This window comes from Myxocyprinus asiaticus, chromosome 46 (assembly GCF_019703515.2).
Source record: "Myxocyprinus asiaticus isolate MX2 ecotype Aquarium Trade chromosome 46, UBuf_Myxa_2, whole genome shotgun sequence".
NCBI lineage: Eukaryota > Metazoa > Chordata > Actinopteri > Cypriniformes > Catostomidae > Myxocyprinus > Myxocyprinus asiaticus.
The window spans coordinates 14274404-14418582 of record NC_059389.1 but is presented as its reverse complement, the minus strand read 5'-3'; the positions used below and the strand labels follow the sequence as shown (position 1 = coordinate 14418582).

The following is a 144179-nucleotide window of genomic DNA, read 5'->3' as shown; positions in this document are numbered from 1 at the left end:
GGAACGGTCCAATTGGGGTGGTGTTAGGGTTCCCCTTCTCAAAAATCCCAATTTAACACCTGGTCACAACACACCAGTTGAGAGCCCCTATGCTAAACTTTGGTGCTTTAACATATATAGTAAAAAGGATTTGCTCTCAAAAAAGCCGTTTGGGATACATCCATGAATGGCGTCACAGGTCACTTTCCTGCCAGTAGTGTCCATGTATGCTTGTTTGAGCAGTGTGTACATTTCTCTTACAACAGCAGGCCATCAATCAGAACAAAGGGGGTTATTATGGGGGCCCTGAGTGGAGCTGTTGCGAATAGATGAAGTTGGGGTCAGAAAACGGCCGGACGCTCCCCCAACTCGCTCCTCCCAGGCTGAATAACAGATTTCACGCTGTCTGAGGAGGGAGGTGAGAGCAGATTAAATGTGTAGAGGAGGATGGGAAGTGGGGGACGCCATTGAAAGGTGTTAAATGATAGTAAAATGGTGGGATTAAGCCAGGACAATACAGGGCAGAAATCCTTTTCCACCATGCCCTCCCTCTCGCCATTCCCTCTGTTCCAGTCCTCTGTTCTCTTTCTATTCTTTCTTTCTCTCTCTCCCCTTTTGCTTCTCTTAGGAGTCTCTTATAATGCGAATTGGGAGAGACTGATGAAAAAAGAGAGTCAGGGAACAAAGACCAAAGGAGACACATGCAGAAAGACATAAGCACCAGGATAAGAGTCAGGATAGCTTGCGCTTAAAGCGATAGTTCATCAAAAAATGAAAATGTCATCCTTTACTCTTTACTTATTCTGTAGAAGTTTAGCAGAATATCTGAGCTGCTCGCTTCTACACAATGAAAGTGGTTGGTGACCAGGGGCTTCAAATTCCACAGGACAAAAAAGCATAAAAAAGTGGTCTTCTGAAGCCATATGATAGATTTGTGTGAGAACTTTAAATGAATGTGTGAAATATAAGTCATTATTCACCAAAATCTTGCCTTGAAAACTTTGCAGTCTAGGTCAACATTCACTTTCACTTGAATTGTATGAAAAATAGCAGCTGCGTCTGCTGTAAATGACTCCTTTTGTGTTCCACAGAAGAAAGTCATACGGGTTTGAAAAAGAGGGCGAGTAAATGAGAAGAGTATTTACATTTTTGTGTGAACTATTTCTTTAACGTTCAAAGTGTGTCACGTTTACAAGTGGGTGTTAGATTTAAGTTTTTTTTAGTTTTCATAAAAGTTTAAACATGGAAGTGCGTATTTTGAGTGGCATGGTGACTTGAAAGTGTGACTCTTGACACTCGCCTCTGACTATTGTGATGAATGCAGGGAGGTCAAGGGTTGGGAATTCCTAAGTGATGAGCGCAGTTGTTTTTCTTGTCAAGTCCCTTTCAAAGAAGTAGTGGAAGGGTTTGGAGGGCAGTTGAGGTTGACAGCCGGGTCAATAGGTCACCTTTGAGTTTCAAGTAAAAAAATTAAAAACGAATGAGAGATTCAAAGAGATAAGGGCAAACCATTCAAGCAGAACATCCGGAGCTGCTGGTCATGGTGATCAACGGTATCTACCGTGGAAACAGGATCCATGCTTGAACTTCGAGTTGCTTACATATTTAACAAATATTCTAATAATGCTTCAAACAAAACCTTTGTGCATGGCAGAAGTTCATTTGAGGCTTTGGATGAAGGAACCTCTGACAATCAGGTTGAATGACTGATTGAATGAGCCTGATCTCCAACCTTAAGTCCCTGTCAATGTATTTTTGTAGGCTTTTTGCATCACATGTATCTCAAACTTTTTGTGCATCGTCATGGTCTATCTGAGTGTTTAACTTTGTGCATTTGCACATATGTGTTATGTACGTGAAGGCATGAGTGTGTAATTGTGTAATGTAAAATATTAAGGGGGTGGAATGCACAAAGTGGTGAAAGATATGTTGTAAATGCATTACTGAAAGGTTTGACAGCTGCTTGGGTGCACATTCCGGGGGTATGGGGAAGAGAAATGTTACAGGGGACACTCACACCCTCATATTCCCTATTCACACCCTCTGAACAGTATATATATATATATATATATATATATATATATATATATATACTCTCAAACTATCTAGCAGAAATCATTTCACATTAACTTCTTGCAATGCTATGTGTGCTATGGTCAATTTAGAGAGGCTCAAAGGTGGCACAGGAAGTGGAAAGACAGTGGGTTTGGGGAGAAGGGTGTTGAGAAGATGGCAAAAACATTGTAGCTGTCATCATGGCATCTGTGTGCAAGTTTAATGTTGTTTGTGCCTACAGTCACGAGCCCATGGTTAAAAGAGGAAATCCAGCTGTCTTGCAGTACTAACACACTGGCTTTAAAAAGTATCAATGCCATTTTTGTTCAACATAAATTTACAGTAACTTTGTATAAAGTTATGAATCTTTCCATGAGATCATGTTAAAATCTTCCTTGTTGTCAGATGTTTCTCCTGGGAAAAAAGCCCCCAATTATCTTGTCTCTTCTAGAGATTTAAAAGAGATCTAAGCATGTCTCAAAGTGTTCTCAGATTTGCCAAGATGCCAAAGTCTGCAATCAAAAGTCAAGAGATTTCAATAGGAACTAATATCAAAATCAAATTCCCTCAAGACCCAATTATTTGGTTATTTACAGCAGTGGTTTTTAACCAGGGGGCCGGGACCCACTAGGGGGCCTCAGCACACTTCCAAGGGGGCCTAAATATTATTTTAAATATTATAATAATTTCATATACTTTATATAATAACATCTTAATTAAAATGCTAAAAAAAATACTTTAAGATGTATGCCTACAAATTATAAACAGACTCTTTCAGAAACTTCTAGAATAAAAAATTATCCAAGATTAATTATTTTAATCAGACACGTCTAGTCTCGGAAAAGGGGGCTTCAAATATAGCTGTGTCTGAAACCGCCCCATCCACTAAATAGTGCACTATTTCGGGTGTCGGTCATTTTGTAGTGGTGTCTGAATTCTGAGTGAGACACTCATTCCCTACTTTTGTTCACTCATTCTTACCCACAATGCACTCTAATTTCGAGTGTACATTCGATGTTTGAATCCACCACGGGGAAGACGTATGAGCTTAGAGTTTGCTGCTTTCTTCACTCCTGCAATGTTTTATTTCATGTTGAATGTATTAAATTACTTTTTGACAAATCATTACTTAATTAAAATAACATAATAACATATAGAGAGGCAAAACATACAGATACATTTGAAAATGTACTCTATATTTATACAGAATTTTGCTATTAAGCTGAAGAATTCTTTATTTACTAAATAATTCACTGAGGTGACATTATTTTAACTCAGGGGACTGTACATTGTGGAAATGATAATTTTGTGGATGATTTAAATATTCAGTTAAAAATGTAGGTTATGATAACTTTGCTGCTGTTTATGGTCCGATCAGGCACGATGCGCCCAGAAAAGCTTGTATTGGAGATACTGATGTATAACAAATAAATACAATAATGTACATTTAATAAAACTCTTTTTACTCTTTATATTAACATATATATTAAAAATGACAAACAGAATGAAGATTTATTGTATTAATATATTATTTAATAAGAATAACAAGTAAGGCCCAAGTATTTTAAAAGTTCATATGTGACGCTGTTTCTGCTACAGCCCCAGAGCTCCGACACTCGGTGTACAAGTCAGTGTCCAAATTCACTCACTCATTTCATTCACTCACTGTTGAGATATAGTGCACTTACTGCCATTCACTACATAGGAAATAGTAAATGAGTGAATGATTTCAGACACAGCTAATGGGGGTGGGGGGGCCTTACAGTCCAAAAGGTTGAGAATCACTGATTTACAGAACGTGTGATGCAGAACAACAATGCGCATGAAGTGGGTCCACAAGGTGGCAACACTTACATTTTGAGACATTGCTGTCACGAAGAAGTGCTAGAAGAATAAGTAATCGCTGCTAAACATCAGGAGATTATGGTAAAACGTTAAATACACATTGCACATCACTTCTGTCTTCTGGAGCACATGCACAATGCTGAGGCCAATTGTGGTCCAAACAACATGTATACATGCTGGACTAAGTTCAGGTACAATCGCATTATCTAGGTCTGTTTGTCCGACTTCGCAAAAATTTGACTGCTCGATTTCTGTCGGACAAAAGTGTTTACAAGACGTTTTGAAAATATGTATTATTGTTTTACACCAGCTGAAATCAATGTTTTAAAGTGCATTTTAATAAACTGACTATGTGAAACATTGATTTGTGTCTATTTTTATTTCTAAGGAATTCCAGGAGAAATATCTAAGCCAAAGTTGATACGTGAATGAATTGCATGTTGTAAGGTTTCCGATAGCTACTGACGCCACATAAACACAAATTAATAGATTATACAACTTTCACCTATATTCACTGAGGCCAGTTTGAACCCTCATGCCCTTTTGTCTGGAGGAAGAACAAATGAAACAGAAAATGAGGCTTTTTACAACCCTCTAGGAGAGGTAATAGCCACGCCACCTCCTCTGGTTATCATAAAACTGAGTAGAGCCAACTAAAAGTTGACTGGTGCGTATGTTTGTGTGTGTTGTGGGGCTAATTTAGCCTAGCCTTGAGGAAAATGTTTATATTATGTGGGCACTAATGAGAGGGAGAGGTGCCGTTGTCTGGCGTGCTAGCTGTGAGGTCAATAAAAAACTAGTGTCCAGTGCTAATCAGCTAAGGCAGGCAGGAAGGAAGGACAGAGGGGAAAGCGTTAGTCTGGCAGGCACCCTCTTAGTTTGAGCAGTTCAGTTATTTAATGAAGTAGAGGTGGGCTGGGAGAAGCTGTTAAGAGGCAGAACCACAGGAGACTCTAGAAAGACTTGTTCATAAATGCTGCCGCTACGCCACTACAGTCTTTATGTTAGTTAATGGACACAAGACTGTTTTTGCCAGAGATGAGGGGAGTGGGGCGTGTGTCCTCTGTAATAAACAACTGTTAGCCAACAATTCTGGTAGCAGTAAAAGACTCACTAAACAAGAACAATGACAGAGTGAATAATTAGAAAGAGTGTGGTTTCTGTGTCTTCACAACTACAGTTTTAACTTTGGGCTATTGATCAAAAGGTGAAGGTAACTAGTTAGTTTTGCTTCATCTTTGAACCAATATAGCTCCTATTAAAGACACCATGAAATAAAAAAATAAAAAAATTGCCACTCATTATTTTCACATGAAAATGAGCTTGTGATTCGCTGCAAATGTTGTCCAGAAGTTTGCAGCTCTTCACCGGTAGTGGTGAACCTGCAGCAAACCTTTGGCAACAATGGACAATTTGCTGCAAGTTTGCAGCAAAGCTCATTTGCATGTGAAAATATCCAGTGGCGAATTTGCAGCAAGTTACTCTAAAAACTCTTGATTTTTGTAAGGGCGAGCATTAGCATTAGTCAAATGTAGTGATCGACCGATATGGGTTTTTTAATGGCCAATGCCAATATCCAGAGAGCAGGGTGGCCGATAGGCCGATACAATGCCAATATATCACACAATTTAATATAGTAAATAACATAAACATAAAATTGCTAAAAAATGAATAAACTCTTATTTAGCACTGTTTACTCAATTTCACACTAAACTTCTAAAAAAATATATTGTATTTTAAATGGTAGATAGCAGTTTCTTCTGACTTCTGTTTAGTCATCAAATTTTAGTAATTAATTTGCCCATGAAGAAATTGTTAATATATTAGGAAGGAAATAACAGTACACACAGTAGTCCAGCAACCATGGATGGCATGTCCACATTAGCAATTGCATTTACTCAAAAAATACAGAATCAAACCAACTGCACATATAGCGCACGTGAAGCGCTTTTACTTCGAGCAACAATCTCCTGACAGTTAAAACGGCCTAGATTGCCTGCTTGGATTGTCACGGACTGACCGTCATAATTTATGAATCAGAGGAACTTTTGATCCTGATCCTGAAGTTTTTGATTCTGGCTGATACAATACGCGCTTCATAGGAAGATATTAGATGAGTGCTCGGTGGGAAGAAAACACTGGATTTTCGTGAGGTTCGTGAATTACATCTTTTTAAACTAGATATCTGCGTATATGCAGATGGCATATAATAGAAGTTTTATTGACATTTGCCTTTTACCATTAGAAAAGTTATAGGGTTGAGGAGAGACTGTTAGAATACATGCTTCAGAGGAAGATTTATGAGCGCTCCACAGGATGCTGGATCTGCTGAAGTTGTGTGAGGTTTGTTTACTACATCTGTTTAAACGAGATATGAGCATATTTGCAGATATTATTTTTATTGTTATTTGCCTTTTTAATATTAGACAAGACAGTTAAAAGTTACAGGGAGCTATTGAGGAGAGAGGGAGAATGAAACAAGTGAGCACTTTAACATTATGAGCTCAAATGCATCTGCCACGGCTCTGATATGCAGACCGTTTAAATGAGACTGTGTTGCACACCGGTCTGTTATTGTAGTATCATGATGGCAGGTAACAACGGCTGTGTCTCGTTTGGAAGGATGCGTCCTCCGGAGGTCGCATTTCTCGGCCGCATACGTCATCGAGGCTGTCTCATTTCAGAAAAGCGAGTAGGACACTTCGAATGCGACCTTCTTTCACGGGAGTTCAGAGGATGCATGAGGTGTATCCTTCGCAGGCACTCACAACCCGCAATTCTTTGCTTCAACGGAAATGTCTAAAAAATTATGCCAATTTGCTGGTTAATATGATGTTCAAATGTAAGGAAAGTTAATTCCCAAGTTGAAGTACCTCAGTAGATGGGTGCAGAGTATATAATATGTATAATTATATTAATATATAATTGAAATAAAGTATTAGACTGGAAGTACACCTGTAAAATCTATTTTCTTTTCTCTTGACATCATTATAACTCTACTAAAATGTACCTCATACATTCCCTTCCAGAGTTCCCTTCTCACTCAAAGCGCTCACACATGTTAAAGAGTGGCGTGCTGTCATAGCAACCATGTTACGTTCCGTTTCCATTTGTCCTACGAAGGCCGTCTCTTTAAACAAGATTTGTTTAAAGGAGGACACTTGGTATACTGCAACCTTCAAAGGACACGTCCTACCTAGCATGCAGCCTTCCAAAGGAGACAGCCAACAAAAGGAACCGTGACTGGTTGTTTTCATGTCTCAGTCGCTTCACATGCAAGCAGGCAATTCTCTGCACCCTTAAGAAACAAATCGGCCAAACGTGAAAATTTATCGACCTCTGTGATATATCGGTCGTAGGGCTGAAATGATTAGTCAACGTTATCGACAACGTCGACAATAAAAAATTGTCGACAAAAATGTTCTTTGTCGAATAGAGGTTTAATCTTATTTAACATAAGATGAGACCACATTAAACTCTAATGATGGTGCGTGAGAGGAGCACCGCAGCTTGCGCCTGACTGAGGAGAGGAAGAACACACAGCTCACAGACGCACTCCAAACTTTCCAAACAGCTTAAGGTGATATTGATCACAAAGTATGAGGAATTATACAAAAATACAAAATAAGTGCATACAGAAGCACTCTCGTTCTGAATTAAAGCAGAGCTGGAGCTGCCATTCCACTTAAGCAAAACTTTTATGTCAGATAAAGGAAAAAAACCTTTAAAGGAAAAACCCTGACTTATATCTTTAATGCATCCTTTATTAAAGTTCAAATAATATAGGAAGCAGGTCGTGTAATTAATTACAAACTCCGAAACTGGCTTATCTCTGTGCGGTCAGCGCCTCTTCTACGAGTCGCGTGAAGTGACCCGATATAAGAGGAGAGATTGAAACTCCACCCGGCTGATACACACTCTGGCGCATGGCTCACAACATACTGAATCAAAATATATGTGTTGCAGTGTGTATTTTATCATGAAGATAATCGGTGAAATGCAGCTCTATTAAGAAGAGAGAGTTTGTTTGTTTTTTGTGAGTTAAAGATGGATCGAAGTGAACAAAAAAAGAGTGTAGTCTTCGCCCATAATATAGTGTTAATTTGTAATATTTAATTTGTTGTTGTTGTTTTCCAATATAAATATCTAAAACTCATTTAAAACAACGTACATTTACTTTAGGAGCTATACTGTAGAAGAAAATTTTGTCATCTGAGAATGTTGAATATAATATTAAATATTTTAAAATATCTACAAATCCTTAAAACAAGATACATTTACCTGAGAAGCAACGTAAGATATTTAGACTTGCTTTTAGGCTTGCTTTCAGAGAATTATATTTTAAGGATTTTTAGATGTTTTTAAATGGGTAAACAAGACAAAACACTTGATAACAAGAGGATTTTTTTGCAGTGATTTATTTCTTAATAAAAAGTATATATTTTTTCCTTTAATTCAGTGAATGTCATTTAGAGGTATTTTTAAAAGATGATTTTATCCTCTTTATTGTTAGTATGCACGTTTAATAAAACCCTTTAAGTCAAGGCACAAGCTGAATAGTCGGTTAAGAGCTAATGATTAATCATTGCAATAATCACCTGAAAAGTCGAATAATCGTTCTAATAATTGTTAGATTAGTCGATTATCAAAATAATCGTTAGTTGCAGCACTAATCAGTCGACCACTAGTCAAATGTTGTTTATTGTTCCAACATTATTGTTAACAAAATTTGTAGGAATAGCCAATATTAATATTAATATTAATTGTTAATCATATTAATTGTTCCAATTTTGTTAACATTGTTCCCATTTCAGAGTTTTATATGTAAACAAAGTCATCACTTACAGCTGGGTTATCTACCAAAGCTTTGTGAATCGGTACCATCAAGTCATCAAAGAATCAGTGTAAAAGATTGATTCGTTTGCAAATCGGACACCACTAGGGGCTTTAATGCTTTACTTTATATTATAAAGTGCCTTTTCCACTTATGCATAACCCACCAGTTTCCTTTTCTAGACCTAACCATAGTTTCTTTACTTTAGTCCTCCAAAAGCATAAAATTTACTTGAAAATTCTGATCAGATGGCAACTTCCCATAAAAACAGTAGCTCCCAACCATATTAACTTAGCCCTACCTCATCTCTTAGATGAAGTCTTTGTTAGTTATAAAGTCCAGCCAGGCTTCTGTAGAGTGATTAATGACAGAAAGCCATTGGTTGCATAACCTGGACACACAACCCTTACCCCATTAACAAAGCAAACAGGGGTCCAATTTCCACATTAACACCAAAGTGCCTTTGAGATGGATCTTCCTTTTATCTAAAGAGTTGTTAAAAGCCAGATCTGCTCGAATTAGATTAGATCAATTAATGATACTGGTTAAAGATTGTGGTGTCAACTAGCACTGACTGTTTTCAAACAGGTTTCTTGAACATTCCCCCTGTCTTCCATTGGTCGATAAAACAGTCAGTCCCACCCCATGCTCTACCCATTGGCCAATGTTGCTGTATTGGGTTAGTCGGGATACTCAAAAACAAAACAATGTTTTATTCGCGCCTCTGTGTTTAAATTGTTCGGGCAAATCAGTCCACAAATCTATAGTTATCTCTGAATATTATAGCAATGATAGGAGAACATTTTGTAACAACTGAAAAATGACATTTCAATTGTATAATCATACTTTCAGATGGAGAATAAGTTGATCACTGCTCTCGTATCATAACATTGATGAACAAATCAAACAAACTATAAAATGATTACAAATGTTTGAAAAAGGTATTTGTTCAACAGGGTGTGGTGACATGTTTGGTCTTGTGGGTATTGGTTCTAAGCCCGCAATAGCAATAAGCTGTTTTCAGAGAAGTGATGACACGCCTTCACAAACAGGTGTTGTCACGTCATGCCCGATGGCGGATTTTCTGCTCTGCCGGACGTGAACCAGGTGACCTAGCTCTCGCTGAACCCTTAGGAGACCATACACCTGGTGCAGAACAAAGACAACTTTGGTCACATGAGGGAAGTCTTTTCAGGCTTGATCATTGTGAAGTTGGATGATGAGCCAGATTCCTTTGCAGTGGAAATGGCACTTTGCAACAGTGTATATGTATTTGACATGTTACACACCAAGTTATACAATCAAATGAAAGAATGTATTTGGGTCATTGACAAATAAGGTTGTCCGAGGTGATAAAAATGAGAATTCCTTTCAAAATCTAGTTTAAAACACATGTATCAAGGTCTTAGAAATGTAATCTTTGTGTCCATGTTGGTTTTTATGAATTTCTTCACAGCATTTTCTACAAAAAAAACCCCTGATTTAATTTCTTAAAAAATGTCAAGTTGAGTTACCATCAAGTAAAAGGTATTAATACTTTCCTTGCTCCTTGAATACACATGAGCATATTCATTTTAATCATTAAAGCTGCACTAAGATTCTTTGGTTAAAAATGAACAAATTGCCAGCATTGATTAAGTACATAAACAATCAGTGTTCAAAACAATGTCCTTGCCTTACTCCGATTCATTTAGGTAAGCCTATAAAAATAATTTGTATTTTGAGCTGTTGGGTTGGATTTGGTGCAAAATCACTGGCTTTTGTCGTTCCTCTTTGCATCATGATGTAAGGTCCATAAACACAGGAAAGTAGTGCCGGCTGTCATGTGTTCCAGCTGAGGACGCTGTTCAGTTCAGTCAGTCACAATCATGCAGTTCAGGATGGCATCGCTGCAGTCTGGAGGGATATTATCTGTTATCCTTTTGGTGAAGTTTTTTACCTGCTTTTTCTACTTGGAATTGGATGCAGTATGTTGTCTAGTAGGGGTAATGCTTTTATGAATCTAACATTACCCATGTGTTTACTGATCATGATCTACATTGTCAGGGGAAGTTACTGTGCCTGTTTACTAATATGGATGACTGAAATTGACTTCTTGTAAGCTACTTATTATTTTCATGTTTAATAAAGTATATTGTATCCCCATTATTGCTCGTTTTATGTTTTTAGTTTACAGTGTTATTAGGCCTACAGTTTCACTTGCTTTATCACCTGCCGTGTTCATTTTTTTGATAAAATATTTTTATCTTGTGTGGTGTGCACTGTAAGCAGTCTTGCACAACAAAGAAGCAGGTTTCTCGTGAACGAACTTGGAAAGAAGCACCACTTCGACTGTCCAACATCTGGGACAGTATCGCTCCCAACCCCCTGTCCAATGTGTCCGTCTGCAAGATAAAAGGAAGAGAGAAGTCAGGAGAGTGCAATAATGGCCCACCGCAAAGTGAAGCTTTCACCCGCGTGAATGCTTGCTGACACGGCTCCGTCCACAAACCTATGAAACTAGCCAGCCAGCCCCAGGAACTGTCTCACCTCCTTTTTGGTCTTAGGTTTGGGCAGGTTGCAATCGCTGTGGTCTTATCAATTTTGGGCCACACCTGCACATGACCCAAGTGGAAGCCCAGATACCGTACTTCCACCCACCCAGTTGCACACTTCTTTGGGTTTGCCGTGAGTCCCGCCCATCTTAGCTACCTCAGGACAGCCCTCAGATGCTGCAGGTGCTGCTGCCAATCATTACTGTAAATAATGATGTCGTCCAGATAGGCAGCAGCATAAGCATCGTGCAGTCTGAGGATTCTGTCCATAAGCCACTGAAACGTAGCCGGGCACCAAACAAACCGAACGGAAGCGACACGAATTGGTGTAATCCAAACGGTGTGGAAAACAATTTTTTTCAAGGGACATGGGAATTAAGGGGACCTGCCAATATCCCTTCCTCAAATCCAGTGTCAAATAAAAGTGAGACATGCCTAAACAATCAAGCAGTTCATCAATCCGAGGCATCAGGTATGCATCAAATTTAGACACCACATTGACTTTTCTATAATCCACACAGAATCGGACTGAGCCATCGCCCTTAGGAACCAAAACCACCGGGTTGGCCCAGTCACTGTGGGATTCTTCTATTACCCCCATATCCAGCATGGCCTTTAATTCTTGCCAAACCACTTTTTTGTGCTCAGGTAATCGGTAGCTACAACTACGCACCACTACACCTGGGGTCATCTCGATATGGTGCTCTATGAGATTCGCATGACCAGGAAGAGGTGATAACATGGAGAATTCTCCTTGCAACCTGGCAACCTCCGTGATTTGGGATGGTGAAAGGTGGTCTCCACAAGTGACCAGGGTGGCTCGATCAGTGGCTTTTAAGTTCACCTGTGGTCTGAGCTCCTCCCTCTTCCAAACCACCATCGCCAAAGTCACAGGGACCGTCTCTCTCCACAGTTTTAGGAGGGTGAGGTGGTAAATCTGACGTGCTCCACCACTATCCGTTCATTTCACCTCATAATTGATGTTCCAAACTCGCCGTGTGACCTCAAAGGGTCCTTACCAATTTAGAGCTCGATGTGGGGAGCAATACAAGGTGTAAATTCCCGTAGCCGAGTACCCCTATTATACAGTTGGCTTTGATGTTCTTGAGCCTGGAGCAAATTCTTCTGTGTTAATTGCCCCAGTGTATGGAGTTTTGCTCCCAGGTCAAGAACATATTGAATTTCATTTTTGCTGTTTGAAGGTCCCTTCTCCCAATCTTTCCATAGGACGTCGAGCATGCCACGCGGTTGACACCCGTACAATAATTCAAATGGGGAGAACCCCGTGGAGGCTTGCGGGACCTCTTGTACTGCAAATAATAGGGGCTTGAGCCACTTGTCCCAATTTCAAGCGTCTTCATGCAGGAACTTACGAATCATATTCTTTAGGGTCTGATTAAATCGTTTGACCAGGCCATCCATCTGGGGGTGGGAAATGCTGGTCCAAATCGATTAAATCCACAATAATTCATACAGTTTGTTTAGTGTTCGTGACATAAATGTAGTGCTCTAATCAGTGAGGATTTCTTTGGATGATTCTAAAGAGTGCATCCGCAACACTTCATGCTGAAATGTTGCACAGAGGCACTGCTTCTGGATATCGCGTTGCGTAGTCCACCAGAACCAACACAAAGTGATGTCCGCGTGCCGCCTGTTCTAATGGCCCACCGAGGTCCATACCAATTCTTTCAAAGGGGACCTCGATCAGTGGAAGGGTGCGCATTGGTGCTCTTGGAGTTGGATTCACCAGCTGACATTCATGGCATGCCGCACACCACCGGAAAACATACCTGCGAATGCCTGGCCAATAGAAACGGGCCACTTGACCAGCCATCGGATTATAATGAGCTGTCTGGAATAACATTTCCCGACAGCTCCATGGTATTAACAATGAGGTTCTATCCTCCTTTGTCTGAGTGTCCTGCGTCACTCGATACAACTGATCTTTGATAATCAAAAAATATGGATATGAGAGTGCAATGTCTGGCTGGAGGCATTGGCCATCAATCACTTTCACTTGGTTGGGTTAGGGTTAGCTTTGGTTGCCTAATGTTTTCGTCTCGTGTCTGCTCCAGAGGGAAATCCCCTTCAGGGAATCCTCTAAGGGAATCCTCTAAATCCTCTCGGCTTACCCCTCCCTTGCGTCCTCCTGATGTGGAGCTGACGTAGACAGCCCTGGCACTGCCTCCCCAACCAGCAAATCGCAAACTACACGCTGAGATGCATTGTTGCAAGATCCATCCACACATATTCCCTTCAATAAAGTTGTAAATTCCGACCAATTTGTATCCAAAATTAGTGGATGGCAGAGGCGGGGACTAGCTGCAACCTTGACACTATGCTTTTGTCCCCAAAATTGAATAATAACCATCACCAAAGGGTAATTTTGAATATCCCCTTGCACACACCTTACCTTCACCTGCCGGCTTGTATCCAAAGCCTCGGATTGAACCAAGCTTTGATTACAACCTGAATCCACCAAGGCTTGGTATGTACCCCCCTTAATACTCACTGGTATCTGGTACGCTCCAGCTTGATCGGGGGTGGCCTGTGGCACGTCGGGCATCTGGACCAATGCCCCCACCTCCACCATGGGGCATCGGTCCTGGAAGTGCCCAGGTTCTCCGCAGCTCCAGCAGACTGGCCCAGACTTCCCACCCACACCCGCGGTAGCGAATTCTTCAACCTGGGGAGGAGAGTGGAGAGAGATGGGGGAACCGGCGGGTTAAATGGTCCCTGGGACTGGGGAACCAGTTTTGGGGAAACAACTTCCCATTTCCAGGGAGTAGGAAAACAAGAAGGGTAAGAGGGAGGAGAGGGAGAGAGAGAAGAGAGCTCGTCGACCCCCTGAAATGCCGCCAAGTGGTCCTCAGCCAGCTGGACGGCCTCATCCAGTGATGCCAGGTGGTGGCACTGGACACATTCCACCATCCCCCTCGGTAGTCGAGTGATGAACTGCACCAGTACCACCAGACCGATCACTGCCACGGCGTCGCGTCCTGCTGTCAGCAGCCACCGCCAGCAGGAGTCACAGAGCTCTTGTGCAAATGCAAACGGGCAGCCGAGCTCGCCAAGCATCAGTGAGCGGAAGCGCTGGCGATGCTGTTCTGGGCTGTGGCTGACCAGCTGCAAGATGGCTCATCGCAAGTTCTCGTACTGCAGAAGGTCTGTCAACGGAAGCTGTTGGGCCGCGGGTTGGGCCTCCACGGTCAACAGCGGCAAAAGGTGGACCACCCACTGGTTGTTGGGCCATCCCCATCTGCTCGAACCACACGATAAAGGCCTCTGGGTCAATCTGCGGGCCCATCTTAATGAGTGTGACATGGGGGATGGCCGAAGCTGTGGCTGGGGTCGTGGCAGAAGTTTCCTCCTGGAGTACTAAGCTCTGCAACACCTGCCAGTCCTCATCCTGGCCTGAAGGAGCACCTGGAACCACTGTTCTTGCTCTGTGCGCAGGTCCAGGAGGGCCTGGTGCTGGGTTTGGTGGATGCCAGTGAGGGTCTTGATCACCTCGGCCAGTGGCAAGGACTCCATAATGGCAATTCCTTCCTCTTCCCGGGTTTTGACACCACTGTGACAGTCTCAGGTCAGTTCCTGGGAAATGAGGAAGCGGGAACCAACTTACATACTTTCAGGTTATATATTTCATGCCACTTTTCAGCGCACACACATCAAAACTCAGCAGCTCAAACACAAACGAAAAGAAGTACTTTCTGTCACTGCAGTCCATGCAGTTTTAGGCCTCGGGTCCCTCTCTCCCCCAACTGTGGCTCTTTATCTCTCTCCAGCTCTCACTGTAAGACAAAACAGCTATTAGAGATAATTTCCCCCAGGTGTCAATCCTTACCGCTCTTCCTCTCCCAGCCTCGCTCTCCACAGACGTTGATCGGCCACGCCCACATCACCACACTTTTTTTTTTTTTACTGTCTCCAGATAGTTACACCACTTAGACATTTTTTACTTTAAACCCCAGAAAAATATCAAATTGACTTTAAACTCAGAAACTGAAAACATAATCATATAGTGGTGTATTACAATAATTGCTTTGTGTGAATTGCTTTTATAATTTTTGAATAACTTAATAGATTTAGACAATACATTTTTTTTTTTTAAATCACGTCATTTACCCATTTACTTACAATGGTTATATTGCATTTTTATTTATAGAATAAAAGCAATTTGCATATATTTGCATTTGCGCTCTAGCAATAAATGTTCTTTCCGTTTTGCTTTACAATGTATTACTGACAAAGAAACTTTCCAAAAAGTATTGTTCCAGTACCTAGATACGGTGATAGTAGTGATGGTAATACCATGGTACCTTAATATATGGGTAGATGACATTAAGTAATTTAGGGAAGTTGATATGTCTACTAGGGCTGGGCGATATGGCTTCAGAATTTATATCTTGATATTTGTCTGCAAATTGATGATATTCTATATATATCTGGATAATTATGTTTTGCTCTGAAATAGCATTTTCTTTTTCTTTTTTTATCAGAGGAACAATAATTTCATCTGAACAGCCACTGTAGCCATGTAGAATTAATATTTCAAAGGCATTAAATAAAAATCTATTTAAAAATGATGAAGGCATGTTTCCCACCGTTTTGTTTTTGTTTTTTATTTTTTTATTAAATTAATACAAGGGAGAGAAAATGAAATCATTTTCATTGATTTGCACGTTTATACTTATATTTAACATACGATCATACATGGAAGCTTAATAAAAATCTGATTTACCTTCAAATATTTTTACTAAAACATTTTTCTGTGTGAATAAACAAGGTATGCCAAAACCACTTCACTTATTTTTTTGGAAACCAGATGAATATTGCATAGTACTAAATTATTACTGCGGAACCCAGTCAAGTTTATTATTATAATATAATACTGAATTCTTATTTTCAGGATAAGATTTTTTAAAGATAAATTAATATATTTCTGTCCTATTTACTTCACTCTAGACTGAGTTTCTTATTTTTACACTGCAAGTTCAGTCGTGTTTATTTCGCCTTCACCAGGAGCTTTTATTATGAAACGAAAAGGGCAATGTTTGTTTGAAAGTTATGAGTTTTGCATCGTCTGAACCGCTGTCAAACTCCACTGTTTCACATTTGTAGATTTGTATAATAACTTTATCGTGGTTACTAATGTTTGGAATTGCGCGAATGCTTGAACCTGCAGTACTTCACAATACGGGTGAACTGCACTAAAACATGAGCCCCAGCGCGTCGCCGGTTCATTCTGAATTGCACACAGACCATGTTTATCTGTCTTTAATCGCAGCCTTTGTCTGTTAAATAATCACATATGATCATATCTAAATTTTGATTAATTATACAGCCCTGAAAGATCGTGAAATTAGTCTACTGATGCACTCTATAAAACTTAATGGCCAAATAAAAGGCTTATTAAAATCATTGCGAATATATCGTGGGTATTCGATGTATCGCCCAGCCCTAGCAGGATCATTTAAAATAGCTATTAAAGGCAGAAAGGTGACTAAAAATGGTAAAAATAAATAAATAAAATAAAATAAACTCGTGACCAGTTACAGCACCTTACATAAACGTTTTCCATTATATTGTACATTGATATAAAAACATGAGTACATGAACATGTTATGCATGAACTAACAATATACTATGGTACGGAATGACCACCATATTCATGTACCATGGTATTTACTGGATAATCCAACGTAGCCTACCTCAAAGAGAACCATTGTACATGCCAAAAATATTGTATAACTATGGTATCATATTCAAAAAACATTATAATACCTATATGTTTGTGGCCTTTTCTTTGCTCAAAATAAAATACTTCTTTCTATAAAATTAAGTATAAAAGTCTTTGTGTTTCTTTACCCCAGTTAGTTGAACACAAAACCACATAGTAATAGCAATGCTGGGTTTTCAATTTCTTTCTGATTAGTTCTTGTGCGAGCGATTGTCTCAAAAAACTGAGCGCATAAACAGTCTGACATGAACTAAAAATAAAAACATCCTACCACAGAGGGTGTTTCTCAAGCGCTCTCGGCTTTCTCACGACAGGGGCGTAGCAGTCATTTTAAAAGTGGGGGGACACAGCTGTCAGTAGATGGCTTGCTCAGACCCAACACTTACAGTGCAGTATTAATATTTTACAGTATATGTTAATATATACATATTATTTACTTTTAATATTTGTAGTATTTTAAAGATTCAAGTATTGCAAAATAATTGCAAAATTAGCTGCAAAAATAAAGGGCATTTTGTGGAGCACTTGCTTCTGTTTCACACGACAATAAAAGACTGAGCCGGTCCTTGAATAAATTATTTAATCAATTACAAAAATGGCAATTGTGCGTGTGCACAATTTTATTTTTTACTCTGTGCTTGTGCATTGTGGGATTTAAATGTATCCAATTGGCTTGAGTGTTTTGACTACGTTCACCAAAATTCATTCAGATACATTTAATTATTCAGTGACCATTTCTGGTGATGTCAGCAGGTGTTGACAAATGAGTGTCTTGTGTGAAATTAGTTAGTCACTGAATCAATGATCAAAAGTTTTAATCCTTTAAAATTTGTATGTCTACAGACCTACAAATAGACTTTAGTAGAGGTTTTAAGCATTATAAGAACAAAGCAAATCTATTTCCCTACAGTTTGTGAGCTGCTGAGCATGACTTTTATCAAAAGACAACAATAGTCTTGTAATAATTGAGTTTCAATAACGCCTGCATGTTTTCATGTATAAAAAAGCATGTCCACATATCTATTGACTTCAGTATAATGCCTAAGTGTTCTAAGAACATAGCAGATCTATCTTTTTCCTACAGTTTCTCGACTGCACAACAACATAGAGGTGAAAAACAGGAGCTGATATTAAAAATAGCGTTACGTATTTAACACATATTTAGTAATCTGCTTAAATGGGCAAAAACAACCGATCAAATTATTACCTCACAAACATCATGTAAAAAAAACTTAATGAAGACTCAGGTGCTGATATAAACTCCACTTACAATGTGTGTTTAAAAGAAGGATTGTCCTTTGTTTTGTTTCTGCAGTGCATTTCATATAATGCTGCCAATCAAAAACAATATGCCAATAAATAACTCTCGTTTGTGTGTTCCTCATCTCTAGATTATTAATTTAGATCAACATCAGTGCCGATAAAAACCATAGAAAAATTAGAATTGTTAAAAGCAACTTTGTAGAAATGAATGGAGCCATGTTGATTAGAATGTCTGACTGACATCCTATTACGTAAGGGTTGTTTTGGCTCATGAAACTCACCTGTGATTGGCTGGATGGTTGCTCAATCAGCCCAAAGTAACAAAATGCAAAGAATACTGTATACAAATCCACAATTTGGACTCATTATGGGTTTAGCTTGGAAAACGGTGTGTGGTGGGCAGACTACTGTGTGCCTCATAGCCAGCACACCAGGTCGACACATAACCTCCCCCAACATAGTTATGAGTGTCGAAAGGCCCTTTTTGGGGACAAGTCGACTACCCAAGAGATAGAGACAGGCTTAACCCAGTCATGGCCTCTTTTCCCCTTCTCTTTTTTCTACTCCCTAAAAAAGAAGGGGGATTATCCGACTGGGCCGCCAGGTCTAGTCGGGAGTGTCCCTCCCAAGGGGAAGACATCGTGGAGACCACACCTCGCCCAAAGAGAGGGGGAGATATTTAAGTGGAATGATACGTCACATGGTCTTTCCAACCATGTGGAGAGTCTTTAAGGTAGATCCTGCCCAATGGGGGAGGAGTTACTACAAACATGGAGACTGGGGCAGAGGGGCTCTGCCCAAGGAAGACGCAGTTTGCCGACAGGGAAACGAATTAGCGGAAGATATATATCGCATGGGGTTAGCCTTACAGGGAACCGCCACATGTGGAGCACCTACCCCAGAACAGGACTCTTAGTTAGCAAGTGTACTGGGCTGGCAGCAAATCTCTCCGAAAACTCGACTGCCACAGGGCTCAGAGGAAGTCAACCAGGGAACAAACTTGTGAACACTACTGGGAATTAATGGTGCACGTCTTCAGCTCAAAAGGAGGTGGAAGGCGCTATGTGCAAGTGATAAACCCGGCCGGCTATCCCGGGCTTATCCGCTTGTTTTGCGTGCCACTACCTGGGACGAAACTGGTTCCACCCGGAGGTTGTAGAACCTTGCAAAGGTGTTGGGTGTTGCCCAGTCCGCTGCTCTGCAAATGTCTGTTAGAGAGGCACCACTGGCCAGGGCCCAGGAAGCCGCTACACCCCTGGTAGAATGGGCTCGTAGCCCTACCGGGGGCAGCATGACCTGGGTGAGATATGCCATAGTTATGGTGTCAATGAGCCAGTGGGCGATCCTCTGCTTGGAGACTGCGCTTCCTTTCCGCTGTGCACCAAAGCAGACAAAGAGCTGCTCAGAGATTCTAAAGCTCTGCGTGCAATCCAAATAGATGCGTAAAGCGCGCACCGGACACATCAACGACAGGGCTGGGTCTGCCTCCTCCTGGGGCAGTGCTTGCAGGTTCACCATCTGGTCCCTAAAAGGGGTGGTGGGAACCTTGGGCATATAGTCCGGTCGGGGTCTCAGGATCACGTGAGAGTAGCCCGGACCGAACTCCAGGCATGTTTCGCTGACAAAGAATGCTTGCAGGTTACCTTCCCTCTTGATGGAAGTGAGCGCAGTCAAGAGGGCAGTCTTCAAGGAGAGTGCCTTAAGCTCGACTGACTGCAAAGGCTCAAAGGGGGCTCTCTGTAGACCCTGAAGAACTACAAAGAGGTCCCATGAGGGAACGAGGCGCGGTCTGGAGGGATTCAGCCTCCTGGCACCTCTTAGTAACCTGATGATCAGGTCATGCTTCCCTAAGGACTTACCGTCGACTGCGTCGTGGTGTGCTGCTATGGTGGCAACGTACACCTTCAAGGTGGAAGGGGACAGCCTCCCTTCCAACCTCTCCTGCAGGAAGGAAAGCACTGATCCAACTGCACATCTCTGGGGGTCTTCGCGTCGGGAAGAACACCACTTAGCGAACAGACGCCACTTGAAGGCATACAGGTGCCACATAGAAGGGGCCCTAGCCTGAGTGATCGTGTCTACCACCGCAGGTCTGCTGTCCCATCCAGGGGCCAGACATGGAGATTCCAGAGGTCCCGAAGGATCGAGACATGGAAGTACGCATCCTTCAGGTCTACCGCGCCGCGAACCAATCTTGATGACGGACGCTTGCCAGAATGCGTTTCTGCGTCAGCATCTTGAACGGGAGTCTGTGTAGGGCCAGGTTCGGTACTCGCAGGTCCAAGATTGGCCGCAATCCACCGCCTTTTTTCAGTACGATGAAGTAGGGGCTGTAAAACCCTTTCTTCATCTCGGCTGGAGGGACAGGTTGTATCGCGCCCTTCCGTAGGAGGGTAGCGATCTCTGCGCGCAAGGTAGCAGCATTTTCGCTCTTGACCAAGGTGAAGTGAATACCGCTGAACCTGGGTGGGCGCCTGGTGAACTGAATCATGTAGCTGAGTCGGACAGTCCGGATCAGCCATCGTGACGGATTGGAAAGCACGAGCCACACGTCCAAGTTCAACGCAAGGGGGACCAAGGGGCCGTGCTGAGTCTAGGGACATCGAAGCACTTACCTGGCTCCTTGTGACCACCCCCAGAACAGCCTGGGATGGGGGAGGAAGAGGCCTGTCCTCGTAACCCGTGGAGACTGCCACATCGGGGCGGCTGTGTGCCACAGCTGGGCGCTCAGGGGTGGAAAGGCCACCGCTGGAGTGCCAATCCTGCAAGAAAAAACCCATGGACGGTAGTCGTGGTGACGACCGTGTGCATCATGTATGTGACCCAGGAAGGAAGGAAGCTGCTCTTTTGCTGAACTGTTGGGTACCGCAGCCACTTGGGCATGCGGTGAAATCAAACAAAAAGGCAACAAAAGATTTTCCGCCTGGCCCTCCACCAGGGGATGGAGTGGTCTTTTTACCAGCTCCAAGTAGGTGGGTTCCTTCGTCCCTGAGTCGCCCATCTCAGGGGCGCTTTGAGGACCTCCGTGGGTTCTTAGGTGCCGGCTGTGGGACGGGTGGCGTATGCTTCCTGCGGTGGGCTCCATGCTGGGATCGGGCCGAAGGGGCGGGCTGCGGCGGAGCCAGTGCAGTCACCGCAGGGGGATGCCCTTGGCGACAAGCAGACGAGGTGCGGGCTCTTGAGCCGCGCCGGGGCAGGATGTGCTGGATTGCCTCCGTCTGCTGCTTCACCGCCGAGAACTGCTGGGCAAAGTCCTCAACAGTGTCGCCGAATAGGCCTGCCTGGGAAATGGGGGCAGCAAGGAACCGTGTCTTGTCGGCCTCGCCCATCTCGACCAGGTTGAGCCAAAGGTGGCGCTCCTGGACCACTAGTGTGGCCATCATCCGCCTGAGAGACCGCGCTATGACCTTCGTCGCTCAGAGAGCAAGGTCGGTTGCCGAGCACAGTTCCTGCATCAAATCTGGGGCGGAACTACCCTCGTGCAGTTCTTTCAATGCCTACAGGGCTTGGACGGGAGCTTAGGGCGTCCACGCCAGGTGGCGGCGCTCTGCGGGCATAGGTGCACCGCGAGCGCCTTATCCACTGGGGGAATTGCCGTATAGCCCCTGGCCGCCCCGCCATCGAGGGTAGTGAGAGCGGGGGAACTGCGGAATTGGGGCCGGGCAGTAAAAGGTGCCTCCCATGACTTCGTCAGCTCCTCGTGCACTTCCGGGAAGAATGGCACTGGAGCTGGGCGTGGCTGCTTTAAGCGGCGCCGCAAGCCCAGGAACCAATCATCAAGAGGGTTCAGGGGAGAGCGGAGGGTTCCACTCTAACCCGACGCTCGTGGCCGCCCGGGAAAGCATGTCCATCATTTCGGCATCGGCCTGTGACAGGGCAATCGTCCCCGAAGGGGGAAGCCCAGCTGAGGCTTCTGCGTCCGACTGGACAAGCCTGCTCTGCGATGCTGCGTTTGAGAGCTCATCATCTTCGTGGGCTCCGAACAAGAAGCCAGACTCGCCGTGAGACGAGCCGGTGAACTCATCCGGAAGCCCGATTGGGGCAGACGAGCATGCTGGGGAATGGGAAGTCCGCGGGGGGATACCCGGCAGAGACAGTCCCATTGGGGTCCCCAAATCGCCCCCAGTGCTAGCCGTGCTGGCCTCATACCCGTAGGTAGAAGGACCGAGGTGGGGAGCCGCTGGGGTGACTGCAACGTTGCCATGGTCATGTTCTCGCAGTGAGAACATGAACCATCCACAAACGCTGCTTCCGTGTGGGTCGCGCCCAGACACGGAAGACAGCGATCATGACCATCCGAAGTTGAGAGATAACGACCGGAACCAGGAATAACACACAATCGGAAAGGCATCTTTAAAAAGATGCGTCTTTAAAAAGACGTTCCGTGTGTGCTGCTCTTTTAGAGAAATATATACTCTTTTAGAGGAGAAAAAGCTCTTTCATAAAATATACTCTCTTGTTTTTCTGCCGAAGCACCCAGGGGCATTCTCTGCAGTGCACCAGTGCAGAGGAGGGAGAAGCCGCTGAAATGCGCCGTCAGATCCAACAGAGGTGAATGAACAGTAGAATTCAGCTCAATGAGCATGACCGTTCGGCTCTGAAGAGAAAATCTGAATGAGTGGTTGCATACCAGCTCCTTTTATACCCGTATGTCCGGGGGAGTGGTATTTGCATGCCACTCGCCAATTTTCATTGGCCTTTTATCAAAGACCAGAGGTGTCTCAGGCTCCCAAGAGTGACCCCTAGTGTCACTACATCGACACAACGTCGAGTGAGTGACAGATAGGGAACTGCGGTGAACAAAAATCACCTTTTTAAAGAGTGCGGCGGACTGCTACATCCTTGTCTCACCCCCTGTACAAACGGTATCATGAGATATAAAGAAAAGGCCAGATATAACTGCCACTGTTTTGTGTTGAGGTTCACATGACCACCCGATAAATGCCACTATTCATAAGCTTTCACAGTGAGGGAATTTTTACTATTTTTACTGCAGACTAGGTTGTACTGCCTCTCAGGGTTTGTTCTTTTTTTTTTTTACCTCTATTCAGTTTCAATTGTGTTGCATAAATGCTTATAAGTAGTGCAGAAAGTGATTCACTGATTTGGAAGATATTAATTACCACGAACACATTACACATTATGTAATTTGTCGACAAGTTACAAATGCAGAATTCAAAACAGAGAGAGAATGGAACATGAATGAACCACTGCTGACTGAAGCAATTTCCCCCAAAATGGTTCTGCAAGTAATGTTTCTTTCTCAGGACTATTTCCATTTTTTAAGAAAATACTGGAATCAGGGGGCCTGGGTAGCTCAGCCAGTAAAGATGCTGACTACCACCCCTGGAGTCGCAAGTTCGAATCCAGGGCATGCTGAGTGACTCCAGCCAGGTCTCCTAAGCAACCAAATTGGCCTGGTTGCTAGGGAGGTGAGAGTCACATGGGGTAACCTCCTCGTGGTCGCTATAATGTGGTTCTTGCTCTTGGTGGGGCACGTGGTGAGTTGTGCATGGATGCCGTGGAGAATAGTGTGAAGCCTCCACACATGCTATGTCTCCACGGTAATGTGCTCAACAAGCCACGTTAAGATGTGTGGAATGATGGTCTGAGACACAGAGGCAACTGAGATTCATCCTCCACTACCCGGATTGAGGTGAGTCACTACACCACCACAAGGACTTAGGGCACATTGGGAATTGGGCATTCCAAATTGAGGAGAAAGGGGGAGAAAAAAAAAGTACTGGAATCAAAGACAATAATCTTTCTTTTGTAATCCTGTTGTACACAACAACAAACATATACTGCAACCAGTGTAGTTACATTTGTGATTTACCTGATTTTATTTTTTATTAATCAGTCAAATATGACTAAAAAATCAGTCTGACTTATCAGACTTAAGTCAGTGTAATTACTGGCTGATTGTTCGTATGACAACTAAAGCCAAAGCTACACGTTCGGAACAGTTTTGGTTGAAATTAATGGCACTTTCATTCAAAAATAAGTACGGATGTCCCAATGCCGATACTGGTATCAGAATCGGGTCCGACCCCATGCTCATGTACTTGTACTCGTAAAAATGCTCTGATACCAAAAACCGATACCATGTGACGTAGGTGTATCATTACGTAAACATTCAGCACACTAATTAAAATCACGTCATGTCCTAGTGAGATTATTTAACCACAAGCTGAGATTTAATGAAATAAATATATTTGCATGTGCTGTGTGCTTCAAATGTGAGCGCTTGTGAATGAGTGGAGCTGGTGTTGTGCTGACATAAAGACACAAAGTGCTCATAACTTTTAGAGCTCGTTGACTCATACACGGAAAACACCATCATGAGCATCGCACACTCTGTGGCAGATGACAGTGAGCAGAGAGCTAATGCACTTTGTAGCATGAGGCATATACAGACTACATATTTATTTAATTAAATGGCAGCCTTTTGCGGTTTGATAATCACTTTGAGTCATGTAGTGACCGGCTTTTCCGGATTGAGAAGCTACCGTCAAAACTCAGAAACACTTCAAAATAAAAGCTCTGCCAAAATAAAAGCTAAATTTAAATGGCAAAAAGTATGACAGAAATAGATCACTACTATAAAGTTATGAAATATTCACTGTGCTATTACTACTACTTCTACTATTAATAATATAATAAATCAATAGTAATTGCATTATGTTTAAGTAATATTTCACATCTGTGATGCTCTGTTATGCTGCACTTTTTTGACAAAATATCTCCAATGCTGTATTTTGGATTATACTGTGAGGTTCTGTATAAAAGCACTTAACTTGATAAATAATACAATATTATGTTGAAAATGAATTGTTAAATTTTCATTTGATTAAAGTTTTAATTATTTCATTTATTTAAACACCATTGTGATGATAAAATTGAAATAAATTGTTGTTCAGAAAAAATAAAACAAAAAACAGGTATCTGACTCTGTATTGGTGAGTACCTAAAAGGAATTATCGGTACATGTACTTATTCTCAGAAAAATGGGATCGGGACATCCCTAAAAATAAGAAAATGTTAAATATTTTACCAAAAAGTATTATATTTGTTTTGTATTTTTATTGAGTTAGAACTAATTCTAACTCAGGGGGAGGGGTGCTTCTGCAAATGTAATTAAAGAATCGTTGATGTAATCAATAAGGAATTAGAATCAGGAATAAATGTAATCAGAATTAGAAACATATTGGCTAAATTCTTAACGATTCCCATCTGGATTCCCTAACTCCAAATGTGAAGAAAAGGTCTTGTCTTGTTGCAAACAAATGGCACACCTAATATTTCTGTCAGGGTGGCATTTGACCCTTTAATCAGGGGTCAAACCTTTGGCTATGAGACCCCATCCCCCTCATACACACACAAACACTCATTACTTCAGTTTCTTTATTCCTCACCATAATTATATCCTGTTATAAAAATTCCACTGTGTTCTGGCTGAGCCTTGATGATTGCAAGTCATCAACTTCGGTTTGAAGAGGCAGTTCAAAAGGTTACTCTCGAGGAGGGGGAAGCCTCACACCTGATAAAGAAGAGATGCAGAGGGTGCGGGGCTTTTTGAAACTTTTGATCTGAGTAGGAGGTAAAGGGGTTTGCACTTGACGACCGCATGGCTCGAAACAGGAAGTGACAGCAGCGCACACTTTCAGCCTATGGCAGACTGACTGATAAAATTCCTTAAACCCTATAAAAGTGTTCATTTTATACTACATTGTGAATAATACAGTGTTAGATGTTGGCATGTGTTGTTACATTTCAATAGCTCTTTTCCTCTTTTGTGCAGTCTCTCCTATAGTTGCTGAGCTAAGAATGCATAAAAGCAAATTATGCAAGAATTATCTTCTCTCAAGCATAAAGCAATGAGAGAGAGAGAGGCAGAAAAAGAGAGACAGAAGTAGAAAGCAAGCCTGCTTAAATATTGATGAGTTTAAAACAGCCATGTCGTGCTCAGTAAACTGTTCAGGTCTTTTCCTTTCAGTGTTTCTCAAAAGGGAGTCAAACTCATCCATCCCGTCCCCTCTAGCACAGAGGTTAAACATTGATAATTGTGTCTTTTAAAGCCACACAGATCATTCATTGCCCAAACCATGCACATTCAATAATATATATATATATAGGTGACATTTAAGTGCATTTCTCGGAAAAATGTCAGTAATTTGATGGCAAAAATGTTTAATTGTCATTACAGTAATGACAATTTAAAAAATTTGCCATCAAAGTACTGACAATTTGCCAAGAAATGCACTTAAATGTCACAACGCAAAGAAATCATACAGTCCTCAAAATAATATATTTCTATACATAAATTTATAACAATATATTTTTTATTAATTCTGTTATAATGTAATAAATTAAATTAAAATTAGTAATTAATTAAATAATTAGGTATATAGAGTTTTAAATGACTATATATATATATATATATACTTCATTATTTAATTATTTATTTATTAATTATTTATACTTTAATTATTCTATACTTTATTATATTTTTAAATTAAACAAATTACTATACTTTTATACAAATGAATATACTTTTTACTGTATATACACTATTTAAAAATATACATATTTTATAAATAAAATCAAGAAAATAATAGTATAAGAAGGCCTATAATTTGCGTTAAGAAAATACAGAAATGTTTATACTTGCAGTTTATATAAAGGCAATTTATACTTTGTTTTGGGGTGAAATATGACATTTCTGTGTGAGATTCACCCATTTACTATATTATTTTTGGAATGTAAAGCAGTTAAATAGTCGACTCTCGTAGCCTGATTTTGAAATGGCGTAGTACACATGGCTATATGTGTGAGTGTGTGTTTATGTGACCTGCTGTGGAATAGCAGTCATATCAGTAGGAAGAGCACTATGCCAGAGTGCAGGATGTGGTTTGTGGCTGTGGGTGACCAAAGGAGGGCTCGGGTTCAACTGTTTAACAATAAGAAAGGAACTCAAATTCAGATGACACCATAGCAAAACTTATGACACCATGTGGCTACTGCCAGTCACTGCTCTGCAGGGAGCTGTTTACTCCCTTTCATGCTAAATTGCCCTCGGCTCTAAACCAGAAATGGTTTCCCATTACCAACCAAGTTACTTGCAACTTCTACACTCCTATTGGCAAAACAAATTAAGTTTACTCCTAAAAGGGTCACAGTTTAATGGTTGAGACATCTTGTGTGCAGAAATAGGACATTTGTCACTGCAGTGTGGAACATCATGTACTTTCACACCGGAATCAGTGGATTAGAGTGTTTATGATTAGGGATTTGGAAAGATGTTCCACTTCAAAAAGCTCTTTGGTTAAAAAGCTGTAGTATAAAAAAGGTTTCAATAGTAATGGGAGACCGGGGATAGTTTTAACATGGGGAAGTTGACACAAGAGCTAGGCTGTCTCTCAGTCTGTTGTCGGTTAACACTTTATAATAATGTTCCATAGTTAATACATAACTATGTAGGAACTAATTCAGGACAAATGAAGAGTACAGCATTAACTCTACAGTCACTACTAACTAACATTGAATAGTAATTAATTAGTTTGTAGCTAATGGCAAATTGATGACTGGGTTAGTTCACTATTATATAATAAATATTCACTGAATATTTTATACACAACTACTGATCACTTAAAATTGGTTACCTATCACAAAATGAACACCTTGAAATGTATTTGTTGGTAGCATACTACAAGCCAACTGGCAATGACAAATTAATGCCTAATGAGACATGCCCTCATGAAAGACTTTTCTTGAAAACAAATAAAATAAAATGGTCATACAAACTAAGTCAGCACTTGGATTTGATGCAGCCGAAGCAGGACCTACTGTAGCCTAATTGCTCAAAGAACTCACAACACAACTGCTATTAACACCTTAGAAGTTGTACAAATGCATGGTATATTTTTGGTAATGATAATTATATGGGGTGCCAACTTCACAGAGGTTAGAAACCTGTAGTAGCTCTGTAATTGGGAAACAATGCTACTTTTGACTTTTCTGAAACCCTTTACTTTTCCATGTGGAACCCAGAAGCTTGACCTCTGGCCTACTCTCTGTAAGATCTGAATTTCTTCATTTTGAATTTTAGAATATTAAATTCTATATTGAAATTTGAATATTGAATTTCTTCTTCAGCTGTAATTTTATAATCTGAATATTTACAGGTAAATTCACCTCTAAAAAATCAGAACACAAAATCTGTAAAATACGCCACAAAAACAATTCAACTCTGTTAAATTCCACATGTCTAGAATTCAAATGTACAAAACAAAACTATAAAATAAACCTTGGAAAATGCAGTTTTGTTAAATGCCACATCTAAAATTCCAAATCTTTTTGTCATTAAACTAGCTATATAGTTTTTTTTTAAAGAAAAAGTTTCTTTCATGAGGGCATGTCTCATTAGGCACTGATTTGTCAGTGCCAGTTGGCTTGTAGTACGCTACCAACACAACAAAATTTCGAGGTGTTCATTTTGTGATAGGCAACAACTTAGTTGGTCGTTCTTCATTATGTATATAATATAAAATATTCAGTGATTATTGGTTTTATAATAGTGAACTACCCCAGTCATCAATTTGCCATTAACTACGAACTAATTAATTACTCTTCAAATGTTAGTTAGAAGTAGTGACTGAAAAGTTAATGCTGTACTCTTCATTTGTCCTGCATTAGTTCCTACATAGTTATGTATTAACTATGGAACATTATTATAAAGTGTTACCAGTTATCGGTTTTGAGTCAAAAGTTCAAGTACACAAATGCTTGTTGGTTTCAAAAATCTGGTTTTAAACTGTTTAAAATTAAGTTCGTGTTCATTAATTCTGTAATCCAAACTAAAATTCCAGTTGTCATATCTGTATAACTTGGGTAAATATATGAACACAATAAAACCACACTACTGTTTTTTTTTTTTTTTTTCATGAATTGTTTCTTAATTATGTTTCAAAATTGTTTAATTTGCTTAAAAGCCTATAATAGGCTGAACATAGAAACACAATTGAAAAAAAGAGGCAAAAACATGTTTGGTGTAAACAAACTCTTACCCTATATGGTGTGACAACATGCAATGTCAATGTATGTTAAAATTAACATATTTTTTTTGTGGGCAACATGGGTGGAAATTGACTAAAAAATAAACAACCCCCCAGAAAATATTCACTTGAGTTAGAAGTGTCTCCCCTATCTGAAAATTAAAATATCAACAACATATGAGAAGAATGCGTGATAGCATGCTAAAGTTTACACGGTAGCTAACTTGCAAAATGCGAGTGTGACTTTTGCACATAGGCCAAGAGTTTCTCAAGGGGTGCATGCACTGAGTGAAATGTAAGTGCACATGCATTATTTACCCCTTCTGAAGGCTTGGCCTAACTGCCACTCACTAAAAAACACTTTTTAATTTTTAATGAGGGTAGCACAGTGGTGACTGTGGTTTGGGAGGCTGACATGTTTCATGCCTTCACTGACACAATCGTTGGCAAAGGAAACACATCTGGTCATCTCCAGGATGCAACTAGGCATGAAACACTATTGGGTGCCCCTGAGCTGGCAGGAGTTGAAGTACTAGTCTCACGTCATGGTTCTGAGATGAGATAAGCAGTGGTAAGACTTGCTAATGATCTCAGTGTTTAGGCAATTATGTAACACTGATTGGTGCAGAAAAGTTTGTAGCCTACGGAATCTTAAATTTCTTCCTGTTGTCAAACAACACAAGAAAAGTAGCTGGATCTTCCATCCCTACAGTATCAGACAAACTCTTTGAAACTGGATGTTTTTTGACATGCAAAGAAATTAGCCTTTCATTGGACAAATCATCTGATCTAAGGTAAAGGGAAGAATCACTCTTATTATTGTTCATACTTAGGGTTAGGGATTTGAACAAATTCCTAGCCCTAAGTATTAGGTGGTATTTACACTTGGTCATGTATTTTACTGATCAGATAGCTATGTAATATAAATTCCTTCCAAGACACATTTGAGACAGTTAGCAATCTGATCACACATTCCACATGCTACGGCTAATTGTAAATGCATCTGGTTGTTCAAGCAACATATGTAAATTTTACTACAGCCAAATGGCACTACATTAGTATACAGAAAATGCATAATAGCTAATACTGAGTTTTTGCACAGGACATGCATTAAATACATATAGCTACAAGCAGCACTTACAATACCAAGCAGGGCAACCACTGCACAACCAACTTGTCGCTGGATGGATTTGAACCCACAACTTTCTATTCAATGTGCTATCCACTACACCCACAACATTGCAGTCAACGAAGGGACTTACCAAGCTTAGATGTATCACAGCTGTTACCATGATCAACAAAGATGCAAAACAACATTTGATTGGGGAAAAGCCCGCCTCCATTCAGTAAGCACAATACAAAAACCTCCTGACCTACACACATTTCTAATACATGACTTGCTGAGGTGGGGATTGAACTAGAAACCTTCTATTTAATATTTCAAGGCTCTAATCACTGCACCACTCGGCTAATAATTATATTATTTTTTTAACATCCAAGCACAATAGTCTATATGATCGACTTTGTATTCCTGTAACTTTTCAACAGAGATCAAATTTAGAATTTGATTGTGGAACAGCCCAGCACCCATTCATTAAGTCAATACAAAAATCACCAGAACTACAGAAGGACTTGAAGAGCTGGGGATTCAAAACCATAACCTTTTGAACTATAAACCAATGCTTTAAGACACTGAACCACTCAGTTGACATGCCTACTTACTGACAAAGAGACTTCCTTAGGTTAAAGTCATCACACAAATGTAGGTTATCTTTTGAACTATAGGTGGCGCTGTCTCCAAACTTCTCAGTTATCCTCAGGACATGATGTCGATGATGCATACCAATTTTTGTAAATATTTATCACTTTTTGATCAAATTCAATATAGCGGAGAGACTATATGGCTGATATGGAAAATGCTAACTGACTAGCATGCAAGCTGATTAGCATGCTAAGCTAATGTTGTCTACAGATAGCATAGTGATCAAATAGCCTTACAAATGCATTGGCTAGCATGCTAACTGATTAGCATGCTAAGCTAATGTCACCCTACTGAGAGGACTGTGATCAAATAGCCTTATAAAACAGAAAACCCGCTAGTTAGCATGCTAACCGATTGGCATGCTAAGCTATCATAGCACGTATCATGATAACCATGCTAAACAGACCATGTTCTTTTGAACTACAGGTGATGTTGTCTCAAAACTTCTCAATCCTTTCAAAAGATATCACTCCCTTATCAGAAGAACAACACTAAGACAAGGAACAAGTATATCTGCAAACAGAAATGATCTATGATAAGCCCTGCAACTATTTAGTAAGCAAATACCTCCAGTACAATATAACATCAACTCTAACACTGACTCCCATTGGGAGGAATAATAATAATAAATATAGCTGCAAGCAGCAATTACAAGGCCAAGCACAGCAACCACTGCACAACCCAAAAATCTCACAGAACAAGCACAGATCACATTTCCCCCAGACGAATTTGAACAAACAACTTTCCATTCCACAGTTCAGTGTGCTATTCACTGCACTACACAGCATTGGACTCCCATTGGGAGGAAGAAGCAGAATAATAATAATAATACTAATGGATACAATAGGTGCCACAGCACCTTTGGTGCTTAGCCCCTAATAATAATAATAATAGTAATAGTAATAATAATACGAATGAAAACAATAGGTGCCACAGCACCTTCGGTGCTTGGCCCCTAAACTGAGATCCGTTGTAGTAGAGATATAACTTTTATTTATTTATTTGATGTAGTAAATCAAAGGATAAATCACATCTTGGTCTGGGTAGCTCAGTGAGCAAAGACGTTGACTACCATTCCTGAAGTCGCAAGTTTGAATCTGGGATGTGCTGAGTGACTTCAGTTGGGCTTCCTAAGCAACCAATTGGCCTATTTGTAGGGTGGGTAGAGTCACTTGTGTTACCTTCCTCGTGTTGCTGTATAGTGGTTCCCACACTTGGGTGGGTGCATGGTGTGTTGTGGGTGGATGCCATGGTGAATAGCGTGAGCCTCCACACGTGCTAAGTCTTTTTAAAAAAAAATGTATCCCCTTTTCTCCCAATTTGGAATGTCAAATTCCTACTACTACAACAAGTAGGTCCTTGTGGTGGCACTGTTACTCACCTCAATCTGTGTGGCGGAGGACAAGTCTCAGTTGCCTCTACTTCTGAGACTGTCAATCCGCACATTTTATAATTTCATCCTCAGCACTGTCTGCACAGACGGTCTGTGCGCGGCCCAGATTTTCTTGACTCATGAAAAGCCCTCGTTTGTGTGCATCATCAGCGCATGCACCTGCTTTCAACTATACTCCAAGAGCATCACAAAGCAGTCAAAAATCACATGCGTCGAACGCATTCATATTCGCTTGAGGTCAAATGAGTATACTTTGAAAGACAATTCGGTCGACCGGACGCAATCCGAATCAGAACATTGAAAAATTAAGTACAGTGTGTGAGGGCCTTAAGACTTCCTCCCACACTTTTTGCGCTATAGACGTGAATGATACCTCAATCGGCATGTTGAGGAAAGCGCTTTTGTGCTATTACTTTTGCTAGCAATCAGATTTTTTATTTTCATCTGGAAGACGGTAAAAAGAGGGAAAAAACAGTTCCATAGAGTTACACTGAAGGAACCTGTACCATGTCTAGGGCCCAGTAAATAGAGACTTGGAGGTGGGATATTTGGACTTAGCAACCACCTAGCAACCACACAGAACACCCTAGCAACCATACAGCAATATGCTTAAAAACACTCAGAACACCTTAACAACCACAAGCAACCGTATAGCAATATTAGCAAACACTCAAGAAACCGTATAGCAATATGCAAAAAACAAGGAGCTCTAAAATACCTGGAGAAAGTTATCTGTTTGCATTCTTATTTATTTTAATGGAATCTGCTCGGCTAGTGCAGGGTTCCCTGGAAGTACGCAATCTAGAGGCTGCCATCTTTGTTTATGGGTGCTCAGTTCTGGGATCAGCTGTCATGTGACTGATAACTCGTCAATGGCAAAAGAAAGGGAAAATTATAAGTCCATTTCACGCTTTTAAGAGCCATTCTACAACTATTTGTCACTGAAAAAAGATGTACTATAATGTTTTGAAATAATGCAGATTAAAATGTTCTTGGAAAAAAATAATTTTTGAAATTTTGAATGGCTGTCAGTGGAGGAATGTGCTTTTTGGAATCACAGGGTGTAGTTCCTGCATCTACCAGCAGGGAATAATGGGGACCTGCTAACCAGCCATTTCCTGACTCCCTGCAAAGAACCTCTGAGAACTCCTTAGCAACGGGTTTCAATCAGGCAAGCACCTCTCACATTTTTTTTTAGAATGTGTAAAAATCTAGAGTCTTACACCATTTTTACACATGTCGTCAACACTTATACAACAGCTAATATGAAACTAGATATCGTCATACTTATAGCTGTGTCTGGCTGTCCAGTTTTATACTCAAGTCTTACAGGGTGTTGCGTCATATGTGTGTTATATCAGGTAAAAAATACCTTGATATGCTTGACAATTGTGTGGATCTGGACAGAATGCCAATGAATAATTGCTTATGTAACTCATTTTATGGAACCATGGATTGAATCCAGATAGGAAATGTCTTCCTAAAACAGCACAGGATCAATTAATGGTTTCCACTGCTTTATCTTAAACTGGAGGTAGCATTGAAACACTGTCATCTATTTAAAGTCAGTAAGGCATCTCCCGAATACTGAGCCAGCAGGAAGTAGATAAGCTAGAGAATACATCAGACTTAGTCATTTAGCCAGATTATGAACAAAATGGCCAAAAATAATTGACTACCTCATTGAGTTTACATCAGCCTGAAGAATGAGTAAACATCACCACTGAAGTCACTGAGAATTAATAATGTAGTTGTAGTCACATCGCACATTAATATTGTAATATTGTAATGAACACTTAAAAGTGACGTGTGTAATTTCTGCACCACAAGCATCACCAATTGGAATTGCAAAAATAATGACAAACAGGTTTCGCTAAACACTACCCCCTCGTCTTCCATGGGTTGATTAAACAGTTGATCTTGCTGTTGCTGTGTCAGCCCTTACAAAAAATCTAAAATATCCGTAAATTTGCCCCTCTTTATTTTCACATGCTAATGAGCTTTTGATTCACCACAAATGTTTGACGGAAGTTTGCAGTTCTTCACCAGTAGTGGTAAACCTCCGGCAAACCTTTGGCAACAATGGACAATTTGCCGCAAGTTTGCAGCAAAGCTGTTACGATTCTCTGTTGTTTGCCCTGTGATTAACCTCTGTCTTCTGTTTCCCCCTGGACTACATTTCCCATGATTCCCTGCCCTGATCGCTACCTGCTGTTCCCTATTGTTTTCACCTGTGTTTTATTTACCTAATTATCCCTTGTGTATATATTCCCCTTTGTCGGTTGTTAATGTTTCTCCCCAGTTCATGCTCCGGTTTCAGTCCTGTTTGTTTTCGTATGTTTTGCTTTCTGGTTTCCTGTCTTGCCCTGTTTCCGTGTTTATCCTGCCTTGGATTTTGTTTTATTATTATTAAAAAATAGCTGCATTTAGATCCTGCCCTTGTGACCTCCCTCATTGCAACAAAAGCTCATTTGCATGTGAAAATTATCACTGGCGAGTTTGCAGCAAATTTGCATTGAACTCTTTATTTTCGTAAGGGAGGCTAGTCAGAAATGCTCAAATGCCACAGTGTTTACACTTTCTGGAAAATCAACCTAAAAATGGCTTACTTTTAGTTGTCTCTGAATATAAGGCTTCGATAGGAGTGAGTATTTTAACACTGAAAAAAAAAAACACACTTCAACTTTCTCTCTAATACCTTTGTAACATTCTGACATCATTAACAAGGGAGCTGCACATGAACCATTACCATGTTTTCCCCCTTATCCACTTCATTTTTTATAAGATTTCATACAGCAACATTTTATAAGTCCCCTAATGAGATCTTCACTACACGTGTCATGACATCATACTGTATAATGCACACTAAGCTCCACCACTTACAAAAACACTTTAATAATAGATAAATGCATTCTAAACTTTAGCTAGCAAATGCTTCCATGCAAGTTTGTTTTACTCAGAGCGAATGTGATGGTTCAAGCGCAAAACAAATTGTTCTGATGTACTAACTGGAAAACTGACTTGAAAACAATACAATAAATGAAGATACCAAGATCTTCCTGATTGTCAGTATCACTTAACAACTAGATGTTTAAATTTTCTGAAGAGAACGTGAGTGCTGCTACAATGCTAGAGTGTTGTGGGTGGTTGCTGGGATGTTGTTAAAAGGTTTGTAAGGTGTTCCAAGTGTTTTTAATGCATTGCAGTGTGGTTGCTGGGTAGTTGCTAGGGTGTTCTGGGTGGTTCCTGGTCCCTAAATATCACTCGGGCCCTTTCTACAATGTAGGTCTGTGGATAATTTGTGCCATATTTTCATCCGCTATGCAAAAATTGTAAGTGAGATCACTTAGAAAAGTCATGTCTTTAGCACAAACAGTGTAATTTTAGTACTTAGGTTAAGGTGTTTGTTCAAACCCCTAAAGGCTCCAAGGCATTAGGGACCCATAAGAAGTCCAAAATAGACTTTATTTGTATTATTATTTGTATTTTAGTAAAGATAATAATGACAAATACTATTTAATTCATGCAGTTAGGATATGGTAAATTTAGTGAATTACTTACAATAAAACAGTGCGAGCGTTTTACTCGCATTTGCAAGTTAAAATTACTGCTTACGAATGCAGAAAATTATTTGGGCACATGGCATGAGTAACAGCTGATCTAACGCCCAAAGTTAGGAACTTATTATTGCAGCCTACCATCAGGTTAAAAACTCCCTAGTGCATCTTCACTCAAATACTTACAAATACTTTTAAAAGAGGGGCGTTAGTTATTTTTTGCATTAAAAGCGCCTTTTTTCACTCTCACATGGCTGCGAGCGCTGTCCTTTCCCTCCCTCTCTTTCTTTCACGTGCACGCAGAGGCTGAGGGAGAGATATACCATGTGCAGATGGTTTAAGTGGAGTTTCTTGCTTGATTTTGTGTCAAAACGGCAGACATCATTCTGAATAATGATGGATTAATCTCGCGCTCACAAGCAAGATTCTGAGAAAAATAGCGAGCCAAATAAAAATGTGCGAATCCATCAAATGCTCGATAACATTAAAAACAGCATGTCAGCGTCCACGTCTAACTCAATGTGATGAGCAAAATCTCAAACATAATTAAAAAAATCATGAAATGTCACTACCAATAACAGACTCTTTGCACAACTGCGTGAGGATGACGCGCACCAAATTTACAGTATTCTGCTTCTAACGCAGGTGTGTGGACAATTGCCTGTGGGCCATGACAGTTCTATAACATCATAATCACGCACTGCAACACTGTAAAAACCTCTTAAAATGGCATAAATTGTTGATGTTTCATAACGAGACCATCAAGCAGCTGCATGGCTCTGCATCAATGTGTAATAGACCAGTAGATATGTCAGCTGCTATAAATGTATCAAGTATCATGCCTATCGACGTTATGCAAAATCCATGGCAATGCACATTCCCAAAAATCATTGTATTCCTAATTTTGCATTTCTTATAGCCTTCAATGATAGTGCTCTCTCGTGCGCGCATAAGAGCTAACATATAGCGCGCCGGGAGAGAGCGCGCATCCATGGCGGTGATATACTATTTTTGTAGACTTACACTACCAGTCAAAAGTTTTGAAACACTTGACTGAAATGTTTCTCATGATCTTAAAAATCTTTTGATTTGAAGGCGTATGCTTAAATGTTTGAAATTAGTTTTGTAGACAAAAATATAATTGTGCCAACATATTAATTTATTTCATTATAAAACTAAAATTTAATAAAAGAAATAAAAAAAAGATTTTTGAAATTGATGACTTGGACCAAATAATAAAGAAAAGCAGCCAATAAGTGTCCAACATAGATAGGAACTCCTTCAATACTGTTTAAAAAGCATCCCAGGGTGATACCTCAAGAAGTTGGCTGAGAAAATATCAAGAGTACATTTCTGAAAAATCTAGGCAAAGGGTGACTACTTTGAAGATGCTAAAATATAACACAGTTTTGATTTATTTTGGATTTTGTTTAGTCACAACATAATTCTCATAGTTCCATTTATGTTATTCCATGGTTTTGATGACTTTACTATTATTCTAAAATGTGAAAGAAAATTATAATAAAGAATGAGTAAGTGTTTCAAAACTTTTGACCAGTAGTGTATATATAAGTAGAGGGAGCTTCAGGGTAAAAAGGTTGGGAACCACTGGTCTGGTGCATATTTTCATAGAAAAACTCTCTCTCTCTCTCTCTCTCTCTCTCTCTCTCTCTCTCTCTCTCTCTCTCTCTCTCTCTCTCTCTCTCTCTATATATATATATATATATATAAAAATGGCATATACAGATGCAGAATTGCTTCTTTGTGGTAGTTTATGTCATATAAAATATATTAACATTTTATAACTTTCATGAATAACCCATTAAGCATTTTTGCATTATACAATGCTTAATAGACAGTTAAAACTGAAAATACATTAATGTAGTTATGAATGTCATGAAAGTTTGATTTAAATGTTGATGAACTAGCTACTAATCTGTTAAGAATTAAGCCTACCTACAGTATATGTTTGTTAATGGCAAATGGAAGTATAAAGTGTCATCAATATATTATTAGTTTATTAGTGGCTAATGAATATCTGTCAGGACTGATGTAGTTTGGTGCTGCCTGTAAGGTTAATTTAAGAAATAATACTGTCAAACAACTCAGAAAGTCAATTTTCCCACTGGTAATTACAACTCTGTGGCGGTGTTCATGTTCACTCATTTGGTAAATATGATCATTCCAACATACCATTAGTACAAGCAATAGTAACGGTGATGCTTGCCTTAGTAAGGTGGTCCATAATGGTCAGTCAATGGAGAATTGATGTCTGTTTTACATCAGCCCCACACACACACACACACACACTAAACTTGGGTGCAGGCTTTATGTTTTCCTCACACTTCCAGATGACACACATTCCCACAATCTGAAACATGTGAGATTAGGGAGAGTGTGAGGTTTTATTCTAGTTTGGGCTAAATGTTCCTTGACAGTGGATGACCTGCAGGATTTTAAGACCTCAGCTGTCTCACACTTTCAAGTGTGACTTCTGGTAATAGACACAAACCATGCCAACCAACCCAGAATAAACAATGTTGAACTATGAGTGCAGGGGTTTGTCAAAAGACTTAGTAGAGGTTTCTCATTTTTGTTATTTTTCATTGTCGTCTTCTTCATCCACTTTGAAGTGAGAATACCTTTAAAATTACATTTTAGTTCAGTTTACTAAATTATTCTTCCTAAATTTACCTTTCCCAGCTTAATGTGGATACATTTAGTTTATATATATATATGTATATATATATATATATATATATATATATATATATATATATATATATATATATATATATATATATATACATATACACACACACACACACACACACACACACATATATATATATATGTGTGTGTGTGTGTGTGTGTGTGTGTGTGTGTGTGTGTGTGTGTGTGTGTGTGTGTGTGCATTCACTAGCCAACTTGCTTCCCAATGTTGATTCCAGATGATTCAATACTTCTGCTGTCAGCACATCACCCTCAAACTCCTGCAAACTTCGCTACCATGACTCAAAATAAGGCGTGACAACCAGAAAGCAGTGAGATGCTAAATAGAGCAATCGGAGTGGGTGCTAGAAGAAATGCCCCACTTGGAAAAAAGAGATGGAAGAGACGCATAGAGACTTCCTACTAATACGTAACGCTGAGTGAAAAACGATGTGGAAGGGGAAGGAGGGGAGGAGGGGGTTGACTGATTCATCTGGTTTCATAAGCAATTTATTTTGGTTTAGTGGAATAACAAACCCTCAAGGGGGAAGCTGGGGAGAGAGGGAGCGAACATAATACAGGCTGAGATGGCTGATGACGTCAAAGCGGAAGCTAGCTGGATTCTCCATCTCTGAACAAAGTAGGACAAAATAGAAGGACATGAATTTGTCAGGTATGACACCTTTGAGGAATCCCCTCTGTGACTTTCCTGGCCTTGTCATTCCTATTTTGCCCTCTAAACAGTCTGTTCAACACTGTTTTGAGCACAGGTATTTTGAGCATTAGGTACTGGCTTGCAACTACGCCAAGGAAGAAGGCAGGCTGTTTCTCGGAATAGTGACTAAATTTGGAGATTTCATTATGTAATATATGGAAAGATCTTTGCTGATGAGAGGTCAAAGTGTATATAGCACTGAATTAAACCAAAGACAATAGATGACATAACATCATCCCATTTTTCTCAGTTATAAAGAATCTGTTGACTTTCAATGGCGCAATGCTATTGTTTCCCTACTGCAGCTTGTAATGATTGGCGGCTGTGAATATTCACAGTTTTTGATCTTTTTGGAGGGAATGTGGGAGGGTTATGAAATCCAGCCAGCCCACCGCCCATTGATAAACACTAGGAGGGATTCTCGGCAGTTATGCAAGACATTAGTCATCCTGGCATGATTCATTTAGACTCTCTCTCTCTTTTCTCACACTCCCACGTTCGAAATCTTCTTCCGTTTTTATTTTTTTTTATTTTTTTTTATGAGACTGAGAGGGTGCTGACCTTTTTTTCAAATGTAGCTCAGATGCTATTATGGGTCAGACAGACCAGTCAAACAGCCATTCAGCAAGACAGGGTAGTGACCCACAAGCATGGAGGTTTACCGTTTCCCATGCACCATTACCAAACTTATGATTTTAACAATGAGGCATTTGTATCATTTAAAAGCCATCACACTTCTTTCATAACATGTTCTGCCTCATTAGTACTGATCCTAATTGATCCTTCCTCTGTTCAGTGGCATCACCTGTGGCTCACCTGTCATTTACTGTTAGGGTTAATTTGCTAATTAAATGACGTAGTTGGACACATTATCCATACTTGTTGCAAAAGAGTCTTTGTAATTATTTATACCTAAATGTAACATAATGTAAAAACACTTGATTCCCAGTGCAATGCCCATTACCACACAAAATCACCCTGCATCATATTTTGAGATCATGATAAAATACTGGTACACTATTTGCCATTTCTTAGAGTTGGTACACTTGATGCTAACATTTTTTTGTTAGCAGTCTTTCCTGATGACTACAGAGCTAAAAAAAAAAAAAAAAAAATCAGACTGCACCATGTCCTCTGTGCTGCTGAGTCAATGACATCATCGCACTTACTTCAAGCCAAGCCACTGCACTAGCATGCACTCTGTCCTGCTTTTCCAAAACGACTGGTCCAAAAACGACTGGTGCAAATGACAAACCTAGTGCATGGATTTTAACAATCATCACAGCACTAATCTAATAAACATTTATTTGATCATTGTGGCTTTTCGTGACATTTAATCCCCCAGTTTTTGAATTCTGACTCTGAATTGTGCTTATGTGCTTTTAAATGTTATTTAAATCTGTTTATCACTGCAAACCAGTATAACCCATGCCAGTTTGTTGGAATACTGGGCGTCTGTATTTCATTGCAGTGGTGGTGGTGTAGCCCGCAGAACTTTGCCTCTATACTGCGGTACCTTTGCAATGACATCATAAGCTCCCTTCTCTTCCTCATCACTGATGAAGATGGGGGGTGGGTGGGGGAGTGGATGCTGCGTTCGTCCTTACCCACTCTATTTCATCTCAGTGATGCTCAGTTTTCACTCTCTAGTGCAGACTGGGAATGTGAATAGGGCAGAAATTATGAATGAATCAGCAGCCATTCTTAATCTCATCTCTCTCACTCACACACTTTTCCCTCTCCAGCCTCTGTCTTTCATACATTCTATTTACCGCCCTCCCACCCCAACATAATTTCAGTGAGAGAAAGAGCGATGTGCTGGCTGTTGCCATGCAGATTATGGACTGTAATCCTCAGGCGCTGTGAGTCCCCCCACCCCTCTACTTTGCAAGGGAGGCCGGATGTTTCAAGCTTGCAAATGCAATGGAGACACAAGCCACTAATACCCCCCAGTATCCCTTTTTCTCCTCCCCCAACATCCCTGTTCCATTGCCAAGTACAGCTGCAGCATGGAGGCAGGTGGTCCTAGGCTTCAGCATCCATTCAAGAAAAACACTAGCCAGAAGTGGGGGACAGGGTTGTTCATACCGCAGCATGTGTGTGAGAGAGAGTTGCATTGTGAATGGAAAGGTGTGCTAGAGAAAGACAATGAGAAAGAGAGTGTGTGTGGGAGAGAGAGTGTAGGGAGAATGTGTCTGGATTTAGACCACATTTTTTGCCTTTTTGAAGCAGAGCTAAAAATATAACCTAATAGCTTCAAAAGATATTACCATTGAATGTGGTGCACAATCAAAGGAAGGAGGGATGAACGAAAATGGAGGGGTTCAAATACTGGAGTAATAAAAGCAAAGCAGACAAAGAGAGGAAAAAACAAAGGGATGAAACAGAGGATGACAGAGAAGACGTATTTGAGTGTCTGAGTCCTAGTCCTGACAGAATCACAATGAGGTCCATGGAACATCATAATGACTGGCTGTATTATAATGAAACATTAAGATACAACTCATGAGCTGTTACAGATTGTGAGAGGAAGGCAATAGAATTTTGTTGTAACACCACCATGAGTGCTGTGTATGGAACATAGTTATTCAGGGTATATTGTAATGCTATCTGTTAGCATTCCCATTTATCTCAATGGCAGTTGGTTGGCTGGCGTGGGAGCCCTGAAAATCTTCCATCTTTACTCATGGGTGCTCAGTTCTGGAAACAATTGTTTTGGTAACTGTAACAATTTCAAGGAATGAGGAAGCGTGAGATGGCGAATCCAACTCAAAGGTAAATTTATTAATAACACAAAACACGTTCACTTGAATGCGCAATGGTGTAGCTTTAGATAAATCACTCAGTAGGTTATTTTATGGAAATGGCAGCGGCAGCGGCCAACACACACCTAGCTTGTCAGCTGGGTTCTCTCTCACTCACTCTGAGGTCTGGCCCCTTTTATTTCCCCCGTCTCTCACTGCAAACATAGAAACAGCAATTATCAGCAATTCATCTCAGGTGAAAACCCTTACCGCTTCCTCCCTCCCCAGACAACCGCTCGACAATGCCCTCGCCTCCACAGTAACATTTTACAATAAGGTTCCATTTGTTAAAGTGGAACCCAGTGCAAATGAATGAGAAACAAGCAAGTAAAAGATCACACTATTTCAACGTTTTGATTCACAGTAAACTAAATATAAAGAATCAAGAACACTTACTTGTGCAGTACATCCCAAGATAACTGCATTAAAAAATATAAATAAACTTAAAACGCATCTAACTCGCATTGTATTCAGTAGTGATCACCTCTGGAAGCCTTCAGGGGGTCATTCTATGTTCCCAGGATCCTATGTTCCCCAGATTTATAGGGTTAGGGGTTAGGGTTAATATTTATGAAATAAATATTATATGGATAATATTTATGAAATGTTTTAACTTGTAATTGTTCAAATTTGACCCGAACACAATAGGAGGGTTAATGTGTGTTAACAGAATATTGAACTGGGGAACTTAGGACCCTGGGAACACAGGACCCTGAGAACATAGGACACTGGGAACATAGATACGCTCCCAGCATTCATGTGTGAAATGTCTCTAACACAGCCACAAATTCACTGTTATTCCTCCTCCTTTTGAAATGTAAATTCAAGCAAGTGGAGCGTAACCAAGGTAGTTCGGGGCGGGGAACAGGGCTTTGGAAAGAAACGCATAAATACATGTCTTCAACTCTGTATTAGCTGCTTAGATGCCAGGTTTGTTTACATGACTGGATCTTTAAGGGGCGGGGTTAAAACTGAATAAAAAATTTCTCAACTGCAGCACAGTCTTGCATGCGTTAGCAGAGAAGAGTCATATCACCGGTAGAGCAAGTTATGACATTTTAATTAAAGATTACGAGGACAATTTTTTATGAAATAGCAAATATACATGAATGAATCGTTCACAATACGACCAGTATCATGCATTTATAAAATAAACAGGGTCAATTTTGATTTCATGCTGACTTTTTAACATTAGTTAACAACATTAGTTAAAGGTGCACTCAGTAACTTTTTTGTTAATGTCATTTGAATATACAGTGACACCTGGTGGCGTGGATGCAGCATCATTCAAAATCAATACTTTTCAGTTACAGATGCCATTGTATAAATTCACTATTCACAGTCAGTTATGATTAATTTAATCCATAAGTGAAAGTGTCCAATAACAGGGTGGTTACTGAGATTAAGCGAGTAGTATTCGGCTGGTCATGTGATCATAACATGGCAGCCCCCATGTGTGGATGCTCTACATGTAGATTTAAACAGCTTTTATACTGATGTGACTACAGTCCTCATCTTGTGTAAGTATTCATGATTTTATACGTTTCAAAATTACAATTCATTTATTTTGTAGAAAAACTTTTTTAATGAGGAAAAAATTACTGAGTGCATCTTTATCATGACCTAACAATAAACAATATTTTTACAGCATTTATTAATCTTGGTTAATGTTAATTTCAACATAGAGTAATACATTTTTAAAAACAAAATGTGTAGATGTTAACATTAATTAATTCATGAACTAACAATAAACAATTGTATTTTTATTAACTAACATTAACAAAGATTAATAAATGTGGTAAAAAAAAAGAAAAAAAAAAAATATATATATATATATATATATATATATATATATATATATATATATATGTGTGTGTGTGTGTGTGTGTGTGTGTGTGTGTGTGTGTTGTTCATTGCCAGTTCATGACACCAAATGCATTAACTAAAGTAAAAAAAAATAAAAAATAAAAAATAAAAAATGGAACTTTATTGTAAAGTGTTACTAGTGTTTTTGAGCCAATCATCTGAGCCGTAAATGCGAGTTGACTAATTACTCTGTAGCCACAGGAAAAGACACTGTATGCATAAAACTTAAGAATAGTACTAAGCTTTGACTTAAGTGCCAAATAATTATTAGCAAAAAGTAGGACTTTCAGCAAAGTTTAATCTTGATTCTTAAGTGCTGATGTTGGTGACAAGATGTGGGCATGGCGAGCGACACTACAAAGTTGAGAAAAGTTTAACTTTATGCAAACTGAGCAACATTCAGGAACAACTACCGATGAGAGTGAAGACAGCGGAGCACACCTCATCCGTCTCCTGTGACGTACTGTAGTCGAGTGCAGGCAAGACAGAGGAGAAGTTATATTGCTGAGAGGGATTTCACTGTTCAGTATCATTTGTCTGTAACCACATGCATGGATATAAAAAAACAATGATGCATGGAAAACCGTGTCAGAAATTGTCAGCATTCAAAGTGAACTTAAAAATTTTACTCTAAGCTGCTTTATACTTAAGGCCCAGTGGTCAAATGAAAACCAGGAAGTAATTCACATAATCAATTTTAAGTGCAATGCCTAGGTTTCCCTGTAAGATTACATTTTTACTCCACTGACAGTTAGGTTTGGGGTTGAGGTTTGGGTTAGGGCATATGGTTAATAAAATTTCAATTCCTGTAGACTGAATTACATCATTTTCAACTAAGAATACTTGCTTTACAACTTGCTTTGGTGCCACTCTGCAGACATTTCCCTCAGAAAACTGGAGCAAACACATGCCCATATGTTAAACAACACTTCCTGATTCGGCCACTGGGGGCAACAGTTTGAATTTTGGTAAGCACAGACCACTGTCAGCTGAAGAACATTTGATGTCCTGTTGCCGATTTCACAGTGAAATCAATATGCCTATTAAGATCCTTCCAAAAAAAAAAAAAAAAAAAAAAAAAATGGGAGTGGTAAAACATCTGCTATAATTATTATGAAATATTTGCAATTTATATGTTGCTTGCAAACAAAATGTATTTTGCCAGAATGCACAGCTACTTTTGAATGACCTTCAATGGAAAGAGATGCTATTTTGGTCCAGAGGGTGTAGTTACAGCATCTACCAACAGGAATTTATATGTATAACTTTCTTTTTTCTGCAGAACACAAACAAAGATTTTTAGATGAATATCTCAACTCTGTAGGTCCATACAATGCAAGTGAATGGTGACCAGAACTTTGAAGGTCTAAAAAGATCATTAAGGCAGCATAAAAGTTATCCATATGACTCCAGTGGTTTAATCCATTTCTTCAGAAGCGATGTAAGTGTTGGTGAGAAACAGATCAACATTTTGCCCCTTTTTTATTATAAATTATCTTCCCTGCCCAGTATATGGTGATATGCAAGAAGAATGTAATTTGCTAAAAACAAATGAAGAAGAATGTGAAAGTGGAGATTTATAGTAAAAAGGGACCTAAACATTGATCCGTTTCTTACCCACACCTATCATTATGACCACTGGAGTCATATGGATTACTTTTATGATGCCTCTACGTGCTTTTTGGACCTTCAGAGTTCTGGTCCCTATTCACTTGCATAGTATGGACCTACAGAGCTGTAATATTATTCTAAAAATGTTTGTGTTCAGCAGAAGAAAGAAAGCATACACATCTGGGATGGCATGAGGGTGAGTAAATGATGAGAGAATATTTATTTTTGGGTGAACTATCCTTTAAGTGTCCAAATGCTTTTTGGGGCCACTGTAAATTCTTGTACTTTATGATTCATAGCCAAATAAATCAGAATAAAGGATATCAGCACACTGTAAACCCCCAAATTCTTTCTCTATGTCTATCTGACATTAAAAAAAGCAACGTTGTTTTGATATGCCACCATAGCGTAACAAAAATGTCACTGAGGGCACAGTTGCTGCTGGTGGCAAGGATGACATCATCCCTATTTAATCCTACTTCCTCTCAGCATATCATTAAGAGCCAGTGGCCAGGATGGTATCAATTGATTGGCCACTGTGACCCCTCCATGTCACTATTGACTGTTCACTCTGCATCCACAGAAGCTAATTGGCCTGATTTGCTTCAGTAGACATGTCATCGCCTGTAGGACTGATAACTGCACTGCAAGAAATAAATACTGGACATTTTGTTGTTTTATACAGTAAGTCTTTGCTGTGAAAAGGGATTGAAATGCTTAGAATCATGAACAACATAAAGGACTGATGCTTTTACCTCTGGGTCATTGAGTTAGTAAAAGAGCTTAATCCTAACAAATCTCTGGCATCTGGTGGCTGAACTGAGGATTTACATACTCCAGTACATTTGTTTATTCTTCTTAAAGTGATAGTTCACCCAAAAATGAAAATTCTGTCATTTACTCTCCCACAAGTTGCTCATTCTTCTGTGGAAAACAAAAAGGAGATGATTGGCAGGACATTATTCTCAGTCACCATTCATTTTCATTGCATACTTTTCCCACACAATTAAAATGAATGGTGACTGAGGCTAACATTCTGTCTAACATCCCCTTTTGTGAACGAAAGAAGTCATACAGGTTACAGATGAGTAAATGATGACAGAATTTCTGGGTGAACTATCCCTTTAAGCTTGAATGAGTCCTGCACAGACTGAGAAATTGTGAGCATTTTTACATGGTTACCAGGTGTGATCGAGTGCAAATCAAATTTTGTTTGATGTAATTTTTCTTTGGCCTTTCCATTTGGTCCATTTCATTCATTACAGTCAGCAGTGTGGATTCACTCATGGGTTACCATGGAAATGCCTGCCCCAAGGTTGATGATGTCAGGAGTTTGCAGAGTTGCTATAGTGTATAGGATGATACATGCTGCCATCTGCTGGACAAACTGCATTTCTGCTGATTAAGAAGGTAGCTTGAGTCAACTATTGAAGGACATTTAAATAAATTATGCAACAAAGAAGGAGAAAAATTAGAGATTTAAAAACATAATAATAATATCAGCTGATTACAAATACCACTATCATTAAACTAAACTGCCTGCCTCTACCAGCTCAGGCCTCAAGATTTGGGGGCCTCTAAGCACCTGCACAGCTTGTCCATATGGTAACTGTAACCATTCCTCAGAAGTTCTATGAGAAAACAAAAGGCTATTTAATTTCAGTGAAGATCATATTTGTTTCAGTAAACTGAATGGCATAAAAATTGAAGCATATGTTTATTCTTTTTTCTATTTGTTAATTTTGCTCTCTCTGTGTTCTCAAGAGAACTGATTAATATGTATAAGATCACTAAATTCTTTATGCAAATGACCTAACAGGGGTGAAGCCTTTCTATATTTGTCATACAAATTGTAAAATGTCCCTGTTATGGTGGATTTTCAACTGCATTACCTTAAATGACACCTTATAGTATTAAAATATTTATAGTCAGTCAAATCTTGTGAGGTTCATGTGATTCAATCTACATCTAATTCACATTTTCTGAGTAAAAACAGACAATTAAGCATGACTGCCTGACTGTATCATCACTGAGATCTTAAACATTCAGCTCTGTGTGGTATGTGTCACTGAGTGTAAATTAATTTAACTCCCTCTTTCTGGGTCTTGGCTCATGAATGTGGGCTTCTCAGTGTTCCATAAATGCTGGTTTGTTTCGGTCATGTCTTTGAAACGATCACGAGACTTAACGCTGTCAATATAGAAGGTGGGCCACTATAGTAGACCATTTTAACTTTATTAATTTAAACTATATATTTTGTCATGGGCTGTAATTAATGATTATTCAATCAATCGAATCGATTATTTAATTATTGTATTATTGATTGATCTATACAACTGACATTTCAAAAAGTTCATTTATTCAGAACTCTGCATGGATGGGGCTCAGCGAGTATTGACCCTGACTACCATCCCTGGAGTCGCAAGTTTGAATCCAGGGTGTGCTGAGTGACTCCAGCCAGGTCTCCTAAGCAACCAAATTGGCCCGGTTGCTAGGGAGGGTAGAGTCACATGGGGTAACCTCCTCACGATTAGTGGTTCTCGCTCTCAATGGGGCGCGTGGTAAGTTGTGCGTGGATCGCGGAGTGTAGCATGAGCCTCCACATGCTTTGAGTCTTCAGTGTCATGCACAATGAGCCACGTGATAAGATGCAACTGAGACTTGCCCTCTGCCACCCAGATTGAGGTGAGTAACCGCACCACCACGAGGACCTACTGTAACACAGACTCTGGAAAACAGAGGTTAAGATCCATATAAGGTTTAATAGTAAACGTGCAACTCATAAACAGACAGGCAGGGTAAATCACCAGTAATGGAACAGCGTAGGCAGACGAGAGACGTAGTCAAAAACAGGCAAAGTTCAGGGCAGGCAACAAACAATCACAGTAAGAGTCCAGGTAAACGATAGGTAAACAAGGCAGGCAGCAGAGTATCAAATGATGGGTAACAGGCAGAAGCCAAACACAGGCAGGCAGTATAAACAGAGATAAATGCTCAGAAATGTTGGCAGGAGCAAAACAAGACTTCGCAAAGACTATTGTTTGAACAGCGCTTAAATAGTTTATGAAATAGGGAACAGGTGTGAGTGTAATCAGTCCAGGTTGGCATGCTGGGAAGTGTAGTTTGTGGTGCCCTCAGAACTCGGGTGAGGGAGACCTCTGGTGGTGAACAGGAGGAGTCCTTGTGTTTGTAACAGAGACCCCCCCCCCCCTCGCAAGTGGCTCCTGATGTGAGGAGGCATTCAACCAGGGTCTTCCACGGGATCGAGGGGCAGGTCTTTCCGGATGCATCCTGTGAAATTCAGTGGTGAGTGTGGGGTCAAGAATATCATCAGCTCTGACCCAGGATCGCTCCTCCGGGCCATACCCCTCCCAGTCAACCAAGTACTGAAGAAAATGACCCCGACGTCTGGAGTCCAGGAGCTCTCGAACTTGATAAGCCTCCTCACCATCCACGATTATGGGTGGGAAGTTTGGATTATCGATCTCCTCGTCCTCCCTTGGGCCACCAATGGGTTTAAGCAGAGAAACATGGAAGGGAGAAATGTGATTAGTTAGAGGGCAGTTGAAGGTGATAAGACACCGTAATTTGTCTAAGAACTTTGAAAGGACCCACATACCTGGGACTGAGTTTCTTGCAAGGCAGATGGAGGTGAAGGTCACGTGTGGAAAGCCAAACCCATTGGCAGGGAGTGTAGATGGGATTGAGGCATCGATGGCGATTGGCCTGTCCCTTCTGCCTCCTAACAGTTCTTTGGAGATGGACATGAGCATGGTCCCACACCTCCTCACGTCACTGAAGCCAGTCATTGATGGCCGGTAGCTCTGTTGGTTCTCCGGATCAGGGGAACAGAGGGGGTTGAAATCCCAGCACACACTGAAAGGGGGTCATGCCCATGGACGGCTTCTGACGGGAGTTCTGGGTGTACTCGGCCCAAAACAGATAATGGCTCCAGTCAGCCTGGTTCTGGTGACAATACATTCTGAGAAAGTGCATGATCTCCTGGTTTAAGCACTCGGTCTGGCCATTTTATTGAGGGACCTGAAGTAAGACTGATGTTGATGTTGAGTTGTTGAAAGAACGCCTTCCAAACCCGGGATGTAAACGGTGGAACCCTGTTGGAGATGATGTCTGATCAATGACAGTACGAATGAGGGTGCTACCTTGAGAGACAGAGAGATCAGTGATGAAGTCTATGGCGATGTGAGACCATGGACAATGGAGAATAGGCAGAGGTTGGAGTCCTGTAGGAAGTTGCTTGGAGGAATTGTTTGCTGCACAGGTGGGACAGTTGTTGACGTAAGCAATGGTTTCCACCTGCATAGTGTTCCACTAGAAACGGTTCCAAAGCAGTTGTAGTGTGGCTGCGATACCTGGGTGTCCGGAACTGTTGGTAGTATGGACCCATTGTAAGGTCTTTTCCCGAAGGAGTCGTGGAACTTAGGTTTTCTCAGGAGGGCAGTCAGGGGGAGTCGGGTCCTGAATATGAGCTTGGGCGGTCTCGGTCATAATATCCGATTGAACCGGAGCCAAGGTTAGTGACGTGGGGATGATGGGATCAGATGTCTGGTTCTGAGTGTCACACTCAAACAGATGAGAGATAGCATCAGCTTTGGAATTTTTGGAACCTGGATGATAGGTAATGGTGAAACTGAATCGAGTAAAGACTAATGCCCACCTAGCCTGCCTTGGATTCAGTCTTTTAGCAGAGTGTAGATATTCAAGGTTTCGATGGTCTGTTAACACGAGAAAAGGATGTCTCTCCCCCCCTCCAGCCAATGTCACCATTCCTCTAGAGACACTTTCATAGCTAGCATTTCTCGGTTGCCCACATCGTTTTGCTCAGCAGGAGATAACTTACGGGAAAAGTATGCGCAAGGGTAGAGTTTCCAGGGCATTCCATGATGTTGTGAGAGAATGGCTCTGATTCCCGTGTTAGAGGTGTCCACTTCAACCGTGAAAGGAGTGTTGGGGTCAGGATGGTGCAGGATGGGAGCGGAGGTGAAGCGAGACTTCAGGTTCTTGAAGGCTTGGACGGTCGTTGCAGATCAACACTGTCTGGAGCCCCCTCCCTTTAACATGGACGTCAGCGGGGCAGCGACTGAACTGAAATTTCGGATAAATCACCTGTAGAAATTGGCAAACCCCAGGAAGCATTGAAACTCCTTCGTGGAAGTAGGTTGAGGCCAGTTTAGTACCGCACATGCCTTATTGTCATCCATGGTGACCCCCTCTGGGCTAATGACTTAGCCAAGGAAAGACACAGAGGTCTCATGGAACTCACACTTCTCGGCTTTGGTGTAGAGTTGGTGGTGGATCAGACACTGAAGGACAGCTCAAACATGGGTGATCTATTCTTCCAGAGAGTTTGAATAAATGAGGATATCATCAATGTAGACAATTACCCACCGGTTAAGCATGTCTCTGAAGACATCATTAATGAATGACTGAAAGACCGAAGGACTGTTGGCCAATCCGAAAGGCATGACCAGATATTTGTAGTGGCCACTGCTGGTTGAGAATGCTGTCTTCCATTCGTCCACCTCCCGGATGCATATGAGGTGGAATGCACTGCGAAGGTTGAGCTTGGTGAAGTATCTTGCAGTGCATAACTGTTCAAGTGCTGCTGGGACCAGAGGTAAAGGATAACGGAACTTTACCGTAATGTCGTTGAGAGCACGGTAATCAATGCAAGGATGGAGCCCACCATCCTTCTTGCCAACAAAGAGGAACCTGGCTGCACTTGGAGGGTGATTTCCGTAGTGGTGAAGTGAACATGGCCGGTTCCCAGGGGGCATCCATCTAATGCTGCCACTGCCAAAGGAGATTCACAGGGGATTAGTGGTATCTCGAACCTCTTGGCTAAGCCCTCATCAATAAAATTGCCTGCGGCACCAGAATCGATCATGGCTTGGGTGGTGATTATATTCTGACAACCAGTTATAGTGACGGATACCTTAATACAGAAAGAAGTGAATAGAGGAGTCAAGACGTCACTCACCACCGGTTTAGATGATTGGACTGGCCGTTACGGACAGGTTGCTCATTGATGTCCGGCCTGACCGCAGTATAAACACAGATGGAGCTTCATGCAGCGTTCTCTCTCCTCCGATGTCAGATGAGCGTGCCCAGTCTGCATGGGTTCAGTTCCACCAGTGCTGGATGTGGTCTGTGAAGTAACAGTAAAGAAGTGGATGAGATTGAGGTGAATGGCTAGGTCGATAAACTGGCCCAGAGTTCTCCCTTCATCGCGGCATGTTAGCTGGGATTGCAGTTGCAGATTGAGTCCCCTTCGGAAAAGCAACTTGAGGGTGTCCTCTACCCATACAGTCTGAGCGGCGAGAGTGCGGAATTTAAGCACATACACGGCAGCGGTGTCCTTCCCCTGTTGGAGTGAGAGTAACAGCTCATTATAATTCCCGGAATCGCTGGAAAAAGACAAAGGTGGTGAACCTCGAACCGACACAGACTCCGGCGAACAGAAGTTAAGATCCATATGTGGTTTAATAGTAAACGTGCAACTCATAAACAGACAGGCATGGTAAATCCATTAATGGAACAACGTAGGCAGATGAGAGACATAGTCATAAACAGGCAAATGTCAGGGCAGGCAGCAAACAATCACAGTAAGAGTTCAGGTAAATGAGAAGGAAGGAAGGAAGGAAGGCAGGCAGGCAGGCAGGCAGGCAGGCAGGCAGGCAGGCAGGCAGAGGTAAACACTCAGATATGTTAGCAGGAGCAAAACAAGACTTAACAAAACTATTGTTTGAACAGCGCTTAAATAGTCTATGCAATAGGGAACAGATGTGAGTGTAATCAGTTCAGGTTGGCATGCTGGGAAGTGTAGTTCGTGGTGCCCTCAGAACTCGGGTGAGGGAGACCTCTGGTGATGAGCAGGAGGAGTCCTTGAGTTCATAACACCTACTAAGTAGTGGGAATTGGGCATTCCAAATTGAGGAGGAAAGAGGATAATTTTTTTTTTTTTTTTTTTTTTATAGAATACTGCATGGAAAGAAATACTGTAACATACTGCTTGGATTACACTATTACGAAACATGAATAACAATTAAATGAACTAATTATAATAATTACACTTATAATTGTGTATAATTTCTCACATTGTAAAAGCTGAAATAAATTATTAGGTTAATGGTAGCTATATAAATATACTGTATATCTATATATATGTATACACAGTATATATACAGTAAAGTGCAAAAGTTTTAGGCACTTAAGGTGTTTCACAAAAACATTTGTCTTAAGATGGTTATTTATCAGTTATCTTCATCTTTAGTGTGAATTTAGGAAATATACTGTATATACTGTACATATAATATGTATCTCAAACCTGGAATGTCATATTTTCTGTCATAAAATATGTTTGTGTTGTGTGTTCCTCTTTTCCCTTTTTGTTTTGCAAAGAATATGAGACTTGGAAAACATGCTCAGTATATTTCGACCTTGGTCCATCTGTTCTGCATAGGGGGTTGCTGGAAAACATGATTAAAAAAGTGAAAGATACAAACAGTAAAATTCCAGGGGAAAAGTTACACAAATCACATCTCAGCAGTTACAATCTGACCCTGAATGTCACTGCGAGATGTAGTGTGCACATGCACTCCAGTCAAACAAATGGCTGATACCATGTTGTGTGATAGAAATGGCAATTTATTTTTTTTTGGCAATCAAGAGATGTTCAATCAATAAGAGCCAGGAATGGAATAGACATAATTTCATTGCTTTGACTAAGCATCAAATGTTGCTGGCCAATGCTATGTAGCTATCATTAATTATCAAAAAACATGTGCCGCACATGTCAGGCTTTTGGTATTGTTTGGTACTTTTTTCCTCCTTGGAACACAAAAGGAGATGTTAGGCAGAATTTTCAGATTGAACTCACAGTGAAATCAGAAATAGTAGGCTGACTTTTCTTTCAAAACACTGCTTCCAGTGGCCAAAGCAGTAACTGTTGTTGGGCGTATGGGCACGCGTGAGCTCCATTTGCTGGGTGAAATGTCCACAGAGGGGTGCCATAAGGGAGTTGTAAAGAGAGTTGTTTTCAGCTGTTCAGGCTGAAATACAGTGAAGAGGAATGCATATTTTATAAACTGTACCCCCCAACACAACCCCCAAACCTAAACCTAACCATCAATGTAAAAATGTAATGTTAGAGGGAAAAATGGAACCTTCAAATCGCGCTTGTCGCTAAATATGCAAATGCAATTACTTCCTGGTTTCAACACGTGATCTGAACATGGATCTCCCACGCTGCTGACACAATGTGCTTCCGGTCACGTCACAAGGGAAGGTAAACTCACAGGAGCCAATACAAAAATGTCTGATAGGAGATGGCGCTTGTTGGTGAGTCGGCATAATGTGGCCAATCTTAGGGTAGCCTACTGGAACTCTAGGAAACAACATGCTGATTTCACATGTGATCATGTTGGAATTTCCGGGACTGACAGACTCAGTCACCATTCACTTTTTTTGCTTCACTTTCACTTCACTTTTGTTGTCAGTCCATAACATTCTACATAACTTATCTTTTTGTGCAATTGATATGTTGAAATATTATGCCGAGTGGATAAATATTATTGACAGCTATCAGTGAGACATTGAGGCAGAACTGGTTTCACATTTAACCTAATATGACGATGAGAAGCTCACAATAGCTGTCCTGTTGTGATGAGCTTATAAAAGCTGTTTGACAGTAATCTATTGATTTGTAGTATTTCATTGGGCTGAGACAAAGCAATGAGAAAGACTCATGTTTGCAATTTATTAAAGGGTAATGGGGTCAGAAAGAGATCCATTGAACCTTTCATATATGAGTCCAACAGATAAATGCAAAGTCGTAATGATAAGACACTTTACAGAAAGCTGCCCAGAGGGACCCTGACACACTGGTAATCAATTATAACCGTGACAGGGAAAGAGCATTTAAAATTAAAATGACAGTTCATGCAATGATGATCTCACAAAATAACAGATATGTAGGAATTGTTTGAATTCAAAAGGGAAAAGCAGTAAAAGCTAATTTGTTTTTTTATCTTTTGTAAAGAAAACAGTTAAAACAGCGGAAATAAACATTTAAAGCTTGGGTTTTAATAATAATAAAAAATAGACCTTAAATAGACATTGCATTAAAAAGAATATGCAAACCAATACTTTTAAAACTGACTGTAAAAAAAAAAAAAAAAAAAAAAAAATAAAAAAACATTTAAGAAGATGTTAAAAAAGAAAAATGAGCTCTTTACTGAGAGCTGACTAAACCATATCACAAAGTGAAAAGTAAAAATGACAACATTTTTGAATGTTACAAAAAATCCCAATAAACAACGACAGAAGCAGAAATGAACTTTGAAGTTAGTGTTTTAAAAATGTAATGTTACGAGATGGTACAGGTCTAAAAAATTGCTTTGAAAAAATAAAATATATGACCAATCCTTTTAATCGGCTAGTTATGTTGGCTCGACAAGGCCAACATTCTGTTATTCTACAAATTTTTTTTTTTTTTTTTTCAAAATCCCTAAACTGAGACCAACATTTGTAACAGTAACTTCTAAAGCTTTCAAACTACATCCAACATTTAGGATACACCTATAGCCTTTATAGCCTCTGACATTATAGATAAAGTCAGAACAGTCTGAAGGTCTGTGCCAAGTTTGGTGAATGTAGCTTGAAAGCCCTAGGCAGAGTTACAGTTGGTCATTTTGGTCTTGGTTTAGGTATTTTGGAAAAACCCTAAGCAAAGTCTGTAGAATAAGAGTATTAAATATTAATTAAATAAGCAGTCCACAAGGATGTAGAATGTAGAATCATCCTTTCTCATTTTAAAGCTCTCAGGGTTAATTATTTAACACGTACTGGTTTATTTGGCACTTTGTCAGTGACTTTTCTAAACTGTACATTGCACATACTTTTCTCAATTGTGTATTGTTCATCCCATGACTTTTGTTGTGGGCTTTGAACACAGATATTTGATTTTCACTGATCTAGTAAGCATGCCACGCTTTCTGTCCCGCTTGACACGGCACACCCCCTGGTCCACCATGTGTTTGGTCAGGGTTGGTTTAAAATGCCTGAAATCAACACAAACACTCGCATGGTCTCTCAACCCTCTGAGTGGACGTAGCAACAGTCCTCAGGCAGGCACATGACTCCAAAACCCTGCAACAGATCGCAGTCAGCCTACCGATTACACAAATGCTAAGTTAAAGGCACAAGCAACCTAGGGCTCTGGTTTCCTTGACAACAAACCTGACCAGCTTGCTGCAAAGTCCATTCTTTCTCTCTCTCTCTCTCTCAACTTCTCCATAGTGTGTCCGTCTCACCTCCCAAATCCACAGGTCAGCTATGCATCTCGCTCCGCAGGACCAAAAGGTAGACATTGTGTTACGAAACCAGGGCGCCACAGACTCCACTTTCAAAGTAAGTGCTTTGCCAAGTAATCCTCTTAACAAAAACAGCTATCATGATTTCTTTTAAATCCTGAGGGGGAAAAAGTGTTCTTGTGAATTGCTTGTTGTATGTATTTTATGGAAAGCTCTTTCATGGTCACTTGGGAATTGTTTTATCAGTTTTAAGTCAGTGAGTTATTGAGATTAAAAAAATCTTACTGAAATATATAAATCTAACACAAAGGCTTTCTCCAGCTACATGATCCTTACTTTAGTGCACAGAGTAAATAAATATATGCTGACACTTATTTAGAAGTCATTAGCTCAATGCATGCATTATTATTGCATTTTTGAATATGAAGCAGTTCTTGACTGTTTTCAAGAACCATGTGGTGAATTATGTGGCAGAGGTTAATATGTTGGTGGTCTTGCTTACTAAACAACAAAATCAAACTTTTAGGTGGCTGAATGTAGCTAAAAATTGTTGTACCTGTCTTAGACACCAACTAGATTCCAAACTTTTGAAGATCATTTTCAAATCATCAACAATCTTGTCATTATGAAATTACACAGCACCAACTTGAGTAATCTGAGAAGTTATTATGATATAACTTGCAGTCCTGAGAGACCTGCATGAATGCTGTGCTTGTTGGGGTAATATTTAGCCGGTGATTATGTCACATTCTTGTTACCACCACATTATGCGTTATTAAAATGCTTTACTGTTTCCAAACACAAAATAAATTGCAAAATGTAATGTGTAATGAAACTGAATATCAAGGATAATTTTAAAAATGACAGAGATGTCTGATTCTAATATGATGTAAGAGTGTTATTTACAAGTACATTTAATACCCAGGAATCCAAAAATATAACAACAGATTTAACATAAACATAGTTAAACCATCTTTAATGATCACATTTAAGGGCATATATGACTATGCAATCAGGTGCCTCATCCACAAAAGGTAAAGTTAGATATCACAAAATATAGCATAACAAATGAATGAACAGTTGTAGGTCTTCCTTGTTATTTTGTGGAGAATGTGGCTTAAAAATAAAAGAGCAATTTAATTATGGACAGAAAAGGTTGAATGGCTGCAGGGCAAACAGTGGGACATCCTCTTCTTCTGTTCACAAATGTATAACTTCATCCTTTTCTATATTTACTTCAAATAATACAAATATCCACCTTAGTCCACCTTGACTAACAGTAAGCAACACACCAGCTTTTAATGTTTTGCAGAGAAACATTAGAGATCAGTTCTGGCTATGTATGTGAAATTCAGTGTTGGGTGTAATCAGATTACAAAGTAATTAATTACTGTAATCTAATTACTTTTAGTCAGAAAGTAGTGTAACATTACATTTTACCTAAATTCTTGTAATCAGTTTACTGACTTTCAATTAAGGTAATTACTTTTAAGTGCATTACTTAGCTTACACATATTCATATGTTCATATGTACGACTGGGACAGCTGAACGGTATGTGACAGTGAACAAGGAGGAAATATAGACATTATTTTAAGTTTGTTGAGCAGAAATACAAAAAGGTTTCTGTGAAAAATGTTTTAGAAAGTAACTGAGAAGTAAAGTAATGTGTAATGTGATTTATTTCCAGTAAAGTAATCAGTAAAGGGATCTGATTACAGTTTTAGAGAAAGAATTAGTAATTTGTAGTGGATTACTTGCACAACACTAACTGAAAACTTAAACATTAATCACACTAAACACATTGATTAAACAAAACAGCTAATTTACCCTCATATCTGCAGACTTGCTATGTAGTTTAAGACAACAATTAACCAAGTAATGGAGAACAGCATTGCAGGTACAGGTCCAAATTTCACGACTACATATAGTTAGGATGACCAGATTCTTGCTTGTGGAAAACGGGACAGCCCCCTTCCAGACAAAAATTAAATTGACATATCCTTACCTAGGCGCAGATCAATGCAAAGTAGAGGGTGCATCTGTAACTGTTGCCACCTTGTACTTTTCGTTGGCAGCAGTTTTTCTCAGTGTGTGCATGTCTTTCAAGGGTTTATTGTAAAATGCAGAGCAGTCCAGCCCAAAATTAAAATGTACGAAAAGCATTGCCTTCATGACTGTTACAATGAGTCGAGATTTAACCGGTGTCTATGCTGCGTTCATTAATGAGAACTGACGATCCACAGATGCAGATGTCCCAGGCAGGCATAAAACAAACTCCACAACCTAAGCTAAGACTCCGAAGTTGATGGCCTTGCTCTCCAGCTCACGAACAACATCTTGTTCATGTTCCACTCAGTGATGCGACGAGTGACAATGTTTTTTTTATGCAAGCTCACTCATCAAAGAGCGTGGTTTCGTCAATCAAACTTAGAGTGGGGATTCTGGAGTATAAGTGTTTGAGGCTGCTCTGAATGTCTTTACACGCTGGGATGTCTCTCAGTAGGGCCCACTCAAGTTTTTTTCTGTGTTCTCCAATGAGCGGCTCCAATTTTGGAGGTAATCCATCGATGCTGAATAAAAGTTTCTCACTGCACAAAAGAAATCATCTGCTCGCATGTCACCAGCTTCAACCAGGGCTTCCAACTGCTTTTTAATGTCAGCCTGGCCTGCACGACTTTTCTCAGGTCATGAATGTGCAAAGCTATGGCCATGCACAACAGAATGATAAGCAAAACGTCCTTCACTTGCATGCACCTTGTCAGATTTGGAACTTTGCTTCAAAAAAAAAATCACTAACACTTGGTGTGGCACACTTACGTTTAGCAGCATCCACATGCTTTTTTGTATGAACATGTTACATGATGTCAGTGCGGCCTCCATGGGCGATGGAAAAGCGAGTTCCACAAATCTCACACCTCACTTTACTAGGCTCTGTCTGTGAATCCTCTTTTAGAAATGTAAACTCTTTTTGAAGATCCTCATTAAATGTACATGCACGCTTCCATTTTTCCAGCTGCAATTTCTTCTGTGTGCTGTTTCAAACTGACTCCTCAATCAGTTCACTATCTGGATGTCTATTGATAGGGGATTGTGATTAATCCAATCATGTACTTCAAAACAGGAAAAACAGGACGTCTGGCCACCCTAACATATAGCCTTTTTCATTGTGAAATAATGTGTTTGAGTGGCTCTTGAAACCACAGTATGAAACCACATAGGCCCAATGTATGACCCAGTGTATGATCTAGTAAATTATGTGAGTTGAGGAGTCATTTGAAACAAATATTGTTTTCTCTCATAATATTACTTGTTGTTCTTCTTGGCTAAGCCAGTGAAACAGGGATGTTTTGGGTCTTGAGTCCATGCAAAGTTTACTCAGGTGGATCAACCCATGAGTCAGCTAGAACTGAGGCTAAATGATGTGAGGACTAATACCAGCAGACGACCATTAGGAGGCGGTAACGAAGCGTGATTCGAAACTCTGTTGAGCCAATTGTTAGATCTTCAAAACATCCAACATGAGTACAACCCAGTTTTACTAGACCATTAAATCGGGTTGTTTCAAGCGGAACCTTCGACAACAACATCAGAAAACAGACATACTTACTTGGCTGATTTGATGTCTTAAAAGTGACTACACGCTGACAAAAACAACATTAACTATGCCAGAAACAGAAGCAGGATTTTATTATTAACGTGCTGCTGTTGTCTTTCTGAGCATAGTGGAGAACAAGAGCTGATTGGATTATAAGGACACACACACACACACACACACACACACACACACACACACACACACACACACACACACAAAAGCAGACTGGACAACATCAAGGGTTATTATGAGGCCACAAAACCAGCAGTATCAGTCTGCGCCATTAGGTGGAAGTATAAACCATTTAAAAAAGCGCTGAACGTCAAGGGCTTGAGGCAAAATTGCTCTTGTAAACATGTTGTTTCTTGAGATGCATTAAAAGAATAGTTCACCCAAAAAATGTGCTAATTATTTACTCACTCTCATGCCATCCCAGATATGTATGACTATCTTTCTTCTGCAGAACACAAACGAAGATTTTTAGAAGAATATTTCAGCTCTGTAGGTCCATACAATGCAAGTGAATGGTGATGAAAACTTTGAAGCTCCAAAAAGCACATAAAGGCAGCATAAAAGTAATCCATAATACTCCAGTGGTTTAATCCATGTCTTCTTAAGCAATCTAGTCGATTTTGGGTGAGAACAGACCAAAAAATAACTCCTTTTTTACTGTACATCTTGCCATTGCAGTCTGTAGGCACGATCATGATTTCAAGCTAGATTAAACGTCCTAGCGCTTGACGTATAGAAAGAGCTAGGAAGTGAAGTCGAGCTTGCCAAGAAGACTGCAGATATCAAGATAAATCTTGAAAAATTAAAATCTTGATAAAACTATAGTGAAAAAGAAGTGTAAAAGTAATGTGCCATGCATTTCCACCCAGTTGAAATGATCAGAGGTGGGTAGTAACATGCTACATTTACTCCATTACATTTACTTTTTGGGGGAAAAAAATACTTTTAGAGTAGGTTTAAAAGTTGGTAAAGTAAATTTCTAAAGAATAAAAATTTACTTTTACTTCTTTACAAAGGGTAGCGTTCCTGTTGTTTAATTCCTGTGAGTTTAATTTTGTTAATGTGTAATTTATTGAGATATTATTGAATGGGACTTTTACAACAGCGGAAGTTTACAGCTACGCACACTGTCATAAACTGTCACTCAAGCCGAGTCCATCACTGCTGCAGCATCAATCTCTTCAAAGTGAAGCACTTTCTTCACTCCACACAGTGGAAAGAAGTTTGTCATGCAATGCCTTCATTTAACACCAAGACAAGCGGATATTTCAAGATTAAAATCTCAGCTTCAATTTAAGGCAGCACATTGAGGTAAATTGTGGCTCTAATAATAATGCAGGCTTTTCTGTGTAATGTGATGGTCAATTTCAGGGAGATTCTGTAACTGGGCTCTTGAGACATCAGTTTTTAAGTGTACATTTTTAAATCTGTGCAGCAATATATCAGTGCTCTTTGTCCCGCGTCCAGCATGTCATGAGCAGTATTTATCCCACACCCTCTCAGGGATACTGGAAACTATCACAGCTACTTCGGGCTGATTAACTGTATAAATCCATGTAAACATCCAAGTTAAGTGTAAACAAATGCCTTTTGCTGTGCCGTTCGCATGATTGACAACTGGAGCGCGAACAGACAGCATTTTCTGCGTGTGCACTGCGAAGCGCGCACGTGAGAGATGTGCGGGCGCGAGGAAATCGTATGGCGAACAGAGTGGCTGTGTCTGAAATCGTTCACTCATTCATTATTTCCTATATAGTGAATGGCAGTGAGTGCACTATATCTCAACAGTGAGTGAACAAAATGAGTGAGTGAATTTTGACGCTGACGTATACACCGAGCATCGGAGCTCTGGGGCTGTTGCAGAAACAGCGTCACATATGAACTTTTAAAATACTTGGGCTTTACTTGTTATTCTTATTAAATAATATATTAATACAATAAATCTTCATTCTGTTTTTCATATTTAATATATATGTTAACATAAAGAGTAAAAAGAGTTTTATTAAATGTACATTATTGTATTTATTTGTTATACTTTAGTATCTTTAAACTCCGATACAAGCATTTCTGAGCACATTGCGCCCTCATCCGACCATAAACAGCACCAAAGTTATCATAACCTAAATTTTTAACTGAATATTTAAATCATCCACAGAATTATCATTTCCACAGTGTGCAGTCTCCTGAGTTAAAATAATGTCACCTCAGTGAATTATTTAGTAAATAAAGAATTCTTCAGCTTAATAGCAAAATTCTGTATAAATATAAATAAAGAGTACAAAGAGTATCTGTATGTTTTTCCTCCCTATATGTTATTATGTTATTTTAATCAAGTAATGATTTGTCAAAAAATAATTTTATACATTCAGCATGAAATAAAACATTGCAGGAGTGAGCAGTAAACTCTCAGCTTGTACGTCTTCCCCGCGGTGGATTATGGGCAATAACCATCGTTGAGTGTACATCAAATCAAAGAGTGCATTGTGGGTAAGAATGAGTGAACAAAAGTAGGGAATGAGTTACTTAGAATTCAAACACACCTACAAAATGGTGGACACACGAACTAGTGCACTATATAGTGGATGGGGGCAGTTTCAGACAGCGAGTGTTCCGTGACCGGGGTTGGTGCCCTACCCAGGCTGCATACTCTGCGTTTAGGGAGCAGCGGTACTGCTGTACAGAACTAATGATCTAAATTTTTTCGACACTGAAAACTGTAACTACACTGAAATAAGAATCCACGCAAGACATTAAAAGCTATGAAATAGCGAAAGTAGGCATTAATAAAGCATGATCTTGCTTTGGTTTTTATTTCAGCATTATATATAATGTCCCTGTTGGACATTTTCACGTTTTCACCATAATATTTACTAGAAAGGTTTCCAAACCTCTCTTCTTACTGACAAATTCATCCAGATCTGACAAGAGCCCTCAAAGGGATAGTTCACTCAAAAATGAAAATTCTCTCATCATTTACTCACCCTCATGCCCGATGTGTATGACTTTCTTTTATCTGCTGAACACAAATTAAGCTCTTTTGGTCCATAAAATGCAAGTGAATGGGTGTCAACATTTTAAAGCTAAAAAAAAAATAAAATCAAATAAGTCAGCATAAACGTAATTCATAAGACTGCAGTGGTTAAATCCAAATCTTCAGAAGCGATGTGATATGAGAATGTGTGGATGAGAAACAGATCACTTTTACATTCTTCTTCTTATGTTTTTGGTGATTCACATTCTTCATGCATAGACCCTCTACTAGGCAGGGAGAAGTATGTCTAGCAAAAAATGACAAATATTGATCTGTTTTTCACCCACGCCTACCATATCACTTCTGAAAATATGGATTTAACTACTGGAGTCTTATGGATTACTTTTATGCAACCTTTATGTGCTTTTTGGAGCATAAAATGTTTGGCACCCATTCACTTGCATTGTACTGACCTACAGAGCTGAAATATTCTTCTAAAAATCTTAATTTGTGTTCTGCAGAAGAAAGAAAGTCATACACATCTGCAATAATTTTCCAACTGATCTTTTTCCCAAGTCTGTCTGTCTATCTATCATCAGCCATCTTAGCCTATCTATCTATCTATCTATCTATCTGTCTGTCTATCTATCTATCTATCTATCTATCTCTTTGTCCGTCCGTCCATCCGTCCATCCATCTATCTATCAGCAAAAATGCCATCCATTTATGAGTCTGTCAGTGTCAGTCTATACATCTATGGTATGTATGAGCCTGTCTGTCTGTCTTAAGACACCATCAATTTCACATCCTTACAATGGCTTCTTCATGCATGGATGAATCTTTATTCCTTCATCTTTAAGAGACAATATGTATTCTATTTTACCTGAGGACACTAAACTTATGAAGAGAAAAGAGCAATTCTTTTAAATTCATGCATACTAACAAATGCGACTGATCGTGACACATTTAAAACAAGTCACCAGTTTTGTGTATCATATGGCCCCTGTGAGGCATTCTGCCCTGGTTTTTCTTCACAGCAGATCACACACAGAACTTTTTAAAAGGTCCATTATGGGCTGGTGCCTTTTCATTTGAATGAACTTTTCAATAAGCATGGAGTACAAGGGAAAAAAGTGTGACTGGGAAACTCAGACTGAGTCACGCAAGAAAATAAGTGTTTGCAAAGAGAACTGTAAGGATCACAAGGATGATGAGTCAGGGGCAGGCCAGTGTCTGGTATTTGCCTCTGAATATGCACAATCAAGGTTGTAACCAAATACACTACATTACATGTAGAATATACACCAAATGTATATGGACACCCCTTTCTAATGAACTGATTTGTCTATTCCTGTAATATCAGTGAAGACAAATCTCTATGGCATACAATGACATTCTAAAGCATTGTTTGCTTCACACTTTGTGGCAATAGTTTGGTGAGGGCACCTTCTGTGTTCCAGCATGACAATGACCCTGTGCACATAACAAGGTCCATAAAGAAATTATTTACTGAGTCTGATGTGGAAAAACTAGACTAGCTTGCACAATCTCAGACCTGATCCCCATTGAACACCTTTGGGATGAATTGAAACATAGAATGCAAGGCACGCCTATCGCTCAACATCAGTGCCTGACCTCTTGTTAAAATAGTCACACGTATAGATACTTAGAAGTGAACAGGGCCCATTCACAAACCGTCAAAATACATACTGTTTCAAAAGAGTAGCCACATGATAAACATAATATGTATTAACATGAATCTGGTAAAGTTATATCCAATATGCCAACTCCGTTGTCATAAGAGGTGCCATAGAGAGGTGACGTGACAACTTCCTTGTTCACATGAAGCTGATTGGGTAGTTTGCCAGACCGTTGTCTTAAAGGGATAGTTCAACCAAAAATGAAAATTCTCTCATCACTTACTCACCCTCATGCCATCCCAGATGTGTATGACTTTATTTCATCTGCTGAACACAAACAATGATTTTTAGAAGAATATTTCAGCTCTGTAGATCCATACAATGCAAGTGAATGGTGGCCAGAACTTTGAAGGTCCAAAAAGCACATAAAGGAAGCATAAAATTAATCCATACGACTCCAGTGGTCAAATCTATATCTTCAGAAACTATATGATAGGTGTGGGTGAGAAAAATCAAAATCAATATTTAAGTCCTTTTTTACTATAAATTCTCCTTCCTGCCTGGTTGGTGGAGATATGCTTGAAGAATGTGAATCACCAAAAACAAAAGAAAAAGAATGTGAAAGTGGAGGTTAATGGTAAAAAGGACTTAAATTAAGTAAGTTTATCCACCTAGAACAGTAGTATCACAAAAATGACAATTTAGACAACTTTCTAATAATACATGCTTTTATTGAAGAATTTTTGTAAGTGCTTAAACAAAAATATGAGCAAAAATATTTCAAACTTTGAGCCCTCTAGATGTTGAAAAATTTAAATGATTTAATATATATATATATATATATATATATATATATATATATATATATATATATATATATATATATAATATTATTTTGTAATCAACATTATTCAAGAAATGCTGTCTATTGAGCTAAACTTGCATTACATAAACATTCCTTTGATGCAATGGTTTTTAAATTAAAAGTTATATATGGGTATGGTGTTCAAGTGTCGACATACTTTTGGCCATGTAGTATTTTAAAGATTGAAGGACAACCATATTTAATTTATAAAGGTCACTGAAAAACCATATTGATCTGCCACTATGCTGAATATTGGAAGTGATGTGTCTCCATTAATGTCTATAGTGGTTACGGCACTGAGCACAATGTAGAAAAACTGAAAAAGTTCAGTTAAACTTGTTTGCATACGTATTGGCGGCATAGGCTTTGTATGTCTTAATTTCCTAGTGGACACTGTCCTTTGCACTCTTAATTAACCTTTATACTGAGTCTCCAAGAATATGTTTGAATAATCTTTGTTACCCCCAGATTTCGGATGGCAGCCACAGCCCTGAAAAGACTGTCATTGTTGAGCCTCGTACTGACAGTTTAGAAGAGGTACTGGAACGAAGGCCCGAAGGCAGTCTTATCTACTCTATCAATGATCGGCCACCCTGGTACCTCTGCATTCTTCTGGGTTTCCAGGTGAGAGACAAAAGTCTTAAATGCGACTGATCTCCAGTTAGTCTTGTTCAGAGGCACATGACTTAAACCCCACCACAGGTGAAATGACTTACAGGATATGCACATATTTCTTTCTAAGTGGACCAGTCTATCCTGAATTGAACTTTTGACATGGTGGACCTTTAATAGCCTTTAGTGTTGAACTGACTGCATGAGGGTAGAGTTCTCATTGTGGCAGGAAAAGAAAAAGTGGGCGTGTAATAAGTTAGGTGGGCTTTGCTGTTCAAAGTATGATCAGAGTGACATTAAAAAACATTAACACCTTAATACCCAGGGATGCCGCCCTGGGATGTCTGAGGTTTTGTAAATCTGCTTATTTTATAGCACATCTCATCTTTAATGGGTGTACAGTGTCAGCATTGCGCTACATGACCCATACATTGTTGAAATACTCAGCCAGCCTAATGTCACTTACCCCTTGACCTCAGATCTCAGTTCTTTTCTGATGCGTTTTTCAAGTTTAGAGTGTAAAACTAAAAGTGAACATCATCTACACTGTAAGTGAGCAGTATTGATTATAATGGGAGAACTCTGCACACAGACAGGAGTTTGCACTGAACTGTGGGCTCAAACATGCGTGTAAAACTGTGCATACCATTTGCATACCAGTCGTAACACTCGCTTGCAGAATAGACAGATTTATTGATTATAGTGGCAGCATTCTTATTGGTTGGCTGTTGATCTTGCTTGTTGTGTAAAACAGTTGTTCTAAACAAGAATAAATGTGGTTTGAGCACAATATATTAAGTGTGGAAAATGATTGGCTGCTGAGAAAATGAAAGTTGAAACCATTGAAATTGACATTTACAAACCAAAATTGCCCATTTTCATATTCAGTCGCAGTCATGTGAATAATTTGCATATAGAATATGCAAAATTTCCAATATTGTAAATAATTTACTTTTGCATATTGCGCCTAAATGTGGGTACTGAAACAGAACAGTTGAGAATGTCTGGTGCACACAGCGTAATTGAACTTTTTGATCATAATGGGAGCGTTCTGATCGGTTGAGTGGTCATGCTTGCTTGCAGTGTAGATAGTTTGTTGATTATAATTGGAGCATTATGACTGGTCACTATGCTTGCTTGCAGTGTACGTAGATACAATGTAAAATAGCATTCACACGGACCATGATTTGCAGCGTCAAAGTGACTGGAATTCAGCATTTTAGCAACCAACAGTTCAGTGACTGTTCACACTGCTGGTCGCCCTTACGTTATTGGTGGGTTGCACAACTAGCCATAGCTTTTGAAAATCTAATCGCAAATTAAATGTATACATTAGATATTACATTTGTTTATAAACTGCAGAAGTGCATAATGCATCATATAAACAAGATGAACATTATGAAGTAGAAGAAGAAGCAGCCTTTATTCTGTCACACATTATACATTTGCATATATACAGTGAAATTCTTTTTTTCACTCAGAGTGCAGGGGCAGCCATGATACGGTGCCCCTGGAGCAGATAGGGTCAAGGGCCTTGCTCAAGGGCCCAACAGTGGCATCTTGGCGGTGCTGGGGCTTGAATCCCCGACCTTCTGGTGTTAAAGGGATAGTTCACCCAAAAATGAATTCTCATCATTTACTCACTCTCATGCCATCCCAGATGTGAATGACTTTCTTTCTTCTACTGAACACAAACAAAGATTTTTAGAAAAAGATCTCAGCTCTGTATGTCCATACTCTATACAATGCAAGTGAATGGTGGCCAGAACTTTGAAGGTCCAAAAAGTATATTAACTCAGCACACAATTAATTAATTCACTCCAGTAGCTAAATACATATCTTCAGAAGTGATAGGATAGGTGTGGGTGAGAAACAGATCAATATTTAAGTGATTTTTTTACTATCAATCTCCCCTTTCATTTTCACATTCTTCATGCATATCAGAGAGGAGAACTTATAGTAAAAAAAAAGGACTTAAATATTGATCTGTTTCTCATCCACACCTATCCTATCGCTTCTGAAGATATGGATTTAACCACGAGTCATATGGGTTATTTTATGCTGCCTTTAGGTGCTTTTTGGACCTTCAAAGTTCTGACCACCTTCAACTTGCATTGTTTGGACCTACAGAGTTGAGATATTCTTCTAAAAATCTTTGTGTTCAGCATAAGAAAGAAAGTCACATCTGGGATGACATAAGTGTGAGTGAGCAAATGATGAGACAATTTAAATTTTTGGGTGTACTATCCTTTAAATTAAAATCACTTGCCCAACAGTTTTAACACTTTTTTTCACACATCATTTTTTTAAAAGCGATTCATTGTGTCTGCTCATTTGCATAAATGTAATATTTTCTCAACTTTGTTTGCACTGCTGGATGCATCCACATCTCACTGCCAACATCTCTATCACTTATGACACTTGCCATCTCTCATTAAAAATGAATGACTTCCAGTTGCTATGTCTTTGCAAATCACTCTGTGTGAATGGACCTCATCTTCTCCAGCGATTTAATCGACTGTTAGTGTAAACACATCTCAAGGCTTTGCTGCTGCTCCGGGGTGTGTTATTCCCTATTAAGCTGGCTGTAGCTGATTTTTCCAATGATTTTCAGGTGTTAGCTTCATTAAAATAATCACCGGCCAGCAGGGACGGACTGGCCACAGGGAGAACCGGGACTTTTCCCGGTGGGCCGGCCACGAAACGGGGTCGAATGGTCAGCGATAAGCAGAAACTGGCCGCCGCGTTATGCCAAACGGGCCGCGACTGGCTAAAGAGGGCCGCAAAACTGCACCGCGATATGCCGAAGGGGGCTACGATATGCAGAAAAGACATCGACCCAAACTCAAGTTAATGGCTTCAAGCACTGAAAAGACACGTTTTGTTTTATCAAAATCATTCTGTCACTGAGAAGATCTGATAAGATGACAAGCTGATCGGAACTTTTTTTTATCACATCCAGCTGCATATCATCACAAACACTGATTAAAATCCATAGTGATTCTGTCATTATGCATAAATAATACAGAAGCAACTAATGATGGATAAAAATAAGCTTGACGGACATTTTACAGTTTTGGTGCATTTTAAAATATAACCTTGTGAAAGCCAATCGAACCATGAAGAAAATGCAACATTGTTACTATTTCAGCCCCAGTTTCGGAACAATCAAGCAAGCTACAGGTCTGAAAACGCCCCAAATCTCTCTATTGCAATTGCATTTTTACTCATGTTGTTATTTTGTCAGTGAGAGACAGTTGCGGTGAGTCGCTATGTGTGTCACCCCTCCACCATTTTTAATCAGCAAGTGTGTCATGCCTCTGACTGAAAAGAGCGAGATCGCGGCAAAACAGTCTGCATATGTGACACCCTTAGCCAAAACGAGTTTTTTGAGTCTACTAGTATAGAGCCAGCTTTATGCACATCTGATGTTGGAGGTGCGTGGAACGTGATCCAAAGGGCTCCACATTTACACATCCACATGACAGATGGAGATCAAAGCGCACTGGGAAGGGGGAGAGGGAGGAGAGAAAGGGCAGGAGGGTAAACGAGGGACTCGCATCGACATGTGAGGTAAGAAGATGTGCTAAATGTGAAGAGGAGTACAAAGAAGAAACTTCACTCCTCCGGTATGCTCACTTTTATATCTCCGGCAACACGGAGGGGAGGAAAAGGCAGGGAGAGACCTGGTATTTCATGTCAGTGAGAACTCCCTCCAAGCCCCCGTCTCTTTTTTGCTTTCACTACCACTGTTTTTACACTAATGCATGTCCATTTAGTGTTATGAAATGAAGTTCAATTCAAAACTGTTTTGCCCAGTCTACTTTGCTTTAGGGAAAAGACAGCTGGGAGAGAGTAAAACCGAACAGCCGAAAAACTATAAAACAACAGGAATTTAACAATGCGTGAATTTACTAATTTATTCCCCCTCGCTCATGCTGTGTAAATTTTCTCTGGTGCACCATCCCTGTATCCACACCGTAATCTCCTGTCAAACCAGCTGTGCTCTCTGCCAATTTGTACTTTTTTAGCCCGACAAATTTATGAAGCTTATTGCTGAGAGTAAAAAGGGGCTATCAATTCACAACAGATAGGCCAACATCTGTCTTTCATTTCTCACACATCTTCCTGGCTCAGTCAGGCCACATTTAAGATTTGCTACATTTTTTTGTGATCATCTGTCTTCTCTAATGTCTCGCCCTCATATCCGGAGGGCGTTTGCAATGAACCTAAGCCTGGTGTCATCCATGTTAGCACTTCATTCCAATCTCTGTTGCCTCATACAGCATTACATACTGGCATTTGGGGGCATCCTGGCAATTCCTCTCATCCTAGCCGAGCCATTGTGCATCAAGGAAAACAATGCTGCCAAGAGCCAGCTCATCTCCACCATCTTCTTTGTCTCAGGCCTGTGCACTGTGCTGCAGACCACAATCGGGACCAGGTACTGGGACTAATGTTCTACAATGTTCCAATACCTCTAACCACATAGATTAAATCATGTTTTTAAGGCCCCATATAATCTCTTGACAAGCATAGTTTTCTGTCCTGTGTTGATGTATTTCCTATTGAAGTAGGTACTGTAGATTGGTCGAGACATATCAAAGGAATGGCTACTTGGTAGTTGGTTAGAAGGGATCTAATTAAAGAGCATTTGATAAGGCAAAACATCTGTGTAGTGCAATTCTCTGAGCATGAATTGCAAATAAATTATAATGCTTTAGTGCAACAAATCAAACACGGCAACAAAATCTGTACAGAACTCAATTTGCACAGCGCAGTTCTCTATTTACTGGTTGCTTCTGAGAGCTAGGTTGTTGAGGATGCAGCAGATCACCTTGATCTGGCATACTCTTTTGGGACTGTGCAGCATAACTCCAGTACTGTGATCCAGACACCTAAATCAGCTCTTTAAAGAGCTCTTTAAAGTGCACTTGTGACTACACTGCTCTTCTTTGTCATTTGATCGTCATTTGATGAGTTACTGCTGCCATGATCAAGAGAAAATGTGCACAAACATTTCTCTCAAACTCTTTTAAATGAAATTCTACTGTCTGCATTCTGTGGGCGGTAATAGTGTGTTGTCAAAAGGATAGTTCACCTATCATTCATCATTTACTCACCCTCATGTTATCCAAACCTGTATGACTATTTTTGTTCTGTGGAACAAAAAAAGATGATGTTAGGCAGAATGCTAGCCTCATGTAAAATAAAAATAAAATAAATGCTATGAAAGTGAATGGTGACTGAGGCTCTCATACACCTAACATCTCCTTTTGTGTTCCATGGAAGAAAGGCAAAAGTTTGACTCCAATGACACAGAGTCATTGTGGAACTCTTATTTTGACAAGACACAGCAAGTGTTCTCTCCTCCACCATGTGGACATCTCCTTACCATATCATATCATATCATAGTGAGAGACAATTCCAGATGACTTAAAAAAAATTTCACGCTCTGACTGATGACACAGTTTGTCAGCGTCAGCTCAACTCGCTCATAGCAGGCACAAGACTTCTCTTCTGTCACCACTTGTTGGCTTAAATATTAAATACCACACGGATGAATGAAAACGCACACTTTTAGCTGCTCTTACACATCTGCACTGCTCTTACACGTTTGGAACACCACAAACACAAGCGGAGTGATATAAATAGTAAAGCGTCCCAGTGCTGATGGTGTGAGCTATTAGCACTCATGGAACGCTTCTCGTCCAGTTAGATTCGAGGACTGGAACTAATTGTTTTACAATAATTTATAATATTAAAATATATTATCTATAATAGAACAACAGTTTAGTGACTTCGCCCTTGTAAATTAAAAAAATTATGTATCCGCAAAAAGTTAATTTTGTTAACTTTTAGGAGTACACTTACTAAAAAGGCATGACCTTCAATTTTAATTTTATGGGGTCTTTTAGGAAATGGGCCACACCCCGGTTGAAAAGACCAGCTCCATCCAAAAGATCACCACCATATGTTGTACATTTGTATTTTCTCCTGGCGTCTACAATAGCTTAACCAGCAAAATTTCCTGGGTTAACTTGCTATGCCAGAAAGCACATGCTGGTCTGTCAGTTTTCCTGGTGAACAGCAAAGGGATGCTAAGCCATTCAGAACCGGCACTGGCATAAACCAGGATCACCATGGAAATTAATGCTGGTTTAAACTGGTCTTTTCAGTAGGGACATACAGTATAAGGCTTTGAATTATTTTTTTAGCTGCTCATTACAATTAAAGGCTTATTACAATGTTTTCTATTACTACTGCCATTGTTTTTTATGACTTAGCCAGTGTAATAGATAAAATGAAAGGCAAAGAAGAAATTAAACATTCTTTTATGTCCTCTCAGATTGCCAATTCTGCAAGGGGGAACTTTTACTTTCATCACCCCCACCTTGGCTATCCTTGCCTTGCCCAAATGGAGATGCCCAGAAATGAGTGCCACCACTTACCCTAATGCCACAGATTCTCCTGCCCTCCTCATAGACAGCGATGAGGTGTGGAAAGTCCGCATCCGTGAGGTACTACTGAACATGTTGTTTAAAACCTGATCAAACTGACTGTAAACTCCTGTAGAGCTAGTAGAGCATGGTGCTAGCAATACCAAGGCCATGGGTTTGATTTCCAGGGAATGCATGTACTGATAAAATGTATAGCTTGAATGCACTTAAGTCGCTATGAATTAAAACATCTGCCAAGTGTATAAATGAGAAGTGCCAAGACAAGAAATGCTTTCCTTACGATGGTGTTTGAACAAGGTGAGTTGTGTAAAAAGGACATGTCTCAAATGTAAGCTTTACATGAGGGAATGACTATAATAACCAACTATGTATTCAAATTATAAGTTGTCAGCTGATTTAAAATACTAAAGTGATTAGAAATGTTTCTTTTTATTAGTGCAATAATTTTCCCTTGTAAAGTTTCAAGTTTAGACAGCAGGATGTCCCGATACCATTTTTTTGGAGAATTTGGAGCTGATGCAGATATAGATACCTGTTTTTTTGTTTTATTTTTATTTTTTGTAATGTTGTCAATCTAATACACTACTGTGAAACAGATGATTTGAGGACAGCATTTTTATTATGTTTCTGCTACTGTTACTCAAATGACATAATTAAAAAAGTTATTTTTAACTCACAAAATCATCAAAAATCACAAACAAATTTTATAGAAGAAATAATGTATATAAAAATATTTACTTTAAACAAAACCAAGAGAGCTGACATGCAAACTTTATTAGTTTCAACAACTGTAATGCAAAAGACATTATCAAAATGATTATTATTATTATTATTATTATTATTATTATTTCTTTTCACAAATTCTGTTTACTTGTTATTTTATTTTTATTCTGTATTCAACAGATTCATTAAATTTTATTGGATGTCTAAAAAAAATTATGAATTAAAAACTTTTATCAAATGAAAATAGAACAACTATTTTTAGTTGTTTATTTTTCAACATAACATTGCATTATTTTTATCCTATGACGTACTTGTATACAGAACCTCATGTGAGGTCATTATAACGATATACTTATATTTTTAGCATTTTTACACTATTATAATTATATAACTGTTTTTTTCATAATAACTTTATATAATAATGTTTTATAGCATAATATTTTAAAGGTTAATTCATTAATTCGTTAATTCAGAAATAATGTTGTACAGATTTGCACTAACACAGAAAAAACAATTTAAAAAACTATTACAACTGCAAAAAAAAAACAACAACTAATAAATGATATAAAGAAAACAAGTTAAACCATACATTTTTCAGTAATTTGCATGGAGATTTTATTACAAAGTCACATTTGTACAATATACAAAAAAACACAGTAAATTAAACATGCAACCCACAGACCATCATATCAGAAAAGGAAATGACTATTTAGGCAAGAAAAGATCACATAAAATATCAGACAAAAGCAGTTTTTACCTTATTTTGGCAGGGGGTGGAAAAAAGACACTGTTTCTTCCCTTTTCATAGATCCAGGGGGCCATCCTAGTGGCCTCAATCCTTCAACTTGTTCTGGGCCTGTCGGGTCTCGTGGGGCTGGTGCTGAGGTTCATCGGGCCGCTGGCCATTGCTCCCACTATCAACCTCATTGGACTTTCGCTCTTCATCCAGTCCGGGCAAAAGTCAGGAGCTCACTGGGGAATTGCTGCTCTGTGAGTTACTGTGGAATTATGCATAACTATGGGAACTGAGGATATACAGTAAAATCTGAGACAAGCAAAGAAATCAAGTGATATCCTGGTAAAGAGACACACAGCTATGTTATAAAACCTTGTGAGCTGCCACCGGCGATAGCATTTAAAGTTGCACTCAATAATCTTTTCCTCAATAAAAAACTTTTATTCCTAAATAAATTAAAAGTAAATCATGAACATATGTATAAAATCATGGCTACTCACATGAGATGAAGACTCCAGTCATATCAGTTACCTTATAAAAGCCATTTTATTTTGCGTGGTGAAAGTTCCCTTATGGGGGCTAAGATGTTAGGATCACATGACCAGCCGAATACTACTCAAGAGGCCATTACTAATTTCAGTAACACCCCCTTATTGGACATTTTCACTCATGGCTGACTGTGAATAGTGAATTTCTACAATGGCATCGGTAACTGAAAACTATTGCTTTTGAATGATGCAGCATTCAGGCTTATTAGGTGTCAGTGTAAGTCCAATACTACAAATATAACAAATGACTGGGTAAAGGGATAGTTCACCCAAAATGCAAAATTCTCTCATCATTTACTCACCCTTATGCCATTCCAGATGTGTAGGACTTTCTTTCTTCTGCTATACACAAATGAAGATTTTTAGATGAATATTTCAGCTCTGTATGTCCATACAATGCAAGTGAATGGGTACCAAAATTTTGAAGCTCCAAAATGTACATTAAGGAAGCATAAAACGAATCCATAAGACTCCAGTGTTTAAATCCACATCATCAGAAGCGATATGATAGGTGTGGGTGAGAAATAGATCAATATTTAACTCCTATTTAACTATAAAATGTGCAAAGAATGCAAATCGGCAAAAAAAAAAAAAAAAAAAAAAAAAAGAAATGTGAAAGTGAAAGTGGAGATTTACAGTAAAAAAAGACTTAAATATTGATCTGTTTCTCACACACACCCATCATATTGCTTGCTTCTGAATATATAGATTTAACCACTGGAGTTGTATGGAATACTTTTATGCTGCCTTTATGTCCTTTTGGAGCTTCAAAATTGTAATACCCATTCACTTGCATTGTTCGGACCAACAGAGCTGAGAAATTCTTCTAAAAATCTTTGTTTGCATTCAGCAGAAGAAAGAAAGTTATACACATCTAGGATGGCATGAGGATGAGTAAATGATGAGAGAATTTATTTTTGGGTGAACTATCCCTTCAGGCATCATAAGCGTGCTCCAAATATGAAGGCTGTTCCAAAAAGTAGAAAACTTAATTTTGCTGCCACAAAAGACATAAGAGCTCATCACAGTGCAATAATGAAAAACATATTTGATGTTCAGGGGCGGGTTTACAATTTCTGAGGCCCCAAGCACTGGCACTGTATCTCTCGGTAACTCAGTGCCACCGGTTCTGTATGGCATAGTACCTCAACAAAAGCCCTCACCACATATCACCCAGGTTCCCTATTCCTCAGTTTCCTACTTTTGAACCCCCCACTTTTTGTCCTTCCTTCTTAACTATAGCCAGAAACTCCCTTTCTCAGCTTCCTCTGCCAGTTCCTTCAAAGACTTTTTTAAAGCTACTCCTATGATGACAATGTCTGTAAATAGGGGCTGCAATGATGTTCCATTAAATCCTCAACTCCCAACCTCCACAGGATAGGTGGCAGTCCTCCATCAATTTTCCATGCACTCTGCAGCCAGATCAGCATGTTTTTTATTTTATTTATTTATTTATATATTTTGGATTTTCTCCCCAATTTGTCATGCCCAATTCCCAATGAGCTCTAAGTCCTCATGGTGGCGTAGTGACTCACCTCAATCCAGGTGTCGGAGGACGTATCTCAGTTGCCTCCGCGTAGACCGTCAATCCGTGCATTTTATCACGTGGCTTGTTGAGTGCATTACCGCAGAGACCTAGCGAGTGTTGAGGCTCACACTATTCACGAGGAGGTTAACCCAACGTGACTCTACCCACCCAAGCAACTGGGCCAGTTGGTTGCTTAGGAAACCTGACTGGAGTCACTCAGCACGCCCTGGATTCAAACTTGCGACTCCAGGTGTGGTAGTCAGCTTCTTTGCTTGCTGAGCTACCCAGGCCCCCCAGATCCGCATATTTTTTATATATTTCCATCTTATATACTTTCACTTGGAGGCTGCAGTGTATTTTTCGACATGTTGCAAAAGGCAGTATTTTATGTAAGCATTGTAGGCAATATTTGTAACAGCATTGTAACAATAAACATACAAGGCATGGCAGCCACTCTGCACACTAGAGCAGAAGAAGAAGAAAAAATCATCAAGCAATCTATCAAGTGCTGAAACTTTGCTTGGTGCAGAAAAACCTGTAATATATTAAACATTGTAACAGTCACCTCTTTGCAACCTCAACTTTTTCAGAAGGCTAAATCTTTGTGACACCTGCACTAAAAACAGCGCAACAAATAAAGGGAACGCAGGTGTCTCATCATACGTTTTTGAGACCTGACGTTCTTTTAACTTGATACGGTGTCTTAAAATGTGCCGGTCCTGCGTGAGACACTGAAGAAATAGTGTGACGCGGTGCAGCAGTTAAAGACATTCGACCTGCACTTGCACTTGTTTACAAAGGAAAACAATGGGAAAACAGATCAGACGCACAAAAAAACAGTTCGGTGTTAACGGCCTCTAACTCATCCATTCGCACATATCTGTGAGTGAAAGCGCGTGGGCGAAACAAGTTCGGAAGTCCTGCATATTTTTCATAAATTTCAAATCCGAACTCAAAGTCCTAGTTTAAAAACTAACACTTCTTCTAAAGTGAACCGCTCTGAAAGCACTGACAACAGTGTATTCACGTGTGTTCCCAGAACAACATGTCACCCCTAAAGCGGTGTTTGCTTTCCTACTGGGGCGAGGGCCCCCCCGACATCCAGGGCCCCACGCAATTGCGTGGTTTGCACGGTGGTTAAAACCACTACTGTTGATGTTTAATGTAGTTAGTGTATAGAAACTAAGCGATTGTTAAAATGTCCTGTTTATCATCAATGTCGCGGCTGCTTCCAAACAGTCATGGAATCTCATAACTAAGTGACCTATTTGGAATGCTCTACTTAGGCAGCAAGTCTGCACGCAACACAAATAGCGTTCCGCTCAGGAGATTTGACTTGCAATTGATTTCAACACAGTTTTGCCAAAAAAGGTACAATGTAAAAAGTGGTAACCTGCAATTATTACATTAATGAGCGATTACTATTTCATGTAACCCTTAAAATACATTTTGTTTGTATAAACTAATGTAGTCAGGTTCAATACAAGTTAAGGTAAATCGACAGCGGTGGGGGGGGGGGGTTGTTGGAGATGAGATGGCTGGTGGACTTCAAGGCACCCCATGACACCGCCCCCTACCTGCAAGATGCCGCCCCGTAAACGTAAAAATACTCACTGTTTCTAAATACAGACACAAGACATAAACAATATCTGTGTTAACATGATTTCAGTGTGATACAATCACTAAAACCCTTTATGTAAGATTTAAAATCTTACCCTTGACCAATTGAAAAGTTATTTATGCTCAATGACTCCAACCAAACATCACACTTTCATATCCTTATTTTGCTATCATAAAAGAGCGGTTGTATCGAGTGACGCAGGACGCTCAGACAAAAGAAGATACAACCCAGCTGTTGATACCGCAGAGCCGTCAGGAAATGTTATTCCTGATGGCTCATTATAATCCGATGGCACGTCACTTAGGGCAGGAAAAGACACTGACCTGACTAATGGCCCATTTCTGTTGGCCGGGCATTCGCGGGGATGTTCGCAGGTGGTATGCGGCATGATGTCAGCTGGTGAATACACCGGCTACCCCAAGAGCGCCATTGCTCCCTCTTCCATTAATCGAGGTCCTGTTCAAAAGAATTGGCATGGACCATTAGAGCGGACAGCACAAGGGTATCACTTTGTGTTGGTTCTGGTGGACTATGCAACGCGATATCCGGAAGCAGTGCCTCTGTGCAACATCTCAGCACATAGTGTTATGGAGGCAATCTTCAGAATAATCTCCCGAGTGCGGATTCTGAAAGAAATCCTCACTGATCAAGGCACTACATTTATGTCACGAACACTATGCGAACTATACAAATTATTGGGGATTAAATCGATTAGCACCAGTGTTTACCATCCACAAACAGACGGGTTGGTGGAACGATTTAATAAAACCCTGAAAAATATGATTCGTACGTTTGTGCACGAGGACGCAGGTGAAAGCTGCACTTAATCCTTTCATTTTACAGACAGACACTTCAGAAAGGGGGCTGGGGCGGTGCTCTCACAGGTGGTGGAGGGGGAGGAACACCCGGTACTTACATTATTCGCAAGCTCTCACTGAGGGAGACTAAGTACAGCACCATTGAAAAAGAATGTCTTGCCATCAAGTGTGCCGTCCACACTCTCTGGTACTACCTGTTGGAACGGACCTTCACCCTCTGTTCAGATCACGCCCCACTCCAATGGCTCCACTGCATGAAAGATACCAATGCGCGGATCAGCCGTTTAGGTTCGAGGTGGTCCACAGACCAGGGGCACAGATGGCTGTCGCGGACTTCCTTTCCAGAAATGGGGGGGAGTGATGGGCAGACTGGGTGACTCCCCGGCCTGAGTCAGGTGGTGGGGATATGTGGTGGTGGGGGCGTGGACGAGCATTCGTCCAGAGAGAGAGAAAGTAGTAAGGGTTCACACACCTGAGCGTTATAATGTCTAACACCTATTTCTGATTGCAGTAAGCACTGGGGAGAGTGATAAAAAGGTACCACACCAGAGATGAGGGAGAGAGAGCTACCTGTCTGAAAGAGACTGTGTTTGTCTACATAAAGAGTGTTATGCTGAAAAGCCCTTTTGAGTTTATTAAAAGTTATACCTTTGAGTTGAAGCCCAAGTTTCCTGCGTCCTCCTTTCCCTCCCTTCCTTGAACGTCTACAAGTTATATTCAATTTTACAACTAAAAATATTCAAACTCTGCATGTGGCTCTTGCAATGGAAGGCCTTCTCAAAACAAACATCCTTTAGGGTTCACTGTATTTCTGTTCAGATCAACCCTCTTAATTGTTTTCACAGTGCTCAAATCCTTTGCTGAAAAACACAGTTCATCACTCATCTTCAAGTGTTCCTAAGGGAATACATTAATCATGCCATCAGTCTTGGCTTCTCACCCCTCAGACAGACCCTCCCTATCCAGGTGTCTCAGAATAAACAAAGAGGTTTTAGTTGTATATGTGTGTGTGTAACTCATTAGCACACATAGTAACCAGCCCATCCTAAACCTTGTCAGTAAGATTCAGGATGTGGCTTTTAGCAGCATTAACCAAATGTGTGCTGGTTTTGTGTGTTTTTGCAGATATGCTCTTAGTTTATGTTTACTTAAATTCAGTTACTTAAATTACCTTTCATAAAAAAAAAAAATCAAGCAGATGTCATTTATAAGGCTTTCAAATTAAATTTCACATTAAACCAATCCTTAATCATAATCATAATCCTCTTCCTGATTCTAGTCTAATCCTTAATCTGATCCTCACTAGTCTTAATCCTAAAGATCACTTGCAGCATATACATGTACAGTATGTAAACCTTTTTTTGTATAAGAATCAGAATTGAAATGAATTAGTAGAAGTGATGTCAGTTCACCAATTCACAAATTAAAAATTTAGTAAATTTATGTTTAAACAGTTTGGAGAGTATTTTGCTTTGTTTAAAGTTACTGTGGGATTCAAAGTTGTTTACATACAGTGCACATAGAAAATGTGGGATTCAAACTAATTTAAACCTGGGAATAAACTGAAAATATAAGGATTAAAAAAAAAATTATGAAGGAATGTTATGACATAAAACAATAAAAATGATTTACACTATTTCTATGTCACTAATCAATAAACAAATTTGTAACACTGACCATGATCAAATAATTTTGGATAATCATCCATTCCAGTTTAAGTGCATGCTGTAATTAAATCAAAAGGGGGACTTAACAAATATTAAACAATTCTGAAAATGTTGTTAATTTTTCAGTTCAACTTTTCCATCAAATTGTTATGCTGAATCTGATAATATATAATTTGTAATCTTGTTTATTATTATTTAATTAGAAAAATGCAAAAAGAAGCATTTTCTTGGACTTTTGAACCATGTTAAAGATATGTGAGAATTCCCATGGCTATACTTTTAAATAATAAAAGATGAATTGTCATTTGAATGATATAGATGTCTATAATGATAAAGAAGTCTATAATGATCTCTTAAAATATTCTTTCTACAGAACTGTTTGCCTCATTCTTCTATTCTCCCAGTATCTGAGCAAAGTCAACGTTCCTCTCATTGCTTATAAGGACAAGAAGTGGAAAGTATTTCAGTACCCTCTCTTCAAACTCTTTTCTGTGAGTGTATTTTTATATAATTATCTATAGCTATATGATATAGAAATATATATAATATAAAATTACATAGATAAATTGATATCTTATATAAATATGTAGTAAATCACAACATATTCTATATTTTAATTATAGTCAAAAAAGAAATCTGTAAATAACAAATAATCAAAGAATAAATATTTATGAATCTATCATGCAGTAACACTTTACAACAAGGTTATATACGTATGTTATATGTATGTTAACATTAGTTAATACAATACAGTAACATGAACTAATCATGAACAATACTTTTACAACATTTATTAGTCTTGGTTAATGTTAATTTCTACATGCTGTATACTTAAACATTTTAAACATTAAAAGTTAGCATCAGTTAATGTATTATGAACTAACATGAACTAACAATGAACAATAATGTATTAATAAATGAACATTAACCAAGATTAATTAATCTTGTAAAATATTATAATTCATTGTTAGTTCGTGGTACCTAATGCATTGACTGGTGTTAAAAAATAGACAGGGGCATCAATTTGTTTTAAAAAGTGGTTTGGACAGGTGGGGGGGTGGGCATTCTGACATCATGAAGTGGTGAAACTCGTGAATATTGATTAGGTTACATGCAGATAATGTCAAATAATCTTTTACTGTTTTCATACAATAAATATAAATTTTTGATGACTAATTCAAGTGCTGTAATATATATGGCACATAATTAATTTGATAACTTGATCCATTAACCCAACACTGTAAGTTTTGTAAGTACAAAACTACTTTTGTACATTAATTTGACCTAATCCATTCAATGAAACTGATTTAATCTGAATGAAAGACATTAGCCTAAAAAACTTTATACAATTCAATTAAGTAAGGGGGCTTAAGATTTATGGGGGTTTAGAAATAACTACCTCTAAAATACAACCCAATCTGTAGAGATCCTGTTGAGAGAGTCGTAAGACAGGTTAAACTAAAAATTACGGTAATTGGGAAATAGTTTTGAGCTTTAGCGCTCCACCAAAATTCCCCAGGGCTCATGCTTCCAAATGACACTGGCATGTAAAAGTATGTTGCTTTTATATCCAGCTTTTGAAGGTACAATGCAAAAATTACATTCTTAAACATATACATGTACAGTATGTAAACCTTTTTTGTATAAGAATCAGAACTGAAATGAATTAATAGAAGTGATGTCAGTTCACCAATTCACAAATGATATATTGAGTAAATTCATGTTTAAACAGTTTGGAGAGTATTTTGCTTTGTTTAAAGTTACTGTGGGATTCAAAGTTGTTTACATACAGTGCACATAGAAAATGTGGGATTCAAACTAATTTAAACCTGGGAATAAACTGGAAATGTAAGGATAAATAAAAAATAATTACATTATTGTTATGACATAAATGCTATGACATAAAACAATAAAAATGATTTTACACTATTTCTATGTCACTAATCAGTAAGCAAATTTATAACACTGACCATGATCAAATAATTCTTGGATAATCATCCATTCCAGTTTGAGTGCATGCTGTAATTAAATCAAAAGGAGGACTTAACAAATATTAAAGAATATGGCACATAATTAATGTGATTAAAAAAAACTTTCTACAATTCAATTAAGTAAGGGTAATGATTTATGGGGGTTTAGAAATAATTACCTCTAAAATACAACCCAATCTGTAGAGATCCTGTTGAGAGAGTCGTAAGACAGGTTAAATTTAAATTATGGCAATTGGGAAATAGTTTTGAGCTTTAGCGCTCCCTCAGGATGCCCCAGGGCTCATGCTTCTGAATGACACTGGCATCTAAAAGTATGTTGCTTTTAAATTCCAGCTTTTGAAGGTACAATGCAAAAATTAAATTCTTAAACAGTATTGTTGTCTTGTTTTCCAGTACAAATCTTAAACATCCTTGATACAAGATCAACTTACTTGAGAAGCAAAATTGCTAAATATATTTAGACATGTTTTCAGAGAATGTCTTGAAAATAGTTTCTTTTTCTGACCTTGTTGGCAGTTTTTCTTGTTTTAAGCATATAACTTTCACTTAAAGGCATAGTTCACCCAAAAATGAAAATTCAGTCATTGTTTACTCACCCCTGTGTTGTTATTACCCTATATGACTTACTTTCCTTTTCTTAACTCAAAGAGAGAAATTGTGAAAAAAATTGTGCTCAGTGGTGTCATAAAATGGCAGTTTATGGTGACCACCTCTTCAAGCTTCAAAAGAATGCAAAAGTAATTCAGGAGTCTAATAAATTATTCCATGAAACTCATGATTGTTATTAAAGCATACGATAAGGTTTGATGAGAAACAAACCAAAATCTAATGTATTATTTGGTGGAAATATTCACAGACTATTGATCTTTTGTGTTCATTCACGGTAGGGCATGAGAGCAACAGTTCACACTGCCCCTTCGTCTCATTGGAGCGTTCAGGCGAAAACTAATTTATCTAAAAACTGGTCGTCACAGCAATAGCAACAACAGAACACAACACAGCTACACGCAATACAGAACAGAACTTACTAAACATGTCTGAAGAGTTAGGTTTGTAGTCGAAGAATTTATGCATTTCTATGCCCAGCCTTGTTTATTTATTTTTTACGTTTTTGGACCATTGCCAGTTTACAGCAGACGGAGTTACCCACGTGATGCCGAAAAGAGAAAACAAGCAATCGATAGAATGTACCATCGCTCGTCACTGCTGGTTAGGACAAAAACTCGAATTAACATAGAAAAGATGACTTTTAACACGTGGCTTTTGCCGTCAGATTAGGACATGGTGTGACTGTGGCTGCTGTAGCCTCCTCTATGTTTCTGTTTGATTTCCAAGTACTCCATTCAAAAAAATAAGGCTGGGCATAGAAATGCATCAAATCTTCGACTACATACTCTTCACACATGTTTAGTAAGTTCTGCTCTCTGTATTGAAAAGGAAAAAGTCATATAGGGTTATAAAAACACAGGGTTGAGTAACCAATGACTGAATTTTCATTTTTGGGTGAACTAATCCTTTAAAACAAAATATTAAGAATTATTTTACGCATTTTTTTCTCAAGTAAATTTATTTTGTTTAAAAAAAATGTTTAGATATTTTTACTGGAAAACAAAACAAAATACTGATTATGATAGGGGGCATGAAACAGAAAGACATACATTTACAATATGTGTTGTGTTCACCAATGTACAGGCTTTATTTGGAATCTGTGGAGCCTGGCTTGTTTGCTTCTTACTGACATATTTCGATGCCCTGCCCTCCTCCCCAAATGAGTACGGCTACATGGCCAGGACGGACATCAATCTCGATGCAGTAACAAGCGCTGCATGGTTCTATGTGCCTTATCCAGGTGAGCAGCCATCAAACAACATTACACAACATTTAGTTACATTCCTCTTATCTGATTGAACAAGCAACATTTAAAAAGAAATGATGTTTAGTATAACTGCACATGTACGCCTCACTCTTTGTATCGCTTCACTAAGTTACTCAATATTAACTTCTTGTTTATATAACTGCTATATGAAATCAGTATCATACTCATGATATCTTTGCAACATTTTTTCCATGAAAACTGAATTTAAATCTGTTATCAGCTATGAAAATTCCAGGAGAAAAAAATCTAATCAATTATTAGATTAATCCATGGATTTAAATACCAATCTGTGATAACAAAAAGCCAATAAACACACTAATGCAAAGACATATGCTTTACCTAGAACATTTTGTCAACAGTCTGTAAAATGACATTTATGAATAATACATTTATGTCTATCAATGCTAATTTTCCTAGCCAATGAACATGAACGTTAGTTATTTCAACACTTCTCTCACAGCTGGTTTTCATGTGTATATTTACCAGCTGTCTGTTTAAAGAGAGATAGGCAGTCTTGAATGATAACATTTGTTTCAGAATCCAGAGATGAGAGATACATTTGGTCTGAGGGCGTTGTTGATAAAGTGACTTGAATAAGGTTTCTCTGGCTCATCCTGAAGAAGATTTAGGAACTGTCAGTCACAGTGAACAAGAGTTTACTTTGCTAGGCTCAATCCTCACTGACAAAGGTGTGCTGTATTAATGTGTAATACACACGCAAAGCTACAGTACTTGGGGCTTATGTGCCTTTACCCTTGTTTCAGTGCACTGCCCACATACAGCTCTATTCAGTGGATCTATTGTATTAAGAAATACTTTCAACGCCCAGTGGCCCTGTGTCATGAATGAACTAGTAAATATATGTATTTGAAACATCTTTACGTTTTTTTCAGCGATTATTTTCCACAGCGTCTCATTTGATTTTTAGGTAAAGCCCATAAATCTCACCTCCTAGGGACGAATGTGTGGGAATTTGCCATTTTAATATTCAAATTAGCAGATAATACAGGTTTGGCTGCAATAGTCTATGAATGTTGGAGAGGACGATCAGTCGTTTCGCTTGACCCACTTAAATCCCCCGAGATATCTTTGTAATATATGAGAATAAAGGAATATGGGCCTCACGTTACTGTGCATGTGTGGTAAAACATATTTATACATAATATACTCTCCTACCAATGTACTCCAAATGATAATGGTATTACTCACATGTTGTGAATCCATCCTTTTTTTAGTAAGTTAATGCTATGGTTATAACCAGTGTTGAGGAGTAACAAAAAAAAGTAGCGTCACTACCAACTTAACTAAGGCTCTGTACAAACAAGCAGCAAAAATCTAATGTTTTGCCATTTCCAACATAATTTTATTTATTTTTTTATTTATTTATTTGTAGGGTGAAAGGCTCAAAAAAAAAAAAAAAAAGAAAAAGTTTAAAAACAAATCTGGTGTTTTCAAACCTGATCCAAACCGATTAAAATAATTTTGTTTTGGAACAGTCTGATTTATTCGTCATTCAGTTATGATGCCTATGTAACGTCATGGAAAGTGCAAAGTGAAAAATGCTTCTGTCGTTTATGTTCCATAATGTGTCTTTTGAGTTCAGATGATGTGTCTGTCAGGAAGTATATTAGGTAAAATTTACAGTTTTCTTTCATCACTAAAGATTAGATTTGAAAACCAATTTGGATTTGTGTGCACTTAAGACAGAGTACCCAAATATTTTCTGTAACAAGCTAGTTTTTTTGTGTGAAAAAAAATGCTACATAGTTATTGTATTTAAGACTAAATAGTTTGCATAGGTTTAGAGCCGAGCAAACAGAGGAGATAATTAAATATGCTTGCCTAAAATGTCATCTGTCTCATGTGGTGCACTGGAAAGTCCGATTTCATTTTAGTGAATACGTTCATTTGGACAGTTTATATAAATGAACCGGTTCAAAACACAGTTCACTGAGCTCCCATACAGACACGTGACATACAAAATAATAATATTTTTTACAGTAATTTCACAAAACAATAGGACATAATTTTAGGGCGGTTATTATGTTTTAGGTCAGTAGTTGAATTACTTCAAATTATGAGTAGTTTCAAAGTGGCTTTCCTTACACTGGTTATAACATTGATCTGTCAATGTACCATGTGGCTATTTTGTTTTCGGATTACTTTTAATGGCAAGTAGCTGTTAGCTTGTTGGATTTGCATTTATCATATTAACCTCCTGAGACCTAAGCGTGACAGCTGTGTGCATTTTCCATTTCCCTTTTTGAGTTGTAACTAGTACCACCTAATAAATAGATGGAAAAAAAAAAAGGAAAATAATTCTAGAGAAAACCGCTTTCCTAAAAATGGATGTTCACATATGTGGACAGCAGGACTAAGTTGTGAAATTTTTAATAATACCAAGCTATAGAAAGTCAGATTTTTTCATTAAATTGTTTATTATGTTTCCAGGTGTATTGGTTGTTGATGTTTTTGAGACGTTACAGACATTACATCAGAAATTAGCATAATTCATTCTGATTCAAAGTAATGGCCAGCATCATCCAATCACTGCCAACCATGTTAAACCACATTATACATTAAATTTGGTATTTGAAGTATTTATGTGGTAACGATGGAAACCTGGCATAATTTTGGATGGGAGTCAAAATAAACATGCCTCTTTCACCGTAACCAAACTTTGTATTCCTTATATTAATAAGACAAAAAAAAAACTACAAAAAAACCTAGGTGTTTTTTTTAGGTTAAGTGCATTAAAAAATATGATTTCACTCTTAAGAGATAGATGAAATTCAGCTTTTCTAAATAAAAATCTTAAGTCTTTATGCTTCCAACTACAGTTACACTTAATGTGTTGGTCTTAGCAAGTCAGCATTAAAACTACCCTCTCTATTCTGTCACGTAATTATGATTTTTATTTCCATCATAAACTGTAGAAGGTCCATCTTACTGACCCAAAGGAATATATTCCTCATCTCTTAAAGGGATAGTTCACCCAAAAATAAAAATGAAAACTCAAGTCATATTTACTCACCCTCATGTTGTTCCAACCCCATATGACATTCTTTCTTCTGTGGAACTGGGGGCAGTGGTGGCTTAGTGGTTAAGGCTCTGGGTTACTGATCAGAAGGTTGGGGGTTCAAGCCCCAGCACTGCCAAGATGCCACTGTTGGGCCCTTGAGCAAGGCCCTTGATCCTATCTGCTCCAGGGGCGCCATATCATGGCCTGTGCTTTGACCCCAGTTTAGCTGGGATATGTGAAAAAAAGAATTTCACTGTGTATGTTCAAATGTATAATGTGTGATAAATAAATTAAATTATTATAAGATGAGATGTCAGGCAGAATGTTACCATCAGTCACCATTCACTTTCATTGTATGGAAAAAGTGAATGGACACAGAGGCTAACCCTTTAACCCTTGCTCTTTCAGGACAGTGGGGTTTACCTACAGTGAGTTTATCATCTGTGCTGGGCATGATGGCTGGGGTGCTGGCCTCCACCATGGAGTCCATAGGAGACTATTATGCCTGTGCCCGTCTCTCTGGTGCACCTCCACCACCCACGCATGCTATAAACCGTGGCATTGCAGTGGAAGGCATTGGCTGCATCTTAGCCGCCCTGTGGGGCAGTGGCAATGGCACTACTTCCTACAGTCAGAATATCGCCGCTCTGGGAATTACAAGGGTAGGTCATATTCGTAGCAATATGTAGAAATGAATTAATACATTTAAAAAAAGTATAGTTTATTATAAGTGAAATGTCTATTGTAAATGAGAGGCATTTATTTTACTATTGCATTTATAAAAACATTACTTGTCTACAATTTTGTTGCCACCAGCATCACCATATTATGTGATGCCATGCATTTTTCATATATTACAATTGTACATTCACAAACAGGTTATTCATTATTTCTGCACTTTTATGTGAAACTGATAATTTAGCAGCTTATTTATCAATCGCCAGTGGTCATGTTTTAATTCCATATCAACAACTATTCATCTAAAACATTCTTGTTAATCTATCTCCATGCCATGGGAATGAAAATGATTACATTCTCTGCATATTCACACATTTTTCGTTTTGTTTGGTTTGGATGGCAAGACAGTATTTTGGATGACTGATGTTCTATGGTTTGATTTTGATGAGTGGTCCCTATGTTGTGTGCCAGGTTGGAAGCAGATTGGTACTTCAGACTGCCGGACTTCTTATGATTATCTTCGGGCTCTTTGGTAAATTCAGTGCGGTCTTTATAACTATTCCAGACCCGGTCATTGGCGGAATGTTCCTAGTCATGTTTGGGATGATAGCAGCAGTGGGAATCGCCAATCTGCAGGTACAACGAATGGTTGGATTTGGAGATTTTTCCTCTTTCATGTTAGCCTTGCTACCACCTCATACATTAATCTGACATTATATAAATAAATTGCACAATACTTGCACAAACACAAACATTTGTGCACAAGGTATGTTTCAAAATAGTTTATTGCACACTACATACTGTAACTTATTCATATTTTTACATGTCTCCCTGAATATTTTTTCTCTCATTATACAGTGTTTTATTGTATTGTGGTAGATTTACAGTTCATTTTTATTTCCTATTCCATTGTAATGCCTCAGTTTCCCCCTTTAAGTCCTATCCTATCCTAAATATGTATAAATAATAATTAGTGATCTGACCTGATCAGTGTTTTTCATTCATATTGTTTTGCAGTATGTGGACCTGAACTCTTCCAGGAATCTCCTGATTTTTGGCTTCTCAACCTTCAGTGGCCTTGTGCTTCCAACATGGTTTCATTCAAACCCAGACATGATCAATACAGGTGAATATAACAAAACATCAGGACATATACAATATCAGCACACCACACAAATGTGGCATTCAATACATCAGCAAAATATTCAAAAAAGAGCTATTAGCACAGATTATTCAGTAGGATAGTATTACTGAAGATTAACTACAGTACAAAAGAAAACTTTGCAAGTTATGTTACTAATAAATCTCATATAAAAATCCCAGGATAAGAGTATTTAGAATCAGACATCTTAAATGTGCTGAAGATTTTTCTCTGAGTACATAACATAATATGTTTCAATTACCTGTAGCAATATAATAGACAATTCTTGAATGCGTCTGCTCTGTTATATGTAATTACAGTGTTATAACATTCCAATAACATGTTTTTCCATTTCTTCCTTTTGAAGCTAAGCATTTGGTTACATTTTCTCAAATGTCATATTACTCTTTGTGTGCTTTGAATAAAAGTTTCAGAAAGACTGCTGGTATTATAATCCCTGAGCGCACAGGAACCTTGTTTTCTGTAGTATGGCCATGGCCAAGTAGATCAGTATCCTTCTAAAAGAAAAGAAACTTGGAAAACAGACAAGAGTTTGTGCAAAGTGTTAACTTGATCTCATGCAAACACTGAATCTGATATCATCTGTCCATTAAATATATTTAATGTAGTATTCTAGAATATTAAAATATGGTTATAATTTTATATACAGTTGTGCTCAAAAGTTTGTATACCCTTGGAGAACTGGTAATATATGTACCATTTTTAAAGAAAACATGAGTGAGCAAGAATAACACATTTCTATTATTTCTTATGGGATCCATATTCAACTGTAGGTTATAACAGAATTGCACAATCATAAAACAAAACATGGCAACAAAGAAAAAAATGAAATGACCCCTGTTCAAAAGTCTGCATACCCTTAGTTCTTAATACTGTGTATTGCCCCCTTTAGCATCTATGATAAATAATGTCTATGAGGCCCCAAATTCTTGCAGGTGGTATAGCTGCCCATTTGTCTTGGCAAAATGCCTCCAGGTCATGCAAAGTCTTTGGTTGTCTTGCATGAACCACACGTTTGAGATCTCCCCAGAGTGGCTCGATGATATTAAGGTCAGGAGACTGTGATGGCCACTCCAGAACCTTCACCTTTTTCTGCTGTAACCACTGGAGGGTCAACTTGGCCTTGTGCTTAGGGTCATTGTCGTGCTGGAAAGTCCAAGAGCGTCCCAAGCGCAGCTTTCATGCAGAAGAATGCACATTGTCTGCCAGTATTTTCTGATAACATGCTGCATTCATCTTGCCATCAGTTTTTACAAGATTCCCCATGCCTTTAGAGCTCACACACCCCCAAAACATCAGTGAGCCACCACCATGCTTCACAGTGGGGATGGTATTCTTTCCACTATAGGCCTTGCTGACCCCTCTCCAAACATAGCACTTATGGTTGGGACCATAAAGCTCTATTTTGGTCTCGTCACTCCAAATTACAGTGTGCCAGAAGGTGTGGGACATGTCAAGGTGTTGTCGGGCATATTGTAACCGGGCTTTTTTGTGGCATTGGCACAGTAAAGGCTTATTTCTGTCAGTTCTTTTCTGCTCCCCATGGCTCAGTATCTAGCCTGCTCAGTGCATCCACATGAGAGCTAACAAACTCATTGACTATTTATACACAGACACTAATTGCAATTTTAAAAGGCACAGGTGTGGGAAATTAACCTTTAATTGCCATTTAAACCTGTGTGTGTCACCTTGTGTGTCTGTGACAAGGTCAAACATTCAAGGGTATGTAAACTTTTGATCAGGGCCATTTGGGTGATTTATGTTATCATTATGATTTAAAAAGGAGCCAAACAACTATGTGATAATAAATGGCTTCATATGATCACTATCCTTAAATAAAAGACTATCCTTAAATTTTTTGCATGATCAGTCATATTTTCAAAATCAATGCTAAAATTTCACAATTTCTGCCAGGGTATGCAAACTTTTGAGCACAACTTTACTGTTACTATATACAATAATGGGATTGCACTTATGCCCCTAAATAGTCTGTGTAAACATGCCTTTACCAGTAATTGCATTAAATGTATTTCTGATTTGTTATATCTGCTCTGTTGAAATCTAAAATGATATTATCATTTGTCAGCAGGATGCTGAGAGCAGTAAATGTGACAAAAATTGCATCGTAATTGTTAAATTCCTTTCAATTCCCATCACTAGTATTTATGTAATTTTATGTATTAAAAATGTGTACTGGTATTATGTTATAATATAATGTAATATTATATTATATAATTAATGACATTATCAGAGAAACATAGGCATGTGCATATGTACAGGGCAGGCGATCTGAAAATGGATTCCTGCTTAGTCCTTTTCATTTTTATTTTATCTAGTAGCCCATAACTATATGAATTTAAGTTTCTAAAACAAGACTACAACAAATCCATTCCATTTTTAATTTCTGCAAAAGCTTAATGTGTTAGCGTGGAAATGTTGTCCTCAATTTAATTAAGAACATTTAAATTTTCTGAGTGTTATGTTTTTGCGAAGCAAGTTTGTTTATGCCTAACATGCTTAATATTTTTTGGCATAACAAATGCTGTCGCAATTGAATCCCCAAACAAATATATTACGAAACAATAGCAGTCTGAACCCATTTGTTATGCAGTATATGCAAATGTTACAATATAACATTTATTACCCAGCTGAACAGATCAAGTAACAGTAGTTCTCTGAGGTATTATAAAGTCGTAAACACGGCTATGTGGCAGGTCACTCGGTGCAAGTGGCACATCTTATGCTTATCCGTAGTGGTGAGAAGCATTGTCTGGGCTCCTAAGGTTAGGGCTGTTTATCTGCCAATCCGCTTTGCAAGTCTCCAGTTGACTCAGCTATAATCTCCTCACTTCACTTGGGTGTGCACCTTCCCTGGAAAACCCACTGGACCTCTTTAACACCCTTTCTTTGAACTTTGTGCTAATCTTTGCCCCAATTTTTCAGTTAACTGTTTAAAAAGAGGGGGCTTCTTCAACAACTAAAGTCTAAAGGAGTACGTTATCAGGGACTCTTTAAAGCAGTTTATTGACAAGCTTTCAAGAATTAGTGATCTAAGCTGATACCTTAAACTCCAGACCAACAAGTGTTGTGTCAGTCTGGTCAGATGGGCATTAACTGGCCCTAGAACATCCACCCTATTAAGACATAATAATCAGGGATGGGGCAGGATGGTTGACTAATCGACTAGTCATCCTACAACCAACAAGTCAATTAGCGAGGTGGACTAGTGATGTTTAAAAGGAAGACGCAATTCTCAAATAATTGAGTGATAACTTCTCAGAAAGCAATGTAGCGTGCTGATAGTGTGCTCTGTTTTACCAAGCTAACAGTCACCGCTCTAAAACCCTCTTCGAGACGTTTCGTCTTTTCATTCATTTCCACTGCTACAGCCATCAAATTCACTTGTACAAATTTTTCGCCTTCAGCAACAAACTTCGAGACAATTAGTTGGACTTTAAATTGCCTGCTATGAGCAATAGTCCCATTATTATGCATAATTATCTGTCAAATAATAATGTATTTTTTTATATCTGTTAGTTAACCTAGAAGGGCTGTGCTTATCATCCATATATCCCTCAGGCAGCTTAATTATACAAGACTTGACAAAATTTGTAGGTTTGCACATCCTGAATTATAATAATAAAATAACTTAATCCAAGAGTTTTTGACATAGTGTGTTTATATTTGTTGAGCATCTATCATTGTCTGCCTGGCTCTTTGTGATCTGAATGCAAGTGTATTTATCAACAGGCATAAAAGAGCTGGATCAGCTTATTATGATCCTCTTCACCACTCACATGTTCATTGGTGGATTCTTTGGGTTTGTTTTGGACAATACAATACCAGGTAAGCCGTAAAAAACTGACTGTTGGGCATGTTAATCTGCACACTATATGGTCAATGAGCAAAGTGTTCAGCTTCTACACCTGCTCTGCCCTCTGGGTTCAACCTTCAGCATGTTAAAAGCCTTCTTTTAACAATATTTTGAGCAATTTTGTGTAATTATGATATGTCACAGCACTTACGGTGTATTATAACTGATTAACTGTTAACTGATTATTAATTAATTAATGTCAGAAGATATTACGTTTTCATTTAGACCAGTGTTTTTTTATTGTCTTTTTGATGCAAAGGACCCCAAATTTAAGGATCCCTTGTGAATGACATTTATATTGTCACTGTAAAATAAAAATTTCAATTTCATAAAAAATTTCCATCAAATTGAATTGAGTAATTTTTAACAAAATTAAATAATAATAATAATAATAATAACTTTAATTTAGTTCAAAATTACACAATTCAGTTTGATGGAAATTTGTTAAGAAATTAAAATGTGTACATTTTAAAAATACGGCTAAATATTTTTTTGAGTGTACTTAAGCCAAATTACATTATTAAAGTATTATTTGTAAGATGAATTTAAAGGAATAGTTCACCCTAAAAATGTAAATTCTCTCATGATATACTCACCCTCATGCTGTGTTAAGCTTTCTCTCTTCTGCGGAACACAAACAGCGATTTTGGAAGGATATTATGATGTGTGTTTGTCCATACAGTGCAAGTCAATAAGGGTCCAAATGTTCCAAGCTCCAAAAAAGAAAAAGAAAAAAGGCAGCATAAAAGTAATCCATACGACTCGAGGGGTTTAATCCATGTCTTCTAAAGCGATACAATCGCTGTACATATGCTCTACACATCAAGTGTGAGTGTTATCGAGCTTTAAATCATGACTGTGCCAAGGAGACTGCAGATGTCAAGATTTATAGTGAAAAAGGAGTTACATTTTTATCTGTTTATCACCCAATAAATGATTGTATCGCTTCAGAAGACATGGATTAAACCACTCGAGTTGTATGGATTACCTTTATGCTGCCTTTATGTCCTTTTTGTAGCATGAAAGTGTTGGACCCCATCGACTTGCATTGGACAAACAGACATCATATTTCCATATCTCAGAGTTTGAGACACCATAAGGGTGAGTAAATGATGAGAAAGTTTTTTTCTCATTTTTGGGTGAACTATTCCTTTAACGGGACATTCTCTTTTTTTTCCTACCCACTATTAGAGTACAGATAGTATAAAAACCTGAGGAGAAACATTTTCAATTCTATTTTATTTGTGTAGCTCCTTTCACAATAAATATAATTCCAAAGCAGTTTGTTAAAAAAAAAAATCATTGCATTAAATATTTGATTAATAATTAACATATTAATTATTACAGTCTTAAACAATACATTTAGTAAAAAGAAAAGAAAAATCCCTCTTTAGTCTTTAGACTATCCAAAGCCATAAATTACAGCTAAACATAATTTACGATGCTGAGTATAACAGGAAACACTAATGAAAATGGGTCTATTTTGGAATGTTATGTAGCCAATATATTATTTGAATGGGCATATGTTAATGCATTTCCTGTACATTTCCTGTTTTTTGTGCTCAATCAAATGTTATGTATAACATTTGTCAATTTAATGTTGATAATGATAAGTGATCTTGTAGAGGCAATAGTTAATTTTTTATGCTCTGTGACACTTTAAGCAAACTAGTAGATTAGTAGATTATTTGTTTATATCAGGCAAAGGCATTATAAGTTTTATACATTATTGTGTAAACTTTTCAGTGATAATGTAATAGATATGACTATAATGGGATAGGAATTGAATAGGATACATTCACAGTGCATTAAATGACTTCATAAGACATGGCAGAGTAAAATTTTAATAATTTAGCATTGTTTCCAATGTTATTTCTTCTTTAGGAACAGAGGAAGAAAGAGGACTGAAGAGATGGAGGAAGGTTCATGAAGGGGCCCAATCATACTTCACTGATCCTTCCAGCTACAATCTGCCTTTCTGCACAAATGTTGTTCAGAGGTTCAAACTGCTCCAGTACCTCCCATTTCTCCCATCACTTAAGTCACAGGAACAGACAACACACCTGTAGGACTGTATTCCTTCCTGTGGTGAGACTTGGTTTTTCATTGGCACATTTCAGGCAGGAGGTGACCATCATTCAGGCCTTGCACCTTGGTGAGGCAGGGTGGGCAGAGCTCTTGATTAGAATATCAAAAAAATTGCTATTGTATTTTATGTCAGTTTGCTCCAGTTACCACTGACATTTTTAAACAGCTCCTTTTTGCTAAGTAATGTACATAAAGGTTCCTTAAAGAATGTTTCAATACAAAAGGGACTGTTTACATGTCAGAAACTCCACTTGTCGCTATTGCATAAGCAGAACTCTACCCATAAAAAAAAGTGTTTCCATGACTTAGCCAACTTTATTGCTCATATTTAAAAATGGGGATTTACTGAATAATTCAGTTTTAAGTAATTACGGAACTCTCTGTGCAACTCTCTTATTTGGGTGATGAGTGGCCAAGTATGTGGCATCACAAATATTTTCTTGCATACACTCAGGGCTGCACCTGTTTCGGTAGGGTATATACACTCACTGAGCACTTTATTAGGAACACTATGGTCCTAATAAAGTGCCCGGCGTGGTCTTCTGCTGTTGTAGCCCATCCGCCTCAAGATTTGATGTGTTGTGCATTCTGAGATGCTATTCTGCTCACTACAATTGTACAGAGCGGTTATCTGAGTTACTGTAGACTTTGTCAGCTTGAACCAGTCTGGCCATTCTCAGTTGACCTCTCTCATCAACAAGGTGTTTCTGTCCGCAGAACTGCTGCTCACTGGATTTTGTTTTTGGCACCATTCTGAGTAAACTCTAGAGCAGGGGTCGGCAACCTATGGCACGTGTGCCAGCACTGGCACGTGGAGGGGTAATCACTGGCACGCCAGCATTTTTAAAGACTATGTGTGCCAAAAATAAACACAATCATTTCCTTTCAAGTAGAATTTTTAGATCAAAGACAAGAAAAATAAAAGAAACATTTTTGTTGTTGAATAGAGGTAGCAACTCATGTTTACATGTGTAACTAAAATAAAACTCTTATTCACACACTAATTTTATTATCAAATATCTGAGTTCATTTGAGAACTGTGGTTCTTAGGAAAAGCCTTCAGGTATACAGTATTGGCATTTACAAAATATGCAGAACCCCCTTATTGTTACTACATTACTGTAAATGGTTATAATTCTACATGATCAAATGCTTTTCATGCATTTGTGTAGCCTCATTTCAATCACATAAACTAAAATTAGGCTGATTATGTAATCTCAGATAACAGTAATCATAATCAACCTACATTTCAAATGAGAAAAGTCTAGAAATCTGAACTAGTAAATTAAAATAAACACACAATAGAGTTTAAAGCTAAGATCCAAAATTATCTCTAATCTTAACATGTATTAGATAATTAAAAAGAGACACTGGTCACTAAATCTGTGGCACCAACATTTCAGTTACTTCAGACCCCTCTGTTTCCCAAAGCATTTGCATCAATGTATCAGTAAACAGAAAGGAAGGGATCTGCATGACCTTTGAGTCGTGCCAAATTAAATTATGGCACTGCCAATTCTCATTCCCTTTAAAAGGAATTTATGCAATAATATTTGTTTTAAATACCTATGAGAATTCCACTGATAACTGCTGTACTGTCCAAGGAAGCACTTGACTAAAAAGTCAAACTCAAGGCACCAATTTTCAGAGTCACCCTCAATTAATCACAAATATCTACCGTGCCATTTGCCTTCTGTAGAATTCCTTTTAAGCCTAATGGAATTTATTGGAAGAAGTTCAAGTTTATGTGGCACTTTGTTGAGCTAAAGGAGCTTTAAAAGGAAGTAACTTACCCAAAACTTATAATCAGGAAATCCATACTATGTGCTGTCAACCTTTAATTGCATTTTGTGTGTCTGCATTCATGAAATTTGACCATCTAGTTAAGTACATTATGCCATTCAACTTCCCCTTTCATGCATGTAAACACATATTCCTCTGAAATTCTTTTGAAAAGCCTCCAGACATAAAAAGCATACACAAATTTATACAAACAGAAAAAATGTGACCTGGTTAAACATCTGGTTCCTGCTCTTTCAACCCACTCAGTTACTCACTCAGTCACTCACTCACTCACTCATGTGGCCTCTCAGCTGATATCAGTTGGACTGACTGGGGACGTCAGCATTATTCAATAGTTTACTTGATAAAGATATGGGGCTTCTTGGAAAAGATGCAGAAAAAATGCTCAAATGAAAATATTATATTAGCAATGGAATGCCATCTATTAATCAGTCCTGCCCGGGGATTTGCAGCCTGTCATTAATGAAGGATGAATGAGGTTCTATTAGATCTCAGTGTAAAAAAATACAGTCAATATATTCAGAAATTCAATGTGTTAAAACTGTGTCAATTTAAAGATATCAGACAAAAAGAGGTATTATATATATATATATATATATATATATATATATATATATATATATATATATATATATATATATATATATAGGTGTTTATTCAACTTTGGGCACTCTCCACACTGAACTACTAGAAGTCTTGTTAAAACATTTTTCACAATCTCACTTTTTTTATTATTTGTCTACAAACAATGTCAAACACTGAACTTTTTAGTTTTTGTTGGTTTTAACTTTATTCAATTGTAGACATGGGTTCCACACAATGAAAATTAGTTTCTTTTATATTAAATTAAAATGTAGGCTCTACTCAAATACATTGTGTAGCAAAAACCTAAATGAATTGAGTTAATCTAACTTCAATTTTAACTGTTCAAACAACTCTATTGAACCTGGCAGCTTCTTGCTAGTTAGTAAAAAACACATTAGCATATTAAATTTATTTTACTGAATAACAAATATGGCACTGCTGAGAGTTTACAGATCTCCTATCAGTCATTATACTGATGAACCCTCATTATTCGATTCATGAGAAAAGCACAACCTTGACCTAACAGCTCCACTCTTTTCCACAATGGTACTCTCCAAATGTTGTTTCATTTTGAAGCACTTAACACTTTCCTAATCCAGTTTTATGCAAAGCATGAGGGGAACAGGAAATCCCCTTCCTGGTTTCAGCAATATGACTGATGCAAAACATATTTTTTCACATAGTCCCAACACAACTGGATTAAGTGAAAATAGATGAATTGTACACAATGAAATTCGGCTTAGACCAAATGCTAAAGAAATGTGTTGCATTAGCTCATTTTAAATAAGTTAATTGAACAAGCAGTAAATATCACGTTGTGTGAACATCATCCGTTAGAAGTCTGAATCCATGTGAACATTTTTATAGCAATGTGATCAAATCTCTTTTTGATGACTGTGTTGAATATCAATTAGACTTTACACAGTATAATTATGTTCTCATCTCAAACATAAATGTATTAACCTCCTGAGACCCCTGTGTGACTGCTGTGTGCTTTTTCCATTCCCCCTTTTGATCTGTAACTAGTGATAAACATGCAAAAATATATATATATTTTTAGACCAAATAGTGTTCATAAAAATTGATGTCCACATATGTGGACAGCGGGACTAAGTTGTGAAATATTAAATAATATCAAGCTATAGAACGTCAGATTTTTTATTTAATTTTTATCAAATTGTTTATTATGTTTCCAGGAGTGTTGGTTATTCATGTTTTTGAGACGTTACAGACATTACATCAGAAATAAGCATAATTCATTCTGATTCAAAGTAATGGCCAGCATCTTCCAGTCACTGCCTACCATTTAAAAAAAAAAAAAAATTAAATGTTATAAATTCTGAATCTATGTACTGATTAACATTGTCCCATATCTGCCAAACATGTTGAGTTGTCCAAAGATCATCTGCAGCCTGAAACTGAACTTTAAATAGGAAGTTTGAATTGAATGCACTTAGCTGCATAGAGAGCAATAGGATACTTCCTTGCTCCCTATTTAGTGAGTGAATTAACCTACAGTATGCTGTCTTGAGATGCACCTTATTTTCATCCTAACTTCATATAAATCCTCTGAAAGCAATGTTTTCCAGTTTTTGGATAAATCCATTGATTCTCAATGTGATAATGCACAGTAAATATTGGATATTTTAAACACTGAGTTTAACAGCGTGCCATTTCGCGATAAATCGCTCAAATTTTTAAAATGGCATATTGTATGATACTACAGACTCTAATCTTTTGACTCAAACAGGTTTAAATGTAAAAACTTAATTAGGGTTCTTACCAGATGTAGTTTTGTTGGTGTTTGTACCAAGCACAAACTCCTCTGTGATCTACGCCATATTGTGACTCCATGCATCAAAATTGTAACCTTTTACTGACATCCCAGAGTCTCCTGAACTGAGATCAGTCAGTTTAAAGAAATTAAATTATGTGTTTGTATAGTGAAGCCAAAACGTAATGTCCATGCATGTGGAAGTTGATTTCATGTGTACTGGTTTAGTATTTTCAATATAGCTGCTTTCCTTTTTTCAGTGCAGTGTATGGACATGCATAACAGGAGATGTACAGTATGTCATTTTTGGTCATTTACAGCACATCTCAAATTCTGTATTGTGTTCTATAGATTTCCATGGTGGAAATGACATTTTTAACATTTTGGAAATAAAATGGCTGACCCATTTGTCTTGCTTAGGCTAATTTCATAACTAACATTTTATGTATTCTAAATGCACACCATTCAATAAAATAAAATAAAATAAAAAAAGAGCAGAATCTGGCAAAATAACAGCTTGGTTGGAAATAATGCCCAATAAATATATTCTGCTCACAGGTGATATATACCTTTATCTCATATTTAATTTCAAGCATGCTCTTCACTGAAAATTGTATTGACTTGATAGGGCACAATTGTTTGGTGTGGTGGAAATGTTGTCTCCACTATGGGACAGTCTTAGTCTTCAGAATTAGAATTAGCTTTATTGCCAAGAATGCTTACACATACAAGGAAATTGCCTTGGTGACAGAAGCATCCAGTGCACAAACAATACACAACAAGACAGAGATAATAATAAAAATACTAAAAATAAAAAGTGAATAGAAAATATAATTATATATAGAAATACACAGTGATATATACATACATATATATATATATATATATATATATATAGGCCTTGTTGACCCCTCTCCAAACATAGCACTTATGGTTGTGACCATAAAGCTCTATTTTGGTCTCGTCACTCCAAATAACAGTGTGCCAGAAGCTTTGAGGCATGTCAAGGTGTTGTCAGGCATATTGCAACCGGGCTTTTTTTGTGGCATTGGCAACTCGATCATGCAGCTCATTTTTGTTCAAGTATCGTCATATTGTGCTCCTTGAAACAACCACACCGTCTTTTTCCAGAGCAGCCTGTATTTCTCCTGAGGTTACCTGTGGGTTTTTCTTTGTATCCCGAACAATTCTTCTGGCAGTTGTGGGTGAAATCTTTCTTGGTCTACCTGACCTTGGCTTGGTATCAAGAGATCCCCGAATTTTCCACTTCTTAATAAGTGATTGAACAGTACTGACTGGCATTTTCAAGGCTTTGGATATCTTTTTATATCCTTTTCCATCTTTATAAAGTTCCATTACCTTGTTACGCAGTTCTTTTGACAGTTCTTTTCTGCTCCCCATGGCTCAGTATCTAGTCTGCTCAGTGCATCCATGTGAGAGCTAACAAACACATTGACTATTTATACACAGACACTAATTGCAATTTTAAAAGCCACAGGTGTGGGAAATTAACCTTTAATTGCCATTTAAACCTGTGCGTGTCACCTTGTGTGTGTCTGTAACAAGGCCAAACATTCAAGGGTATGTAAACTTTTGATCAGGGCCATTTGGGTGATTTCTGTTATCATTATGATTTAAAAAGGAGCCAAACAACTATGTGATAATAAATGGCTTCATATGATCACTACCCTTAAATAAAAGACAGTTTTTTTGCATGATCAGTCATATTTTCAAAATCAATGCCAAAATGTCAGAATTTCTGCCAGGGTATGCAAACTTTTGAGCAAAACTGTATATATATATATATATATATATATATATATATATATATATATATATGTACAATATACAGATTTGTTTTATACCGATGCAAGGGAATGTATGGCAGAAGAGGTAGGGTATGTTGTATAAATATAAATAGACTAAGCTGTGTACTGCACATAATTATTGCTCAATGGGGCAGTTTTAACTATTCATGAGATGGATAGCCTGAGGGAAAAAAAATTTCCTGTGCCTGACGGTTCTGGGTAGGGTTGCACCAGCTGTGCGTAAGGTTTCACTTAAGTTGAGACATAAAGTTCACACTAAGGGCTTAGTAACTACTAGTTACTAGTGCTTAATTTGCACTGACTTAGTTACAAACTAACCTGTTCTTAAGGCAAGATTTAATTAGTAGGTTGTAAGCTCTCCGTAAAGTGATGCGTAGTCGCATAATATGACGTTTACCTTAATTGATAAGCAGCCTTCAAATTTGTACACAAAGGTGTTAAAAAGCCATGAATTTCAGTCTGATCTTGTTCAAACCTTGTTTGCTTGTAACTGTCATAACTGTCAGCTATAATAAATGATATCCCCACTGAAATATGATATGTAATAAAACAAGATTTCATTAATGATATATTTAGCTTATGTAAATAATAATATTCAATAACTATCTAAATTGAATAAGGGGCAATAAATAAATAAATACTAATACAACAGGTTGGAAAATAGAAATTTATTCATTTTAATATCTATTTCGTATATGTTGAAACTTGACACCGGGCGGCATACACAGGAAAGTGCACCGTTAGATCGGTTTCATGCTGAAGAGGTAAGTTTTTTACATAATGTTTTCTCTCTAAATGTAAACGAGTGTAAATGCCAACGCCACCATATACAGTTGTGCTCAAAAGTTTGCATACCCCGGCAGAAATTGTGAAGGATAGTGATCATATGAAGCCATTTATTATCACATAGTTGTTTGGCTCCTTTTTAAATCATAATGATAACAGAAATCACCCAAATGGCCCTGATCAAAAGTTTACATACCCTTGAATGTTTGGCCTTGTTACAGACACACAGGGTGACACACACAGGTTTAAATGGCAATTAAAGGTTAATTTCCCACACCTGTGACTTTTTAAATTGCAATTAGTGTCTGTGTATAAATAGTCAATAAGTTTGTTAGCTCTCACGTGGATGCACTGAGCAGGCTAGATACTGCGCCATGGGGAGCAGAAAAGAACTGTCAAAAGACCTGCATAACAAGGTAATGGAACTTTATAAAGATGGAAAAGGATATAAAAAGATATCCAAAGCCTTTAAAATGCCAGTCAGTACTGTCCAATCACTTATTAAGAAGTGGAAAATTTGTGGATCTCTTGATACCAAGCCAAGGTCAGGTCAACACCTTGACACGCCTCAAAGCTTCTGGCACACTGTTATTTGGAGTGATGAGACCACAATAGAGCTTTATGGTCACAACCACAAGCGCTATGTTTGGAGAGGGGTCAACAAGGCCTATAGTGGAAAGAATACCATCCCCACTGTGAAGCATGGTGGTGGCTCACTGATGTTTTGGGGGTGCGTGAGCTCTAAAATCATGGGGAATCTTGTGAAAATTGATGGCAAGATGAATGCAGCATGTTATCAGAAAATACTGGCAGACAATTTGCATTCTTCTGCACGAAAGCTGCGCATGGGATGCTCTTGGACTTTCCAGCATGACAATGACCCTAAGCACAAGGCCAAGATGACCCTCCAGTGGTTACAGCAGAAAAAGGTGAAGGTTCTGGAGTGGCCATCACAGTCTCCTGACCTTAATATCATCGAGCCACTCTGGGGAGATCTCAAACGTGCGGTTCATGCAAGACGACTAATGACTTTGCATGACCTGGAGGCATTTTGCCAAGACGAATGGGCAGCTATACCATCTGCAAGAATCTGGGGCCTCATAGACAACTATTACAAAAGAATGCACGCTGTCATTGATGCTAAAGGGGGCAATACACAGTATTAAGAACTAAGGGTATGCAGACTTTTGAACAGGGGTCATTTCATTTTTTCTTTGTTGCCATGTTTTGTTTTATGATTGTGTCATTTTGTTATAACCTACAGTTGAATATGAATCCCATAAGAATTAAAAGAAATGTGTTTTGCCTGCTCACTCATGTTTTCTTTAAAAATGGTACATATATTACCAATTATCCAAGGGTATGCAAACTTTTGTGCACAACTGTATGTTGAAAAGAATGAAGCCTGTCAACCAAAACATGAGCTCATTGGTGTAATTAAATGAGTCTGCTTTTTTATTCCAACCGTTACTCCTGGTCGGAGGCTTCCATAAATATTTTGTTTATATGTAGGGTTACATCCTACCTAAATTTAATGGTGCAATGCTCAAATATTTAGTAGTGCATAAATTGTGACTTACTGCCTATTTACGCCAAAACTAGGCTAAGTTGTATCATATGTATAGCTGGTGCAACCGGCCCCTGGTGTTCAGTGCTCTGTAGCGCCGTCCAGAAGGCAACAGTTCAAAAAGGTAGTGGGCTGGGTTTAGTGGAGTCCAGAGTGATCTTCCAGCCCTTTTCCTCAATCTGGAAGTGTATAATTCTTGAAGGGAGGGCAGGGGGCAACCAATAATCCTCTCAACAGTCCGAAGTGTTTTTTGTAGTCTTCTGATGTCTGATTTCATAGCTGCACCAAACCAGACAGTTACTGAAGTGCAGAGGACAGACTCAGTGACTGCTGAGTAGAACTGTATCAGCAGTGCCTGTGGTAGATTGAACTTCCTCAGCTGGCGAATTAAGTACAACCTCTGCTGGGCCTTTTTCACAATGGAGTCAATGTGGGTCTCCCACTTCAGGTCCTGTGAGATGGTAGTGCTCAGGAACCTGACTGACTCTGCTGCCACAGTGCTGTTTAGAATGGTGAGCAGGAAATTATATTTCTCAATCAACATACAATAAAAATTATCTGATTGGCATATACTTTTGGACCTGATATAATGAAAATGTCCTTAATGTTGGCCTTTAGCATCCTTTCACCCTAATGCAATAAGGCTTTGTTGTGGAAAGAATTTTCACTTTACTACACAACTATTAGGTTACAACTGGGTTCAACTTCCAAGGAAGATAGAGTGGTAATCTGACCCTCAGCAGTGCTGGCATAAATCTAACAGCATTACAACTCAGCCTCCTAATCTAAACTGGATTGCAAGGATTGGATTTCATTAACAGATGTATAGGATGACTAAGCAATAAACTGGATGGTAGACTTTGAACACTCTGTATTAGTGAAAGTCTGTCTGTTCACCACCTGCCATGAGGTTTATAGGTCTAATAAACTTTACAGTCCTGGTCCGTTCTTTTCTTCACCCGGGCAAACATGGCAGTGTTGTTGACGTTTCTTTTTATGCTATGCAGTTACCATATATTGACAAACTATGAATAGCAATGTGGATTCTGTACCCTCACAAAGCTTAACAACATAAACAACAGGTGACATCAATGCATGCTCTTATAACATGATATTGTAATGTTTTTGTTCATCACCTGAATTATTTTCCCATTGTGCTACACACTCCACCAGCATGTATATAGTGTAAAACAGTGCCAAAGTCGTAAAGCTGTCTAATGTCATCGACCTGACAAACAGCCATACTCAACCACTTGTATTACGCTAATGGGTGTGGTTGAGAAATGTCTTGTTCCAAGTTCACTGGCACATGTGCAGAAAGTTTATTATGACCCTCTCTGCACAAGGGCTCACACTTGTAACTCTGTAGTGTCAAGGGGGTGGTTTTTGAAGTCATCGCTCCAGCACTGAGCTACAATTTGTTGCGACTGATGCCATGTACTATTCCAATAAGTCCCTTGATCCAGCTTTACCAAAGGTACATTATATTGACTTATCGCCAGCTAACCATACGGCCACCTGCTGGTACTTGCGTCCTTAAATGGGACTGCGCATTTGGCATGGTTACAGAGCCAGTAAGTGATCCAATTAAGGTAGAGCACCACAGTTGTCCCACTTAAGTGAGCGTTACGAGATGTTAACACCTAGAGCATATCAACAGGCTTCAGCAAACGTCAAGTCTCAAGTAACCATGTAATTATGTCATTCTCTCAATGCGGTCTCACGACAAGTTTTGATATGAGTATGAGGTGGCGAAATCGTAAGATATTGAGTTGGAATGTACAATTTTACTCCCATAGAGAAAAATAAACAAACCAACGAACGATAATGGAAACCCAAACCTAAACCTAACCATAAAGTCTAAACTCTTATCCAAACCCTTAAAATAAAATGGAAAATAACTTTTCAGTATAAAGAAAACATCAGGGTTTGGAGCAAGATGACCAAAGGGTATTGCAGGTGGTTGACATTCACCAGTTAGTTGCATTGCAAAAAAATTAATATGAAATGAGTTACCAAATTTGTTCAAAGACGTTTCCTTTCTTAAAATTAAGCGTTGGATAGGAGGCTAACTAAAAGTAATGCCGGTATTGTATCAATTTTAAAGTCTGTTTATTTATTGGTTGGTTACTGTTAGTATAAAGGTCGTACCTTTCCCCAAGAGCCAAGTCATTCGATACCTTGCGATTTTGCCTTCTCGTAAAATGTATCACGAGTTGTCATGGGACTATGTAGCATTTGCTTTAAGTTCCAGTGGAAACATGTTGGGGCAAATTCATTTAAAGATGCACAACAGTTAAATCAGATGCTAAATGTGCTAAAATAAAACTTCAACCCTAAACCTAACCATCAGTGTAGTAAAAATTTTATTTTAGAGTGGAAAATGCAAACTCTTCCTAGATTCCATGGGACTAGAATCCCTGTCTCTGAGGTTGCTCGTGCAACACGCGATCAGAAGTGCTAGAGGGAAATATTAACAACCTTAAATTAATAAAAAATAATCTCTGAAGGGGGATGCCACTTGTCAGTAATTTGGCAGAATGGGGTTGAATTCAGGGTACCAGAACATTCAGAAGTAATTCTTCGATTTACTGTGTGATCATGTTGTAGTGAATTCCCCACTTTGTGTTATTGTATGGAATATTTCTGTCAGTATACAATCGAGACTGCGAGATGTTTCACAAGATATTTTCTAGCCTTTATGCTGTAGTTTGGCTTATCAGTTTAAAGTCTTTAAGAGTCATGTTTTGCTGTTCACTATGCCCACCTGTACAGCAGTATCTTTGATTTACCCTTCTCTGATTGGATCAACATTTAACATAATAAACATCTGACACCTTTATTTGGAGAGAAAAGCTTGTGTGTTCTGGATCACAATGTCATTTTGATAAGCTAATCCATCATTTTTGTGGCTTTTCATTCTGGCAGGGTTGCATACCATAATTCATTTGGAAGACAAATGCTTCACATTTTATGAGATGTGATGTTTGTACATGGCTGTAACTCTTGAGCTGCATGATTTGAATTAAAACTAGATTTTTAAATTTTCTGAAGAAAATGTGAGTGCACTTGCCTGTGCAAAACTCAGTACTAGGGTAAGTGGGTTGCCAGGGTGTTGCTACTTTATCAGTGTTGGGTAAGTAACTCAAAAAAGTTATCCATTACCAATTACCAATTGAAATTGTAATCAAATCAAATCAAATCAAATCACTTTATTGTCACACAGCCATATACACAAGTGCAATGGTGTGTGAAATTCTTGGGTGCAGTTCCGATCAACATAGCAGTCATGACAGTGATGAGACATATACCAATTTACAATAACATCAAATTAACACAACACAATTTAAGCATCTGTTATACACATAATTACACTCAACTTAAAACATCAAATTAACACAACACAATTTAAACATCTGTTATACATAATTACACAACTTAAAACTTCAAATTAACACAACACAATTTAAACATCTGTTATACACATAATTACACTCAACAATATACAAATAATAACATACACTGTACAGTATACAATATGCTGTTTTTGTTTTTTGTTTTTTTACTATATAGATACTATATAGATACACATTATTCAATAAAAATTAAAAATTAAAATATATATAAAAAAAGTATATATATATATATATATATATATATATATATATATATATATATATATATATATATAGAATGTACAGTATTGTACTGTATTGACATTCAGGCTGTCGGTTGATAGTCAGTTGTTAAGAGAGACATAATATAATAACAGTAATATAATTTATGACAGTCCGGTGTGAGATAAAAGAGTAATAAAGTGCAGGGCTGATGTATTTTGATCGTGGGAGAGTTCAAGAGTTCAAGAGTTCAGAAGTCTGATTGCTTGGGGGAAGAAGCTATCATGGAGTCGGCTGGTGCGGGTCCTGATGCTGCGATACCGCCTACCTGATGGTAACAGTGAGAACAGCCCATGGCTCGGGTGGCTGGAGTCTCTGATGATCCTCCGAGCTTTTTTCACACACCGCCTTGTATATATATCCTGGAGGGAGGGAAGCTCACCTCCGATGATGTGTTTGGCAGTTCGCACCACCCTTTGCAGTGCTTTGCGGTTGTGGGCGGTGCTATTGCCGTACCAGGCGGAGATACAGCCAGTCAGGATGCTCTCCACAGTGCAGGTGTAGAACCGTGTGAGGATGTGGCGGCTCATTCCAAACTTCCTCAGCCGTCTCAGGAAGAAGAGGCGCTGATGAGCCTTCTTCACAATGACTTCAGTGTGGACGGACCATGTGAGTTCCTCAGTGATGTGGACACCCAGGAACTTGAAGCTGCTGACTCTCTCCACTGGTGCTCCATTGATGGTGATTGGACTGTGTTCTCTGTCTTTTCTTCTGAAGTCCACCACAAGCTCCTTTGTCTTACTGACGTTGAGGGAGAGGTTGTGCTCCTGACACCAGTGTGTCAGAGTGTGCACCTCCTCTCTGTAGGCTGTTTCATCATTGTCAGTGATCAGACCTACCACCGTCGTGTCATCAGCAAACTTAATGATGGCATTGGAGTTATGTGTTGCCACACAGTCATGTGTGTACAGGGAATACAGTAGTGGGCTGAGAACACAGCCCTGCGGGGCTCCAGTGTTGAGGGTCAGTGATGAGGAGATGTTGCTGCCTATTCTAACCACCTGGCGTCTGCTTGACAGGAAGTCCAGGATCCAGCTGCACAGCGAGCTGTTTAAGCCCAGAGCCCGGAGTTTCTCATCTAGCTTGGAGGGCACTATGGTGTTGAATGCTGAGCTGTAGTCTACAAACAGCATTCTCACATAAGTGTTCTTTTTTTCCAGGTGGGAGAGAGCAGTGTGTATTGTAGATGCAATGGCATCATCAGTGGAGCGGTTGTTGCGGTATGCAAACTGCAGCGGGTCAAGATTGAGTGGTAATACAGAGCAGATGTAATCTCTGATTAGTCTCTCAAAACATTTGCTGATGATGGGGGTCAGAGCAACAGGACGCCAGTCATTTAAACAAGTTATTTTTGATTGTTTTGGAACAGGCACAATGGTGGATGTTTTAAAGCATGTGGGGACTACAGACAAAGAGAGGGAAAGGTTGAAAATGTCCGTAAAAACACCAGCCAGCTGGTTCGCGCACACTCTGATGACGCGGCCCGGAATGCCGTCTGGACCCGCGGCTTTGCGGATATTCACCCGTCGGAAGGATCGGGTTACATCCGCTACAGAGACGGAGAGTGAACTAACCTCTGTAGCTTCGGCCGTGAGAGCTCTCTCCGCGAGGGTGGTGTTAGTTCCCTCGAAACGAGCATAAAAAGTATTTAGCTCATCCGGTAGAGAGGCAGCGGTGTTCATGGCGGAGTTTTTATTCCCTTTAAAGTCCGTGATGATGTTAATTCCCTGCCACATGCTTCTAGAGTTGGTGGTGTTAAACTGTCCTACAATCTTGCTCCTGTACTGGCGTTTTGCTGTTTTGATAGTTTTTCGGAGGGCATGACTGGCTTGTTTATGCTCCTCCGCGTTCCCGGAATTAAAAGCGGAGGTCCGCACATTAAGTGCCGCGCGAACATCGCTATTGATCCACGGCTTCTGATTCAGATAGATTCGTACAGTTCTGGTCGGAATCACTTCCTCTATGCACGTTCTGATGAAACACATTACGCTATCAGCGTAAAGCTCGATGTCGTCATCAGAGGCGGACCGGAACATCTCCCAGTCCGTGCGATCAAAACAGTCTTGTAGCATAGAGTCTGATTGGTCCGACCAGCACTGGATTGTTCTGAGGGTGGGTGCTTCCTGTTTCAATTTCTGCCTGTAAGCGGGCAGAAGCAGAATGGAAGAGTGGTCCGATTTGCCAAATGGTGGGCGGGGGAGGGATTTGTAGCCATCCCGGAACGGAGAGTAGCAATGGTCCAAAACCCGGTCCCTTCGTGTGTTGAAACTAATGTGCTGGTGATATTTTGGTGCGACTGATTTTAAACTGGCTTTATTAAAAGTCCCCGGTCACAATGAACGCGGCCTCAGGGTGCGCGGTTTCCTGCTCACTTATACTCCCATACAGTTCCTTGAGTGCCCGGTCTGTGTCGGCTTGTGGGGGAATGTACACAGCAGTGATAATGACCGCTGTGAATTCCCTCGGTAGCCAGAATGGTCGACACAGAAGCATAAGAAATTCCAGATCAGGAGAACAGAAAGACTTGATGGAATGTACGTTCCTCTGATCACACCAGGATTTGTTGATCATAAAACATACACCACCTCCTCTAGTTTTACCTGAGAGGTCTTTCGCTCTGTCCGCTCGGAGCATGGAGAACCCCGCGGGTTCAATGGCTGAGTCTGGAATCTCCGCAGACATCCAAGTTTCCGTAAGGCAGATAATGCAGCAGTCCCTCGTCTCTCGTTGGAAAGAGATCCGCGCTTTCAGCTCGCAGAGCTTGTTATCCAGAGACTGAACATTTGCCAGTAGAATAGTGGGTAGCGGGGGTCGATTTGCGCGGCGTCTTACTCTGATGAGAACGCCGGCTCTGTTTCCCCTTTTCCTCCTGCGTTTCCGTGGCCGTGCTGCCCAGACAAAGGGCTCCGCTTGCGTGTTTGTAAACAGCGGGTCGGCATTGAGGAATGTGAAGTCCGGTTTTCGGTGTGAGATCGCTGAACCAATGCCCAAAAGTGTTTGTCTGTCGTAGACAATAAGGCAGACAACATCCAAGACAAAAAACATAAGAATTGTAAACAAAACAAACAAACCATTGCTATGTTGTGTCGGAGCTCGCAACGCAGCAGCCATACTCGGCGCCATCTTGAGTCCAATCAGATTACTCTAGTGCTTTCTTCATGGAAAAGCAGTCACATTTCTAATTACTTTACTTTTAATTTACTCTTGGAAACACTTTTCATAGAAAGTTTCATGCTCAACAACTAAAAAAAGTATTGTTCATACTGTATTTCCTCGTTTATTGTCGTATGCAAGTTAATATACACTCACTGAGAACTTTATTAGGAACACCTGTACACCTACTTATTCATGTGATTATCTAATCAGTCAATCGTGTGGCATCAGTACAATGGATAAAATCATGCAAATACGGGTCAGGAGCTTCAGTTAATATTCAAATCATCCATCAGGATGGGGGAAAAAATGTGATCACAGTGATTTCAACTGGGGGGTGATTGTTGGTGCCAGACGGGCTGGTTTGAGTATTTCTGTAACTGCTGATCTCCTGGGATTTTCACACACAACAGTCTCTGGAGTTTACTCAGAATGGTGCCAAAAACCAAAAACATCCAGTGAGCGGCAGTTCTGCAGACAGAAATGCCTTGTTGATGTGATAGATCAACGGAGAATGGCCAGACTGGTTTGAATTGACAGAAAGGCTACAGTAACTCAGATAACCACTTTGTACAATTGTAGTGAGCAGAATAACATCTCAGAATGCACAACACGTCAAACCTTGAGGCAGATGGGCTACAACAGCAGAAGACCACATCAAGCACTTTATTAGGACAAAAGTGTTCCTAATAAAGTACTTAGTAAGTGCATACAGATGTATATATTAACAAAATTCATGTTTTAAATGTATTATTCTACAAAAATAATATTGTTTAGTAATTTGTGTAACCCAGTTAATGTATTTAAAAGTAATTATCTTTATTGAAAGTCAGTAACTGTCAGTAATCTGTGTCCATATACTTTTGGCCATATATTGTGACATGAGTAAATTCTGATGCTGTGTGGCTGATTTAATTATGCACTGACCAAACAAGTTTTTCAAGACTGAAACAATATGCTGGGTAATAACTGTACCAGCATGTTTCATGCATTGCAGTAACCACTTCTCGAACATGCTGGTACTACCCCAGCCCTCACACCACAAATCTCTAATCTGCCAGCTATAACCCTTATTCTCTGAAGACAGAGCCATTAAAGTAGTTTATGTTCAGTGGTTTACACTGGTGCCACACATTATCGAGATGGGGAGGTCTTCACACAAATCAAGACTGCTTTTCAGATTAACCAAATCATATCTGCCATGCCGCTGTCCAAAGTGTTATAAAATAAGAGCAATGCAATAAACACTTCGACAAAATATTTTGAAAAGTGAAGGTGAGGAAATGTGCCGTCACTCAAAGTGAGTAAAAACTGTTTAGATATTCTTTCAGAGAATGTTTTATTGCTCGAGACTTAATTGAGTTTACAATTATGTGCCTTTTAAGTTTCAACTGTCTAAATGTTTCTCCAAATATTCCTTAGGAGAAATAAAAATCGACAAACAAAAGTGCTGACATCCAGTGAGAGTACTGTATAGAGTTATCAAATTACTGTGGAAACGTTTGTGCTCATTTTGAAATCTCTGTCATTTGATTGTAGACAGATCTGTGCACAGTTTGAGACATTTTTTAGATTTCTTATGAAACTCTTTAAATTATTGGGGTCTCAGGAGGAACAACTGAGAAACAGGAGACTTCAGCAAATAAGTTTACATTTGCCTTTAATCTCATTGCTTTCTACAAGAAAAAATTAAGATATATACGTATGTGATTTTTTTTTCTCCCCTATGAGCTCTGCTTGTTTTTTAAATGAGAGAAAATGTCATTATGGTTCCCAGCGGGACCTCATTTTCGAGGAAATCCAAGTAGACATATTCTAGAAGGTGACAATGCTGCTGTTATCATTCGTTCTCGTCTTTCATTACATGTTGTGAATGAAGAATGTTGTTCTAGCAGTTTTATTCATGCCTCATATAAGCGTTTGCGGGCAACAGTTTGATTCGGAGGAAAGACCCTAAAAGCAGTTAACTGGATATGGATGATATTTATTTTTGGTGGACTCCAGCAGGGCCATACCACAATAGACATTAGGGGGACATACAATAATGTACAATAAATATGAGTTTTTCTAACTATTTTCTTTATGATTTTGATTAATTCTGACATCTGGACAACAGTCTCCTAAATATCTTCTTTTAAAAGAGACAAGGGTTCAAGAATTGCAACCGTTTCATTTTGGGTATGTCCTTCTCATGTCTGTGCTCAAAATTAAAGGAGTAGTTCACCTTAAAATTGAAAACTATGTAGTTTGCCCACGCATATGTTATTCCGAACTATGGGCTGTTATTTTTCTATATTATTTATTGCATCTGTACACAATAAGACAATAGGACCTCAGGTAGAGAGCGTGAGTAAATCTGAAAAGGGTTACAGAGTTACTAAAAGTTTTGAAAACACTGATCTAGGCTGTAAACATATAAATATCGTTGCAATAAGTAGCTATCAATTCATTTCTCTAGTTTAATACATACATTTCTCAGTCCTTGCCATACTATATATTTCAGGTTATTATGTGACTTCCTTTTTGGGCACTGCACAAATCTAGTTTGTGGCAAAGAATTTGATAAGTGTAGACATTGCCTGTTATTTATATCATTAAATGTTTGCTGAATGTACTGTGTGAACATCAAAAATTATTACACACAAATAATTATTTGGTCTTCATCACATTTAGAGCCTTTATTCCTAAATGTATTGCATTCAGCACCTTTACTATTTTCAGGGCCAAAAAGGACCATTACATTACCCAAATGGTTTGGTCCACCCAATGTCCCAAGACATGTTAACAGCCTTGGGCTCCAGCAAAGAACATATTAAAACATCTCATGAAGTGTCTCAGATGTCGACAGATGCTGACAAAGTGCTGATTAGATCTTTCCTTAAATTACACTTGTGTTTTGTATTTGTTGGGTTAGATAGTTCTGTCTGCAATACTGTGCATACCTGCTCTTTTCTTTCTGCACACTCCTCCTTTCTGGGAACACCCTGCCCTAGCCCTCCCAACATGTGGTATTACTTAAAGCTGTAAATTCTGCTGTGTTACTGGGAATATGCCCCAGTAGCCTAAGAGGATTTGGTCTCATAAAATAGCATATATCACCAACAATACCTAGTTAAATACTTGCAATACATAAGTATACGTGAAATATGAACTTTTTATATATATATTTTATAAATTCCTCCACAATTTTATGATGCCAAAAGCTGCATACCTAAAATATTTGAAGCAGAACTACATGTGATGGGTGCTTTACTTATAGATGAGGATTATTGTAGTTTTTAATTTTTTATGTAATTTTCATTTCTATTTTAGTTTCAATTTTAGTTTAGTTTTCATTCATTTTCACTCTGTGAGTTTTTTCAGTGTTTTCTATATTCAGTTTTGTTTTTGTACATTTTTGTTAGTTTTTTAATCCTAAAACATTTTTAGTTATTGCATTGAATCAAACAGAATGTGCATTAAATTTATTTTTGTTATCTAATGGCATTTTTCATGTTTATGGTTATAAGGTTTAAAATGTTATAATATACTGTGTATCAAAAACTAAAATTAATTTGTAGTCTTTTTTTTTTTTTTGGAGTCATGAAAATGTGTTTTAGTTTAGTTTTAGCTTTTCCACTTATAAGGCATTAGCAAGGGCGTAGATTCATGAGCCTCGTCTGAAGGGTCGAGGAGGATGTGTTGCTACAATTTACAGTGATGTTTTTGGTATTACTCAGAGGACAGAATATAAATTTAAGTCTTTTGAACTAATAATGCTTAATATGGCACTGTCAGATATAAATAAAAACTCTCTGTTGTCTTTTGCCCTTTCTACAGTATATAGATCACCCGGGCCTTACTTGGGTTTCCTTGGTGAACTTGCAAATCAGATCTAGTAGTTAATGTAGATAGAGCTTTAATTGATGGTGACTTCAACATTTACATAGATAATGAAAATGACACATTGGGATTTGCATTTATCGATATTCTCAACTCTCTTGGAGTCAGACAAATTGTGACAGGACCAACTCATCGCCATAATCATACGCTAAATTTAATTCTGTCATATGGAGTTGATGTTGATACTATATAAATTCTACCACAGAGCGATTACATCTCAGATCATTACCTCGTCTCTTGTTTGTTGCGATCAGCTAATGTCACTCAATTTACACCACGCTATCATTCAGGCAGAACTATTCTTTCGACCGCTAAAGACAGCTTCACTAATAATCTTCCAGAATTGTCTCACATACTCAGTAAGCCAAAAAGTCTAGAAGAACTTGATGTAATAACAGAAAGTATAAATACAGTCTTCTCTAGCACTCTTGATAGTGTCTCCCCCCCTTCTATTAAAGAAAATCAAAGAAAAATGCCTCGCACCATGGTACAGTGATCACACTCATGCTCTCAAGAGAGCAGCTTGGAAAATGGAGCACAAGTGGAAGAATAAAAAATTAGAGAATATTTCGTGGTGCATGGCAGGATAGTGTCTGTAGCTACAGACAGGCACTAAAAGTGGCACTAAAAGCAGCATATTTTAGCAAACTCATAGAAAATAACCACAACAATCCTAGGTGTTTATTCAATACTGTGGCTAAATTGGTTAGAAATAAAGCACCGACTGAACCAGATATTCCATCGCAGCACAACAGTAATGACTTATAATGACTAATAAAATTGGAACTATGCAATCAACTGTCACAGCACCTCAGAAAACAGTGTCTCATAATTTTGCTCACGAGCAACTTCAATCCTTCGCTGTTATAGGTCATGAAGTCCTAACAAAACTTATGAAAAAATCAAAAGTCACAACATGTATGTTATATCCAATACCAACTAAGCTCTTAAAAGATGTATTCCCAGTAATCTCAGAACCTCTTCTTAATATTATTAACTCCTCACACTGTTCGGCATGCAGACACACTCACTCATTTTAAGTCTAGACTAAAGACTCATCTATTTAGCCAGGCATACACCTAATTTATCCATCAACTCACAATTAGGCTGCTTTAGTTAGGTCTGCCAGAACCAGAAACATCCATCATGATCTATAACTTGGCATAAAATTGAATGGCATCTACGCTAATGTTAAGTTTTTTGTTTCCATGTCTCAAACTTGGGATTCATATCCCGAGGTTACCAGAGCCTGCCAGATCCAGCTCCGTTCCTGCTTGGTGTCGGACTCCACTACTATGTGTCACTGAAAGATGACGACAAACTACAGCCAGTGCAAGCCAGACATCACTTCAGTCTTTTGACTTCAGAGGATGAACTGATGTCAACTCCAACTGTAAGACATGAGATACTTCATATGCCACTGCCTGAACCTTGGACTTAGGATGGACCCCACTGAACCTCACCAAAATTACCTGCAGGTTGAACTGCGATGCACCTCATTAATCTCTGCCTGCATCACATTTGTCTATTGATGGACTACACTCTTGAAACAGAATACATAAATTATCATTTAATTGCCAACAAAAGCCTTCATCAGCCAATTAACCAAGGACAATGCATCGATGTGAACTTATGCAGTTAATCCTGGATGGATTTCAAAGACATTAGCCATTATTCTTAAAGATAATATATATATATATATTTTTTTTTTTTTTTTTTTTTGACCTTAACGCTTTCTTAATTTACAAATTTAAAACCATGACTTGCTCTGCACATAAATAACTAATAGCGGCATTATATTCATGCTGTTTAGCCAGAAGGAAACTGGCCCCCACAGTGAGCCTGGTTTCTCCCAAGATTATTTTTCTCCATTAACCAACATCTTATGGAGTTTTGTGTTCCTTGACACGGTCGCCTTCAGCTTGCTCAAAGGGGTTCTAAATACAATTATTATTTAATTATTAAATTTGTATACACAATTTACAATCATATTTATTCAAACTGCACAATGATCACTGTAAGACATAATAGATATTACAGTTTCATTTTTTGTTAATGTATGTTTTCCTGTAAAGCTGCTTTGAAACGATGTGTGTTGTAAAAAGTGCTATACAAATAAAAATGACGACTTGATCTAATGCCCAAAGTTATTAACTTATTATTGCAGCTTACCATCAGAATTAAATCTCCCTAACATATCTTCCCCCATATACCAAATACTTTTAAAAGAGGGGCGTTAGTTGTTTTTGCATTAAAAGCACCTTTTTTTCACTCTCACATGGCTGCGAGCACTCCTTTCCCTCCCTCCAGCGGTGGACTGGCCACTGGGAGAACCGGGACTTTTCCCGGTGGGCCGCCCGCGAAATGGGGCCGCATGGGCCGCCATGTTATGCAGAACGCGCCACAAAACGGTGCCGCGATATGCAGAAAAGGACAGACTCCCTGCACAACTGCGTGAGGTTGATGCACACCAAATTTACAGTATTCTGCTTCTAAAGCAGGTGCGCTGGCTGTCATGTGGACAGTTACTTGTGGGTAGCTTTTTCTTGGATCTTCAATGGTCATGAAAATTCTATAACATCATAATCACACACTGTAAGACTGTAAAAACCTCTTAAAACGGCATACTTTGTTGATGCTTTACGAGACCAACAAGCAGCTGCATGGCTCTGCATCAATGTGTAATAGACCAGTGGATATGTCAACTGCTATAAATGTATCAAGTATCATGCCTATCGCGGTTATGCAAAATCTGTGGCAATGCACGTTCTCAAAAATCACTGAATTATATTCATAATTTTGCATTTCTCATGGCCATCAATGATAGTGCTCTCTCGTGCACGCACACGAGCAAACACATGGCGGTGATATCCATGGCGGTGATATACTGTATTTGTAGACTTACATATAAGTAGAGGGGCTTCAAAGTAAAAAGGTTTGGAACCACTGGTCTGATGCATATTTTCATAGAAAAACTATTTAAAAAACAGCATATACAGACACAGAATAGCTTCTTTGTGGTAGTTTATGTCATAACTTGACTAACCCAATCAGCATTTATGCAATATACAACACTTAATAGACAGTTAAAACTGAAAATACATGTAGTTACAGGTAGAATGTAGTTACGAATGTCATGAAAAATTTAAATGTTTATGAATTAGCTACTAATCTGTTAAGAATTAAGCCTACCTACAGTATATGTTTGTTAATGGTAAATTGAAGTATAAAGTGTCATCAATATATTATTAGTTTATTAGTGGCTTATGGAGATCCGTCAGGACTGATGTAGTTTTGTGCTGCCTGTAAGGTTAATTTAAGAAATAATAACTTGAAAAAGGTTTATCATAGAAGATGTCCTAAGTATTAAGAATCTTTTGTTAATGTAGTTATGTTTTTAATGCATGCATGCTCTGTTGTGATACATTACCAGTTGTATCAACCTGAACACCGACTGTGCCCCTAATTTCCGCTAAGTGGTATTTAGGGGCACTACTAATAAATGCCTAATTATTATATAACCATCTAGAGGCCTATAGATTGCATACAGGGCCTATAAAAGATTGGTAATTAGGGAATTTTACAACAATATTGAAAGAGAGAAAATAATTCACTGCTCCTCATTGGAAAAATGTACTTTAATAAGCCCTTCAACCTCGTGCGACCCCACTTACACGTGTGTACGTTGTATTTTGGCTTCGCTATACGCAATGCATAATTTAATTTAATTTAAACTGACTGATCTCAGTTCAGGAGACTCTGTGCTGTCAGTAAAAGGTAAAATTTTTGACAGATGTTTTTGTCATGTGACAAAACAACATGGCACCTACCACAGCGGACTTTGTCTTTGGGAGAAACGGCAACAAAACTACATCTGGTAAAATACCTAACAATGTTTTTACATTGAAACCTGTTTGAGTCAAAAGATTAGAGTCTCTAGTTTTATCCGATATGCCTTTTTTTTTTTGTTTTTTGTTTTTTTTAACCGATTTATTGCGAAATGTCACGCTGTTAAACACAATGTACAGTAATGTATACAATACTACAAGGTTTTCAATTGGAAATCCTATATTTACTGTGCATTTTCACATTGAGAAAACAAATTTTGCTTTCAGAAGCTTTATATGGAGTTAGGATGAAAATAAGGTGCATTTCAAACTGTTTTGAGACCAGTGCAGACAGACAGCACACTGGACATTTAGTCATTCACTAAATAGGGACCAAGGGAGCATCCTATAGCTCTCCATGAAGCCAAGTGCATTCAATCCAAACCTCCTATCAAAAGTTAAGTTTCAGGTTGCAGATAATATTTGGAACAATGGTCATCAGTACTTAGGTTCAGAATTTACAATGTATAATTTTATTTAAACATGTTTGGCAGTGATTGGACAATGCTGACCGTTACTTGTATCAGAATTCATTATGTTAATTTCGAATTGGTAAAATTGTTTGTTTGACACTGCAAAGAGAGAACATTGAGATTTTGTTGCCAAAGTAGAAAAAAAAACATCGTAACATAAAAGTCAAATCAAGTCAAATAATTTACTTCCGCATTACACAAACGGGCATTTGCATGTCATGAAATCATATGAATTCATACGAACAAAATCATACAAAATCATATGAAATAGCCAACTCGGTATGTATGAATTTTCATGAGATCGGGTTGTTTGTTTGTATAGATTTTATATGTGCTTTTCCCAATACACATTGTTCCAAAGCAGCTTTACAAAAAAAAAACAAAAAAAACATCTGCTGTAATGTCTGTAACGAATAATTGACACTCCTAGAAACATAATAAGCAATTTGATGAAAAAAAAAATCTGATTTTCTATAGTCTGGTATTATTTCAATTTCACAACACATATGTGGACAGTTATTGAATTAAATATGAGTGAATTTACATATGTATTGTACATGACATATTTATACATTATCGCACTATGGGAGTCCTGAAGGCAGTTTAATTGTTCATGAGGAAAATGGCCTGAGGGTAAAAACTGTTGTCCTGGCGCTGAGTGCTCTGTAGCGCCGGCCAGAGGGCAACAGTTCAAAAAGGGAGTGGGCAGGATGTGTGAGGTCCAGAGTGATTCTACCTGCATGTTTCCTTACTCTGTAGACGTACGGGTCTTGGAGGGTGGGCAGGGGGGCACCGATAATCCTCTCAGCAGTCCTGACTGTCCGTTGTAGTTTCCTTCTGCCTGATTTGGTGGCTGAACCAAACCAGACAATTATAGATGTACACAGGACAGACTCAATGACTCAATTTATTTTCTTAATGCATGTACTGGTGTTATTGTGACTGATTCATCCATATTTTTGTTTTTAAACCAATTTTTGTACTTGTAATCTTTAATCAAAAAGTAATAAATTTTGCAGCGCATAATGTTCTTCAGCTTAAAGAGACATGTTTATATTTGATGGCTTGTTTAAGGGGAATAAAGGTAGTTATAACTGAAGAAAAAAATATTATGGCATTATTTAAACATTTTAAATGCAAAGAGAGAAATATGTCACTGTTTTTAAATAATAATAAAGGTCTGGATATCAGATTAACAAACATAGCCATTTTACACCAGTACAAAACAAACAGTAAAAATGTATATATGCTAAATCACCACAAAACAATCTCCAATATTTTTTTCAGATGTGTAAGTCTTTTCATAAATGAATAAATGTAAATGTTTTTTTGTTTTGTTTTGTTTTTTCACCCAGAGGGGCACCCCAGCCCTTATGGGCAAAGAGCCAGTGGCTATGGTCACTGTAGCCACACCCCTGTGCATGTCCCTGCTGACATGTTTATATTCTTTTTTTATATGGACAGATTTTCTTTGGCAAAACGAGTCAGTTATATGAATGGTGGTGAATAGAAGGTGGTACACACATGTACTGTAACTCACAAAGAAACATCTTGTGAGCAGAATCTCTGTGCCTCTCTAAACAGTTCCTAATAACAACACTGAACTGTGTACACCAGTATACAAAGCACAGCCAGCGTTTTCTGCTAATTTCAGACGGGTATACTTACAGACAGCTGCTCACCACATGTCCTCTTTGACATTCAACTATTTAATGAGCTTTCTTTAAGAGTTTAGAAACTTAAACTGAACAAAAACCATTTGCAAGAATTAAGCATCACATCTATTTGAGTCTCAGAGACAGAGCAGCATACTGCTACTGCTGTAGATGTCACTGTTTACCTCAGTGTTTAGTCTTACCAGATCTGTCAAACTCTCCAAACACATCTGACACAAAAGCGAAACACATGTGTTATGAACATTAATTTGATTATAGTCAAATATGTGCAGTCTGAAAGAAACAAAAGGGCTTGGTGTAAAGACGAGGCAGGGCCATCTATATATAAACTGTTGCACTCAAAATGTTGTTAAATGAATGATCAACTGTATGGTTGCATTAATTACAGTTGCATACGGTTAGGGTTAGGGTATAGCATAGGCTACAGCATATGGTCAAAATCCAAAATCGAGGGTTTTATTTGAAGTTAGGCTGTTTAGATTATGTGGTTTGTACGTTAATAAGATCCCCCACAGCACACCCACAAACGGAGCGTTTTTCCGCAATGATGCCAGGTTGCCAACCAGCAAAGTCCATATGCCACCAGGCGAGAACAGTCCCGTGCCAGTGACTTTCCAGAAGAAAAATGATCTTACAAACTATTTACAGACGCGCCTTAAACAAGCGACACCATCCTGCAAAGATTAGCAGTATCAACATCAAATAAATCCTGCTTGGAAGTTTGGATGGTGATTGTGAAATCTACAAAGTGAGACCCGGGGCAGTAGACGATCGAGAGAACCGGGGTGGGCGGGAGTGCGCTGAAGTCACACGATAAAAAGGCTTTGCTGTTGAAAAAACTCTGGATTCTTCCTCCAGCCTTCCTTTCCTCCGCCGAGCGTTATGAAGCGTCTACCTGGATACTTACCATCTTTACACAAATTTAGGTGACTTTCTTTCCCTCCCGACTTGGATTCTACTTTATGATGATTTTGGATATGTACCATCGGGATGAAGAGAACCCTTTCCCTGCACGCCGAAGTAAGATAAAATAGGGTTTCGCGCACATTGGAGTTACTCCTCTCGTTCCATATGAAGAAGTCAAACGTAAGTAAACGGCTTTTGCATTGACGCGATTCATTTAGTGTGTATGCGATTTGCGTTTGTTTTTCGTTGTTGCAACGATGTGCTCTCTGCAGACAATGCTAACATAACTGTACAATATTCGCGTATTTTTATATTAAAAATTTAGTTTCGGCATACTTTCAGAATTTTTCGCGTTGAGCTTTTAAGAATTTTAAGATGCCAAATACGCGCGCAATTGAGCACTCACTTTTTAGTAGATAACGATTTTAGACATTGAAAAGGGGCGTTGATCGACCACATAATTGCTTATTTACGACAATCGATGAAGTGCCACCAAAAACCGCTTTGATCTTTTTTCTATTTTCCACCAACCTTGATTACGTCCGACTCATGTTGGTCTTGCTGAAGCAATTTCACAGAGGACACAGCTAGCCGTGAGACATAATGATTCGATTTGATCAAACATTCACTAACATATTCTGCGTAATCAAATGTCTTTTATTGATGCATAACATATCAACATTGTATGTTTCCTGCACAAGGACATATGTGGATCATATGACCAATAAAACAATCATGATCAATGGAAGAAAAGCCCAGATAAAAGTACAATTTCACTGATAACACTGCGCAACCTTTGGACGTGTATACGTGCTATTAAGGTATAGATGCGGGTTGCTGGCAGATGCATTGCAATTTAGATGGCACTGGCTCTATTTTCTTAGATACGGTGTATTTACTGTCTTAGACATGCTGTACAACTGAATATAAGCCAGTGGAAAATGGTTTTCATTTCACTGACTGCTGGGAAACATTTACTCGCCCAAATGAAATGCAAAGGACGCACAGCCTTTATAACATCATCAGTGAACATTTCCCCTCCCTGCCTTTAACTAAAGTATTGTAAGTATACCATTGCGTTTGTGTTTCACATACGGTACACTTGACAGGGTTAAATGAAGATTATAATCATTACTAGGTCCAGCTGAAGAACATTTGTTAGCAAGAACGCTTTAAATGCATGTATGAGATCATAAGTTATTCACCTTGCACTCTCTTTGCTATGCTGGGAATTTGTCTTACCTCTTGCTGCGAGTACGACGGTTTTAGGGTGATATGTGGCCATGAGCTTTTTGATCAACACCAAGATTTTGGGTTCAAATTATATGAATGTGAAAGAGAATGTGTGTATTTTAGGTGCTGTGATTGGTCAGCATTTTCAATCGTCTTTTTGCCTTCACTAGATCATTTAAAATGAACTTGCGATGTGAATTTATAAAGGTACAAATATTCCAAGTAGTTTCTCGTTAATATGAGGCCATGAATTCTGCATGCTTAATAATTATATTAAAAAATAATAGAAAAATGCTGTTTAAAATGGATTTTAGCATGTCACAACGCACAACAATAACTTTCAGCAAGGGCTGGGCGATATGTCTTTAAAAATTGTATCTCGATATTTTTCAGCTTATTGACGATATTCGATATATATCTCGATAATTATGTTTTTTTTTTTTTTATGTTTGTTTTTTATCAGAGTTACCATCATTTCATCCAAACAGCCATTGTAGCCAAGTAGATTAAATATTTTAAAGACATTAAATAAAAATATAATAATTCGTTTTTCATTAAATAAACTCAGAGGAGAATGAAATTCAATAATTTTCACTGATATGCACTTTATATTTATATTTCATACGCAATGATGTTTTTCAAATGTTTTTACTGTGCAAAGCTACTTCACTGACTTATTTTTGAAACTCCAGTTGAACATTGCATAATACTAAATTATTACTGTGGGACACATCAGGATGATTATTATAATTATAATTATTATTCTGATTATTAAATTTGCATTATACAAAAGTAATATATTTCTGTCCTGTTTACTTCATCTTCACCTATGGGCTTTTATTTTGACACTGACAGTACTGTCGTATTTATTTCAACATCACGAGGAGCTTTTATTTCGACACAGCAAAGACAAATGTGTATTTGACATTTTACAAAGTTCTGCATTTCCTGAAACGCTGTAATCTCCTCCTTTTCTGTTATTCTGTGCCACTTTTGTAGATTTTTTTATAATAGCTTGTTACTGTTACTAATGTTTGGAAGTGCGTGAATGCTTGAACCTGCATTACTTTTGATTTCACAATGCAGTGAACTGATCTGAGAGCGCCGCCATGCGCGTGCACGTGGTTTGTTCTGAATCACACACAGACCATGTTTATCTGTCTTTAAATCACAGCTTTTTTTGGATTAATAAACACATATGACCAACTCGCCATGTTGATGTTATTTTGATTAATTGTGTAGCCCTGAAGGATCGTTAAATTAGTCTACTGATGCGCTCTGAATGGAATTTAATGGACAAATGAAAGCACGTTAAAATCATCGCGATATTCACGATATTGGTCAATTTTACATCATCAGCAAAATTATCTCGATCAAATCGTTAATATTCGATATATCGCCCAGCCCTACTTAAACATCAACCTTTAAAAAGAATTTGATGACAACTAATGCTTTTGGAGGTTTACTCCACAAGATCAGATTTAAGAGTTCATTCATAACCAGAGTCCATTAAGTGGTTTTGAATCTCATTTTTTAGATTGTTTTGAGGCTTAAATTGTATCTTTTTGGTCTAACCTGCAGCATCTTGAGGTCTAAGAAATTCCACAGAGTACAATTTAGTATTTCCAGGGTTTGAATTGGACTGAAAATATAGGCAGGAGCATCACACATTTTTAAAATCAATGTTCTGGCAAATGCATTTTTCAAACCATTGACTAGGACACACCTTCCACTATATTAGAAATCTCATTGCTTTCTTGATGCATTATCACTTGTAACCTTACACAAAGTACAGTTAATCATTGGCAAACAAGTAGAGGGAAGCTATGTTTACTCTCAGCTTTGATTTCTGATTAAGAATGAGTCATTTGATTTGGTGGTTAACATGTTGAAAGGAATTTGATACATGAGCTTTATATTGACAGGACTCATTTCATAGTATTGTGTGGCTGCTGTTAGCAAACCAAACCTAGTATGTGAAAAAATCTTTATTGCAATCATCTGTAACATTTACTGGCCTCTTTGTCAAAACTGAGGCTGAATTATGTGAGACGCCAAGCCTAAATGCAAAAATATGTTACTGACAGATTGCATGACTATGAGGAAGTACACTAAGCATAAAAACACTTATCTATCAGTTGGTAGGGCTTCACGTGGGAATGAGAGAATTTAAGAAACATGGACAGGGTTTTTCCGGCATTGAAAATATTTCTGCGGTCGCCCAAGCAAATTTTATGTTTATCGCACGTTTGGCACTTTAAAACTGCTAAATATGCTTCTCATCTGACATGAATTCTTCACACGACTGTCTCTAGAGTTCCGAAGTGCACGCAAATCCAGCAGGCTTTCTGATATTTGTGCTCCAGAGACAGGAGAGCTCAGAGCGGGATCACTCATGCTACTCAATTATATTTGACCCAGGAAAACCCCAAATGGAGAACAAAATCTCCATAGAACGGGACTGATATATATATATATATATATATCATTATCGTGATATAAAATTACTCATATCGTGATATTACATTTTGGTCATTTCGCCCACCCCTAATTTGTTGGTAGGTTCTTGCATTACAAATGCATGTCCACATGAAGGATGAGCTGAACAAAGTGTCCCCCATGGAAAATTCCTTTATAGTAAAGTGTTGCACAAATTTGGGTAAACTGCCTCTATCACCTTACAGATGTAATTTATGTGCATGGTGTGTATCATCCAAACAAATGTGATTGGCACATTTAACCACTATTAGTATGTAATATGTACATAGTATTAGCACCTCAACTGTGAAGTCACCACAAATAGTTAACTATTGCAGATGTAGGTGGGTATTGAATAGACAGACTGATCTCACAGTGAATTTCGAAGTAGTATCTTGAGGAAAACGCTGTCTGCACCCAGTGGCCAAAGCAGGAAGTGTTTTTGAACTTAAGGGCACATGAGCTCGTTTCCGGATGAAACAACTGCAGAGGGGCTCCAAAAGCAAATTGTAGAGTGAGGTTTTTTTTTTTTTTTTTTTTTTTTTTTAAGCTGTAAAGGATGTATTATTGTAAAGAGGAATGCATATTTTATAAACTCTACCCCCAAACCCCAACCTTACCATAAGTGGAGTAAAAATGTATTCTTAGAGGGAAAACTGCACCTCGCGCTCATCACTGATTTTGTGAACGCAATTATTACTGGTTTCAATGTGGGAAGAGAATCCTGATCTCCCACACAGCTGATGCAACACGCTTCCATTCACACAACAGAGGAAGGTAAACATGCTAGAAACTATGCAAAAATGTCTGATGGGAGATGGCGAGTGTCAGGAACTTGGCATAAAGGGGCCGATGTCAGGGTACTGGAATATTTGGAAGCAACATTCCGACTTCCTGTGTGATTATATTGCTATAGACCTCAATACAGTATCGTTTTGGATGTAAAAAAAGCATAAAGGGGCAGACATTTAGTGACAACACTGTTCTAGACTGACCTTTTAGGAGTTCTGGGGTTGTTAAAGGGTTAGTTTACCCAAAAAATTAAATTATGTCATGATTTCCTCACCGTTATGTTGCTGCAAACCCATATGACTTTCTTTTGTTGTAAGTGTGTTAGTGGATAGTGTCTGAGACTTGAATACTACTAATATCATCTCCTTTTGTGTTCCATGGATAAAAGAAACTCATAAAGGTTTGAAACAAATTGAGGGTGAGAAAATGATGACACATTTTTCTTTTGTGGGTGAACTATCCCTTAAAGGGGTGGTATATGCTTCTATAGAAGCTATAAGTAAATGTGATTTTTTTCTGTGCTTAAGTACAACACTATCCACAATCCTCAAGCCAGATTCCAATCAGAGGAGTAAATAAAAAAAAGGTTGTAATAGAAATAGGCAAAAAAGTTTCTGCAGGTTAGCTTCCTTCTTAACATGCATTAATATGGGATCTTGCAGTATTACTGCATTAATGACAGTAGTGGTGTTATTGATTACAAGACTCAAAAACCCAAATTCATTACATTATATTATTCAAAATGCTAATGAAATGCCTAATTTATTTCATTCTTCCCTCATAGTACATGTTTTTACCTTTGTCCTTTACTCAAATGTTTTAAATGTTCAATCATATGTAATGTAATGTTGTGATTTTTGGATCTTGGAGCTGGTTGGTTTGGTTCAAGTCTTAGAATACTTTACTGAAGAATGTTTTAAAAGAATAGTGAGAAAAAAATACTTTTAGAAACAAGGTACCCTGGTGGGTGGTTAATGTTGCAGTGTGTGCTTGGTTTGGACTGGGCCATTCTGGAGCGTTACAGGTGGGACATCTTTGAATGGTGGAAGGTATTTAATAGTGTTTGGTCTGAGCCCACCTTAGTCGAGTCAAGTCATAGTCTTTAACCAGTCGAGTCGAGTCTGAGCCCGAGGAGCCCGAGTCCATAACAGACCAAGTCTGAGTGAATCTGTTCATGAATCTGAATTAAAATTGTAACTGTAAACTCAATACTGAGCCATTAAATCAATAGTTTAAGCTTATTTTAACCTTCACAACTGAGGAAATTAATGTGTTAATATAAAAGTAACAAAACATACCTCTTTTGCATTTCATATCAGTAACTCATAATTAGTATCCTGCTGAACAAGTTTCACAGAGGTTTCAGAACAAAAGCATATGCTATAAGTGTATGAAGACAACACTCAATGAACAAATCACATCTTTCAAACACATTTCTTACTGGGTTCTGTTGATATTTCAGTACTTTGTTGGTTTTCCCCACCACTCAAACATAAGCTTTTCCAGAAAATGTACTTCAATTTTTAGGTTACAGGACATGTGTGAACACGACCCTTTTGAAAATACTGGTACATTTTGCTCTGGCAATTTCCCTTAATGAGAAGTCATATCATATAAATTTCCATATTGATGGTATGTGAGAACAGAGCCATAAGAATACCAGTTTCAGTTCGTACGAGGTCATGATGGATATGACGATTACTCCGCACCATAATACCAGTGAATTGGAAGTAAGAAAAAGGTCAACAAATTGGTCAGATAGTAAAACTGGAGTGCTTCTCTACATCTGAGCAGATGAAGACATTTCCTTACAGCTTGAACAGTTAGTGATTGAACAGTTATGTACGATAAAATCACCAGCCTCCATATGGGAACATGCAGACCTCTTTGTAGCAATATACATTCACATTACTGTGCTTTTCAGCCGCAGATGGCGTCTCCACCTTCGGATGCTGGCGACAGCATTTTGTTCTCTGTAGTTCAGCTGTCTTATTTGAAGTTGTCGCATAGGATGTCGTTGAGTCTCGAGCAACAGCATAAATGTAAACATTTGTCCAAATTTTTTAAACATCAACAACATTACTGACGTTCAGAATTTAAATACAAAATAATACCTCACCATGTTTATAAAAAAGAAGCCTACATTTCCGGCGCAACCATGTAGATGTCATTTCCGGCAAATTATGTCACAGAGTTTAATGGCAATTGGTGCTGATGTGTGAATGGTACTAGCAGAACCGATCATTGCATGTGTGAACAGCACATGTGGTACATTTACCAGTAAAGGCAACCCAACGATTTTCCTGTAGTTTACCTGGTTGCATGTGTGAAAGGTGCTATAGGCTGAAGACTAAGGTGAAAGTAGCCTATATAAAAAAAAGAGACCAGCTATGTTAGAGTCATTACAACCTAATCTAAATTTATCCCTATCTAAAAAATAGTCTATATTGAGATTTGTTTTATGTCTCTATCTGGCAGGTTTGGGGGAAATACATACAAATGATTTAACATAGTAATTAGCACACACTTAGAAGTAACATTTCACGATTTGACTGCAAACGGCACCCCGGTCAAGGTGTGTGCCGATTGTTTTTTTTGCTAAAACTGTTTATGATCTTACCCCCATTAAAAGAAACACAGTTTAAAGGCATTTACATGACCTAACACGTTATAAATGGTATATTTCTAAAGGAATATTCCAGGTTTAATACAAGTTAAGCTCAATCGACAGCATTTGTGGCATTCGCGGAAAGCGGCACATCGCGGCGGTTTTGCTCACGGGTGCTCGTGCAACCCCCTTAGAAGGATATACCTGCAGGCAGAGCTCTTAAAAGGGGCAGGAGGTCCAAACTGGCAGCAAAGATATAGAGAGCCTCTAACCTAATCCTTTCCCTAACCCTAACCGTGTGTGGAAGTGACATCCCCTTTTGGAGTTGGCGCAACCCCCTGTGGAGTAACCTCACCCCCTTCTGGAAAACCCCATCCTCATTTGGAGATTAATCCCCCATTTGGAGATCTCCAGCCTGTAGCTACTTGCTGCATCTCGCTTCAGGTGCCGCCGAAGATAAAAATATTTTATATTTTCTTGAGTGGCAGTGGTGGTCATGTCAGTCTACAATCATTATGGAATCTTCAAAAACCAACCAAAGAACATTTCACTGAGCTCTTGTTGAAATGCAGAAAACATGGAGGATAATAATATTGAGTCATAGACTAAATTTAACAGAATTGTCCTGTTAAATTTAAATGTATATAAAAAAAGCATGAAAGTGAACAAGTTACCTGTTACCCGGTGCATAACAAAAATAAAAATGTCATAGCCAACTAAATTCAACTCGTTACATGAAGTTTAGCTTCATACACAAACTATGCCATTGAATAATACATTTTATAGTCTATAGTATAATTAAATTGTAAACAAAACATTTCATTTCCCTAATATCCTAATATTTTATTGTGCATGGTTAAATGTTTGATATATGCTGGAAAATTACGCGTTTTTTGCAGATTGTCAATGCTTTGAGGATGCAGTAGATCAATAATAAAAAGGTGTTGTTTTATTGAATCAGTTTACAGCTGTTGTCTGCTTTAGTGATAACAACTTACAGACTAGGCTATTTAAAAAGTCAAACTGTTAATTCATTGAGCTATTATGGACCTACAAGATGGGGCTTCAAGTTCAACCTGACAACACTGCGTGGACCACAAGAGACTAAATAAATAAAAGCCTACATGTGTATATACATTACGCCTAAAAAGACTAAATCGCCTAATATTAACACTAATTTTACTTGTGATATGTTGAGTGACATGTGAGTGCCTTGGTTCAATGAAGTCCTTAATTAGCCATGACACCCTCCGCTCCTGAAACTGTGACACAAAAAATGCCTTGACTGCACAAACGCTTCCACTAAGAGGAAGGCTGTAGCTGAATGCGATTTTTCTGGTTGTCAGATCCCCTGAAACTGCCTTTTAGTTTGTAGTGCGTTGGCTACATAGCTTATATGTTTTCTTTTCACATTGGCAGTCATTTCAGCCATCTCATTAATCGATGTTCTACATTGTTCTCCCTAGTACCATTCAAGCGTGTTGGTTGACTGATGAGTGTGCCTGTCTGTGTATGAGTATGTGTATAAGTATGTGCTCAACATGGTGAAAGAAACTCTGGCTATGACATCAATCAATCAATCAATCAATCAATTTATTGGCCAACTAAGATGCACTTACAAGGAATTTGTCTTGGTACATTGCCTGCATGCATGCTACAGCAGAGATGCACTTATTTATTTCTCGTTTTCGTAATTGTATTTTTGTTTCAATTCTTTTTTCTTTCTTTTTTAACGCGTCACAAATGCCATGGACTCGGAAAGATTTCTCGAGTTAAGTGCGAGTAAAAATGCATCTGTGTCTGTGACAAGTTGGAGTACCCCAACTCTAGTGTTTGATAAAACCAAATTATCTTGAACTTTTTCTGGAAATTGTTCCCATGTTTTTGTGAAGACTTTAAGCATTGAATCTTATGCATATCATTTTAAAACATTTTCATGTTTTATGCTGAAGATGTATGGCATTTTTAATGTAAGAGAAATTGTATGATTTTTCAGTCTGATTTTTATGTACCAGAAGATTTGACGTGCTAAACATGTAAAAAAAAATAAAGGTTGATTTTTATACTGATAAATGCAATTAACATATTCAGTCCAATATGCACTACCTAATCAGCCATGATTTAGCAAAATTTTAATGTGAATAAAATGGTATTAAAATGGTTCCATAAATGACTTGGTGTGAAATTAAGGATTAACATTTGTCATGTTGTTTGATCCAGCCCAACATTCAGTGCTATGAAATAATATAAATGAATGCTATTACCAGTATGCCAAATAAAATGATTTTTAAAAGTGAATGATCATTAAAAATAAAAGGTAACTCCATCTGTGTAATGGATTCTTTCTTAAGTGAATTGAACCCAATGAAATCACTGTACCAGCAAATAATTCAATTGCTTTTATTGGAGCACTCTGTACAATGAACATGTCAAAAACATTTAAATCTGTTTAGTTTAAACTACTAATAGATAATATGATCCTCGCTAATTTCCAAATATTTCAAAATTACGTGTTCAAATTTTTTGTGGTTCCACAGCAGAAATTGTTTTACCTCAAGAAGCTTTTTAAAGCTGTTAGTCTGCCTGGCTCATTTTGTGCTTGGATACGCGGCGCCTGTGATATCATGATCGTATCATTGCATCTGTTTTGTCTCATAACCGATTTTCTCATCTTTCTTCACTCTACCTCAGAGTTTTTGGGTGGGTTCCATTTGCATAACTACAATCTAAAAATGGGCCTCCCTCCAGAAAAGGCTATTGCAAAAGCTATTGTTGTTTTTGCTCCCACCCAGTCATAGATTCCCTCTAAATTAGCTATTGAGTGGCCAGATTGCATTTCATTGGACTCCTGTGGCCTGTTGCCCTCTATTTAAGCACTCACCAAGTGACATCATAGTATAATCCATGTTGCCTTCTGGATATCACCACCAGTAAGAATCTGTTAGACTTGGCATGCCTTGTCTCTTCTGATTTTTTTTATTTGGTGTAGATACATCTTGAGATGTTTAGCTGCATACAGCAGAACAATTGTGCAGCCAATGTTTTGGCCTGCTTCAAGTTTTTAACTAGGGATAGGTCATGATTGGATGCTTAGTGAGGTTGACTAGTTTATCAAGATTTCTAAAAATATTTTTGGTATTTTTAGCAGTGATGCTTTAATTAGCATGCTGGCAATGTGCAGTGGTTTAGCTGTTAGATGGTTTGCACTGTAAAATTCTCTTGGAAAAGTTGTGTCTTTAAATTCATATCCTTTACAACACCGCCGTTACAGCCATATACTTTCAAATGGACATCTCACACTGCTTTTTTTTTTTAGTGTTCCCGCTGCAAGCGTTGTGTTTTTAAGACACTGTGTTAAGTTAAAAATTTGTGTTGCGAGAACACTTTGTTCTGTTCCATTTTGTTGCTCTCCATCCAGCCATTTTTGAATGCAAGAAGGCTACTTAAGCAAATCACCCCCTAAGCGCGTTTGATTGGGGTCAGGTGAACCTGAAACCAAACTAATTCGTTTACAAGTCGATTTTGAAAATATGTAGTTTTACACATCCGTATTTATAACCGAATAAGGCCAATACCACCGAGGAAATCACGTTGTCTCTCATCACTACTTACCACAGAAGCTAGTGTATAGTCATGGTTGGTGGTTGGTTGGTGTGGCAACATGAGAAAGCGTAAATATTCTTCAAGACATCTGATACCGTCTTTTGTAGTATTTATTTGGTTAGCCAGAGGTTTTTAAAGTGCACCTGAATAGAGACAAAGGCAGACTGAGTGCAATTTGCAGAGACAAATTTGATTTGAGTAGTTTTTGAGTGAATACTGGTCGCTGGCTATATAACAGAGGCTGAAACGATTATGCTAGTTTCTGGTCACTGATGTTTGTTCTTTTGCTACTTTGGACTGCATATGTAGGTCACATTGCTTTGTGGATCTGCCTTTCAGTCACAGATACTTGTTTTAATGAAAGCTAAGAAAGTAGAGTCCTGTTTATCACGCATGTCTGAAGCTTTGAGCTTTGTTAGCAATAAACAATAAATGCTAGCATTTGTGTCATAGCTAATATATGCGTAGCATAGCTAATGTTTGTCAATGCGATTCTGATTATCGTTGAAGTGTTAGACTGATGCACACTATGACGTTTATTAAAGTAATGACTGTAAAAACATGAAAAGAAGCCATTCTTACGGAAAACAGATGGTAAATAGATGATTTTTTTTTTTTTTTTTTAGGGCTCTGGCGTTACACTGGCCTCTTTTCTAGTTAATGAGATTATATAGTGAATGGTACATTGTTCAGAATGAGCTCGTAGCTCTGTCTGCTGAGCGTGCAAAGTTAATAAACCCAAACGATCAAAGTGTTTACTGTGCATGACTCTGCTGATTGTCTAATTCTGAAGCCGAGAGAGTTACTGTTTAACATCATGTTGATGCGAACTTGCTTTCGCTCTCTGCCTGTGATTAATTTAGCCCATGGTCAGCTCTAATGAGATAATGGTCTGCCTCCTTTGCGCCACTAAAGTGAAAGTGACCATTCTCATTTGACGTGTTGTTTCAAGCTAACTGTCAGGATTTCTTTTTGTTTTTAACTACAGCCATCTGTACTATATCTTTACGTTGCGGTAAGATCCTATATCTTCACACTTGACTAAGATATATGAAGTTTTGCTTGTTCACATTTTTGTTTCTGCTGCTAAAACCCAGAGTAAAGGTTGAGATCTTTAATTCACATTAGTGTGACACTAACAGTGATTATATGGCAAATCATTGGACGTTGTTAACAACGGCAGTATAGCCTACACTGGCAGGTAATGCTGCCGATGAAACATATATATATTATACTTTGACGCTGTCTTCGGAGATCATTTAGGGTGTGCATTACAAACTGACATCCTTTCACCTTTATGATACAAGTAAAAGTACTTGATAACCTTCTTTTGGAATTCTTCCATGTACATTCCATGAAAAGGGGGTGGGCAAATAGTGGTTAGCGGTTTGGGAAAGCGACATGTTGTTCAGTTGATCCTGTTAGTGGTTGGGTTTAAAAGCTTATCCTTAGTTGATTTACGGCAGTCAGTGCAGAATTTCAGCAGAACTGAGTTTGAATTGTTCACATGATCAAATAGGAGACAGACTGGCGTTTCTTGTTAGGTCCAACTGCGCTCCTTCCCTGTTTACAACACTTACCGAAGGCTTTTGTTATTGATTAAGAAAGCCCTTTAAAGTCTTTGGGGAATTCAAATGGAAAACTCACTGGGCTTCCATTTGTAGTTTCGAAGATAGATTTGAACAAATCCTCATTTGGGTCATTGATGGTCTCAGATTTATGAACACATGAGAATTCACTGCAGTCCCCAGTCATGTTGCCTGAAAGACTAGCTAACCATAAACTGCTTTTTTAGGTGGATAGTGAATTCCAGGTATTTTCATGTATAATACATAGGTTCTTTGTTTGCTGTAGATGCATTCCATACTTTTAAATAAAAAACAAAGGATTTACATATGACCAATCTATTTGTGTTATTATGCAATAAACATGCACTATTGAACCATAAAAATATGTTTTGGAAGAACTGATTGGAAACAAGGACATTTTTGTCTTTAAATGGAAACATGGGGCACTTGAAAATGACTTTGATCAGTTGTTGCCAATGGGATTCCATTGTTTCCATTTCTACACTTTACTCATGACAGTGGAAATCAAGACTTCAGTTATCCTCTACAACCTTGTAGCTTTTGCTTTAGGACTACGCTACATCAAAGAATACTACCAATCCACCGATTTCAATGAGGATGGTATGTTGCAAGGATGTAGCGGGACAGGGCAATGGTCTGCAAAAGTGACGCTCCAATCATGCGACCAAAGGTTGAGAAAATTGTAACTTCGCAACGCACACTGACGTAAGCATTCATTGGCCAATGAGAATTTCAGAGAGGCAGGTCCAGTTGTGTTTTCGGAACGATTTGACATGGATCTTTCTCGAATTGTATGCACTTTTAATCGGTCTACGCTCTGTCAGTGCTTTCTGTAGTGTGTACCTTCAAACTGACTAGTCATTTGTTTATTCCAATGGTTAAGCTAAGTTTAACATCGTGTCCTATATAGGCGCAATACGATAAAGTAGCAAGCCATGTAGGATTTTGTCCTAAATAGCCACGACCGCAACTAGCAACACAAAATTTTGTTGATAACTTGGTTCCTATTTCTGTGGTGTCACGCTGTGTAGCCCTTTCCACCATGAAATTTGATTGGTTCAAAATCTTGCTCCACATAACAGTACTTTAAACATTGAATATCTCATTATTGTCTGTGATTTTGTCACATTGTGGAACAGTTTCGCACTCAGTTTGGACAGACAAATTGCTTGTCGGTAGAAACATGCCGCATTTTCTTGCACAATCGTGTGTTTGACTCAGTAAAACTTGATGCCAAGACACAATTCATTGCTGTTGATAAGATACATTTTTTTTCTCATATCAAGAGCTGTAACCTTCCAGCACATGGTCTTGAAGAGAAAGTTGGTGGCATGCAATTTGGAGAGCATCATTTTTGTAATTATACAATTACATCTCAGAGCACCTTGCAGTTGAACAGCCTGATGTACCTGCCATTCACCTCTGCCCAGGTCTCTCAGAGCAACACTTCATTGTTGGCATAATTTTCTCGACAAGACTAATGCATTGTTTTTGTGGGATCGCCCTTGTAATCAGGGTTAAGAGCAAATCTGCCTCATGTTATGCAACAAGCTCAAATTGGAGGTCTGGGAAGAGTGGAGCAAAACCTTTTGCTCTAAGCTACCATGGGGCAACCACAGCTTTGTTGCAGTAGAAGGAATGGAAAGTTTGCTAGATATAAATGCTCATTTATTGTATTGAAATAGACCCACTTGTTCTCAAAATAGCACTTAAACCTAAAAAATGTTTTGTTTCGCCTAATACGTCTCCCAAACAATGGGATAATAAATTACCAGCCAGGAAACAAAAGTGTATTCAGTTATACACATGGGTTGATCCAAATCTGTATTTTTCAAGATTTTAGATATCTGATCTTTTACCTTTTTGTTTTTGCAGATTTGGATATGCACCTGTGTCCATTTATTGCTGTACATAACAGTTGCTGCCTATTCCAGTGAAATAGGAAATCCAATAACAGATGACATCAAAAAAATTTCATTATTGGTAAGATACTGGTCATTTTTATCCTGTAAATCAGCAAGGGTTTCCTTGCCAAGTTCGTTTTTGAGAGACCTCAACATACTGTAGGCTGATTTAGTGATTCTCTAGGGAACAGAGCTGAAATATATTTAATGTTGGAATTGTTGGAAAGACAGACTACAGATTTTTGGCTCAAAGAACAATAATAAAGTTAAGTACTGTATATATATATGTATGTATGTATGTGTATACTTTTCTGCTGACAAGTTGTTTAGATAAGGCAAAAATCATTACTTTGCTTGTATTGTGATAAATGCCTTCTTTGGTCTAACATGAATATTTACTGTAATGCTTTGTTTGTAGCAAAATATTTATGAATTATAATGCCAATAACAGTGCGTGCCATTTGTTGAAAGGTTGACAACCAGTGATTAAGATATAAATCTTTTGGAGAAAATATGTAATATTTGTTTGTGGTTGCGTAACTATACAACAATACCTACAAGGAGGTTATATATCAAATTAGATTCATTCCTCATTTATATTGTGGTTACTTTTCATTCTTGAGTCTTCATTCGTGTTCAGAAATTCAAGACTACATCCAGTGTAGCTTTTTAGTATGATTAGACATTGACCCATAAAATTGCCTTTTATTTATGTTTTTTCTTTCTCTCATTAGAAACAGAATATCCCAAAAGACTACAAGATTACAGTACGTTATACACCTAAAGAAGTGGTGAGTTATTATTGTATTTTCATAAAATAACTCGGCAATAAAAGTAAACAAGGTGATAATGTAGTTAATTTTGTTTGTTTTTCATTTTTCTTCAAGAGTGGCATGTGCTGGGTGAAGCTAAATGTATTTCACTTGGAGGTGAGCTTAAAAGGCCTGGGGCAGAAGTTTGGAAATATATCCTCCAATAAAGATAATATAGGCACTTTTGTCCAAATACTGCAAGAGATGCGGTACCACATTGGACATGGCTTGGTAAGTTACCTTAAAACCCAGTTGACTGATAATAAGCAATTATTTGTAATTAAAAATGTAAACCAAAGCTATATATATATATATATATAAATTTTTTTTTGTAAAGGTGACAAAAAAATAGGCCAGCAATTTGGGCCTGTTTTGCCATTATTTACTAGTTTCTTATCTTAATGCAAGTTTTTTTTCTTAAAGGGATAGTTCACCCAAAAATTAAAATTCTCTCAAAATCACCCTCATGCCATCCCAGATGTGTTTGACTTTCTTTCTTCTGCAGAACACAAACAAAGATTTTTAGAAGAGTTTCTCAGCTCTGTAGGTCCATACAATGCAAGTGAATGGTGGCCAGAACTTTGAAGGTCCAAAAAGCACATAAAGGCAGCATAAAATAAATCCATATGACTAATGGTTAAATCCATGTCTTAAGAAGCGATATAATAGGTGTGGGTGAGAAACAGATAAATATTTAAGTCCTATTTTTACTATAAATCTCTACCTTTGACCAGCCCCAACCAGTAGGTGATGATATGCATGAAGAATGTGAATCGCCAAAAACAAAAGAAGAAGAATGTGAAAGTGAAAGTACGGACTGATAGGAACAAATTACTTAAATGTTGATCTGTTTCTCACCCACACCTATCGTATTGCTTCTGAAGACATGTATTTAGCCACTGGATTACTTTAATGCTGCCTTTTATGTGCTTTTTGGACCTTCAAAGGTCTGGTCACCATTCACTTGCATTAAATGGACTAACAGAGATGAAATATTCTTCTAAAAATATTTGTTTGTGTTCAGCAGAAGAAAGAAAGTCACAAACATCTGGGATGGCATGAGAGTGACTAAATGAGAGAAATTTCATTTTTGGGTGAAGTATCCCTTTAAAGGTGAAATGTAATTTCTGCACCACTAGAGTCACCAGACGGAATGTCAAAAAGAATTATTTTCAAACCGGTTTCCCGAAAACTCCCCCTGTCTGCCATTGGTTGATCAAACATATAGCCCCACCCCAAACTCATGTCATTAGTTGAGCCAATGTTGCCCAACAAACAAAACAGTGTTTACACTTTTTGGCAAATATCAACCTACAGAGAACTTGTTTATAGTTGTCTCTGCATAAGCTAAGAAGGAAGTATTTTAGCAGAAAAAAATTACACATATCACCTTTAATTTCTAAATAATTGATTAAATATTTTTGAATGAAATAATCCTGCATGCTTTGTATACACTATTGGATAACAATGTGTTTTTGTTGTTGTTATTTTAAAGTAAAAAAAAAAAAACCTAACTTTATAAATAAACTTAACTAACTAAAAAACCTTTTGCAAAAACATTAGGAAAAGCTTAAAATCGCATCAATTAACAATTTTATTTATTTTTTATTTTTTTGTTCTTTTAGGAGGATTCAATGCTAGAATTCGAGTGTCACTACATAGAGGAGATGTGGCTTACGGCAAGGTATTTTGAATTTGTGGAGGACTTTTTCAACACTGCCAATTCGTCGAGAGAAGCGGAGGACTGTGAGCCTCCGCCATGTCCTACAACCACAAAAATAACAGTTACAACAACCACAACAGCATCGACAACATCAACGCAGCATAGTGCAAATGGTAAGGTATATGTCAATACCGAACTTAAAGGTCAATGCCAAACCTTTGCAGAAATGTTGAAACAAAATGCAGAGTTGTGTCTTTTTTTTTTTTTTTTAAATGAGGCTATTGTGAAACCGCAGAATGCCATTTGTGGAAGGCCACCCATTTGCAACTGAGGTTTTAAATGTTAACACCCTCTTTTAAATCATATCTCTTGTGGGAGCTTTGGTTGCAATTCTTGTGCATGAGTGTGTGTTTGTGGTTTCTATGCCTTTTCAAACGGGGCCGCTGGACAAAACAAGAGCGGCAACATGTTTTTGTCAGCCCTATTATGACAGAGCCTCAACCATGTTTCAAAACCAAGAGATGCTCCCTAGTGAACAGCATGAAAGGGAGAGGAGAATCGAAGTCCAATTGTTGCCATGTTGATTACAGAACAATCTTCAGACCTTCCCAAGCACAAGCTCTTTTTTTCTAAAAGCGGATAGATCAGATCTTTCAGGGGGCAGAAAGAAAAGCAGATTGTGTCCGACTTTTAAGTGTTGAACAATGAACGGAGACTTTTAATGCTTCTTTGTTTCTCGTTTTCTCTAGAGAGACGCAATGGTTCTCCTGATGATACAGAAAAAGGTGAGATATCATATAAATGTCTTCAATCGTAATTATTGTATACTTTAACATTGATTTGAGGAATACAAGGCTGGGGGTTTACACGGCAAAAATCAAGTTTTTAATCATTATTTTGTTTTGTTGTCCAGTAAAAACATCTAAATATCAATAAAACAAGAGAAATTTACTTAAAAAGCAAAACTGCATATGATATTAACTTGTAGAGCATGCTGTTATCAAAACAGTTGTGGGTTCTATTCCTAGGGAAAACTTTTTTTTTAAACTACTTGTTTTAAGAGAATATATTCAATTAACTATAATTTTCCCATTTACATTATTGGCATACAAAAACAATTTACTGATGGGGTTAGAAAAATTAGAAAACATTGACATTTGCAAGTTGTTTTAAGCATAAATCGAACAAAAGTTTGTGAAATTTACATTAAATATATGAAAACACAATTAGCCAATGGGATAAGAAAAACAATCTTCATTCAAGATATATTCTCTGAAAAGAATTAATTGATTAGAATGAAAAGTTGTAATATCTTACACAGTTTTGCTTCTCGGGTAATTTTATCCTGTTTTAAGAGTGTTACAAAAATACTGGTTAAACAAATGATTTTTTGAAGTGTATTGCTCAACAGATACTAGTACTCTGGCAGACTACAGTATCTGTAAGGTTAAGCCCCCAGGGCTTCAAAGGGAAGATATCTTATCCCGTTCATCCCTGTACCTTGTCTGGACAATAAAAGTGTCTCATCAGACTAATTAAATGTGGCCGATCAATGTCTGTGTCCATTTCTCTTTAGGGGTCCTCCTTCCCAAAGTGGTGGAGAGCAGCCTATTGTTGCTCCTCGCCATACCATTAATTGCAGTGGTGTTTCTGTTGGTCTGGAAGGTATGTCGATTTTTGAAGGCCCTTACTTAGCCTTCAAGAGCATGACATTGACTGAAGTAAACTTTTTTTGCTTCCGTACATTTCCTGACTCGTCTTTTGTTTTTCCTGTTGTCATGCAGATTAAATCCAGAAGAAATGCCCCCCAAACTGAACGGAGGGTAGAAGAAGGCCCCGCCCTTTTCTCAGGAGAGGAAGCCAATATACCCCCAATAGATGTGGAGATATCTGAAAAGTAATGTTGGCTTTCAGCACAATCTAATCTGCAGTCTGTTTAGTATGCTGTGTTTTTGTAGTAATCAATGGCCGTTTCCAAACCAGGATAGGCGCTCAATGTGGTAATCTCAATGTGGTAATCTCAATGTGGTAATCTCAATGTGGTAATCAATGGGCGGTTTAATCAATGGGCGGTTTAATCAATGGGCGTTTCTAAACTATCCAATTAAAGTAAGGAATCCCAATGTAGTAATTAATTGGTGTTTCCAAACCAGGATGGGCGTTTCTAAACTATCCAGTGAAAGTAAGGAATCTCAGTGTAGTAATCAGTGGGCATTTCCAAACCAGGATGGGCATTTCTAAACTATCCAATGAAAGTTGGGAATATCAATGGTTTGAAAATGCCCACTGTTTGGGAAAAGCCCATTTTTGTCAAGCAGAAACATAAGTCTTGGTCAGTCTGTAAACCAGCTGAGTTCCAGCTTGGCCAGGATGGGAGACCAGCTTAAACCAGATGGCCTCAATGCTAAATGACAGCCACAAAAAAAGTTTTATTTAATGGAGTCTCTAAGTACAATTTTGTCTTTTTAAAACTAATCTATTTTTGTACTCAAATCTGTGCTGATCAGGTCAATTTAATGCCGATTAACAGCCATTTCCTGTTTTCTTTGCAGAAACAGATTAAATATTATCAGGACAGTGTAAATCCAGCTCCTAGCTTAATCAACACAGGTAATATTGACCTTGATGAGTTCTTAAAGTACTAACTTTATCTGTTTTTATGCAAGTTCTATTACATTTTCATGAAAGTTCCAACACTAACCTTGTTTCTCATTAACAACGTAATTATAGTCGCTCCTTCAGATGGCACAATGGACAGAAACAAGCAAGCACCATCTCTGAAAGATTCTCACGTCTTTTACAGAACGCCTACCTGTGAAGGACACATACTGGCCTGAAATGCAAGAACTGCTCTTTGAGTACCAATGCCCTCTCTTACCACTGCCGAACTCTTTGGGGCTAGATATGGATGCTCCTTCTTCTGAGAACTTTTGAGAATTGCTCTTCATGCTCTTTAACGCTTCCCTCTCCTCTTGGAGACTGCAAGGAGACTGTGCAGGAGGAATTTGATGGAAAAACAGAAAGCAAACGACATGGCATTGGATTCATCTGGAGATGTAAAGTAGCCAAGAAATTGAGTTTGCATTTTCGAGCGCAGGAGCCGCAGTTCAGAAGGAGTTAAAAGGAGTTAAAGCAGAACTGACTACCTCCATCAGCACTGGCCCATCTCCTTCTGTCATTCTTTGTTCCTTTGTCTTCTCTCTTTTTCTTTGGTCTGGGTGTCCAGATAGACGCCTTTCCATTTTTTTGAGTGCTTGAATCAGTAAAGTCATTCTCAGATTGTATCATCTAATTTGTGAATAGTTTTTATTGTCACTATAAACTGGTGGTGTGGACTTAAATTTATTTATTTTCTGAATATGAAATGACACCTGCATGGCATCAAATAATGATTGAGATAATACATAATTATCTCAAGCTTAAGACATATCCCGCAATCCTTAACTGCTTGTGTACTTATACAATAAACCCTACCTTATAATTATAGCTCCTCATTTGATAGACGCCTTTATGTGAATTTGTTTTTTTATGCTATATATCAAATATTAAATCAGCAAGATTTTTTTCTCAACTGCTCAAAGTAGTCTTTCAAAACAGCCTAAGATAAATACAATTAGTTTTGCATTACTTGATGGCTTTTTTTTAATTATTATAAAGTCTGTTTCAGTGTTTTTGAAGTGATTTAGTATAAACCTCTGGTGGCTGCTAATTTTATTGATTATTCAGCTTTTATCAATGTTATGAGAAAGTTTTATAGCTCATAGATTTTAATATAAAAGAAAATTATTTTATGGCATACTATAATTTGGCTTGCAAGAGCAAACTGATAATCGTTAATACACATCAACCTAACTATGCACAAACATTGATGGTTTTATAGCTAACTACTAATTAATTTATGGGTAAAAAAAGTGTAAAAGTGTAGTTTAACATCACATAAGTAGACACCTGATATGTAAGATCTCGCTCATTTCGGATCAAATAAAAATAGTACAAACTGAAATATAAAACGTATATGAATGCTTCTACTCTTGTATTTTTGTGCCTTTCATAGCATGGCTCTCCCTGTAAAGATTTCCTTGGATAACCAGCCATATATTTATTATGGAAAGATAATATCATAATGATATTGCACTAGCTATATTCAAAAAATCCACTAGGACATTTCAGATGATTTTCCAAGAAAAGCAAGACCGCCCTTTGGCATAATATGATCCAGTTCCATTCTCCTGCTGTGTACGAATCAATTTATGCATGTTCACATTTGACATCTTACATTGCTTGCTCTTAATATGTATACATAATGATTTATTATAGCTACAGTTATAGACAAGTGGTTATGATTTTGAGACGAAACTCAGAGGAGATCATATATTATTTTATACCCTGCTTTTTACCAACTGGTTGTAATGATCTATATAATGTATTTTGGGGAATAACCTGTTGTCTGCCTCAGTAATTTTAATTTCTTTACCCAGATAATTTTCTTAGTTAGGGCAGTCTTTACGATTTGTAATGTGAAGCTGACATTTGGTGAATAATCTCTTATCCTGGTTAAGGTGGATGTTTACAGAAACCTGTATTTACATTGGCAGTCATTGAAACATCTCTCAACGTAGTGTTCTAATGTTTTTTTTTTGTGTGCAGTTAATCCAACAATCAGAGTAAAAAAAAGCTCTCAGTGAAGCATGTCATTATACAAAGTATTAGCTTTTCAATCACAGATTTCCTGTGAAATGCTTTAGACCCTCTTTATTTAGTTCAGTGCAGTGTTGGCAATGTTACAGTGTGCGATTTGGTGAGCTTAGATGTTGTGCTGTTTTACGTATATTCATGTTGGCTTGCTTTCTTGATGCTAGCAGAAAAAATCTGTGGCTAATTTGGTTGAGGAGTTCCACTCAGACTACATAGAGATATACATGGGTGAAGCTTCCTTTGGCTCTAGACAACAAAAGCTTTTGTTGGTGCCCAGATAAGGTTCTGTGTAAAGACAAATAATACCAGTGAAAAGACACTGTAAGCTGTCCCAAGAAAGTGTAAACCAGTGGTTCTCAACTGGTTTTGCTTCAGAATTTTACACTGAACATCAACTGGCGAGCCAACACTACCAAATTTGCTTCTCAAACATAACTGCATAGACCCAATAATATGCAAAATTATTACCTAATTGTGGTCAGCACAAGCTATGTTTATCCTTGTTGCAAATTAAGCCGTATTTAATTTATTTGACCTTGCATGTTTTATTTAAGTTTTTTGTTGAGGGCATGTCACACAACCTGTCTATGTTGGCTTCTACAAGTGACAGTTGAATTTGCATCAAAATACCGTAGTTTAATTTGACGTCGTCAACTGAAGACATGGAAAGCGTTTTCTCTTCCCTTTTAAAAGTTGATAAGCATGTTTATTTTCAACTATGTATGATAATATGGTTAGTTGCAGCTTATTATTTGCATTCAACATTGTTTTTTCCCCTGCAGTCCATGGTTGCGACCCAGCAGTTTGAGAACCACTGGTGTAAACTTGAAAAGTATGTAACATTCCTACATGAGTTTTATGACTTTTGTGTGTGAAAACAGGCTAAAGCTGTGAAAAAAGTGTACATGTGGCATCCTCCTTTTTTTTTCATCAGTCTAAGAACCCCTAAATGCAAACCATAAACAATATGAACCAGCCTGTGAAATTCCTACCACTGCCCTGAATCTACTGGGAGTGTTGACACAGTGTCGGAAAGCACTGATCAGAGGGACGTACAAGGGAACTGAACCAGGATATATTAAAAAATGTGGCATGTTCCAACTGCCGTAATTGGATCCTGCATCATATTTGCAAGAATGCAGAACACAGCCAGTCAGGGTGCCAAAAGTAAACAAGAAACTGTGGCCCAGTCATTGTCTGGGTGACAGTCTACTGTATTCTGTATTTTATATGAATATATGAAAATATATGTATGAGATGTGAATAAAGTAAATGTATCCACCATTGCAGAGGCTTGGGTGGGTTTACTTCACATTAAAGCTGAGGTGTGTGATTTTTTTTTTTTCTCCCTATCCCATTTAATATGCAGAAACAACTATGAGTAAACCAATTTAGTAGGTTGATTCCCCGAAGTATAAACACTGTGAATCAGTGGTGTTTTCAAAACATTGCTCTGTTTCTTTGAGTGTCCAGGCTGGCATAGCAACAGCTGAACCATTGGAGTGAGTTTGGGGCGGGGCTATCCGTTTGTCTGTCCATTGGTAGATGGGGGGAGTGTCTGGGAAACCTATTTGGAAACAATCATCATTTTTGCAATTCTGTTTGGTTAATCTAGTGCCATAGGAATTACACACTTCATCTTTAAAGCTAATAAAACCATGATGACAGTTGGCAGTTGAACTGTCTGGTTTTGTTTTAGCTTTTTTTTTTTATGTACTTTTTCTTGCTAGTTTCCTGTTTTAACCTTACATAATGGATTTAATTGTTTGTGAAGCTGTTGAGTGTGCTTTGATGTGTCTGGACTGCTTTCCATGCAGTTTACTAGGAATTTTTAAAATTTTTTGTGCAAACGCACGCCATACTGAAAAATCCGGTTCTGGGTTCAGATTTCATTTAAATGACAGATCCTCATAAAACTTCAACCATCTTTTTTTGTTAAACGAAACATTTCATTTGCAGTGTAATAATTGTGTCATAGGCACTGTACAATCTCTTGGTCAAAAATTCATGTCATGTAACTCAAAGAAGATCCATAAGGCCAAATCTGGCAATAGAAATATTTCTGGCACAGCATTGACTAGTAATTTGATATCCCAAATTGTAGTATCAACCAAACCTAAGTACTCGAATATCATGTTTTACTTTCAATGGTTTAATTTTTTTTTATTTTTTTACCTTCAACAACATTTTATGTTTGGGGACCAATCTAAATGTTTTGACTTTCTTGCCTAGTTCTGTTAGAACAAGCTGCATG

At 38.2% G+C, this 144179-nt stretch overlaps 2 protein-coding genes across 3 annotated transcripts; both read left to right on the top strand.

Moving 5' to 3' along the window:
- Nucleotides 1-55986: 55986 nt before the first annotated feature.
- On the top strand, nucleotides 55987-95468 carry si:dkey-106n21.1 (solute carrier family 23 member 2). Its single transcript, XM_051690308.1, has 12 exons — nucleotides 55987-56158; nucleotides 65614-65769; nucleotides 70044-70201; nucleotides 72107-72278; nucleotides 73750-73931; nucleotides 80233-80350; nucleotides 83543-83699; nucleotides 87157-87410; nucleotides 87898-88062; nucleotides 88444-88552; nucleotides 92339-92434; nucleotides 94347-95468. Exons 1-12 carry the CDS (start codon nucleotides 56084-56086, stop codon nucleotides 94529-94531), a joined length of 1827 nt encoding a protein of 608 aa, XP_051546268.1. The 5' UTR covers nucleotides 55987-56083; the 3' UTR covers nucleotides 94532-95468.
- A 24856-nt stretch (nucleotides 95469-120324) lies between these two features.
- kitlga (kit ligand a) lies at nucleotides 120325-143211 on the top strand. Of its 2 annotated transcripts, none has more exons than XM_051690318.1 (10): nucleotides 120325-120728; nucleotides 134727-134834; nucleotides 135490-135546; nucleotides 135643-135798; nucleotides 137193-137403; nucleotides 137980-138015; nucleotides 138807-138895; nucleotides 139015-139127; nucleotides 139783-139840; nucleotides 140034-143211. In XM_051690318.1, exons 1-9 carry the CDS (start codon nucleotides 120714-120716, stop codon nucleotides 139811-139813), a joined length of 816 nt encoding a protein of 271 aa, XP_051546278.1. In that variant the 5' UTR covers nucleotides 120325-120713; the 3' UTR covers nucleotides 139814-139840; nucleotides 140034-143211. The 2 variants fall into 2 exon arrangements, with proteins under 2 accessions (XP_051546278.1, XP_051546277.1); XM_051690317.1 differs by having other exon boundaries at nucleotides 120326-120728; nucleotides 139961-143211.
- The last annotated feature ends 968 nt before the right edge of the window (nucleotides 143212-144179 follow it).

Excerpts from the sequence above, each read along its gene's own strand:
- si:dkey-106n21.1 (XM_051690308.1), top strand. The coding sequence starts at position 56,084 with ATGCATCTCGCTCCGCAGGACCAAAAGGTAGACATTGTGTTACGAAAC. Across the intron at positions 70,202-72,106 it reads CAGACCACAATCGGGACCAG|ATTGCCAATTCTGCAAGGGG; the intron begins GTACTGGGACTA and ends ATGTCCTCTCAG. Across the intron at positions 92,435-94,346 it reads TTTGGACAATACAATACCAG|GAACAGAGGAAGAAAGAGGA; the intron begins GTAAGCCGTAAA and ends TTTCTTCTTTAG.
- kitlga (XM_051690318.1), top strand. Across the intron at positions 137,404-137,979 it reads AACGCAGCATAGTGCAAATG|AGAGACGCAATGGTTCTCCT; the intron begins GTAAGGTATATG and ends CGTTTTCTCTAG. Across the intron at positions 139,128-139,782 it reads GATGTGGAGATATCTGAAAA|AAACAGATTAAATATTATCA; the intron begins GTAATGTTGGCT and ends TTTTCTTTGCAG.